Genomic DNA, 144179 nt, shown 5'->3' with positions numbered 1-144179 from the left:
TTCCCCCTGCCTCTCATACCCACTGCGATCGAACAGATGCACAATGCTAAGTACTTTACTAAATTGGATTTACACAGTGCCTACAACCTGCTGCGCGTTAGAGGGGGGATGAATGGAAGACCGCCTTCAACACCAGCACCAGGCACTACAAATACAGGGTAATGACCTATGGCCTGACAAATGCACCCTCTGTGTTTCAATCATTCATTAACGAGGTGTTTAGAGACATGTTGGGTCACTGTGTAGTGGTGTACATAGATGACATCTTGGTGTCCTACACACGAGCAACATGTCTCTCATGTCAGGTCCGTTTTGGAGAGGCTGATAGGGCATCACCTGTACGCCAAGGCGGAGAAGTGCCTTTTCTTTCAGCAGGCAGTCTTCTTCCTGGGCTAGCGGATATCCACCGCGGGATGGAAGAGCAGAGGGTCAGTGGAGTACGGTTGTGGCCTGTTCCATCCAACATCAAGGCGGTGCAGCGCTTCCTTGGTTTTGCCAACTATTTCAGGCATTTCATTAAGGGTTTCAGCACAGTGGTGGCCCCTCTCAAGGGAGGTCCTCGACAGCTGCGCTGGACTGGGGAGGCCAATGAAGCCTTCCGTGCACTCAAGGAACATTTTACTAACGCACCTGTTTTGGCTCACCCTGACCCTGACTGGTCGGGATCAAAGATCGTTAAGGCCGATGCATTGTCCTGGGTGCATGACACAGAGGATCGGAGGGAGAAAGTGACACCCATTATTCCCCTGTGTCGCATTGTGGCTCCTGTCGTATCTACATGCCCTCTGATGTGCGGGACCGTCTCTTCGCCTGGGCACACACAGCACCTGTGTCGGGGCACCCGGGTATGGCCCATACTATCGACTGTCTCACCGCTAAGTACTGGTGGCCCACCTTGGTCCAGGACGTCCAGGTTTACATCTCATTCTGCTCCACCTGTGCACAGAACAAGACACCTAGACACCTCCCCTATAGCAAACTCCACCCGCTGCCGGTTCCACAACGACCCTGGTCCCATCTCTCCGTGGACTTTGTCACAGACTTTCCCCCATCGGAGGGGCACACCACCATCCTGGTCGTTGTGGACCGGTTTTCCAAAGCCTGCCGTTTGATTCCTCTGCCTGGTCTCCCTATGGCCCTGCAGACTGCGGAGGCTCTCTTCTCTCACATCTTCTGGCACTATGGGAACCCGGAGGACATTGTGTCGGACCGTGGTCCTCAGTTCACCTCCTGTGTCTGGAAGGCCTTCATGGAACGACTGGGGGTCATGGTCAGCCTCACCTCCGAGTACCGTCCCCATTCAAATGGGCAGATGGAAAGGGTAAATCAGGAACTGGGTAGGTACCTTCGTAGTTACTGTTAGGACCAGCCGGAGGAGTGGGCTGCATTGCTGCCTTGGGCAGAATACGCACAAATCTCCCTCTGTCACTCCACGAACCTCACTCAATTTCAGTATGTTCTAGGCTATCAGCTGACCCTGGCACCAGAGTCAGATTGAGGCTCCTGCGGTGGACGATTGGTTCCGGTACGTCGAGGTGGTATGGAACATAGCGCACACCTGTCTCCAGCACGTCATCCTCCGGCAAAAGGCGCAGGCCGATCATCACAGCAGTGTGGCCCCGGTCTTTCACCCCAGTGACAGGGTCTGGTTTTCTACAAAGGACCTGCCCCTCCGCCTGCACTACAGGAAGCTGAGCCAGCGGTTTGTGGGGCCATTCAAAGTCCTGAGGAGAGTCAATGAGGTGACGTACAGATTACAGCTCCCAGTCAATTACCGTATCTCACCCTTCATTTCATGTATCTCTCCTCAGGCCGGTGGCAGCTGGTCCCTTGGCTAGTGCTGGACCCCACGACGCACCTCCCCCTCCCTTGGATGTCGAGGGGGCTCCAGCGTACTCCGTCCGGAGCCTGTTGGACTCACTGCGTCATGGGGAGCTTCTCCAGTACCTGGGGGCCATCCCCAAGATCGGTGGCGCCCCGCTGCTGGAGCAGTGTCTCAGGGGAAGGGGGGTACTGTCACACCAGCCTTCGCTTTGGCTCCCCCTCCCCTCGTCATCATTACACACACCTGGTTCCAATCCCCACTCTATCACTGTATATATACTCCCTCTGCCATTTGTCTTTGTCGGTCATTGTAAATGTTACTTGTTTTCCTGAAAGGAATCTCTCCTACTATTTTCTGAGTACTTAATATTTTGCACTTTGGGTTTGCCCTGTGCCTTTTCATTATGAAGATATATTTTGAGCACAACAGTGTTTGGGTTTTTCCCCGCTTTGTTCTATGGTGCTTAAACAAATTCAGTAGTTCTAAACCTGCAACTGCCTCCTGTCTACACCAGTGAAATATGGCTAGGTGCAAGGGGAAGACACTTTTCCGTTGTTCGCTGTAACTAATAGAAAATTAAGTTGTGTTGTATTGAAAAGCCCTTACTTCTTGGAAAAGCGTCATAGCTTTCTCTATTTCTGGCATATGACAACCCCTCCAGAGTTGACAACCCCTCCATTACAGTTTTATTTTTTATTTTAAAGGACCCAACAGTAAAGGACAACTTTACATTTGGGTTAGTTCTTGTTCCCTCAGCAAAACCACACTAGAGTGACTGACCATTTGCTATTTTTTGAATGAAGTGTTACACTGCCCTCTGGTGTGTAGCAATGAACACAATTATTTAGTTTCACATCCAAAACAAAAGTCAGGACTCTGATCAAAAGTAGTGCACTAAATAGGGAATATAGGGTACCATTTGGGATAGGGGCTGAGCTTCGGCACAATAGGAAAAAACTCTGAATACTGCAACAAGAGAAATTAGGAAAGTCAGTGTCTATGACTATGTCAGGGTCATTCCCTTGAACTATAGACGACCACAGTTGGCTGTCTCTTTCATCCATTACAAACTCAGAGCTCAAGGGATTCCCCTGCTTTTCTGTGTTCCTCTGTTGACATCCATCCTGACTGGATCCAGAATGTTCTTCCTCCTTCTCCATCTTTATTACAAACTCCAGAACACTGGTCTCCTGCTCTCCACGGTTCCCAAACTGGTGCAGCTTACTGAGCTTCTCTGGATCTTCTGCCAGCTGCTCCTCTAGGAGGGTTAGTGGGGCATGATTCTCCTCTTCTTCCAAGTGCTGATGATTCTCAATGGGGAGATTCTGGATGGCATTATTGCTGGATCTGGTGTTTCCTGCAAAGACATCACTCAGTTATAATTGCAAAGCCAAAAAAAGATATACAGTTTAAGTCGGAAGTTTACATACACCTTAGCCAAATACATTTAAACTCAGTTTTTCACAATTCTCGACATTTAAAGTACAAATTCCCTGTCTTAGGTCAGTTAGGATCACCACTTTATTTTAACAATGTGAAATGTCAGAATAATAGTAGAGAGAATGATTTATTTCAGCTTTCATTTCTTTCATCACATTCCCTGTGGGTCAGACATTTACATACACTCAATTAGTATTTGGTAGCATTGCCTTTAAATTGTTTAACTTGGGTCAAAAGTTTCGGGTAGCTTCCGAAAATAAGTTGGGTGAATTTTGGCCCATTTCTCCTGACAGAGCTGGTGTAACTGAGTCAGGTTTCTAGGCCTCCTTGCTGACACACGCTTTTTCAGTTTTGCCCACAAATTTTCTATAGGATGGAGGTCAGGGCTTTCTGATGGCCACTCCAATACCTTGACTTTGTTGTCCTTAAGCCATTTTGCCACAACTTTGGAAGTATGCTTGGGGGTCATTGTCCATTTGGAAGACCCATTTGCGACCAAGTTTAAACTTCCTGACTGATGTCTTGAGATGTTGCTTCAATATATCCACATAATTTTACGTCCTCATGATGCTATCTATTTTGTGAAGTGCACCAGTCCCTCCTGCAGCAAAGCACCCCCACAACATGATGCTGCCACCCCCGTGCTTCACGGTTGGGATAGTGTTCTTCGGCTTGCAAGCGGCCCCCATTTTCCTCCAAACATAACAATGGTCATTATGGCCAAACAGTTCTATTTTTGTGTCATCAGACCAGAGGACATTTCTCCAAAAAGTACAATCTTTGTCCCCATATGCAGTTGCAAACCTTAGTCTGACTTTTTTATGGCGGTTTTGGAGCAGTGGCTTCTTCCTTGCTGAGCGGCCTTTCTGGTTATGTCGATATAGGACTCGTTTTACTGTGGACATAGATACTTGTGTACCTGTTTCCTCCAGCATATTCACAAGGTCCTTTGCTGTTGTTCTGGGATTGATTTGCACTTTTCGCACCAAAGTACGTTTTCTAGGAGACAGATTGCATCTCCTTCCTGAGCGGTAAGACGGCTGTGTGGTCCCATGGTGTTTATACATGCGCACTATTGTTTGAACAGATGAACATGGTATCTTCAGGCGTTTGAAAATTGCTCCCAAGGATGAACCAGACTTGTGGAGGTCTACAATTCTTTTCTGAGGTCTTGGCTGATTTCTTTTGATTTTCCCATAACGTCAAGCAAAGAAACACTGAGTTTGAAGGTAGGCCTCAAATACCGCCACAGGTACACCTCCAATTGACTCAAATGATGTCAATTAGCCTATCAGAAGCTTCTAAAGCCATTACATAATTTTCTGGAATTTTCCAAGCTGTTTAAAGGCACAGTTAACTTAGTGCATGTAAACTTCTGACCCACTGGATTTGTGATACAGTGAAATAAACAATTGTTGTAAAAATTACTTGTGTCATGCACAAAGTAGATGTCCTAACCGACTTGCCAAAACTATAGTTTGTTCACAATAAATGTGTGGAGTGGTTGAAAAATGAGTTTTAATGACTCCAACCTAAGTGTATGTAAACTTCCGACTTCAACTGTACATGTACTTACGTAAAGAAGTTGATGCCCTCCTTATATGGACCAAAAAATGATATAATAGCAAAATGTTATCAAATTAAAAATTCAACACCATGGTCAGTATAACAAGGTTTGGAAACCAAGTAAGCTCACCCTATGAATGCGTTCCAAATGGCACCCGACAGAGTGCACTACTTTGGACCAAAGCCCTATGGGCCCTGTTTAAAAGTAGTGCACTATATAGGGAATAGGGTGCCATTTGGGACAGAGACCCTGTTTTGAACGGAAGTAGGCCTGTCCAATGAATTCAGTTACCCCATCCACTTGGTCCTCCATGTTGCGCCCCTTCTCCATGGTCCTTCATCCGGTCTCTCTACCTTAATGAAAGGTGACTCTAAATCTGCAAACTAGAGAAGGATGAAATTATTAGACAGCATTGTCAACTTGTCAGGTTTTAAGTCTAAGACTGAGTTAAAGATGGGTTTTCTAGAGTTATGTGTCCCTTGCAGCTCCTAGTAGAGCAAAGGGCCTCAACAGAGATGCCCTTTGCTCCCCTAGGATCCCAAAATAATCTCTGATTCAACTACACAAGAATCATGGGATACAGAGACCTTGACATCTACCAAAGCCGACCCAAGTGGAATGTCCTTCACACCAAATGCATCCTCATCTCCTCGCTGACTGGGTCTCCAGTCTGAAGCACAGCTGTCCATTTACTTATCTGAAACAGCAAATGATTGCAGACATCAAGAAAACTGCTTGAGGGCTCCTGCAGTACTCTCAGATATAGGGTTTATAAAAATGTTGGCAGGTAGGCTAAAATGAATTGACTCCAAACTCAATTTGTCCAACATTTAGCAGAATAAAATCTATACTGAACAAAAATGTGAAGTGTTGGTCCCATGTTTCATGAGCTGAAATAAAATATCCCAGAAATGTTCCATATGCACAAAAATATTATTTCTCTCATTTTGTGCACAAATTTGTTTAAACCCTGTTAGTGAGCGTTTCTCTTTTGCCAAGATAATCCATCCAATCCACCTGACAGGTGGAGTCATCAGGCCAGGTAGTCATGAGGCATGGTGCTAGGGCTCAGGTCCTTCGGGAGGCGAGGGAGAGAATTAGAGGGAGAATACTTAAATTCACACAGGACACCAGATAAGAGGAGAATTACACCAGATATAACAGACTGACCCTAGCCCCCGGCACATAGACTATTGCAGCATAGATACTGGAGGCTGAGACGGACGGACGGGGGGTGGGGGGGGGTCCGGCCCCTGTCCGACGATACCCCTGGACATTACACAGGTGTACCTTGTGCTGGGGACAATAAAAGGCCACTAAAATGTGCAGTTATAAATAGCTCTCTAAGGTATGCAATGACTGACATGACGAGGAAAACTGATGATGCACTACCCAATTTCGAAATTGCATCTTGTGCATTCCACTATTACAACTTTCAAGAGTAAGTTTGAAAGTCAGACTGAGTTCCCCAAAAAGTATTGTGTTTGTTGTTTTTTTCAGTTTGGGAACCACTGGCCTAATAAACCGCCAGCTTTCCAGACGAGATGTAGTGGGGGGACCACACAACATCTCATCGCATGACGTTTACTTCGATATGATAGTTATTAGATCAATATTTGCACATAAAAGCCTTTCCACCGACATTTGTCACAGAATTTCTTTTACCTACACAAAAAGATCCCACATTGTCTAGTGTATTTTGTTGTCAACATTTGGAAAGTTTACCAGGCCTGTCATGATATTTTTTATCTGATAATTAGGCAACTTTACTCGCATAAAAACTCGGGCTCGGGAACACCACCAAGATTTGTTCACAATCTAGTCCGGTTGTGGCCAAAACTACACCTTGTTTGAAATGTATCAATAAAATGTACATTGTTTAAAGCACACTTTACAAGTCTCAGTAACAAATGACAGCTCCAATAAGCCCCCTATAGTGAACGAGAGGCTTGCTGAATCATGACTCTTTAGAGTTGAGTTCATCGTTCGCCGGTAGGGGGGTCCTGTGGTTTCCAGTAGTTACCACAGCCACAAAGTCAAAATTGGCTATATCATAAAAATGAATGCCAACAAAAATATGCGTTCAGATCTTAATTTAAGTTTAGGGTTAGGCATAAGGTTAGCAGTGTCATTAAGATTAGGGTTAAGGTTTAAAATCACATTTGAAAAATATCAATTGTAGAAACGGGCAGGGCTTATTACTTTGTGGGTGGGGGTAACTAGTGACGACCGGGTCATGCGTGCGTGTCCAATAGATGACACAGCCACAAAGTTTTTTATAAATACAAAATTGGTAGATACAGTTGTCCCATTGCTGTACCTCCAGTACGGACTCGGGAGAGGCGAAGGTTCGAGAGCCGTGCATCCTCCGAAACACAACCCCGCCAAGCCGCACTGCTTCTTGACACAATGCACGCCTAACCCAGAAGCCAGTCGCACCAATGTGTCGGAGGAAACACCGTACACCTGGCGACCTTGTCAGTGTGCATGCACCTGGCCCGCCACAGGAGTCGCTAGAGCGCGATGGGACAAGGACATCCCGGCCGGCCAAACCCTAACCCGGACGACGCTGGGCCAATTGTGCGTCTCCTCATGGGTCTCCCGGTCGCGGCCGGCTGCGACACAGCCTGGTATTGAACCAGGATCTGTATTAACGCACCTTTAAACCGCTGTGCCACTCGGGGGGCTCACAACAACAACGTTATCATCAAAATTAATGGGGAACAAATTGCATTTTGGACTTAATTTAAGGTTAGGCATAATGCAAGTATTTGTGCGCCGCCTTATGGGACTCCCGATTACGGCCGGTTGTGACATAGCCCGGGATCGAACCTGGGTCTGTAGTGACGCCTCTAGCACTGCCTTAGACCACTGCACCACTCGGGAGGCCCAAAAATAATATGGTAGATATTAGATATTGCACTCATTGTCTGTATTTCAAGTTTACAAACTGTCATTTAAAGTTTATCAAAGATTCATAGATGCATCCAGATTAAGTTTTCGAATTCAGTTCTCTAAATTAAGATTAAAAATCAGAGACATCATCCTGGTACTTTGCCAGCCAGGAAAATTAAAGGAGAACATAGATAGCTTCTGGCAGTTTCTGAAGCTAATGTGGCATGTTGAATTTATTTTCTTCCTATGAATTTGGCTCTAGCATTTGAACCGTTTCCTGAAAGCTAAAACTCCCTGGAATATGGATGTGCCTTCTGATCCCCTCTCCGCGTTAGAAGGGAGTGTCAGAAAAAACACAATTTGAACAAATAAGAATAACATTGACTAGCCCTGTCATATTCCTTCTAAGGATAGGCTTTCCACTCCTTCTATTTAATCTTGCTCTTGTGACTGACTGGATTCGAACCAGGTCTCCTTCGTGTCACAAGACTGGGTGAGCCCACTTAGCATTTCACCCGCCTTTGACCTCATACTCAAAGATCATGGCACCAATATAACTGACTAGGTTCAAAATCAGTCCTAATGCACAACAACACTTTTTTGTGGCAAACAGAAACAGAAAGATCTGTGCACCCCATTTAATGAGAGTGCAACAGAGGTGGTTTGGTGGATCCAAGCATGTGATGAGCAACCTCGCCTGAGACCTGAAGACATGTGTTAGTTTGCCTGATGGGGTTCTAACCTAGGTCTCCTGTATGCTAGACAATGCAACTTTTCAGGATTCAGACAAGTTACTCATCACACGAGCGTGGTCACAGAACCATCTGTGTTACACTTCACGCCCCTTTGACCTCCTCCTTGAAGAGACCCATTCAAGTCACAGAACCAATGCCTAGGCTTTAGCTCAACAGGCTAACACAGTCCACCCAGTCGGACACATGTTAATCTTATAATGACTACCCTTGCCAGAGACTTGAAACTAACACAAACACATGTCAAACTAACATGTCTTCAGGTCTCAGGCAAGATCTCATCACATAAGCATGGATCACCAAACCACGCTCTACTGATGAGTAACTTTGCTGGATCTTGAAGACTTGTGTTAGCGTAGCAGATAGGGATCTGTGACACTCATTCCTCCGCCTGAAGTGTCGCCTCTTCAGCAATTGAAAGAAGGCCTTTTTTAATAGCTTGGTGGGTTGGAATGCTTCAGGAGGAGGGTCATGTGTGTTTGCGAGGCAGAGGTCATGAGTTTGAGTCTCGGTGTGAGCTGATCGGAGGAAGAAGTCGTTAAGCAAGCAACGTGTTGTGCTTTACATGAGCTTCCTGAACTCAGAGCAGGTGGATACGGACAAAAATCCATGTCGTGATAAATTGCCTGAATTGAAGTGATAACGATAAATAGAATTTATAAAAAAAATTTTTTATTATCCTTTAAACTGCTACTGCTAGTTCGATGGTTGTAGCCATTAACAATTATCACATTCATTTTATTTTAAACTTCACATTTCTCTAGTACAGGCTACTTATCGTAATAAACCATACCAGCAAAATGCCTGCAATAAGTGTTGATAATTGACACTGAAATCGCTCCATATATAATAACTCCTATTATATAAGTATTGGGACAGTGACACGTTATTTGTTGTTCTGCCTCTGTACTCTAGCAGATGCATAGATATCATACCCCACCAAAATGCTAACCTCTCATGTTATTGTAATGGTGAGAAGTTAGCATTTCTTTGGGGTATGATATTTGTGAGTCTGTAACTTTCTCACTCATCACTATTCACAATTAATTCAGGCCTATCCGTAATCATGGTAGCATCCACATTTATGTAGAAGTGTTAAGAAACATATTGTATTTTTATTTATAATAAAAGTGACTCCAAAATGACAATACATTAGTTACCATTCTTTTCTATTGGGCACAAAATAATCTGAAACACAACCAAAACACCAAATGTATCCAACACGTTTGTAGAGTCACAAGCTTGATGTTATCATTGAGTGCTAGGAATATGAGACCAAATACTAAACTTTTGACTACTTTAATCAACATAAGTGAATTTCCCCCAATACTTTTGGTCCCCTAAAATAGGGTAACTATGTACAAAAAGTGCTGTAATTTCTAAACGGTTCACCCGATATGGATGAAAATGGGATTTGCCGCCCCCCTGCTGTCATGGCGGATGCTATTGGTGCTATATCTGAGTTTACACCTTTTCTGTCCTCGGGGTTGGTTATTTTAGGGGATTTGAATCTGGATTGGCTATCCCCAGCCACAGCTCAATTTAAGAGTATATGCATTGATTTTAAATAGGACTCAATTGATCTCAAAACCCGCATGGCTAAATGTGAAAAACCTTGTTATCTCTTCAACAATTGATTTTAATTCTTACTAATAACTATTTGTCGAGTGGAATATTTGCATATGATCTCAGTGATCATTGTCCCTTAAATGTATTGGAGATACGAAACAGCAAAATACAAATTGACATGTTCTACTCTGATTTAGCAACAACAACAACAACAAATGAGAAAATATAAAAATATTCACATCCAACTAATCAGGTAAAAGAAAGAAGAACATATCAATGGAATGTCCGCAACTCTAGTATACTCCAATAGTGATTGAATCAGACGCACAACAAGGACAACGATTCGATCTGAGTTGTATCTTCGTCGGGTCATCTCTACTCAGGCTCTACTCTGATTTAGCCCACTGTCTCCTGTATTCCTGACCCTGAGTTGGCTATAGATCGATCGAACCTTTGGTTTTCTTCTGAATTATCTGAGCTCATTCAAAGGAGAAATCAGGCCTGGGCCAAAGCAAGGGAAAACGGACACTGTAGTGGACTGGCAATCTTTCAGAAAATTGAGAAACAGATGTACTATATCGATTTAAGAAAGCTAAATAAAGCTACTTTTTAAGCTCTACTGTATCTCTGACTCTGCTGGTGTCAGAAATGCAGTAAAAAAATAAATTATGCACTGATGCGTACAAATTCCTCTTCTTCCCTGCCTAAGCAAGTACTGTCAGACTCTGGCATCATAACTGAGAATAATGGGATGTGATGCTTTCAATCATTATTTTATCTCGGCAGGCTTTTATGATGGTGCCGGGAGGGGACTGCTGCCGTTTTACGGGCTCCGAACCAACTGTTCTATTTTGTGTGTTTTTTCACATTGTTTGTAAATAATGTTTCTGCTACCGTAGGGAATTTGTTGGTGAGTGGGTAACCCGCCTCTACCATCTACTATTGGCCAATGGGCAATCACTGGAGAATAAACTTGATGATCTCCGTTCGAGACTATCTTACCAACGGGACATTAAAAACTGGAATACTTTTATGTTTCACGAGTCGTGGCTGAACGACAATACGGATAATATACAGTTGGCTGGGTTTTCCGTGCATCGGCAGGACAGAACAGCTTTGTCTGGTAAGACAAGAGGTGGGGGTGTGTGTCTATTTGTCAATAACAGCTGTTGCGTGATGTCTAATATTAAGGAAGTCTTGAGGTATTGCTCGCCTGTGGCAGAGTACCTCATGATAAGCTGTAGACCACACTATCTACCAAGAGAGTTTTCATAGATATAGCCGTCTACTTAGCACCACAAACCGATGCTGGCACTAAGACCGCACTCAACAAGCTGTATAAGTCCATAAGCAAGAAAAACAAGAAAATGCTCATCCAGAAGAAGCACTCCTAATGGACAGGTGCCTTTAATGCAAGCAAACTTAAATCCGTTTAACCTAATCTGTACCAGCATGTCACATGTGCAAACAAAGAAAGAAAAAAAAAACTCTAGACCACCCTCACTCCACACAGAGAGACGCATACAAAGCTCTCCCTTGAACTCCATTTGGCAAATCTGACCATAATTCTATCCTCCTGATTCCTGCTTACAAGCAAAGACTAAAGCAGGAAGAACTACTAACTCGCTCATTACAAAAGTGGTCAGATGACGCAGATGCCACACAACAGGACTGTTTTGCTAGCACAGACTGAAATCTCTTTCGGGATTCATCAAATGGCATTGAGGATTATACCACCTCAGTCACCGGCTTCATTAATAAGTGTATCGACGACGTCGTCCCCACAGTGTACATATCCCAACCAGAAGCCATGGATTACAGGCAACATCCGCACCGCGCTAAAGGCTAGAGCTGCCGCTTTCAAGGAGCGGGACACTAATCCTTTAAACAGGTCAACATTCACAAGGTTGTGGGGCCAGACGGATTACCAGGACGTGTACTCAGAGCATGCACGGACCAACTGGCAAGTGTCTTCACTGACATTTTTAACCTCTCCCTGACTGAGTCTGTAATACCTACATGTTTCAAGCCGACCACCATAGTCCCTGTGCCGAAGACAGCGAAGGTAACCTGTCTAAATGACTTTCGCCCCGTAGCACTCACATCAGTAGCCATGAAGTGCTTTGAAAGGCGGGTCATCAACACCATCATCCCGGAAACCCTAGACCCACTCCAATTTGCATACCGCCCCAACAGATCCACAGATGACGCAATCGCACTCCACACTCTTTCCCACCTGGACAAAAAAGGAACACCTATGTAAGAATGCTGTTCATTGACTACAGCTTAGGGCTTCAACACCATAGTGCCCAGAAAGCTCATCACTAAGCTAAGGACCCTGGGACTAAAACAGCTCCCTCTGCAACTGGATCCTGGACTTACTGACGGGCCTCCCCCCAGGTGATAAGGGTAGGCAACAAAACATCTGCCACGCTGATCCTCAACACGGAGGCCACTCAGAGGTGCGTGCTTAGTCCCCTCCTGTACTCCCTGTTCACCCACGTCTGCGTGGCCAAGCACTGCTCCAACACCATCATTAAGTTTGCTGACAACACAAGTGTTAGGCCTGATCACCGACAACAATGAGACAGTCTATAGGGAGGAGGTCAGAGACCTGGCAGTGTGTTGTCCTGGCACCAACCTCGCCATCAACGTGAGCAAGACAAAGGAGCGCATAGTGGCCTACAGGAAAAGGGGGGCTGAACACGCCCCCATTCACATTAACGGGCTGTAGTGGAGCGGTTTGAGAGTTTGACAAGCTCCTTGGTGTCCACATCACCAACAAACTATCATGGTCCAAACACACCAAGACAGTCATGAAGGAGGCACAACACCCCCCAGGAAACTGAAAAGATTTGGCATGGGTTCCCAGATCCTCAAAAAGTTCTACAGCTGCACCATCGAGAGCATCCTGACCGGTTGCATCACCGCCTGGTATGGCAATTGCTCGGCCTCCAACCATAAGGCGCTACAGAAGGTAGTGCGTACAGCCCAGTACATCACTGGGACCAAGCTTCCTGCCATCCAGGACCTATATACTAGGCGGTGTCAGAGGAAGGCCCAAAAAATTGTCAAAGACTCCAGTCACCCAAGTCATAGACTGTTCTCTCTGCTACTGCACGGCAAGTAGTACCGGAGAGCCAAGTCTCGGTTAAAATGCTCCTTAACAGATTCCACCCCCAAGCTATAAGACTGCTGAACAATTAATCAAACGGCCACCTGGACTATTTACATTGACCCCCCCCCCCACACACTCTATTTCTTGAATCTCATTGTTGGTTAAGGGCTTGTAAGTAAGCATTTCACAGTAAGTTCTACACCTATTGCATGTGACAAATAAAATGTGATTTGATTTATTTGAGAGAAACGTTGGTGTTGATGTCCCTGGTCAGTCAATCGACTGCTCTTCCCTCTGCCAGCCTCTAGCTGACTTGACTGTTAACCTGTCAACTTGTAGTGAATCTTTGTTTTCATTTAAACAATGTATTCTCTGTGATGTGCTAGATGCCTTGATGTAGAAACATTGATGTAAAAAAAAATCCATTGGAGCTGATACGCTTGATCCATTTTTGCTGCAGCTCTCTGCCCCCGATTGCGGAATCCTTGACCCATATTTTTTACCGAATGATTATATCTGCTACTATCCTCAAGGTTTGGAAGGCGGCCCTTTTGCTCCCTCTTCACAAAGGTGGTGAGCCTTGTGACCAAAATAATTATTGGCCTATTTCTAAACTCTTGCCCAGCTAAAATGTCCTTGATTACAGTTTTTTTCCAACTGCTTACACACAAAATCTTTTCATGTCACACGATTTTTGAAACCTCTCACTCAAAGTACAAAACTACACACCAATATCCAAAATCATAAGCTATTTCTCAGCCTTTGACTCAGTTGTCAATTGCATAAAACACTTTTTTCAAAACACTACACACAATTCTCTACCTAAAACACAAAAATTTAACAGGAAGTGACTTGCTTTCCTTTTCCAAACACAACCAATAAAAATGCTACACTTATGCTACAAAAATGCTACACTTATGCTACAACAGGTCACACACACACTCCTCACATGTGCAAACACTAATAGCTTAACTGATCACTAACCAATCACTGCTTTACTGTAGTATAGGCCTATAAATAGGTCAAAGGTCAGATTACCTGTTTTGAACAATGGACAGAGAGCAAGAGGAGTAGGAGGGAGAGGAAGAGGAAGAAGAGGACGAGGGCGAAGAAGAGAAGGAAGGAGAGCCATCGCTGATGAGATTAGGGCAACACTTGTTGATCATGTGATCAACCACGGTTTGACCATGAGAGAGGCTGGACTGAGAGTTCAGCCCAACTTAAGTCGATTTACAGTGGCATCCATAATTCGAACCTTCAGAAATGAGAACAGGTACTATCTAATGACTATTTTAGCAGTACAGTAATGTACTGTAAAATACGTATGACTGCATAGTATTTTTTTGCAATTATAAATATGGTTTTGGCCAACAATGCAATTAGGATTCGAGAGATAAGAGAGCATATCTTGAATAATGGCACCATATTTAACAACATCAATGCTGTAAAGCCTGTCGACCATACAACGCATCCTCCAACGGCACCGAGTGATGATGAAACAACTTTACAAGGCGCAATTTGAGAGAAACTCTGACAGAGTCAAGAATATGCGACATGACTTTGTAGAGGTATGTATGCAACACTACTTCCAGTACTTCAGACATACCATATTTACTCATCTGTATATCCTTTTGTCTGTTACAGAGAGTATTGGAGCTGGATGCCCATGTAATTCGCCATGAATTTATTTATGTGGATGAGGTTGACTTCAACCTCACCAAAACCAGGCGCCATGGAAGAAATGTAATAGGGCAATTACCAATGTCCCTGGACAGCGTGGGGGTAATATAACTATGTGTGCTGCCATCACTCAAAACGGGGTCCTCCATCACAATGCCACACTGGGTCCGTACAACACCGGCCATATGCTCACTTTTCTGGATGCAATTTACACAATGCTTGTCCCTGATCCAGATCAGGAGCCTGCTAGATTTGTGGTTTTATAGGACAATGTTAGTTTTCACTGGGCTGTTCTGGTCCAAAACTGGTTTGCCACCCATCCACAATTTGTAGTTTTGTACCTACCCCCATATTCACGTTTTCTAAATCCCATAGAGGAATTCTTCTCAGCCTGGCGCTGGAAAGTGTATGATCTCCAACCCTATGCCCGTATGCCGCTTCTCCAGGCAATGGAGGACGCATGTGGGGACATAGCGGTTGCCTCTGTCCAAGGTTGGATTCGCCACGCTAGGAGATACTTCCCTCGATGTTTGGCAAGAGAAAACGTATCTTGTGATGTGGACGAAGTATTGTGGCCAGACCCCGGAGAAGAGATGAAGCATAGCTTAGCACTGGTGACTGCCCCCCCCTAGCAATTCCTGGACTGCCCCCCAGGGACCCCACACACACAATTGTGTTCTTTACTGTATTCTAAAGAATATACTTTTGGTTTACATATGTTTATGGTTTTGTTGTATGCTACTGTATACAACAGTAATGTTTGGCCTAATAAATATTTTCTGTTTCTACATTGCATTGGTGTTTACAGTGTACTTGTTACCCCTCTCAGCAGATTACTTTCACTGTAGAACATTGTATTGAAATGTAGATAAGCCTATGAAAGACCAGAGAGCTTTAGATTTAGAACAACAGTGTTTACATGGTATATCCAAAAATGTACTATTATGAAAGCAGTGTTTGCCATTTGATGCAAATGCTTCATTCTGACATGTGTTTATGGCATTTTGAATGCAGTGTTACATTTTGAAGGAGATGTGAGGCATTTTGCATTTTGTGTGTGCAGTTTTGGGAATTGTGTGTAGAGTTTTGAAAAACGGAGACAGTTTTGAAAACGTGTGTAAGCAGTTGGAAAAAAACTGTAATTCTCAGCTACGATCTTATCTTTGAAATGTATATCAGTTGGTTTTAAGTGTGCAAAGCTGTCATCAAGGCAAAGGGTAGCTACTTTGAAGAATATAAAAGATATTTTGATTTTTTTTTTAACAGTTTTTTGGGTACCACATGATTCCATGTGTGCTATTTCATAGTTTTGATGTCTTCACTATTATTCTACAATGTAGAAAAATGTAAAAATAAAGAAAAACCCTTGAATGAGTAGGTCTGTCCAAACTTTTGACTGTTACTGCATATCTTTCATCTCTGTTTCCTCATTTTCCTTCAATTCGCAAGAGGCTGAATGTATCTTACATTGGAAAACACCAGTGCAAGTGAAACAGCGCCCCTCTGTCTCTCTATGTATAGGCCATCGATCCAATGCTGTCTGGTCCAAACGAGTATGACATTGTTGCAGCCCGTAGCGTTGAAGGCAAGGGAAGCCAGTGAGCATCTGGCCTCCCTTGACAAAAAAAAATATATTTTTTAAACCCAAGCTAAATTGATCGAGCTTAACCGTGAACACCCAAAAAAGTGTCAAGGGAAGCCAGCTTGGATTTGGTGTCACTCCTATCAAATCCGATTGAGCGCAAACGTCACTGACAGAAACTAGAATTGTTACATCTAGTTGTGTTGTCCTCCGGTGGCTAGCTAGCCACCTATGTAAAAGTGTCCTTTTCCTAAAATAGCTATAGATAGGGATTTGGACTTGTGGTTTTACTTAATTCTGATTCAACCATTAATTCATACATTGTTTGTGCCCCTGGCCTGAGAGGATGGAAGTTCAATATGTAGAAGTTAACTAAATAACGTTGCCCATGAATGGAAGTTAGACTAGCGAGCAAGCATTTTAGTCAGGTAGCCTAGGACAACAAAAAATAATGGTCTGTACTGTATGACAGAGTGATAGACCATTTCATCAACATGAAAGAGGGCATTGGCGCTTCTCTACAAGAAGGGTGAGTCAACATGTTTTTCTACTTGCACAAACACGCATGCACACACGCGCACACAGAAGTCAGAACCATGGACAGCCACATATTTAGCTTACAATGATTGGACTAAATTGTTTTTGGTATCTTTTAGTTGTCACTGTATCAGACTAAGCAAAGGCGATTTGATGAAGTTGAAATGGTGCTGGATTAGTGGAGGCTGCCCCTGTTTTCTTTGTGACTTGCCATAACTCTCTGTGGTTCTAAATCAATAGATAGTGGTCTGCAAATTTCAGAAACATGAACTTGCTTGACCAAGCTGTAGGTAGGTCATGTAACTGTTACTGTACATGCAATATGCTTTGTGAACTTCACTGGACAGAGGTTGCTGTCCGGTTTTGTGATAAAACAAAAGGTGTGGTTGAATTTATTCTGCCACTGTCTTCGTATTGTTCAGGCCTATATATCACTGTTGCGAGGTATATGAATGAACAAGATAAATCATAGAACAAACACAATTATCACAACATATAGGTTGTAGTATGGCTTTTTCTGGGGGGGGGGGGGGGGGGGGCTTGGCTTCCCCAGTGATTTTACCCACTCACTGCTACTGCTGGGCATCTGGATAAATGAGTTGATGAGTTAAGAAGCTGAGAATAAAAATGTGCTTCTTCTATAGAAATAGGTATTGCCTCTCGTTAAATAGTAGAAAGCAGACTATTCAGTCAACGTTCCTATGGGTCCTAGACAATGGCGACAATCTATAGAGGAACCAGACTAATAAAAAGAATTGTATATATTGTAGGTAGGCCATGACTGACCTCACACTCCAGTACAGTAGATGGCAGTGTATGCGATCCGCAAACCCAATCTCAAAGAAGAAGAAACTAGCAGCGACACAGTACTACACGGGTAACATTGTAGCTAGCATTTTTAAACCAAATGATTAGCCCACCAGTAGCATATTAACGTTACTCAGTAACAAAGTTCCAATCTTTTGCAGGAGTACGACAGAGCTGCGTTAAGATTAATTCAACATTTGAAAATGTTGAGCAGTGTTTCTCTACGGGCGCAGATCGCTTCCATCATAGAGGTACTTTCTAAAGCTGCGGTTGCAGAAATTAGCAAAGTAGTCGACGATGGTATAGTTGTGTTACGTGTGGAAATGTGTCAACGGGAAAATGAAATCAACGTCCTGAAAAATAATTTACAGCAACTTGACAGCGAGCTTCGAAGAGCTCGAACTCGTGGGATTCAAGCTCGAAGACGCATTCATCATGGTCGATCAGTCGCTGCTGAGAACCTTGGGAGGGAAGGTGGGTACGACGACGTAGTATTAGCAGCAACTCTACTATCAATCAATAGTTAGCAATACGTAACTGTGCACGTAACATTGGTCAGCGAGCAATAGCACAATTTCAGGTAAACAATGTAGGTTTATTTCATCGGCCAACTCACGTTCACATTGAACCAAAATCTGGATTTACAGAATATGTTGATTATCCTTAAACCCAGGACGCAGCCATTCAACTTGCCATTCACCAGCTTTTCAAGATTAGTCATGTAAAAATACGAACGGTACTTAATAACGAATGTAGTTTAATGTCGTTACGGACGGTATGTACTACTAAAAAAGTTGTAAATAAAAAGTTGCATGCACCGAAAAATTCGTCTTTAAAGACGAATTGCGAGTGCGCATGCACCTCCTGCAATATATGTAATGGAATTGATATACACAAAATAAAGCCTATCTTTATGTACAATCACTGTAAAAACGTGCACTATTGTCTACTTACAATACATATTATTGCATTCCGTGTAGCGCCGGTGAAACCGATTGATATGATCTTACACTGTTGTAAGGGGATAAAGCAGAGATATTTATATAATGACGAGATGCGCATTTCTCTGCCCTAACAATGGGGGTCGTTGTCCCAAAGGCGGGAAGGCAAGGGACGAGCTTAGGTCCAAAAAAAAGCTTAGGTCAAAATAACGCATTGGGTTTATTTTGGGGAGAGTAAAACTTCTTGTTTAGCCACCTCTCTGGATAAAATCAATTACCTCTCTTTCCTGCAGATGAGTGATAGGGGCGGAAACCTAGAGGTTAAGAGCTCTAGATAAGAGTGTCTGCTAAAATGTAAGTTATTCTGGCTCGGACAAGGCTAGTGATGGTGTGATTGTGAAGTCATGTCATTATTACATACCGTTGCACCCTTCTTTGACACAACCCCTCAGAAACTAGGGTTGGACTGATATATGATTAAATCGAATGTTATGATATTTGATATTGACAATATATTGTAAAGTGCAATAGCCTTAAATGTACAAATCCAAACTGCAGTTTTACCAATTATGCAGTATCAATATGGTGCAAATCCAATTTTTTTATACATGCGCCGGATACAACAGGTGTAGACCTTAATGTGAAATGCTTACTTACAAGCCCTTAACCAACAATGCAGTTTTCAGAAAATATTTACTAAATAAACTAAAGTTAAAAAAGTAACACAATAAAATAACAATAACGAGGCTATATACAGGGGGTACCGATACCGAGTCAATGTGTGGGGGTACAGGTTAGTTGAGGTAATGTTAATATGCCTTATGTCTGGTAGGCTTGTGTCACTGGGCAGGTCGCAGCTGGGTTTCCCTTTGTAGTCTGATATAGTTTGCAAGCCATGCCACATCTGACAAGCATCAGAGTCGGTGTAGAAGGATTCAATCTTTGTCCTGTATTGATGCTTTGCCTGTTTGATGGTTCATCGGAGGGCATAGTGGGATTTCTTATAAGCATTCGGGTTAGTGTCCCGAACCTTGAAAGCGGCAGCTCTTGCCTTTAGCTCGGTGCGGATGTTGCCTGTAATCCATGATTTCTGGTTGGGATATGTACGTACGGTCACTGTGGGGACGGTCATCGATGCATTTATTGATGAAGCCGGTGACTGAGGTGGTAATACTACTCAATGCCATCGGACGAATCCCAGAACATATTCCAGTCTGTGCTAGCAAAACAGTCCTGTCAGTAGCATCCACGTCATCTGACCACTTCTTAATGAATAAACTAAGCCATATTTTTTTCGACATAACATTATTTAATGAGAATGCGACTAATATCGTAAACAAATAAGCCCAAAAAATTGCATAGTCTGGAATTATCTAGTCATTAACGGCGCAAAAATGACTATATCGCAATATTTGGAGTAGCATATCATAGAAGAGGTCTCCCATTGCCCAACCCTAACAGACACGGCTCCATTTGGATTATTATTAAAACAAACAATGAAGGATTTTGATGACATGCGATACTTCTTAATTTCCACAGGGCCAGGTAAAAGCGGTACTACTTGTGTAGGGAGGACCTCGCTTGAGAAACTGCAGTCTGGGGAAGATGGTAATGAAAGGGATGAAGAAGACATTCGACGTGCAGATGAGACTCAGGTGAAGACTGAGCCAGGAGTGGAGCTGGAACAAGCAAAGCAAAGTACAGGGAGAAAGGAAAAAGGTCGTCTGGATGCCGAACTGTCGATGTATGACAGAGACAGCCAGCAGTGGATGTCCAGTTCACAAGCAGACAATGATATGGAGATGAGCAATTCGGAATATTTTAATAGTTCAGGGCAAAACTCCCAGTGTCTCCCTGATCACTCTCCTGTACCTCCTGGAAATTCCGGAAAGGAGGAAGCGTCATGCAGCAGTGTTTCGTTTCCAGGTAAACTATATTTTGATGTAAGAGAGGATATGATTGCACAGCTCAGACGGCCACCACATTATCGGCAGTCAGACGTACTCAAGAGAACAAGTGACGGCACAGTACAGTCGAACCCAGACCCTAGAAGTGTGTTGGGTTTTGGCTCAAATTATAATACTGCAAGGAGAGCGAGGACCAAGAGATTTTGCCAGGTTAAGAAACACTTCATTTGCACACTGTGTGGAAAGAGTTTTGAACGTTACGGTCATCTTGAAAGGCATCTGCGAATTCATACGGGTGAGAAACCGTACAGCTGTGACCTATGTGGAAGATGTTTCAACCAGAAGAGTAGCCTCAAAGGACATCTGAAGACTCACAGAGGTAAGAGATTAGAATCACTATGTAAACAGTACATTGGTTATAGATCATAGGCAATTCCATGGCTGCGTACCAAATGACACCCTATTCCCTATATCGTGTAGAGCCCATAGGGCTCTGGTCAAAAGTAGTGCATTTTATAGGTAATTGGGTACAATTTGGAACACTCACTAGATAATAACACCAATATATTGGTTATTATAGGACATAAACAATTCCCTGCCTCATTATTTTATTAATCAAATGTAATATTTCCACACAGTATCGATAGACGGACAAGCGAACAACGAGGAGATGCCTGCCCTGGATAGAAGTCAGTCTGAGGAAGAGCAATGCAACAAAAATAATGAAATGGTCCAAACTCCTGAGATACCTGTGAAGTCGGAGCCAGAGGAGCAGAAGGATGCATCGCAGACACTGAATCATAAAGGAGAAGAGCAGACTGCAGGAAGCGCAGAAGAATTGGCTGCTAACTTGTCATTGTACGAGAGAGGGAGCCAGTCGTGGATGTCTGGTTCACAAGCAGACCATGATATTGAGACAAGCAATTCAGAATATTTCAGCAGTTCTGGTCACAAGTCACAGTGTCTCCCTGACCACTCACCTTTAAATCATGTCCCAGGAATGGTGGAAGCGTCATGCAGCAGTGCTTCATTTCCAGGAAAACCATATGTTGATGTCAGAGAGGATATGATTTTGCAGCTCAGACAGCAACATTCTGGACCTTCAGACACGCTGTTGATAGCAAGTGACGGCACAGTACAGTCAAACTCACAGGGCATGGAAGGGGTTACACTGAACCATAGCCCTATCTTCTCTAGTTTTCCAAGGAACGTGAGAACCTTCCAAGGAGTCACCAAGGACAAGAAGTGCTTCATCTGTTCATTCTGTGGGAAAGTTTTTGAGCGGGTTGGTCATCTGGAAAGGCACCAGCGGATTCATACGGGCGAGAAACCGTACAGATGTGAAATATGCGGAAGGTGTTTCAACCAGAAGAGCAGCCTCAAAGGGCATCTGAAGACTCACAGAGGTAAGAGACCAAAATAATGTGGATGTTTTTCATACTTTTAATAAATGAAAAATGTAAATCTGTTAATTGTTCTAAGGTTCCATCCTAAATGGCACCCTATTCCCTTTATAGTGTACTACTTTTGACCTTGGCTCATAGGGCTCTGATCAAAGTAGTGCACTACATACAGAATAAGGTGTCATTTGGGACAGATACTAAATGTTTTCCTGGTCTCTCAGTGGTTTAGGATGAAGTTTAACAGCTAATGTTAGATTGCTATTTTGATGTTATAATCAATGCTAAAATATTTGGTAATCTTGTTTTGTCAAGCGGATGGTGTTGAAATGCTAACGGAACAACCTCAACTTGATAAGAAGCCTGATGTCCACCCTAGACCCTCAGAGAACCCAGAGGAACAGAGGGCTCAGGCTTCACTTGCTGAAGAACAGCCTAGCTCTGGGGACAGTGAAGACCAGGAGGGGGGAAGGGGGCAGGGGTTAGTAGTGAAAACAGAGCGAGAGAAGGAGTTTAAATCCCAGACAATCAATCTGTCTGGACATCAACACCAACAAATCACAGAGCGACCAGGTTACCAGGATGACCCAGAGTATGTCATGGATGAGAGGGAGAGTCAGCTATGTAGATCTTTTACGGCAGAGAGGCACAATGATAACGAGTCTGGATCTGTACACCCAGGTTGCTCCTTCGATGGTATGAAGCAGCAGAAGTCCCATCCAGATTCGCCCTCTGTCAAATACAATCACCACCACGGGTTCTATTCGTCAGCTTCTAGAGAGGTGGAACTTGAACACTTGTCTTTTCAGGATGAGAAAAACAAGTTGGAAATGATTGAGCAAGAGCAGTATGCAGGAATGGCTCTACATGCAAGGAACCGAGAGGATGGCAATGGGACAATACTACCCAGATTTCAGGACCGGGTACCACAACCTGTAGTGAAGGAAACGGCAATGAGAGAGTACATCACAGAACCAAACAGTCAAGAAGGCCTTTTATTTGCCCTTGGTATAGACGGTTTTGACAGCACAGAGGGCAGCAGTGCCACCACAGACAACACAAGAAATAGATGTTTCATATGCTCCATTTGTGGAAAGAGTTTTGATCGCCATAGTCATTTTGAAAGACACCAGCGCACTCATACTGGTGAGAAACCCTACTGCTGTGAGATATGTGGTAAGAGTTTCACTCAGAAGAGCAGCCTGAAAGCTCATCAGAGACTTCATACAGGGTAGTTAAAGGCCAGATGGGCTTCATCAAAATGCAATCAATACTGGTGTTGTAAAATGAGTATTGGACATATGGCTGCTATTGGTAATAACTTGGTGTTGCAACAATTTGGAAGTCCAACTATATTGTGTTGGTAAGACTTAATATGTTTGTTTTATATGGTTGTTTCCATTACACTTGATTAAATGGAACATTTGAGTAGTGCTTAGTTTGTTGTCATCAGGTATCTCCAATAATGTATAAAAAAAAAAGGTGAAAGAAATTTGAATAATGAAATGTTTTTTTTCTTCTCTACATCAAACGTATGGATAATTTATCCAATTAATAGGGTTACGTAACCATTTTTTTGGGGAGATGGTAAGTTTGTCTACTAGAGAGACCTTGATGGTAAGTTTGTCTACTACTCAATGAATGAGTAGAGTACCGTAATTTCCGGACTATAAGCCGCTACTTTTTTCCCACGCTATGAACCTCGCGGTTTATACAATGACGCGGCTAATTTAATTTAAATTTTTCACAAGATTCACGCTGCCAAAAAACTGAGCACCGTCACATAATGTCACGTAAATCAAGCGCGCTCAAACTTCCCATCATTCTGATTACGGTAGTCATTTTGTCACCCTCATCATGGCAAAGACACGGAGAAATGCATATGATGCAGCTTTCAAGTTGAAGGCGATCGATCTGGCTGTTGGAAAAGGAAATAGAGCTGCTGCACGGGAACTTGGCCTTAATGAGTCGATGATAAGACGTTGGAAACAGCAGCGTGAGGAACTGACGCTGACAACAAAAGCTTTCAGAGAAGAAAAGCAGATGGCCCGAACTAGAAAATGAGCTTGAAGACTGGGTCAACACACAGAGAGCAGACGGCCGAGGTGTTTCAACTGTGCAGATCCGACTGAAAGCCAAAACAATCGCCACCGCAATGAAGTTTGACTTTCTTGGTAGGCTACTGTTTACTGCTATTTAAAAAAAAAAAAAAAAAATGTTACACGCCGTGTTTCGTTAAAGCCTATTTATTTTTGTTACAAGCCGTGTTTCGTTAAAGCCTATTTATTTTTGTTACAAGCCGTGTTTCGTTTCAAAGCCTATTTATTTTTGTTACAAGCCGTGTTTCGTTTAAAGGCTGTGTAAAGTTCATTTGTTTCAATGTACCGGTAGGCACTTGCGGCTTATAGACGTGTGCGGTTTATTTATGTACAAAATACATATTTTAAAAAAATTCAGTGGCTACGGCTTATATTCAGGTGTGCTTAATAGTCCAGCAATTACGGTAGTTCAAATTGAGTTTTTTTTTTTTTACTCAAGCTACCAAAAACACAGGAAAATCAGCCTAGTTTGAGTAAAATGTTGTTATTTTTCTGCTTGTATATATTTTTCAAGTAAATGTAAAATTGTGAATGTCTCAATCTTGTGGGTTCACTGTTTTACTTGCCAGTAAAAAATTAAATGTTTTATAAGAGGATTCCTATTTTTTGCCATTCCATCTTAGGTGTTCACTTTTCTGGTATTTTCAGTAACAAAAATTTGATGCGGAAATAGTTTATTTTGCAGACAGATTTCAATTTTGGTTGATGGGTCCATGGTTGATGTAGCTAGCTTTTAGAATTAAAATTCACATTCATAGATTTAAGGTTGACTCGTTTAAAAAAAAATTAAACGACTCAAAATGTATCACCCTTCATACAACTAACCTCCATCATGGAGGGTTTTAGCCAAAGCAGCGGTGGCAGAAATTGTCAAACTTATCGATGACAACTGTATTACATTTTGAAATATCTCGGAACCAAAATGAAATGCTGAGGAGAAAATTGCTACTGGTGGAAAATGAGCAGAAGATTGCGAGGATTCCATGACAGACCGGTGAGTACCGTACCAAATCTTGTGTGCACAACATTAAGAGCGCCAAAGCGCACAGGTAGCTAGGCCTATTGCTCTTTGTAGATAAGGCTATTCTAAATAATACCAAAGTATTTGTGTTCATGTGTGTTAAAGGAAAACACTGCAGTTAACACATGAGATATAGAGATATATACTGAACAAAAATATAAATGCAACAATTTCAAAGATTTTACTGAGTTCATTTAAGGAAATCAGTCAATTGAAATAAATGAGGCCCTAATCTATGGATTTCACATGAATGGGAATACAGATGCATCGGTTGGTCACAGATACGTTAAAACAAAAGAAAGGTAGTGGCTTGGATCAGAAAACCAGTCAGTATCTGGTGTGACCACCATTTGCCTCATGCACGCGACACATCTTTGCATAGAGTTGATCAGGCTGTTGATTGTGGAATGTTGTCCCACTCCTCTTCAATGGCTGTGTGAAGTTGCTGGATATTGGCGGGAACTGGAATACGCTGTCGTACACGTCGATCCAGAGCATCCCAAACATGCTTAATGGGTGACATGTCTGAGTATGCAGGCCACTAATGACAAGGAGCAGAAGCATTGCTTGGGGGGGTTCTACTAAGATATACAGTTGAAGTCGGAAGTTTACATACACCTTAGCCAAATACATTTAAACTCAGTTTTTCCACAATTCCTGACATTTAATCCTAGTAAAAATTCCCTGTCTTAAGTCAGTTAGGATCACCACTTTATTTTAAGAATGTGAAATGTCAGAATAATAGTAGAGAGAATGATTTATTTCAGCTTTCATTTCTTTCATCGCATTCCCAGTGGGTCAGAAATTTACATACACTCAATTAGTATTTGGTAGCATTACCTTTAAATTGTTTAACTTGGGTCAAATGGTTTGGGTAGCCTTCCACAAGCTTCCCACAATAAGTTGGGTGAATTTTGGCCCATTCCTCCTGACAGAGCTGGTGTAAATGAGTCAGGTTTCTAGGCTTCCTTGCTCGCACACGCTTTTTCAGTTCTGCCCACAAATTTTCTATAGGATTGAGGTCAGGGCTTTGTGATAACCACTCCAATACCTTGACTTTGTTGTCGTTAAGCCATTTTGCCACAACTTTGGAAGTATGCATGGGGCCATTGTCCATTTGGAAGACCCATTTGCGACCAAGCTTTAACTTCCTGACTGATGTCTTGAGATGTTGCTTCAATATATCCACATAATTTTCCTACCTTCATGATGCCATCTATTTTGTGAAGTGCACCAGTCCCTCCTGCAGCAAAGCACCCCCACAACATGATGCTGCCACCCCCGTGCTTCATGGTTGGGATGGTGTTCTTCGGCTTGCAAGCATCCCCCATTTTCCTCCAAACATAATGATGGTCATTATGGCCAAACAGTTCTATTTTTGTGTCATCAGACCAGAGGACATTTCTCCAAAAAGTACGATCGTTGTCCCCATGTGCAGTTGCAAACCATAGTCTGGCTTCTTCCTTGCGGAGCAGCCTTTCAGGTTATGTCGATATAGGACTCGTTTTACTGTGGATATAGATACATTCATACCCGTTTCCTCCAGCATCTTCACAAGGTCCGTTGCTGTTATTCTGGGATTGGTTTGCACTTTTCGCACCAAAGTACGTTAATCTCTAGGAGACAGAACACGTCTCCTTCCTGAGCAGTATGACGGCTGTGTGGTCCCATGGTGTTTATACTTGCGTACTATTGTTTGTACAGATGAACGTGGTACCTTCATGCGTTTGGAAATTGCTCCCAAAGATGAACCAGACTTGTGGAGGTCTACAAAACCAGATTTCTTTTGGTTTTCCCATGTTGTCAAGCAAGGAGGCACTAAGTTAGAAGGTAGGCCTTGAAACACATCCACAGTGTCACGTCCACAGACCTCCAATTGACTCACATGATGTCAATTAGCCTATCAGAAACTTCAAAAGCCATGACATAATTTTCTGGAATTTCCCAAGCTGTTTAAAGGCACAGTCAATTTAGTGTATGTAAACTTCTGACCCACTGGGATTGGTGATACAGTGAATTATAAGTGAAATAATCTCTTTAAACAATTGTTGGAAAAATGACTTGTCATGCACAAAGTAGATGTCCTAACCGACAAGAAATTTGTGGAGTGGTTGAAAAACGAGTATTAATGACTCCAACCTAAGCGTATGTAATCTTCTGACTTCAACTGTATATGGAATTGTTTTAATTAGGTCATAGCAAGGATGAGTTTGCTATTTGGTTTAGAATTTTAAAACCCCTTGAAGTATAAAATATATATAACAATTATTTTATGAAAACGTTTTTTTTGGCCTGAGTGCTATTAGCCTCTACAAACGCATTGAATAACAGATTCAGTACATGGAACAACAGATTGTCCCCCCCAAAAAACATCTAAAGGATGTTTTTTCTGAATTGTCTGTCCGATATGAGAAAGATCAGGAAATTGTATCAATTGTGTATGTATTTAACCCCTTATTTTTCCACAGTTGTCATATAATTAGTGTGTAGCCCAAACTGTCCAGACGGTACAGAAGTTGGCAGATCGGCTGTACCGATTTCAAGTCACAAGAGGCTTGTGGGGGTCATAGAGCAAAACGGAGAACACCATCCTGTTCGTGAGTCATCTGCATAGAAGGGTCATTCATTGTTAGTAGGCCAGTTTGGACGCTACAGACGATTTTGTGACAAGACCGATTCTCAGGATGTCTCATAGTCTGACAAACACAGCTCAAACTCTGTCACTTTTCATTGCAGATGCGGATTAAGACGCATCCAATCAAAAAAAAACATTGTTGAAACGTTTTATCATGCTACTTATATTTCCGGGGGCATCGACTTTAGGGGCAGGTACATTTTGGCATTGGCAGTTTGAAGATGTCTATTTCAGTAGCCACGTTTGCGGGTTGACTCAGGGCTCAACAGTGCGAGCATTTTACTCGCATTTGTGAATTAAAGTATTATCACATTTATAGTAAAATAAATACTGCAGAGTAGCTGTTTTCAAAGTATTTCTGTCGTTTTGTTTCATCGCTGGTAAAATATTCGCACAAAGTCAAAGAACTACGAATCATATAACGTTAGCCTATTTCACCTCGCCCTGCAACACTGCCTGGCTGGGGGCTTTTTAGAAGCACTGCGCACAGTATAAAAATTGGTCTAATTGATTTGAGATTAAAGTCTACTGAAGTGAGACTTTGTCCTTGTTTCTTGGCTAGTTATATTGTTTTCTTCACAAGCTAGGTTGTTTTTCTATGTTTGAGTTTCAACCGCTAGGGAAGAAAGGACAACGCGTCTAACTCACAGGCAAAACATGACTCGAGTCGCGTTACCACGGCAACATCTGCCCTTAAAGGGGCAGGTGAAAATTTGTCTGATATTTTGGTTAAAACTCAGGTCACAAAAAATGTAATTTAACAATATACCACATTTAAATCTTACTAGTAATACATGTATTGTTTAAGAAACATTACAAAGCATGCTAATCCGTTAATATTTTTTGGAGGGATAATTTTTGCTGGAAAATATATTTTGGCTGGTTAACATTCTGAGTGGCTGGTAGATTTTTAAATCTACCAGGGTTAAGGATGAAAAAATATATATTTTCCCCTTCCATTTGGGACTTATGTTATTGTACTGATCAACAACATTTGCATATAAGAAACTGTCTCGTCTTTTATAAGTGTGCCTGACACATGACTCATTAACACAAACAGTCAGATGTAGATGATCTTGACTGGAGAGAAGAAGCAAATTAATAAAGTTTCAGCTTTGAAATCAGCAACACTTCACATATTATCACAAACAAGGTAATGGGGTAGTACACTGATGTTAGTTCACCTGTTAGCTAGCAAGGAAAGTTAGCCAACAACGCTGGTAGCTACCGGTTTCTTGGCTTGTAAAGTGTTCTAGCCTGTACTAGCTAATGGACCTTGTTTTGCGAACAGTAATTAACAGTTATCATTTCTAAATCAAATCAAATTTTATTTGTCACATACACATGATTAGCAGATGTTAATGCGAGTGTAGCGAAATGCTTGTGCTTCTAGTTCCGACAATGCAGTAATAACCAACGAGTAATCTAACCTAACAATTCCACAACTACTACCTTATACACACAAGTGTAAAGGGATAAAGAATATGTACATAAAGATATATGAATGAGTGATGGTACAGGACGGCATAGGCAAGATGCAGTAGATGATATAGAGTACAGTATATACATATACATATGAGATGAGTAATGTAGGGTATGTAAACATTATATTAAGTGGCGTTGTTTAAAGTGGCTAGTGATACATTTTTACAAACATTTCCATCAATTCCCATGATTAAAGTGGCTGAAGTTGAGTCAGTATGTTGGCAGCGACCACTAAATGTTAGTGATGGTTGTTTAACAGTCTGATGGCCTTGAGATAGAAGCTGTTTTTAAGTCTCTCGGTCCCTGCTTTGATGCACCTGTACTGACCTCACCTTCTGGATGATAGCGGGGTGAACAGGCAGTGGCTCGGGTGGTTGTTGTCCTTGATGATCTTTATGGCCTTCCTGTGACATCGGGTGGTGTAGGTGTCCTGGAGGGCAGGTAGTTTGCCCCCGGTGATGCGTTGCGCAGACCTCACTACCCTCTGGAGAGCCTTACGGTTGTGGGCAGAGCAGTTGCCGAACCAGGCGGTGATACAGCCCGACAGGATGCTCTCGCTTTTGCATCTGTAGAAGTTTGTGAGTGCTTTTGGTGACAAGCCGAATTTCTTCAGCCTCCTGAGGTTGAAGAGGCGCTGCTGCGCCTTCTTCACAACGCTGTCTGTGTGGGTGGACCAATTCAGTTTGTCCGTGATGTGTACACCGAGGAACTTAACTTACTACCCTCTCCACTACTGTCCCGTCGATGTGGATAGGGGCGTGCTCTCTCTGCTGTTTCCTGAAGTCCACAATCATCTCCTTTGTTTTGTTGACTTTGAGTGCGAGGTTATTTTCCAGACACCACACTCCGAGGGCCCTCACCTCCTCCCTGTAGGCCATCTCGTCGTTGTTGGCAATCAAGCCTACCACTGTAGTGTCGTCCGCAAACTTGATGATTGAGTTGGAGGCGTGCATGGCCACGCAGTCGTGGGTGAACAGGGAGTACAGGAGAGGGCTCAGAACGCACCCTTGTGGGGCCCCAGTGTTGAGGATCAGCGGGGTTTAGATGTTGTTACCTACCCTCACCACCTGGGGGCGGCCCGTCAGGAAGTCCAGTACCCAGTTGCACAGGGCGGGGTCGAGACCCAGGGTCTCGAGCTTGATGACGAGTTTGGAGGGTACTATGGTGTTAAATGCTGAGCTGTAGTCAATGAACAGCATTCTCACATAGGTATTCCTCTTGTCCAGATGGGTTAGGGCAGTGTGCAGTGTGGTTGTGATTGCGTCGTCTGTGGACCTATTGGGTCGGTAAGCAAATTGGAGTGGGTCTAGGGTGTCAGGTAGGGTGGAGGTGATATGGTCCTTGACTAGTCTCTCAAAGCACTTCATGATGACGGAAGTGAGTGCTACGGCGCGGTAGTCGTTTAGCTCAGTTACCTTAGCTTTCTTGGGAACAGGAACAATGGTGGCCCTCTTGAAGCATGTGGCAACAGCAGACTGGGATAAGGATTGATTGAATATGTCCGTAAACACACCAGCCAGCTGGTCTGCGCATGCTCTGAGGACGCGGCTGGGAATGCCGTCTGGGCCTGCAGCCTTGTGAGGGTTAACACGTTTAAATGTTTTACTCACCTCGGCTGCAGTGAAGGAGAGCCCGCAGGTTTTGGTAGCGGGCCGTGTCAGTGGCACTGTATTGTCCTCAAAGCGAGCAAAAAAGTTATTTAGTCTGTCTGGGAGCAAGACATCCTGGTCCGCGACGGGGCTGGTTTTCTTTTTGTAATCCGTGATTGACTGTAGACCCTGCCACATACCTCTTGTGTCTGAGCTGTTGAATTGCGACTCTACTTTGTCTCTATACTGGCACTTAGCTTGTTTGATTGCCTTGCGGAGGGAATAGCTACACTGTTTGTATTTGGTCATGTTTCCGGTCACCTTGCCCTGGTTAAAAGTAGTGGTTCGCGCTTTCAGTTTCACGCAAATGCTGCCATCAATCCACGGTTTCTGGTTTGGGAATGTTTTAATCGTTGCTGTGGGTATTACGTCGCCGATGCACTTTCTAATGAACTCGCTCACCGAATCAGCATATTCGTCAATGTTGTTGTTGGACGCAATGCGGAACATATCCCAATCCACGTGATCGAAGCAGTCTTGAAGCGTGGAATCAGATCGGTCGGACCAGCGTTGAACAGACCTGAGCGCGGGAGCTTCTTGTTTTAGTTTCTGTTTGTAGGCTGGAAGGAACAAAATGGAGTCGTGGTCAGCTTTGTTGCAGTATTCAAGTGTGTTAACTTCTGTGCAGCATAAATCCTAAGCTGTGTTCAAATACACATACTAATGTACTGTATACTACATACTATTAGTTCATTTTAGTATACTGTAAACAAATGGTATCAATTGAGCGTACTAGAGCGTCGCCTGTCTACCGGAAGTTGATACTGTTGCTATGCAACCTCTTGCTAGCATAACAAATTACTAGCTAAACATTTTACGATTTCGGGTGTGTTCGTAAATTCAATCCGGAGTGCCAGATGGTGCTCTGGGCGTTCGTAAATGAAAGACGTTGTCAGATTGTCCGTTCGTAAATTCAGAGCGTTTCGCTCTCGGCGTATTCAGAGCGCACACTGCTGGCAGTGCTGGACGCTCCAGCGAAGGAGTAGTAGGGTTGATCCGAGCGTTCAACGGCAGTCAAGCACCCAAGCTAACTGGCTAACATTGGCTAGCTACTTCCAGACACGAATGAGAAAACACCCCACTCTGACCATTTTACTCACCCTAGCAGAGCTGGTTAGGCTGTTTTCATGTTATCCAGAGCGTTAGTGTCTGTAGCTGTGCTGCTGGCAACAATTTAAGCTTTTTTTTGCAGACGTTTACTGACACGGCCATATTCAACGGGTGTTGAGCGTTTGTAAATTCATCAGTTATTCTGTGAGAGTGCTCTGAAATCAGAGTAGATAGCTAGATTTAACAATGTCCATTGAAACGCACAACGGCTATACCACTTTGCTAATAACGGCATGAATAATCAAGTCAATAAACGTTGGGTACTTAGTTAGATAGCATATAGGTAATATACTGTCTGGCAAGTTTGATGTATTAGTAGATAGCTAGTTAATGTTATCTAACGTTAGTTAAGGTACCGGTACATACTGCTGTAATGCTATGCGTTTCGTAAGGATGACGTAGCTAACAAATTGTCAGCCAACATAACGTGTAACGTAACTTATTAGAAAAGTCATTACTTTATTACATTGCTCAACATTTTCTTAGCATTTCTCATAATTAGTTAAAGCAATGAATTTGTATCCGCTCTCGGACTTCGGCTGCATATTTTCCTCCATTTTCTTCAAATCTGAAAGCGTTGTGAAGCCACACCCATTTTCTGAAGAATTGCATTATGGGCCCTAAAAGCATGGAAATAGTGTCCACTGCATGTATACTTTGTATTTTGGCGAATTTAGTACGACATCTGGGAACTTTTGGCATACTAACTATATCCATACTATGACCAATAAGCATACTATATACTCAATTCACATCACAAGTAGTACTATTGGTGCGGTTATTATGAGTATACGAACACAGCTTTAGACAGTGCAGTGGTTCCTCAGGAGAGGCTAGAGTTAGCAATTGTTGGGGTAGGTTCTATGTTCCTTGTCAATCATTTTCTGATTTCACCAATAAGTCAATCTTCTTTAAGTAAATCAATCAAACCTTTATTAATGCAATTGCAGACAGAAGTTGACAATGGAAACAGCGTGTATGTTTCAGAGTAATTTCTGACAAATAAAAAAAGGTCAAAGTTGCTTTAATATGCTTGCAGTCAACCCCTAGTGATGTAACTGCCTACGTCAATACCTTCTACTCATGAGACCAAGCCCATGCATATACAGTTATACAAACTTGCAGGAGAAAACAATAGTCCAGTGTTTTCTAAGGGCTCAGCAGTAATTTTCCATTCCCGTGTGGCTTACAGCGGTGTGTCTGACTTGTCTCTTATCTATTTACTCCCCTGCAGGGGTCTATGTATCTCTTTTAGCCTTGAGGCGCTTTCTCACAGACACCCTGTTTTGGCTCACACATCTCTCAGACCATTTCTTATAAGAGGCAGAGACTAGAAAATAACTGTGGAACAGTATTAAACCTTATAATGCATATACAGTGGGGAAAAAAGGTATTTAGTCAGCCACCAATTGTGCAAGTTCTCCCACTTAAAAAGATGAGAGAGGCCTGTAATTTTCATCATAGGTACACTTCAACTATGACAGACAAAATGAGGAAAAGAAATCCAGAAAATCACATTGTAGGATTTTTAATGAATTTATTTGCAAATTATGGTGGAAAATAAGTATTTGGTCAATAACAAAAGTTTATCTCAATACTTTGTTATATACCCTTTGTTGGCAATGACAGAGGTCAAACGTTTTCTGTAAGTCTTCACAAGGTTTTCACACACTGTTGCTGGTATTTTGGCCCATTCCTCCATGCAGATCTCCTCTAGAGCAGTGATGTTTTGGGGCTGTTGCTGGGCAACACGGACTTTCAACTCCCTCCAAAGATTTTCTATGGGGTTGAGATCTGGAGACTGGCTAGGCCACTCCAGGACCTTGAAATGCTTCTTACGAAGCCACTCCTTCGTTGTCCGGGCGGTGTGTTTGGGATCATTGTCATGCTGAAAGACCCAGCCACGTTTCATCTTCAATGCCCTTGCTGATGGAAGGAGGTTTTCACTCAAAATCTCACGATACATGGCCCCATTCATTCTTTCCTTTACACGGATCAGTCGTCCTGGTCCCTTTGCAGAAAAACAGCCCCAAAGCATGATGTTTCCACCCCCATGCTTCACAGTAGGTATGGTGTTCTTTGGATGCAACTCAGCATTCTTTGTCCTCCAAACACGACGAGTTGAGTTTTTACCAAAAAGTTATATTTTGGTTTCATCTGACCATATGACATTCTCCCAATCCTCTTCTGGATCATCCAAATGCTCTCTAGCAAACTTCAGACGGGCCTGGACATGTACTGGCTTAAGCAGGGGGACACGTCTGGCACTGCAGGATTTGAGTCCCTGGCGGCGTAGTGTGTTACTGATGGTAGGCTTTGCTACTTTGGTCCAAGCTCTCTGCAGGTCATTCACTAGGTCCCCCCGTGTGGTTCTGGGATTTTTGCTCTGACCAAATACTTATTTTCCACCATAATTTGCAAATAAATTCATTAAAAATCCTACAATGTGATTTTCTGGATTTTTTCCCCTCATTTTGTCTGTCATAGTTGAAGTGTACCTATGATGAAAATTACAGGCCTCTCTCATCTTTTTAAGTGGGAGAACTTGCACAATTGGTGGCTGACTAAATACTTTTTTTCCCCACTGTATTGCTAATCTCTGGTCCAAGACCCTATATATGTAGTGGGGGAGGGTCTTATAGCCCTTCCCCTTCTATTAATACAACATTGTATAGTAATTAGTATAGTATAGTAATTAGCATTGTATAGTAATTGATTATGCTTGATATATCAATCATTTGGTGCAGCCCCTATCATGACCCCAAGGTGACCCCCATCACAATTAGCAAGTGGACTGCCCTATAAGGGGACATCGGCTGCGCTGATAGACAGGCTTGATCTTCTCTCAATCAGAGACACATTTGATAGAAGTACCAAACCGTTTTTCATGTTCTAGTATTGAAAAAGTTTTGGTATACCATGTAACACTATAAAACATAAATTTTGCTCATAGATTATGCATGTAAGAACTACACATTGACACATCCAGCCCAAAACGGGAGACATCAATGCAACAGCAGCTGTGTGTGGTCTGCTTAGTTCATTGAACCAGAAAAAAGAGGGAGTGGGATATCTCACTTCCTCTTCTGTCTCTGACACAACCACTTGCTGTGGACCCTGTAACCCCCATGACCTTTAACCTCTGACCCCCATTGGAGCAACATGTAAACACAACCAAAATTCAGGTGTACACTTTTTTTTTTCTCATGGAATCTTTTTATTTTACTATTACAGATACATCATAATGGTCATTTATGGATATTTGCAGGTGTACATGTTGACATTTGATGTGACTGTGTATCAGTCATGGCCACCAGAGGGAACTAGTCTCCTGGGAAATCAGTAAATCCAACAGCCTTGTCTATCCCTGCTTTGCTTGTAACAATCCGGCAAGCAGAGAGACAGGCTGACAGGCTGTGACATTGGCAGGCTTTCCTAGGTAGTCACAGGAGAATATTAAAGGGATAGTGTGAGATTATGGCAATAAAGCTGTTTTTCTACTTACCCAGAGTCAGATGAACTCGTGGATACCATTTTTATGCCTGCGTTGGAATTAGTTTCATATGATGCTAGCGTATCTGTAGACTTTGTCATTAGGCTAACGCTAGTTAGCATTGTCTCACAAAACTTCTTCCAACTTACTTCAAACTGTACGCGGAGACATAAAATGGTATCCATAAATTAATCTAACTCTGGGTAACTGCCAGAATCTCGCACTGTCCATTTAAACTGGGTGCCGTTCTGCTGTTGTCCTCTTTCTCCCCTTCCTGGTCCTCCACCACCCCACCTGGTCAGCCCTAGTAGCAACTAGTTCTGAGCGATTAACCAAATTGTGTTTTTTCCCCTGGTTTTTAAATTGTGTTCTTGGGGACCTTCAATGCTGCAGAAATGTTTTGGTACCCTTCCGCAGATCTGTGCCTCGACACAATCCTGTCTCGGAACTCTACGAACAATTCCTTCGACCTCCTGGCTTGGTTGTTGCTCTGACATGCACTGTCAACTGTGGGACCTTTATATATGCATGTGTGTGCCTTTCCAAATCATGTCCAATCAATTGATTTTACCACAGGTGGACTCCAATCAAGTTGTAGAAACATCTCAAGGATAATCAATGGAAACAGGATGCACCTGAGCTCAATTTCGAGTCTCATAGCAAAGGGTCTGAATACTTATGTAAAAAGGTATTTGTTTTTAATTTGAAGACATTTGCAAACATTTCTATAAACCTGTTTTCGCTATGTCATCATTGGGGTATTTTGTGTAGATTGCAGAAGATTTTTATTTATTTAATCCATTTTAGAACAAGGCTGTAACGTAACAAAATGTGGAAAAAATCAAGGGGTCTGAATATTTTCCGAAGGAACTGTATAGGGCTATACACTACCGGTCAAAGTTTTAGAACACCTACTCATTCAATGGGTTTCTTTATTTTTACTATTTTCTACATTGTAGAATAATAGTGAAGACATCAAAACTAAGAAATAACACAAATGGAATCATGTAGTAACAAAAAAGTATCAAGCAAATCAAAATATATTTTATTTTTGAGATTCTTCAAATAGCCATCCTTTGCCTTGATGACAGATTTGCACACTCTTGGCATGCTCTCAACCAGCTTCACCTGGAATGCTTTTCCAACAGTCTTGAAGGAGTTCCCACATATGCTGAGCACTTACTGGCTGCTTTTCCTTCACTCTGCGGTCCTACTCATCCCAAACCATCTCAATTTGGTTGAGGTCGGGGGATTGTGGAGGCCAGGTCATCTGATGCAGCACTCCATCACTCTCCTTGTAAAATAGCCCTTACAAAGCCTGCCGGTGTGCTGGGTCATTGTCCTGTTGAAAAACAAATGATAGTCCCACTAAGCCCAAACCAGATGGGATGGCGTGTCGCTGCAGAATGCTGTGGTAGCCATGCTGGTTAAGTGTGCCTTGAATTCTAAATAATCACCAGCAAAGCACCATCAAACCTACTCCTCCATGCTTTACGGTGGGAAATACATCCGTTCAGACACACCTGTTAATTGAAAAAAAAATATTTAACCTTTATTTAACTAGGCAAGTCAGTTAAGAACAAATTCTTACTTACAATGAAACGTAAAAGGCCTCCTGCGGGGACGGGGGGCCTGGGATTAAAGATAAATACAAAATAAATATAGGACAAAACACACATCACAATGAGAGAGACAACACAACACTACATAAAGAGAGACCTAAGACAACAACATAGCAAGGCAGCAACACATGACCACACAGCATGGTAGCAATATAACAACAACATGTTAGCAACACAACATGGTAGCAGCACAAAACATGGTACAAACATTATTGGGCACAGACAACAGCACAAAGGGCAAGAAGGTAGAGACAACAATACATCACACAAAGCAGCCACAATGGTCAGTAAGAGTGTCCATGATTGAGTCTTTGAATGAAGAGATTGAGATAAAACAGTCCAGTTTGAGTGTTTGTTGCAGCTCGTTCCAGTCGCTAGCTGCAGTGAACTGAAGAGAAGAGCGACCCAGGGATGTGTGTGTGCTTTGGGGACCTTTAACAGAATGTGACTGGCAGAACGGGTGTTGTATGTGGAGGATGAGGGCTGCAGTAGGAATCTCAGATAGGGAGGAGTTTTATAAATAAGCTTCAACCAGTGGATCTTGCGAAGGGTATACAGAGATGACCAGTTTACAGAGGAGTATAGAGTGCAGTGATGTGTCCTATAAGGAGCGTTGATGGCAAATCTGATGGCCGAATGGTAAAGAACATCTAGCCACACGAGAGCACCCTTACCTGCCAATCTATAAATTATGTCTCCGTAATCTAGCATGGGTAGGATGGTCATCTGAATCAGGGTTAGTTTGGCAGATGGGGTGAAAGAGGAGCGATTACGATAGAGGAAACCAAGTCTAGATTCAACTTTAGCCTGCAGCTTTGATATGTGCTGAGAGAAGGACAGTGCACCGTCTAGCCATACTCCCAAGTTCTTATATGAGGTGACTACCTCAAGCTTTAAACCCTCAGAGGTAGTAATCACACCAGTGGGGAGAGGGGTATTCTTCTTACCAAACCACATGACCTTTGTTTTGGAGCTGTTCAGAACAAGGTTACGGGTAGAGAAAGCTTGTTGGACACTAAGATAGCTTTGTTGTAGAGCTTTTAACCCAAAATTCAGGGAGGAGCTGAGTATAAGACTGTAACATCTGCATATTATTGGATGAGAGAGCTTCCTACTGCCTGAGCTATGTTGTTGCTGTAAATTGAGAAGAGCGTGGGGCCTAGGATCAAGCCTTGGGGTACACCCTTGGTGACAGGCAGTGGCTGAGGCAGCACATTTTCTGACTTTATACACTGCACTCTTTGAGAGAGGTAGTTAGCAAACCAGCCCAAAGACCCTCAGAGACACCAATACTCCTTAGCCGACCCACAATAATGAAATGGTCTACCGTATCAAAAGCTTAGGCCAAGTCAATAAAAATAGCAGCGCAATATTGCTTAGAATCAAGGGCAATGGTGACATCATTGAGGACCTATACGGTTGCAGTGACACATCCATAACCTGAGCGGAAACCAGAATGCATACCCGAGAGAATACTATAGACATAAAGAAAGCCAGTCAGTTGATCATTGCCAAGTTTTTCCAACACTTTTGATAAACAGGGCAAAATAGAAATAGGCCTATAGCAGTTAGGATCAGCTTGATCTCCCCCTTTAAATAAAGGACGAACCTTGGCTGCCTTCCAAGCAATGGGAACCTCCCCAGAAAGGAGAGACAGGTTAAAAAGGTTGGAGACAGGTTCGGCGATGACAGGGGCAGCAACCTTAAAGAAGAATGGGTCTAAACCAGATGGTTTTTTGGGGTCAAGTTTAAGAAGCTCCTTTAGCACCTCGGACTCAGTGACTGCCTGCAGGGAGAAACTTTGTAGTGGGGCATGGGAAAAAGAGGGAGAATCATCAGGGATAGTCGCATTAGAAAGGGTGGGAGATGAGGAAATGTTGGACGGGCAAGGAGGCATGGCTGAGTCAAATAGGAATCCTGACTTAATGAAGTGGTGATTAAAGAGCTCAGCCATGTGCTTCTTGTCAGTAACAACCACATCATCAACATTAAGGGACATGGGTAGGTGTGAGGAGGAGGGTTTATTCTCCAGGTCTTTTAACTGTTTTCCAGAACTTCTTGGGGTTAGACCCACAGAGAGAGAACTGCTCCTTAAAGTAACTAACTGTGGCCTTCCGGATAGGCTTGGTGCACTTATTTCTCATTTGCCTGAACGATAGCCAGTCAGTCAGAGTATGCGTGTGCCGAGCCTTTCGCCAAATGCAATTCTTGAGGTGGAGTAACTCTGCAAGATCACGGTCAAACCAGGGGCTGTACCCGTTTTTAATTCTCATTTTCTTTATCGGAGCGTGTTTGTTAACAATACCACTGAAAATATAAAAAAAGAAGGTCCAAGCGTCTCTGACAAAGGGGATCAAGATGATTCTATACCATTTTACAGAGGCCAGTTTATGAAAGAAAGCTTGCTCATTAAAGTTATTTAGCAAGCGTCTATGACACATCAGGACAGGTCATTTCACTGAGCAGCCATTACGAACACAGGCTGTAAAACAGTGATCACTAAGGTCATTACAGAAAACACTAGACTGATACCTATCAGGATAATTTGTGACAAATGCATTGCAGGTGACTACCTCATTAAGCTGGTTGAGAGAATGCCAAGTGTGCAAATCTGTCAAAAAGACACATTTGAAGAATCTCAAAAATAAAAGATATTTTGATTTGTTTAACACTTTTTTTGGTTGCTACATGATTCCATATGTGTTATTTCATAGTTTGGATGTCTTCACTATTATTCTACAGTGTAGAAAAGAGTAAAAAGAATAAAAAACACATGAATGAGTAGGTGTTCTAAAACTTTTTACCTATAGTGTATCAAGAATTGCAAAAATCAGAAAATAAACCTCAGTTAGTGCTAAACACGGCTAAAGAAATCCTGACTATAACCAAAAATTGTGATCGTATTACTCCAGTGCTAACCTCTACGCTGTCTTTCTGTTAAGGCTAGGGCTGATTTTCAAGGTTTTCCTGCTAACCTACAAAGCATTACATGGTCTTGCTCTTACTTATCTCTCCAATTTGGTCCTGCCGTACATACCAACACGTACGCTACGGTCACAAGACGCAGGCCTCATTATTGTCCCTAGAATTTCTAAGCAAACAGCTGGAGGCAGGGCTTTCTCCTATAGAGCTACATTTTTATAGAATGATCTGCCTATTCATGTGAGACGCAGACTCGGTCTCGACCTTTAATACTTTACTGAAGACTCATCTCTTCAGTAGGTCCTATGATTGAGTGTCCTGGCCCAGGGGTGCGAAGGTGAATGGCAAGGCACTGGAGCGCCGAACTGCCCTTGCTGTCTCTCTCCACTAAGATTATCTGCCTCTGACCGTATTACAGGGGCTGAGTCACTGGCTTACTAGTGCTCTTCCATGCTGTCCCTAGGAGTGATGCGTCACTTGAGTGGGTTGAGTCACAGACGTGATCTTCCTGTCCGGTTTTGCGCCCTCTCAGGCTTGTGCGGTGGAGAAGATCTTTGTGGGCTTAACTCAGCCTTGTCTCAGGGTAGTAAATTGGTGGTCTGTTGATATCCCTCTAGTGGTGTGGGGGCTGTGCTTTGGCAAGTGGGTGGGATTATATCCTGCCTGGTTGGCCCTGTCTGGGGGTATTGTCGGACGGGGCCACAGTGTCCCCCGACCCTCTCCTGTATCAGCCTCCAGTCTCCAGTATCTATGCTGCAGTAGTCTATGTTCCGGGGGGCTAGGGTCAGTCTGTTATATCTGGTGTAATTCTCCTGTCTTATCTGTGTGAATTTAAGTATGCTCCCTCTAATTCTCTCTCCCTCCCCTCCCGGAGGACCTGAGACCTAGGATCATGCCTCAGGACTACCTGACCTGATGACTCCTGGCTGTCCCCAGTCCACCTGGTTGTGCTGCTGCTCCAGTTTCAACTGTTCTGCCTGCAGCTAGGGAACCCTGACGTGCTACCTTGTCCAGGACCTGCTGTTTTCGACTCTCTCTCTCTCTCTCTACTGCACCTGCTGTCTCGACCTCTGAATGCTCGGCTATGAAAAGCCAACTGACATTTACTCCTGAGGTACTGACCTGTTGCACCCTCTACAACCACTGTGTTTATTATTTGACCCTGATGGTCATCTATGAACGTTTGAACATCTTGAAGAACAACCTGGCCTTAAATGGCCATGCACTCTTATAATCTCCACCTGGCACAGCCAGAAGAGGACTGGCCACCCCTCAGAGCCTGGTTCCTCTCTAGCTTTTCTCCTAGGTTCCTGCCTTTCTAGGCAGTTTTTCTACATCTGCATTGCTTGCTGTTTGGTGTTTTAGACTGGGTTTCTGTATGTAAAAAGGGCTTCATAAATACATTTGATTGAGATTATAGGTCGCATATAATTTAACAGTTCCATTTCACGCCATGCTGTTCATATAAATCATTTATTATAATTTACTGGTTTCTCGCAGTTATTTATCCCGGGAAAGGGAGTGGTTTTGGGGCATTAAATCCCGGTTACCGGGTTCCCGCCATTCAACCCTGGTGTTGAGGGTGCTGCAGCAGCCCTTGAAAAATCGTAATTAACAAAATATATAAATTCTCGCCCCCCCCCCCCCCGCCCCGTCCTATAAAAAACGCATTACCCCCACCCCGAAACATCTTCCCGCAGCTGTGGCTCAGCGCGCCATTTCTCTAGAGATAAATAAAAACATGTCCGCTAGCTACTACTATTCTAGCTAAATAGGATGACTCGTAAAATGGGGAGCACAGAGATAACATTAGATGATTGGCTGACTGGCTGCTAATGCCTTAGCAGAGATGAGATGATGACTTTAAGGAATGAAAAATAAAGTCTTCAAATAAAACGAAGTAATATACACAACTGTAATATTTTCTAAAAGTACAGTATAAATAATGTGAATAAATAGTGGGCATTCACTACCATCATGTGGCTCTTTTATAAAAAAAAATGTCTACAGTTACATTATTATTTTTGACTATATATCGTATCGCTTCGGTCAATATCGCAATATCAAATTTCGCTACTTGGCTGTACCTGCACCAAAACTCCAGTATTTTTCCTTCATAGCTCGTTCTCCATGTAAAAAAAAAAAAGGGGTCTCAAATTCGTTTTTATCGCTTTTCTTTGTATGACTGATCAAAACTCGTGTTCTCATGGCTCTCTCTTGTCCCTCTGCAGCAGACATATGGTGAGCAATATGTTTGGAACATCGAATCGCAATAAAAGCACAGTATCGAATCGAAATACTTATAGAAACCTGAGAATCACAATACATATCGTATCAGCACCTAAGTATCATGTCGTATCGTGTGGTCCCTGGCAATTCACAGCCCTATTATCATCTATCGACGATGATTGACAGCCATCGTCCATGGTGACGACACCATGATGTGACGATGGTTTAGCCTATTCGAACTTGACTGGCGTCGCACAGTAAAGAGCATACGAGTGACATTGAGTAATTTGCCTATTCTTATTTGCTATAGCCCATTTCAGGAAATATGTTATATGTAAGAGAGGAATATAGGCTGAAAAAGCGAAAAATTCCAACAATGCAGCTCAAAATGTCCAGTGAGAAGATATTGTTGCTCTCTCTCTCTCTCTCTCTCTCTCTCTCTCTCTCTCTCTCTCTCTCTCTCTCTCTCTCTCGCTTTCTCTCTCTCGCTCTCTCACTCTCTCTCTGTCCCGCCCCCCCCCCCCCCCCCCCCCCCCCAATTTGATTTAAGGGGCTTTATTGTCATGGGAAACATATGTTTACATTGCCAAAGCAAGTTAATTAAATAGATAATAAACAAAAGTGAAATTATCATTAAACATTACACTCAGAAAAGTTCCAAAATAATAAAGACAAATATCATATTATGTCTATATACAGTGTTGTAATGATGTGCAAATAGCTAAAGTACCAAAGGGACAATATATATACACTGCTCAAAAAAATAAAGGGAACACTTAAACAACACAATGTAACTCCAAGTCAATCACACTTCTGTGAAATCAAACTGTCCACTTAGGAAGCAACACTGATTGACAATAAATTTCACATGCTGTTGTGCAAATGGAATAGACAAAAGGTGGAAATTATAGGCAATTAGCAAGACACCCCCAATAAAGGAGTGGTTCTGCGGGTGGTGACCACAGACCACTTCTCAGTTCCTATGCTTCCTGGCTGATGTTTTGGTCACTTTTGAATGCTGGCGGTGCTTTCACTCTAGTGGTAGCATGAGACGTAGTCTACAACCCACACAAGTGGCTCAGGTAGTGCAGCTCATCCAGGATGGCACATCAATGCGAGCTGTGGCAAGAAGGTTTGCTGTGTCTGTCAGCGTAGTGTCCAGAGCATGGAGGCGCTACCAGGAGACAGGCCAGTACATCAGGAGACGTGGAGAAGGCCGTAGGAGGGCAACAACCCAGCAGCAGGACCACTACCTCTGCCTTTGTGCAAGGAGGTGCAGGAGGTGCACTGCCAGAGCCCTGCAAAATGACCTCCAGCAGGCCACAAATGTGCATGTGTCTGCTCAAAGGGTCAGAAACAGACTCCATGAGGGTGGTATGAGGGCCCGACGTCCACAGGTGGGGGTTGTGCTTACAGCCCAACACCGTGCAGGACGTTTGGCATTTGCCAGAGAACACCAAGATTGGCAAATTCGCCACTGGCGCCCTGTGCTCTTCACAGATGAAAGCAGGTTCACACGCACATGTGACAGACGTGACAGAGTCTGGAGACGCCATGGAGAACGTTCTGCTGCCTGCAACATCCTCCAGCATGACCGGTTTGGCGGTGGGTCAGTCATGGTGTGGGGTGGCATTTCTTTGGGGGGCCGCACAGCCCTCCATATGCTCGCCAGAGGTAGCCTGACTGCCATTAGGTACCGAGATGAGATCCTCAGACCCCTTGTGAGACCATATGCTGGTGCGGTTGGCCCTGGGTTCCTCCTAATGCAAGACAATGCTAGACCTCATGTGGCTGGAGTGTGTCAGCAGTTCCTGCAAGAGGAAGGCATTGATGCTATGGACTGGCCCGCCCGTTCCCCAGACCTGAATCCAATTGAGCACATCTGGGACAACATGTCTCGCTCCATCCACCAACGTCACGTTGCACCACAGACTGTCCAGGAGTTGGCGGATGCTTTAGTCCAGGTCTGGGAGGAGATCCCTCAGGAGACCATCCGCCACCTCATCAGGAGCATGCCCAGGCGTTGTAGGGAGGTCATACAGGCACATGGAGGCCACACACACTACTGAGCCTCATTTTGACTTGTTTTAAGGACATTACATCAAAGTTGGATCAGCCTGTAGTGTGGTTTTCCACTTTAATTTTGAGTGTGACTCCAAATCCAGACCTCCATGGGTTGATAAATTTGATTTCCATTGATAATTTTTGTGTGATTTTGTTGTCAGCACATTCAACTATGTAGCAAAAAAAGTATTTCATAAGAATATTTCATTCATTCAGATCTAGGATGTGTTATTTTAGTGTTCCCTTTATTTTTTTGAGCAGTGTATATGTATGTTGTATTTACAATGGTGTTTGTTCTTCACTGGTTGACCTTTTCTTGTGGCAACATGTCACAAATCTTGCTGCTGTGATTGCACACTGTGGTATTTCACCCAATTGTTTTCGAATTCTTTGTGGGTCTGTCTAATCTGAGGGAAATATTTGTCTCTAATATGGTCATACATTTGGCAGGAGGTTAGGAAGTGCAGTTCAGCTTCCACCTCATTTGTGGGCAGTGTGCACATAGACCTGGCTCTCAAGAGAAGAGAGGATGTTTTTGGCAGCCTTTCTCAATAGCAAGGCTATGCTCACTGAGTCTGTACATAGTCAAAGATGTCCTTAATTTTGGGTCAGTCACAGCGGTCAGGTATTCTGCCACTGTGTACTCTCTCTTTAGGGCCAAATAGCATTCTAGTTTGCTCAGTTGTTTTGTAATTTCTTTCCAATATGTCAAGTAATTATATTTTTTATCTATGGTTACTGTAGATACTGTAGATGTTGCTGTCCTGGGGCTCTGTGGGGGTCTGTTTCTGTTTGTGAACAGAGCCCCAGAACCAGCTTGCTTAGGGGGTTCTTCTCCAGGTTTATTTCTCTGTAGGTGATGGCTTTGTTATGGAAGGTTTGGGAATCGCTTCCTTTTAGGTGGTTGTAGAATTTAACGTCTCTTTTCTGGATTTTGATAATTAGCGGGTATCGGCCTAATTCTGCTCTGCATGCATTATTTGGTGTTTTACGTTGCACACTGAGGATATTTTGGCAGAATTCTGCATGCAATTTGGTGTTTCTCCCATTTTGTGAATTCTTGGTTGGTGAGCGGACCCCAGTCCTCACAACCATAAAGGGCAATGGGTTTTATAACTGATTAAAGTATTTTTAGCCAGATCCTAACTGTATGTCGAATGTTCCTTTTGAAGTCGGAAGTTTACATACACTTACAGTTGGAGTCATTTAAAACTAGTTTTTCAACCACTACACACATTTTTCTTGTTAACAAACTATAGTTTTGGCAAGTCAGTAAGGACATCTACTTTGTGCATGGCACAAGTAATTTTTCCAACAATTGTTTACAGACAGATTATTTCACTTATAATTCACAATTCCAGTGGGTCAGAAGTTTACATACAAAACAGCTTGGAAAATTACAGAAAATGATGTCATGCCTTTAGAAACTTCTGATAGACTAATTGACATAATTTGAGTCGATTAGAGGTGTACCTGTGGATGTATTTCAAGGCCTACCTTCAAACTCAGTGCCTCTTGGTTTAACATCATTGGAAAATCAAAAGAAATCAGCCAAGACCTCAGAAATTGTAGACCTCCACAAGTCTGGTTCATCCTTGGGAGCAATTTCCAAACGCCTGAAGGAACCACGTTCATCAGTACAAACAATAGTACGCAAGTATAAACACCGTGGGACCACGCAGCCGCCATACCGCTCAGGAAGGAGACGCGTTCTGTCTCCTAGAGATTAATGTACTTTGGTGCGAATAGTGCAAATCAATCCCAGATGCTGGAGGAAACAGGTACAAAAGTATCTATATCCACAGTAAAACGAGTCCTATATCGACATGACCTGAAAGGCTGTTCAGCAAGGAAGAAGCCACTGCTCCAAAACCCCCATTAAAAAAGCCAGACTACGGTTTGCAAATGCACATGGGGACAAAGATCGTACTTTTTGGAGAAATGTCCTCTACTCTGATGAAACAAATCTAGAACTGTTTGGCCATATTGACCATCGTTATGTTTGAAGAAAAAAGGGGGCCGCTTGCAAGTCAAAAAACACCATCCCAATCGTGAAGCACGGGGGTGGCAGCATCATGTTGTGGGGGTGCTTTGCTGCAAGAGGGACTGGTGCACTTCACAAAATAGATGGCGTCATGAGGGAGGAAAATGATGTGGATATATTGAAGCAACATCTCAAGACATCAGTCAGGAAGTTAAAGATTGGTCGCAAATTGGTCTTCCAAATGGACAATGACCCCAAGCATACTTCCAAAGTTGTGGCAAAATGGTTTAACGACAACAAAGTCAAGGTATTGGAGTGGCCATCACAAAGCCCTGACCTCCATCCTATAGAAAATGTGTGGGCAGAACTGAAAAAGTGTGTGCGAGCAAGGAGGACTACAAACCTGACTCAGTTACACCAGCTCTGTCAGGAGGAATGGGCCAAAATTCACCCAACTTATTGTGGGAAGCTTGTGGAAGGCTACCCGAAGCATTTGAGTTAAACAATTTAAAGGCAATGCTACCAAATACTAATTGAGTGCATGTAAACTTCTGACCCACTGGGATGTGATGAAAGAAATTAAAGCTTAAATAAATCATTCTCTCTACAATTATTCTGACATTTCACATTCTTAAAATAAAGTGGTGATCCTAACTGACCTAAGACAGGGAATTTTTACTACGATTAAATATCAGGAATTGTGAAAAACTGAGTTTAAATGTATTTGGCTAAGGTGTATGCAAACTTCCGACTTCAAGTGTACTGTAAATCTGCATCCCAAATGGCACCCTATGGGGCCCTGTCAAAAGTAGTACACTATAAAGGGAACGCAGCCTATATCACATGTACAGTAGTCATTTCAAGGTTTTGTAGGGCACGATCATTGAAACTCCTTTTTTATTCAAATAAAAAGGCGGACTGTACTATCACCATAGGAGACGAAGATGAAAGGCAAGATGAATCCACAGATGGTGAGTCTCTTTTAAAACAACAATGAATAAGCGTGCGTCCCAAATGACACCCTAATCTCTCTATAGTGCACTACTTTTTGACCAGGGGGATACCATTTGATATAAAGCCCAAGACTATTGTCCTCTTGTTCAGTCCTCAAGAGGTATACAGGTATTACTTGACCTTTTTATAGCACATATCAAATCAAATCAAATTTTATTTGTCACATACACATGGTTAGCAGATGTTAATGCGATTGTAGCGAAATGCTTGTGCTTCTAGTTCCGACAATGCAGTAATAACCAACAAGTAATCTAATCTAACAATTCCACAACTACTACCTTATACACACAAGTGTACAGGGATAAAGAATATGTACATAGAGATATATGAATGAGTGATGGTACAGAACGGCATAGGCAAGATGCAGTAGATGGTATAGAGTACAGTATATACATATACATATGACCTACGCATATGACATATGCGTATACAAACATGTTATGTTACACTTGAGAATGAAAGGTCCTTCAATGGATTCCTGGACTTAATTCAAATCATTCTTGCTAAAGGGAGCATACTGTGCGTCAGCCTCCTATATGTGACCACTTCAAGACATACTTTAAATACAGTATAGTGGATCCCTATGGCTCTGTAGCTGCATGACTGTCCAATGATGGTCAGTCATTTCACAATCTTTCATATTGAGAATCTTCACTCACGTTTAGTCCAAATAAAGTTCCACTGGAGAGACAGATGGTTACATAGATGAGCTTTTATGAATCTTGAAAGTAATTTTTTACTTGGAGTTACATTGTGTTGTTTAAGTGTTCCCTTTATTTTTTTGAGCAGTGTATTTGTAGGGGTTCCCCTAATGACTTAGCCTTTTTTACTCTATGGTAGCCCGCCACAGGATTCTTTAACATGGGGAATGCCCATAGCGTTACACTAGCCGGAGATTTCCATTCATTTCAAGTACTGACAACTATTTGGATTTCGAAGAATGACTTACAAATACTTCAGTTCCAACTTTCCTACTCTGTACATTGTTTATTGTTGTCATGTAATGGGATGCAAATGCTCCTTGGTTTTTAGAAATGTTTACAAATGAATAAAAAAAATGAAAAGTTGAAATGTCTTGAGTCAATAAGTATTCAACCCTTTTGTTATGGCAAACCTAAAAATAAGTTCAGGAGTAAAAATGTGCTTCATAAGTTGCATGGACTCTGTGGGCAATAATAGTGTTTATCATGATTTTTAAATGACTACCCCATCTCTGTACAAAGATACAGGCGCCCTTCCTAACTCAGTTGCCGGAGAGGAAGGAAACAGTTGCAGAGTTTAATGGCTGTGAGAGGAGATATTGATGAGGATGGATCAGCAACATTGTAGTTACTCCACAATACTAACATAAATGAAAGAGTGAAAAGGCAGCAAGCAAAACATGCATTCTGTTTTCAATAAGGCACTAAATTAAACCTGCAAAAATGTTGCAAAGAAATGAACTTTTTGTCCTGAATACAAAGCATTATGCTTGGGGCAAATCCAACACAACACATCACTGACTACCACTCTTCATATTTTCGAGCATGGTGGTGGCTGCATCATGTTCTGGGTATGCTTTTCATCGGCAAGGACTAAGTAGTTTTTTAGGACAAAAGAAAACGGAAAACAGTCCTAGAGGAGAACTTGGTACAGTCTGCTTCCAACAGACACTGGACAATTAACTAAAACACAAGGCCAAATATATGCTGAATGTACAAAACATTAGGAACACAATCCTAATATTGAGTTGCACCCCGTTTTGCCCTCAGAACAGCCTCAATTCGTCAGGGCATGGACTCTACAAGGTGTCGAAAGTGTTCCACGGGGATGCTGGTCCATGTTGACATCAATGCTTCTCACAGTTGTGTCAAGTAGGCTGGGTGTCCTTTGGGTGATGGACCATTCTTGTTACAAACAGGACATTTTTGAGCGTGAAAAACCTAGCAGCGATTCAGTTCTTGACACACTCAAACCAGTGCGCCTGATGCCTACTACCGTTTAAGGCACTTAAACATTTCGTCTTGCCCTTTCACCATCTGAATTGCACACATAGAGTTCAGATCTCGATGTACAGCGGTGTAAAGTACTTAAGTAAAAACACTTTAAAGTACTACTTAAGTAGTGTTTTTTTTTTTGTATCTGTACTTAACTTTACTATTTATATTTTTGACAACTTTTACTTTCCTACTTTCCAAAAGAACATGATGTTCTTTTTTACTTTTTACTCCATACATTTTCGCTGACACCCAAAAGTACTTGTTACATTTTCGGCGTTCCCACAATGGGACAGTTGTAAATCATGCAGTGCGTTATATCAAGATCGCAGATTTTAGAGTAACAACAAATGGCAGTACATAGAAGTGTCTTATATCGGCTGAAAGCTTATGGCACCCCGATGACGCAGGCGGCCATCACTTGAGGGACTGCATCTTTGTTAAATAAGCACCAATCGGGGTCAAACAAAGCTAGCTAGATAGTCAATGAGCTGCGCTTTACGGGAGTATCCGGGAACCCCGTCTCGGTTGCAAAAATGTAGGTGCTAATCTTTTGCAACAGCATGCCTTTTCCTTTTGGACACAACCTATAAGAATATTCAGAGTTATGAAGTTATGAAAACTGGTTGTTTTGCAAATGTTGAACTTATAATAGGGCTACTAATACTTGGAAAGCTAAATCAAAGTCCAAGTATACAGATATGACGATATTCTTGCAGAAAAATTGAATATGAATGCGAATGTCTCATTCACGATTTGCTCAAATGTACCTGGGGACTTGACACACAGTCTTGCTGTTCACTCATTTTTCAAGTTATCCATCTGAAACTTTGCACATACACTGCTTCTATCTTGTGAACACTATCGGAATTACAACCAGATTGATGGCTATTACTATGACCTTTCTCTTGCATTTCAAAGATGTTGGTAGAAAAAGGCTGGTTGTTTTTTTCTTTGTATTTTCTTCTACCAGATCTGTTGTGTTATATTCTCCTACATTCAATTCACATTTCCACAAACTTCAAAGTGTTTCCTTTCAAATGGTACCAATAGAATGCATATCCTTGCTTCAGGGCCTGAGCTACAGGCAGTTAGATTTGGGTATGTCATTTAGGCGAAAATTGAAAAAAAGGGGGCTATCCCTAAGAAGTTGAAATGCTTAGCATGACAAGAACATTGCCTAATTCACACACTTATCAGAGAACATCCCTGGTCATCCCTACTGCCTCTGATCTGGCGGACTCACTAAAAACACGCATCGTTTGTAAATTATGTCTGAGTGTTGGTGTGCCCCTGGCTATCCGTAAAAAAACAAAAAAACAAGAAGGGTGCCATCTGATTTGGTTAACATAAGAAATGTACAAGTATTTATACTTTTGAAACTTAAGTATATTTTTGCGAGTACATTTTATTTTGATACGTAAGTATATTTAAAAATGTTGCAATTACATTTTATTTTGATATGTAATTATATTTAAAACCAAATACTACTAGTCTTTTACTGGGTGACTTTTACTTCAGTCATTTTCTATGAAGGTATCTGTACTTTTACTCAAGTATGACAATTGGGTACTTCTTCCACCTATGTACATTACACACAAACTCAACAAACGACAGAAAACAGTGTGAGTGTCCTCAAGCACTTGGCAATCACCCGTCTTCATCTGACAAAGACAGAAAGTGTTTAAATATCGGAGGTCAAGTGGCACCAGGTACCAGAGGTAGAATAACAGGCCAGGTTTGGTCTCAAAATTATTGAAATACTTATGAAGTCTTCAGAGAGGCGATGTCTATGCAGCCCATGACCCATCTCCTGCTCCTATTGAACTAACCTCATCATCAGGCTGGCTGGTGGACAAAACTAATTCCCAGGTTTTATTGTCTGACATTGTGGAGTCGAGAGAGGAAGGGAAATTAAACAGTGGGGAAATCAAATGTATAACACAGAAGTTTACAGCAGGTGGGTGTTTTCCAATCCAACTTTTCACCATTGATACAAAAACAACAATATGAAGAGGGTAGAAATTCAACAGGGGAAGAATGTGATTAGTGATGGTGGAAGTTTCTGGGCAGATAAAGTGGGTGTTTTTCAGTCTAACCTTTGTACCCAGGCCAGAACTAGGGGATACTACCCCACCCACCCATGCCTGGGGGCCCAGTGGAATTTAGTTATTTGGTTTAACTTGTCCTCTCAGCAACACTTGACAACAACACTTTGTTTTTCGTGAGTTCTGTTGTCCCCTCGATTTTCGCCCCCCCCCCCCGTGTACACACACGCACACAAACGTACACTCACTCAATTTCTCTGGGATGAACCATGTAATTGAATGGTTGTTTAAAAGGGTGGATTTAGGACTGGACCATTAATCCTGTATCACCTTTTCTGCAGTGCTGGGTTTTTATCTGAACCTCTTCCCCACCTTCTCCCTCTCCTCTTTCTCACTCCCACCTCCCTCCCTTCTTCTCCTCTCCCCATCCCTCTCCTCTCTGTCCTTTCTCTGGTGTCCCAGTTTTCAAGGTACCGTATTAATCCTGCGACTGGGTAACCTGAACCCTTTAAACCTCTGAGCCTGAGCAGTGTACACTATATAGGGAATATGTTGCCATTTTGGACACAGCCACAGCTCCTGTCACAGCCACTTTCCCACCTTTGAAATACTAAAAGTAGATCTGACCTCCAGTCTCTTCTAAAAATTAAAACTGCAGGCGTTCTTCCAGGGCAAGCTGAAGATCACGGGGAACATGGGCATGGCCATGAAGCTCCAGAGCCTACAAATGACACCAGCCAAAGCCAAGCTGTGATTGGCTGATAGGCTCTCAGCTCTGGAACTCCTGCCATATGTTACATTTATGCACCTTCTCTCTTCTCACCTCTCTCTGACCCCTCTCTCACCTCTTCTCATCTCTTTATACTCACTCTTGATGCTTTCCTGTGTTTCTCTGCCTTTCTGTGTCTCTGTGTCTCTCTCTCTGTCTATCTGTCTCTGTGTCTCTGTGTCTCTGTCCCTGTCTCTCCTTCTCTGTGTCTCTGTCTCAATCTTTGAAATAGATTATGTACTTGATAATTTGTTGAGAAATCAACCTATCTCAAGATTCTAACTACATTTATGCACCTTCTCTCTTCTCACCTCTCTCTGACCCCTCTCTCACCTCTTCTCATCTCTTTATACTCACTCTTCGGAACTTTTGGGCAGGCATACAAAATACTGTGCAGTATTGCCATGCTTTACTGGATCAATCTGGAACGCTGCACACACACTGCTGTCATCTAGTGGCCAAAATCTTTATTGCGTCTAAACTGCAATATTATATTATGGCCTTTCTCTTGCATTTCAAAGATGATGTACTAAAACATTTTTGGAAAATGCATGTTTTTTTTGTTTATTATCTTTTACCAGATCTGTTGTGTTATATTCTCCTACATTAATTTCACATTTCCACAAACAAAAAAGTGTTTATTTTCAAATGGTATGAAGAATATGCATATCCTTGCTTCAGGTCCTGAGCTACAGGCAGTTAGATTTGGGTATGTCATTTTTGGCGAAAATTGAAAAAAAGGGTCTGATCCTTAAGAGGATTTATATCAAGGTTTCTTTGTGCATCTGTTGTATACTTTAGCACGACGCAACGCGGAGTGCCTTGACACGGCCCTTAGCCGTGGTATATTGGCTATATAGCACAAACCCCAGAGGTGCCTTATTGCTATTATAAACTGGTTACCAACCTAATTAGAGGTAAAAAAATAAATGTTTTGTCATACCCATGGTATACAGTCTGATATACCACGGCTGTCAGCCAATCAGCATTCAGGGCTCGAACCACCCAGTTTACAATTGTTCTTACACCTCTTTGGAGGATTTTCTTTTTCTCCGAAAAATAAAATGTTTCTCCTGGGTGTCTGGAAACCCACTATCTGTAATTGATTGAATCCCAGCCTAAGCCTTTGAGGCTTTTTGGGAAAACAAAACAAACAGAACAAAAAAAATTGCAATGTTTCCAGATGATCCAAATTATAACAAATTCTAGATGCCTTCAGATGCTTTTGTAATTGTCTTTTTGTACATTCATCTCATGATGCCCTACTTTTTTTTTCTTTTTCTTGTGGATTTTTACGTTTTAATTACATTGACATTTTAAGCTGATCCAGACCTGTCCCTGTTGGCTCCCATCCCCACTGGTCTGCACCTTATGCCAGATACAGCCTGGGGTCTTAATCTTTTCCTACACCCCTCCTTGGTGGCACTGGTGGCATTTAGCAGCTGCTGTGGCCGTTTGGCCGGGCTTAGTCACTGTTTAGTCCATCCTCCCAGTCCCGGGCCACCAGATTTATGGCTCCTGAACATTAACGTATAAAAGATAAGGGCAACTAGTGGGATGTGATCTGGGAGCAGGGCAGGCTGATGTTAAGACTAAGGGAATCCCTTAAATACTCCTGAGGACTCTCGTGTGGGTTTGGGCTGCATCTCAAATGGCCCCCTATTCTCTATAGTGCACCAGTGATGTAAAGTACTTCAGTGAAAATACTTGAAAGTACGTTTTTTGGGGTATCTGTACTTTACTCTTTATATTTTTGACAACTTTTACTTCATTACATTCCTAAACAAAATTATGTACTTTTTACTCCATACGTTTTCCCTGACACCCAAAAGTACTCGTTACATTGAAAGCTTAGCAGGAAATTAAAATGGGTTAATTCACACGCTTACAGTGCCTTCGGAAATTATTCAGACCCCTTGACATTTTACATATTTTGTAACATTACAGACTTATTCTAAAATGGATTAAATACATTTTTAAAAAGCTCAGCAATCTACACACAATACCCCATAATGAGAAAGCAAAAACAGTTTTTTTGAAATTTTAGCAAATTTATAAAACTTTAAAAACAGAAATACGTTAAGTATTCAGACCCTTTGCTATGCGATTCAAAATTGAGCTCAGGTCCATCATGTTTCCATTGATAATCCTTGAGATTGGAGTCCACCTGTGGTAAATTCAATTGATTGGACATGATTTGGAAAGGCACACACCTGTCTATATAAGGTCCCACAGTTGACAGTGCATGTTAGAGCAAAAACTAAGCCATGAGGTTGAAGGAATTGTCCGTAGAGCTCCGAGACAGCATTGTGTCGAGGTACAGATCTGGAGAAGGGTACCAGAACTGAGCAATCAGAGGCAAAGGGCCTTGGTCAAGTAGGTGACCAAGAACTCGTTGGTCAATCTGACAGAGCTCTAGAGTTCCTCGGTGGAGATGGGAGAACCTTGCAGAAGGACAACCATCTCTAAAGCATTCTAACAATCAGGCCTTTATGGTAGAGTGACCAGACGGAAGCCACTCCTCAGTAAAAGGCACATGCTTGGAGTTTGCCAAAGGGCACCTAAAGACTCTCAGACCATGAGAAACAAGATTCTCTGGTCTGATGAAACCAAGATTGAACTATGTGGCATGAATGCCAAGCGTCACATCTGGAGGAAACCCGGGCACCATCCCTACGGTGAAACATGGTGGTGGCAGCATCATGCTGTGGGGATGTTTTTCAGCGGCAGGGACTGGGAGACTAGTCAGGATCGAGGCAAAGATGAAGAGAACAAAATACAGAGAGATCCTTGATGAAAACCTGCTCCATAATGCTCAGGTCCTCAGACTGGGGCGAAGGTTCACCTTCCCACAGGAAAACTACCCTAAGCACACAGCAAAGACTACGCAGGAGTGACTTCGGGACAAGTCTCTGAATGTCCCTGAGTGGCCCAGCCAGAGCCCAGACTTGAACCCAATCGAACATCTCTGGAGAGACCTGAAAATAGCTGTGCAGCAACACTCCCATCCAACCTGACAGAACTTGAGAGGATCTGCAGAGAAGAATGGGAGAAACTTCCCAAATAGAGGTGTGCCAAGCTTGTAGTGTCATACCCAAGAAGACTCGAGGCTGTAATCGTTGCCAAAGGTGCTTCAACAAAGTACTCAGTTAATGGTCTGATTGCTTTTGTCATATTTCAGTTTTATATTTTTTCAAATTAGCAAAAATGTCTAAAAACCTGTTTTTGCTTTGTCATTATGGGGTATTGTGTGTAGATTGAGGGAAAAAAACGACTTAATCAATTTAAGAATACGGCTGTAACGTAACAATGTGGAAAAAGTCAAGGGGGTCTGAATACTTTCCGAAGGCACTGCATCAATAGAACATCACTGGTTATCCCTACTGCTTTTTATCTGGCGGACTCACTGAACACATGCTTTGTTTGTAAATTATGTACGTGTTGGAGCGTGCTCCTGGCTATTCGTAAATTATAAGGAATTTGAATTGATTTATACTTTTACTTTTAATACTTAGGCATATTTTAGCAATTACATTTGCTTTTGATACTTAGGTATATTTTAGGAATTACATTTACTTTTGACACTAAGTATTTTTAAAACCAAATTATTTTACTCCAATTGGAATTTACTGGGTGACTTATACTTGGAGTAATTTTCTACTAAGGTATCTTTACTTTTTCTCAAGTATGACAACTGTGTACTTTTTCCACCGCTGTCGTGCACTACTTTTGACTATTGAAAACCATGTCACACAGGAGCTTATCTTATCTCTCTTTGAGGCGGTGGGCCATGTGCTGTACATCAAATGGTTACTATAGATTATTGTAACTATGGCCTAGATTCAATCCGATCAAGCGGTAACAAGCGATAGCCCACAGGTGTAACTGCGTCAAATCGGTGAGCAGCTGCTCATGTGGTCATTGTCACACCTGTCCCACTCGTGTTAGAAGTTCAGAATGAGAAAGCTCTGGCTATATAGAAATAATGACACTCAAAAGGAAAATCATTAAACAAAATTCTGAATATTTCTATCAGCCTAATTGAGGTGTAGATTACATCTCATATTCCAGTGCTCGAACTTGTAAACAAGGCTGCATGGGATTTCTCTTAATACGACTCCATGCAGCCAATGGAAATGTCCCCTTTAGATAAAATGCCGAGACACCGCCAAAACAACCACTATGCGGGTGGCGGGCTAGCACAGATCTGATAGACTCTAGGCCGAAGTCTTTGAGAGATCTGAGAGTGTATCCATTGGAGGAGCATTTAAAGTGTTTTGCAAGTTTCCTGTGTCGCTTTTGTGTTCTGGGTCTACTTTGAACCCTTTAAATTTCCTGTCTTTTTGTTTTTTTGTGATGCCAAGAAAATGAAACTCCAAAAATCCAACTAGCAATCCAAAAATACAGGTTTCAAATAAGAAAACCAACTCATCAGACAATCAAAACACACTACACACCACAGTTCAATAAAATTTGTATTAGTGTTTCCTTACAATATATTTTTAATTTTTTGCCTTTTTTTATACAGAAAAACATCTAGTGCAATTGGACTAGATGAAACATTTAATAATTGTTCATTTCATAACAAAGATAGAATGGTGCCTGTTGAGTGATACTGTATGTTTATACAAACTGCTTTTTCACTTTTAAAATAAATATATGTACATATGAAGCGAAGTTCAGAGTATGGCCTGTGGTTGTTTTGTTGCAGCTTGCTGCTCTTGCCTTGAATGTATTAGGTGTACCCCCATATGTTTTGTGGTGTACCTATACTGTATTATCTCCCCACATGCTTCTCCTTCGTACTTTAAGGCAAAGAGGGACTAGGGTGGGTGCAAAGAACTTGACACTCTCTAGAAATGTTTCAACAACGGTTAACACCTCCCGGAGCAGTATGGCTCTTACACATACCTGTCCCTGTCATTGTGTGTCCCCCAAACGGCATCTTATTCCCTACCGTATATAGTACGCTGTATAGAGAATAGAATGCTGTTTGGTACACAGCAACTGTTTCCATCATGCCAGTCACCATATATGAGGCAGTTGTGTACTGCCTTGTTTAAGGGGATAAAAAGGCAAAGAAGATAATGGGAAGGACATTTTAAGGAGAAAAGGTATCAAAAGGTTGAAATCAGTGAGAGAGATGCAATATGGGTCAGTCTGCTGAGGAAGAGCAGAGTAGAGTGCATTTGAGTTCTGTAGATCTGTTGAATGTGAACACGAATGTCTTGAAAAGCCATTCTAGATATCAATAAAAGAGGTCTTCAGAAAACTTAACAGCCAGTGTACCGACCAGTACCGACCAGTCTCTCAGTGATATAAAACGTTTAGATAGCCTATGTATCCCTTTTGTTTCAGATGTGGAGATTAAAAAAACAGATTCTAGATTTTACCTTAGCTGTAAAGTTTTACAAATAACCTCCAATTATGATTGTGAGAGTAACCTGCTTAGTATATAAGCCGAAACCAATTAGCCTGAAATATCCGTAATCCCATGTGGGGGTTTAGAGGCAACATTTAGTTTATAATATCTTTAAAAAAAAATGAAATGTACACTTCCTCTTTGTCCATAGTCCACAAGCATTGTCTATGTAAGGAGAGTGTTCGTCACATTCACCTCTCAGCTCGACAGACGGACAGACTCACACATCCACTGTGAGGGGGGCGTTGATTAACTAAGGTGAAGATGGAAGGCCAAAGCTCAAGCTTAGATGTCCTGTCATCAGCCACAGGTCCACAGATCCCCAAGCCCTCTCTGAAGTTTCCCACAGTTCTTCATTACCCCTTCTGTCTCCTGATACTTGTCATATACTAGGTACGCCCGTCAGTTTATTAGGTACACCCATCTAGGACCGGGTCAGACCCACCTTTGCCTCCAGAACAGCCTGAATTCTTCGGGGCATGGAAATGTTGGTCAATTGGTATGAAGGGACTTAACGTGTGCCAGGAAAACATTCCCCACACTATTATACCACCGCCACCAGCTTGCACAATTGACACCAGGCAGGATGGGGCCATGGACATTGCTTGTCCATACATTTTTATATTCTTAATTCCTTTACTAGATTTGTGTGCATTGGATATGTGTTGTGTAATTGTTAGATATTACTTGTTAGATGTTACTGCACTGTCGGAGCTAGAAGCACAAGCATTTCGCTACAACCGCAATAACATCTGCTAAACACGTGTATGTGACCAATAAAATGTGATTTGATTTGATTTGGACTCATGCTTGCTTAAGCCAAATCCTGACTTTGCCATCAGCATGACTCAACAGGAACCGGGATTCATCGGACCAGACACTGTTTTTCCACTCCTCAATTGTCCAGTGTTGGTGATGGCATGCCCACTGGAGACTCTTCTTGTTTTTAGCTGATATGAGTGGAACCCGGTGTGTTCGTCTGCTGCAACAGCCCATCTGTGGCAAGGACTGACGAGTTGCGCGTTCCGAGATGCTGCTCTGCACACTACTGTTGCGCTGCACAGTTATTTGCCTGTTTGTGGCCCGCCTGTTAGCTTGCACGATTCTTGCCATTCTCCTTCGACCTCTCATCAGCAAGATGTTTTTGTCCATTTCTGAGGTACTGGAGCCGGTGTGCCTGGCACCGACAATCATACTACGCTCAGTCGCTTAGGTCACAGTAACTGAATGCCTCGATGCCTGTCTGCCTGCTTTATATAGCAAGCCACGGCCACATGATTTACTGGCTGTAGGAGCGAACCATTGAACGTGGTGGTGTACCTAATAAACTGTGTAAAATGTCTTCTCATTGTATGAAATGTCTCCTCATCATAGAGAATGTCTCCTCAATAAATAGAATGTTTGCACTTCATATAGAATGTCTCATCATATAGAATGTCTCAATGTATAGAAAGTCTCCCACCATATCACTCTGCTGCTGGTGCATAGTATAATAAGTCTTGTAAATATATACACAAAAATATACACAATCATAGTGGGTCGTAATATACGTAATGTAGAAAATCGTATTTTCTTTACACATCCTCTGAACTGCATCCACAGTGGGCCCACAGTGGGCCATAATGTGCCAGCAAGGGTCGGGTTGGTCGTCCCGGTGCAGTTAGTCAGTCCTTCCTCTCTCCCTCTCTCCCCTGTAGCTATGATACTGGCTCCATTCAGTTACTCCACACTTTTTCCAAAGTATGCATTTTCCCACTTCTCATCATGGATTTAAAAGCGTAGGATTGGTGTCGGCTAAGAATTGGCTGGAGGGAGTTGTTAGATCCACCATTATTAGATCCACGACGGGGAGTGTGCAAATGCACTCTTTGGGAGAAGTGTGACGAATCAGGATGCAGCTCAATGATAACTATGTCTATACGTTGGTCTCCAGGCCATTCATGTCGATGGAGCAGTGGTCCTTGTCCTTGTGCTCCCTCTTGTGTTGGGGAGCGAGGGGGTTCCTCTTCCTCTGCTCCGGCCGTACCCCCTCCTCCAGCTGCAACAGACGAGCCACGTCCGGGCCCTCCGGTCCGCAGGGAGGGGGCTGGTACACACCATTCTTCTGGTACGCCATCTGCTGGATGCTGATCATGGGCTTGGTCTCGCAGATCAAAGGTACCTGAAGGGGGTAGAAGACAACGGGAGGTAGAAGGAGGAACCAATCCATGAATTTGTGCTAAAGCAAAGAATTCCCTATGCAAAAGAAATGGATAGGTCCACTGCTGGTTGAAATGTCAGGACGCAATGGGAGGTACAAAAAAAACACATTTTTAAACGGCCAACACACTTGGATATATTGTAAGCTGCAATTGAAACTTTGTTTTAATGTTCTTTTATCTCATAACAACATGTCTGCATAGCCAAAATGATAATTCCCTGTGCAAAACAAATAGCTGTGGCAGTGACTACTGTACCTGATCTAATATTTGTATTGTGTCCAGAGAAATTAGGAAACTAATCAGGTTTAGTTGAGGGAGATGGAGTGAAAATATAATTGAGAAGATTAAATATTTGAGTAAGAGGGTAATTCCCTAATAAATCCAGTCTGATTGCAAAAACAAAAATTGTTAAACAAATCAAAACATTTTATATTTAAGATTCTTCAAAGTAGCCACCCTTTGTCTTGATGACAGCAATCTTCTGTTTACCACCCCTACCTTTTCACAACACAACTGATTTGCTCAAATGTATTAAGAAGGAAAGAAATTCCACAAATTAACATTTAATGAGGCACACCTGTTCATTGAAATGCATTCCAGGTGAATACCTCATGAAGCTGGTTGAGATCATTCCAAGAGTGTGCAAAGCTGTCATCAAGGCAAAGGGTGGCTACTTTGAAGAATATAAAATATGTTTTGATTTGTTTAACACTTTTTTGGTTACTACGTTATTTCATAGTTTTGATGTCTTCACTATTATTCTACAATGTAGAAAATAGTAAAAATAAAGAAAAACCCTTGAAAGAGTAGGTGTGTCTAAACTTTTGACTGGTACTGTAGGTAGAGGTAAAGTAACTATGCATAGATAATAAACAGCGAGTAGTAGCAGCATGAAAAAGGGGGTCAATGCAAATACTCTGGGTAGCAATTTGATTAACTGATTAGCAGTCTTATGGCTGGGGGTAGAAGCTGTTTAGGAGCCTTTTGGACCTAGACTTGGCGCTCCAGTACCGCTTGCTGTGCGGTAGTAGAGAAAACAGTCTATTTCTTCGTTGAGTTTTTAGGGCCTTCCTCTGACACCACCTGGTATAGAGGTTCTGGATGGCAAAAAGCTTGGCCCCAATGATGTACTGGGCCATACGCACTACCCTCTGTAGGGTCTTGCGGTTGGATGCCGAGCAGTTGCCATATCGAGTGGTGATACAACCAGTCAGGATGCTCTCAACGGTGAAGCTGTATAACTTTTAGAGGATCTAAGGACCCATGCCAAATCTTTTCAGTGTCCTGAGGGGGAATAGGCATTGTCGTGCCCTCTTCACGACTATCTTGGTGTGTTTGGACCATAATAGTTTGTTAGTGACATGGACTCCAAGGAAATTGAAGCTCTCGATCCACTACACTACAGCCCTGTCAATATCAATGGGGTGGTTAGTCCCAGGGTTCTTAGGTTAGTGATGAGCTTTGAGGGCACTATGGTGTTGAACACTGAGCTGACTGTGGAGTGTAGTAGAGATTGCATCATCTGTGGATCTGTTAGGGCGGTATGCAAATTAGAGTGGGTCTAGGGTTTCTGGGAAACACATGGGTACAGTATTATAGACTCGGTCAGGGAGAGGCTGAAAATGTCAGTGAAGACACTTGCCAGTTGGTCAGCGCATGCTCTAAGTACACGTCCTGGTAATCCGTCTGGCCCTGCGGCCTTGTGAATGTTGACCTGTTTCAAGGGCTTACTCACATCGGCTACGGAGAACATAATCACACAGTTGTCATGAACAGCTGGTGCTCTCATGCACGGCGGAGTGTTGCTTGCCTTGAAGAGAGCATAAAAGGCATTTAGCTCATCTGCCGCCACTGTGTGACTGTCTTTTTGTTGTCAAGGCGTTATTGTATATCACAGTGGCGTATGGACGAATGGGTTATAGAGCAAACAACACAAGTATCACAAAATAGATTGTAATATGTTTTTTTTCTTCTGGTTTGGCTTCCCCTCTGATTTTACCCATGCAGAGCTACTGTATATGAGTAGAGCGGAGCCCTATAGGCTTTCTAGCCCTGTCCAACTTCAGAAGTCTCGCTGCAAATCATTTTGGGGGAACCTCAACATATAGGGACACCTGTACTCTCATTGGCTGATGGTGTGTGCATAATTATTTTCTCAGGCGAGGCCAGTAGGAATGAAGCCCCCCTATGGGGCTGAGCTCTACTCATAACTGGAGTTACAATACCCAGTCATTATCGTTCCACCTCCGACACCGCTATACGGATGTCGGCTAAAGTGGATCTGATTGAATAGAGCCCTTTTTTATTGGAAAATGGAAATGAAACTTCCTCGAATGGAAAGTTTATAACCTTGATCCTTGTGTGTCCGGAATTGTGCTAGCATGTGTTTCTCATATGCATATTACTGTGCTCAGAGCACGCAAATTGGAGCACGGGAGGGTCGTAGGCCAAATCAAAGTATGTGAAACGGAGCATGGAGGGCACTTCTCGAAAGCGCACTCCGTTTGTACATATTTTGAAGCTTGCATCGATGCAAGCTTCAACAGAAAGTATGCAAAGAAATATGACGCCCTCCACATAAAAAAATATGAAAAATACTTGAAATCAATGGCGGACATTATTTGAGCTGAAACGAGAGAATATACACTCTGACTTCAGAATGAAGTGTTTTCTATTCACATGTTGCCTGACTACAATATTTTATCTTGATATGTTAAGAAATACATGCCGTGTTAATTTTGGCATGTTTACTTGCCTATGTACCGTAGACCGCAAGCCAGTAATAAGTAAATTGGGATAACTGGCTAGCTACTACTGTTAGCTAGCCAGATAGCCACAAATAATTGTTAGCTAGCTACCCACAAAGAATTGAGACCTACCTTGCATAACTTTAGTTTTAGGTAATTTTGGGCTGTTAAATTATCTGGTAAGTTTTATTACGATTCACATATACAGTGCACTCGGAAAGTATTCAGACCCCTTGACTTTTTCCACATTTTTTTACGTTACAGCCTTATTCTAAAATTGAATAAATAGTTTTTTTCCTCATCAATCTACACAAAATACCCATAATGACAAAAACAGGTTTACATTTTTTTTTTGCTATTGTATATATTTTTTTATTTCATTTAAACAAGTATTCAGACTCTTTACTCAGTACTTTGTTGAAGCGCCTTTTGTGTCGATTACAGCCTCGACTCTTCTTAGGTAGGACGCTACAAGCTTGGCACACCTGTATTTGAGTTTCTCCCATTCTTCAATGCAGATCCCCTCAAGCTCTGTCAGGTTTGATGGGGAGTGCTGCTGTTTTCAGGTCTCTCCAGAGATATTAGATTAGGTTTAAGTCCGGGCTCTGGCTGGGCCACTCAAGGACATTCAGAGACTTGTCCCCAAGCCACTCCGTGCGTTGTCTTGGCTGTGTGCTTAGGGTCGTTGTCCTGTTGGAAAGTGAACCTTCGCCCCAGTCTGAGGTCCAGAGCACTCTGGAGCATGTTTTCATCAAGGATCTCTCTGTACTTTGCTTTGTTCATCTTTCCCTCGATCCTGACTGGTCTCCCAGTCCCTGCCACTGAAAAACATCCCCACAGCATGATGCTGGCTCCACCATGTTTCACCGTAGGGATGGCGCCAGGTGCAATCAATTTAATTTACCACAGGTGGACTCCAATCAAGTTGTAGAAACATCTCAAGGATGATCAATGGAAACAGGAAGCACATGAGCTCAATTTAGAGTATCATAGCAAAGGGTCTGAATACTTACGTAAATAAGCTATTCCTGTTTATTATTTGTAATAAATTTGTAAGAATTTCTACAAACCTGTTTTCACTTTGTCATTTTGGGGTATTGTGTGTAGATTGATGAGGATTTTAAAATAAGGCTGTAATGTAACAAAATGTGGAAAAAGTCAAAGCGTCTGAATACTTTCCCAGTGCTCTGTAGATAGCTAGCTGATAGTTTTGAAGTAAAACGTTTGCGTTGTGTATATCTTCTTTGGTTCAGTGAATGGGGAGGTGCAGCTTGAGGTAATACAGTAGGGAGAGTGCAAGTGCTTCTAAAATGTCATGTTTTATGCGTTCTCCACACTCTCGTCCTCACAAGAACGTACTCAAGAGAACTTCCTCGGAGAATGCACTTGGAGCATGAGAGTGTGGAGCACGGTGCAATGCATATTGAGTAACAGAGTTTCTCTCACCTGCTCTCCCTCCTTGACAAAATCTTTTCTACAGATGTGAGCCATGATCCCCGTGGCCAAAGCGTCTCCCATCACGTTGACCATGGTCCTGAAACGGTCTCTGGAACACAAAATGGAGATTCAGCTGTCTTGGTGGTGGTGGGAGGCTCTGTTGGTGCACTGCACACACACTGAAGCTACAGTCTAGTAGTGTTGTGAGAGCACTAGTAACACATTACAGTATCACAGTTTTTGTGACATATTGAGATCACTTTGTTATATATTTTAAAATCAACTTGTCGTAATATCTCAGTACAATGTTATTTTTAATAACATGATCCTATAAGACTACTTTTTGAATGACTATGTAAAATACGGCAAACTTTGCTTAGGCTTAACTTTATTATGTCTTGACATAAATTGAAACTGGGGGTGAAGATCAAACAGAAGCGTTGTGTACTTACAACGCCCAATCCACAGCAATGATGAGTGTGATGTCATCAGTGGGCAGGCCCACTGAGGTTAGCACGATCACCATGGTGACCAGTCCTGCCTGCGGAATTCCAGCTGCACCAATACTGGCAGCTGTGGCTGTGATACTGGGATCAGGAGAGAGAGGAAATTAAACCAGTGACCTTAACTGTATTAGCACAAATCTGTACAGTGTCCAACACCTCCCAATTTTTGTATATTTTTTTTAAAGTTGAACCTTTATTTAACTAGGCAAGTCAGTTAAGAACAAATTCTTATTTACAATAACGGCCTACCCCGGCCAAACCCAGGCGACGCTGGGCCAATTGTACGCCACCCTATGGGACTCCCAATCACGGCCGGATGTGATACAGCCTGGATTCTAACCAAATCAAATCAAACTTTATTTGTCACATGCGCTGAATACAACAGTGTAGACCTTACCGTGAAATGCTTACTTACAAGCCCTTAACCAACAGTGCAGTTCAAGAAAGAGTTAAGAAAATGTTTACCAAATAAACTAAAGTAAAAAATTATAATTGATAACACTAAAATAACAATAATGAGGTACCGGTACCGAGTCAATGTGCGGGGCTACAGGTTAGTCAACTTAGTCAGCTGTTAAGGAGCCTTTTGGTCCTATACTTGGTGCTACGGTACCGCTTGCCATGCGGTATCAGAGAGAACAGTCTATGACTTGGGTGACTGGAGTCTCTGACAATTTTTAGGGCTTTCCTCTGACACCGGCTAGTATACAGGTCCTGGATGGCAGGAAGTGATGTACTGGGCCGTACGCACTACCCTCTGTAGCGCCTTACGGCCAGATGCCGAGCAGTTGCCATACCAGGCGGTGATGCAACCGGTCAGGATGCTCTCGATGGTGTAGCTGTAGAACCTTTTGAGGATCTGAGGACCCATGCCAAATCTTTTCAGTCTCCTGAGGAGGAAAAGGTGTTGACGTGCCCTCTTCACGACTGTCTTGGTTTGTTTGGACCATAATAGTTCGTTGGCGATGTGGACACCAAGGAACTTGAAACTCTCGATCCGCTCCACTACAGCCCAGTCGATGTTAATGGGGGTCTGTTCGACCCGCCTTTTCCTGTAGTCCATGATCAGCTCCTTTGTCATGCTCACATTGAGGCAGAGGTTGTTGTCTTGGCACCACACTGACCCTATAGGCTGTCTCATCGTTGTCGGTGTTGTGTCGTCAGCAAACTTAATGATGGTGTTGGAGTTGTGTTTAGCCACGTAGTTGTTGGTGAACAGGGAGTACAGGAGGGGACTAAGTACACACCCCTGAGGGGTCCCAGTGTTGTTGCCTACCCTTACCACCTGGGGGCGGCCAGTCAGGAAGTACAGGATCCAGTTGCAGAGGGATGTGTTTAGTCCCAGGGTTCTTAGCTTAGTGATGAGCTTTGTGGGCACTATGGTGTTGAACGCTGAGCTGTAGTCAATGAACAGCATTCGCACATATGTGTTCCTTTTGTCCAGGTGGGAAAAGGCAGTGTGGAGTGTGATAGAGATTGTGTCATCTGTGGATCTGTTGGGGCGGTATGTGAATTGGAGTGGGTCTAGGTTATCCGGGAGGATGCTGTTCATGTGAGCCATGACCAGCCTTTCAAAGCACTTAATGGCTACCGACGTGACTGCTACGGGGCAGTAATCATTTAGGCAGGTTGCCTTCGCTTCCTTTGGCACAGGGACTATGGTGGTCTGCTTGAAACATGTAGGTATTACAGACTCGGTCAGTGAGAGGTTGAAAATGTCAGTGAAGACACTTGCCAGTTGATCCGTGCATGCTTTGAGTATACGTCCTGGAAACCCGTCTGGCCCCACGGCTTTGTGAATGTTGACCTGTTTAAAGGTCTTGCTCACATCAACTACCAAGAGCTTTATTACACAGTCGTGCAGAACAGCTGGTGCTCTCATGCATGCTTCAGTGTTGCTTGCCTCGAAGCGAGCATAAAAGGCTTTTAGCTCATCTTGTAGGCTCGCATCACTGGGCAGCTCACGTCTGGGTTTCCCTTTGTAGTCTGTAATAGTTTTCAAGTACTGCCACATCCAATGAGCGTCAGAGCCGGTGTAGTAGGATTCAATCTTAATCCTGTATTGACACTTTGCTTGTTTGATGGTTCATCTGAGGGCATAGAGGGATTTCTTATAAGCATCCGGATTAGTGTCCCAGTCCTTGAAAGCGGCAGCTCTAGCCTTAAGCTCAATGCGGATGTTGCCTGTAATCCATGGCTTCTGGTTGGGATATGTACGCACGGTCACTGTGGGGATAATGTCATCGATGCACTTATTGATGAAGTCGATGACTGAGGTGGTAAACACCTCAATGCCATTGGATGAATCCCAGAACATATTCCAGTCTGTGTTAGCAAAACAGTCCTGTAGCGTAGCATCCGCGTCATCTGACCACTTCCATATTGAGCGAGTCACTGGTACTTTCTGCTTTAGTTTTTGCTTGTAAGCAGGAATCAGGAGGATATAATTATGGTCAGATTTGCCAAATGGAGGGCGGGGGAGAGCTTTGTATGCATCTCTGTGTGTGAAGTAAAGGTGGTCTAGAATTTTTTTTCCTCTGGTTGCACATGTGACATGCTGGTAGAAATGAGGTAAAACAGATTTGTTTGGCTGATAAGTCTCCTGCCACTAGGAGCGCCGCTTCTGGATGAGCATTTTCTTGTTTGCTTATGGCCTTATACAGTTGGTTGAGTGTGGTCATAGTGTCAGCATCGGTTTGTGGTGGTATATAGACGGCTATGAATAATATAGACGAGAACTCTCTTTGTAGATAGTGTGGTCTACAGCTTATCATAAGGTACTCTACCTCAGGCGAGCAAATCCTCGAGACTTCTTTAATATTAGACATCGCGCACCAGCTGTTATTGACAAAAAGACAAACACCCCCACCCCTCGTCTTACCAGACGTAGCTTCTCTGTTTTGCCGGTGCATGGAAAATCCCGCCAGCTTTATATTATCCGTGTCGTCGTTCAGCCACGACTCGGTGAAACATAAGATATTACAGTTTTTAATGTCCCGTTGGTAGGACAATCTTTATTTTGCAATGATTGCAGAAGGCAGTCCGACCTCCGCCCCCTTTTTCTCTGTCTTTTCTTCACGCAAATGATGGGGATTTGGGGCTGTTCCCGAGAAAGCAGTATATCATTTGCGTCAGACTCGTTAAAGGAAAAAGCTTCTTCCAGTTCGAGGCGAGTAATCACTCTTCTGATGTCCAGAAGTAATTTTTGGTCATAAGAGACGGTAGCAGCAACAGTAAATCTGTTCCCAAGTAATTCCATGCATTTAATAGAGAAGCATATGTGATTGTATCCTATTGTAATCAAGGTTTGAAAATATTCTGATTTTGTTAAGTGCTATATCTGTTTGGGATTCTTGCGGTCAATTTGCAGTGTACAAATTATTTAGAACTATGTTCAGGGCCGCCGACCATCCACTTAATAAAAGTCGGCTCACGGCTGAATGTAATTGGGGACCCTTGCCCTATGTACTGCATGGTTGCAAATAGCACCCTATTCCCTATTCAGTGCACTACTGGGCTCTGGTCAAAAGTACTGCACTGAATAGGGAATAGGGTGCCATTTGGGATGCAGCCATGCAGTACATAGGGCAAGGGTCCCCAATTACATTCAGCCGTGAGTCGATTTTTCTTAAGCGGATGGTCGGGGGGCCGAAACATAGTTATAACTAAAACAAGAGAGTCGAAGAAAGACAGACTGACTAATGAAACCATTGGTTCTTGGTGCGTGACGTGTTGATAGAATTTGACCAATAAATCAATTCAAAATCAAATCAAATCAAATGTATTGGTCACATACAAATGCTTGTGTTCCTAGCTCCAAAAGTGCAGTAGCATCTAACAATTAACAACAATACACAAATCTAAAAGTAAAAGAATGGTATTAAGAAATAGGACGTGTTGGAGTGTTGGCATTGACTAAATCCAGTAGAATAGAATACAGTATACACATATGAGATGAGTTAAACAGTATGTAAACATTATTAAAGTGACTAGTGTTCCGTTTCTAAAGTGGCCAGTGATTCCATATCTATGTACAGTATATAGGGCAGCAGCCGCTAAGGTGCAGGGTTGAGTAGCCGGGTGGTAGCCGGCTAGTGATGGCTATTTAACAGTCTGATGGCCTTGAGATACAAGCTGTTTATCAGTCTCTCGGTCCCAGCTTTGTCTGTCAATTGTGCATCTGTAAAAGTTTCTGAGAGTCTTAGGGGCCAAGCCAAAGGTCGATGTGGATAGGGGCGTGCTCCCTCGGCTTTTTCCTGAAGTCCACGATCAGCTCCTTCATTTTGTTGACGTTGAGGGAGAGGTTATTTTCCTGGCATCACTCTGCCAGGGAACTCACCTCCTCCCTGTAGGCTGTCTTGTCATTGTTGGTAATCAGGCCTACTACTAATCCTTGACCTGTCATCCTGTCATACACATCATGTACTGTATATTATGTGCACCCACACAGACACAAAAATACAGATACAGTAATTGACATTTGACACGACGGCTGAGTTTCTGTCCCGTTTGGCCTCGCTGTTTGGGAAGCCTCTGAGAACACACTGACTGACACACATGCTGCGTTGAAAATAGCACCTTATTCCTTTCATAGTGCACTACTTTTAACAAGAGCCCTATGGAACCTGGTCAAAAGTAGTGCACTATAATGGGAACATGGTGCCATTTAGGACATACACTCTGACACACAGTCTATCTCTGGAGCCCTGGACACTACAGCCTACAGATTGACCAGTACTCCGCTAAGAACAGACAAACGTCACAGGAAAAGACAGGACGCTACAAAATAATATAAAAACCCTCCTGATAACTCTGCCGTGACGAGAGCTGAGTAATACAGGTCATATGGGTCTTACTGCCAGGAGATTACTGCCTGCCTGGCCACAGTCGGGTCTGCGTCCAAATAGGCACCCTATTCCCAATCTAGTGCACTACTTTTGACCAAAGCCTTATGGACCCTGGTCGAAAGTAGTGCACTATATAGGGAATATGGTTCCTTTTGGAAAGCAGCAGGTTGTGATGAGTAGAGGAGGATAGGATAGGTCTGCTTAATGTTATTACAGTTTAACATGTCATTAAATTAGGGGAGAGCAAGGCCATTTTACACCGCGGATCTGCAGGTGTGGTGGAGGAGGGGTCTGGGCTAGTCTGTCTGCCTGCCTGCCTGCCTGCCTGCCTGCCTGCCTGCCTGCCTGCCTGCCTGTCTGCCTGTCTGTCTGTCTGTCTGTCTGTCTGTCTGTCTGTCTGTCTGTCTGTCTGTCTGTCTGTCTGTCTGTCTGCCTGCCTGCCTGCCTGCCTGCCTGCCTGCCTGCCTGTCTGCCTGTCTGTCTGTCTGTCTGTCTGTCTGTCTGCCTGCATGCGTTCATCTACGTGTTTGATTTAGTATAATCTCATAATATTCATTCATTCATCCTAAAAACTGTAACACCAGATACATGTCTGTGTGGCACAAAACGCAAAGCTAGAGATTTGTTGTACCCTTGGTGCTATTTTGGACAAAATAATTCCACACATGCTTATCATTGGTGCCTATAAAATGTAGCCGCACAGGCAATACACATAACTGGATGATTTAAGCAATCAATATGACAACCATGTATTTTCCACCCCGTTCCATCCCAGGAAATTCCATTGCGAAAAATCGGATCTTCCCACATTTCTCCAGGTTTTTGACCTATTTGTTTACATCACGTGTTGTAATCCTAAATACTTTCTACGTGTTTAATAAGTCAGTCTGCAATTGTAATCCAGATGCCCCATGCATCCATTTTCATACTAAGGCCGGTGTTCCCAATTTCACTCGGAGACAATATGTCTTTTAAATGCCTTCGTGGAGATCGCGTTCAAGGCAAACGCTACAGATGTCGGCTCAATTACAAATAACTTTTAATTAAAGCGGCAATCTGCAGTTGAAACGATAACAAAGCGCACTCCCTGCCCGTTTCTGTAAAATGCTATTGTGATGGGGCTGAAGAAATGTGACCACTTTCAAAATTCATAGACAGAGCCATAGATGCAAGGACTGACCATTCATGATATGGACGTATATATTCAAAATGATAGTTCTAGGCCTGGATTCAATCAGATCAAGCGTTAACCGGAGATAGCTGTCACCTGCATAGCAGATGATTTGGTGGTGTCGGAGGTGAAACTGTGTTGGTGCTGTCAAATCGGTGAACAGCTGCTCTTGTGATCGTTGTCACGAAGCCACACACGTCCCACTCATGTTAAAGTGTACAACGAGAAAGTGTAGGCTATTTAGAAATAATGACGCTCAAATGGAAAAACATTCAACTAAATCATGAGGATTTCTATCCGCCTAATCAAGGTGTAGAATACTTTTCACATTCCAGTGTTCTAACTTACAAACAAGGCTGCGTGGGATTTCTCTTAATGAGACTCTGTGTAGCCAATGGCAATGTCCGCTTTAGGTATAATGCCAGAAGCCGCTTGTGGATTTGACTGCTCTAACCCAGTTCCAATCCGGCACCGTCAAAACAGAAGCTATATGGATGTCGGCTTAAGCGGATCTGATTGAATCGGGCCCTTAACCATGTTTTGTGGCTAGATAGTGTTTGTTTGCACTTACTTTATTTACAAACATTGGAGTAAAACAAGCTTATATTTTTGGGTTCTGATTGGGTAAGCTCATGAGACATTTTTAAGTTATATTTATCAAGAATCATTGGGTACATATAATTAAATAATGAGACCAAAAATGGGTATACAACCGCAGTGCCCCTGTGTGTGGTTTCTGATTGAATCCCGGCCTAAAATACTAGAAACCCTCTCACAAGAATTTGTTGACTCTCCCCTCCCCCTAAGATTATAGGATGCATACCTGATAGTGATGATCTGGCCAAAGTCCAACTCGTAGTTGTTAACCTGGGCGATGAAGATGGCCGCCACTGCCTCATAGAGTGCCGTCCCATCCATGTTGATGGTGGCGCCCACGGGGAGTACGAAGCGGATGATGCGTCGGTCGATGTGGTTGTTCTCCAGGAGGCACTTGAAGGTTATAGGCAGTGTGGCAGAGCTGAGGAGACAAAGGAGCAGATTGCGTTTTAGATAAGTATTCATTTTGGATTAAACTCGCTCAACTCTATTGTCTTGTAAACTGAACAGGCATTACCATTCAACATTAGTGGTGGGTGGACAGGTGGCCATATTGATTGTACCTATGTGTATGAGTCAAATCAGCATGGTCTGAGGGGTTTTGTCCATTCTAGGGATTCTATTTCTATGATTAGATTAAGGTGAAATGGGCTGTGCTCAACTCTATTTTAGCTGCAGGCAGTCTGTGTTAACTGACAAACTCAGGTAACAGTATTTCACTGAGGAATGGTATTTGAAGATATTAGTGCTTTCCTTAATGAATAATATAGTTGCTTGGCATAGCAGCTGCAAGACAACACGGCAAAGGAATTAACTTTTTGTCCTAAATTAAAGACTATATATAGAGTGAAACCCTCTGTGTTTTCAAGTATTGTGGCGGCAGCATCATGTTATGGTTATGGTTGTCACCGGCAGAGACTGGGGAGCTTGTCAGGATCAAAATAAATATGAAAAGAGCAAAGCCCATGTCAAAGTTTGAGAAATACCCGCCATAGTCTTCTGAATCCTGGCTTTTTTTCGGGACAATGACACACATTTTAATGCCAAAGACACACCAGAATTGCTTTCCAAGAGGTGTTGCGTGTTCCTTAGTGGTCCAGTCTCAGTCCGGACTTTGCTTGAAAATCAGAGACAAGGTTTGAATATTGCTGTCCATCAATGATTCCCAGCCAAAGTTACTGAGCTTGAGCAATTTTGACAAAAACAATGTATATATGTTGCCCAAGGAGTTGTGCAAAGTTGGTAGAATCGTATTCAAAATGATTCACAGCTGTAAAGGCTGCCGAAGGTGCTTCCATCAAGTATTCTCTCTGGGGTGTGAAGACATACGCAAACAAGACATCTTTGTTTTTCAATGTTTTATAATTAGAATAATTTTCTGATATTTTCTTTCACTTTGAAAATGTGGAGTAGTTTGTGTAGAACTGTAGGGAAAATATCAAATTTTAGATATTTTTAGATGACATTTTGAGGCAGCACAATGTGAAAATAGTGAAAGTCTATACACCCGTTGGACCATCTATTAATGCCTTTTTCAACGGTCACCCTAGTTGATGTCTCCATGACTAGATCGGGTTGGGGCCATACATGGGTCTCAAGGATTCCATACCAACAAATGCGATGAGATCTGAGTGAGATCAGTGCCATATGATGATGTTTAGAAAAGATGTGACCACATGTATTAGGTTAGAGTAGGGAATGTGACTGGAGCTAGGGTTATGAAGCTAGGGTTAGGGTTAGGGTCAGTGTTATGGTTGTTGTTGTTGTTGTTTACCTGGACGAGGTTGCCAGGGAGATGAGCAGGGCCTGCAGGATGCCCCTGATGTAGACGATGGGACTCTTCTTTGTGATGAAGAAGTACATGGCTGGTAGGATGAAGAGACCGTGCAGCACCAGCCCCATCACCACGGTGATAGCGTAGAACCCCAACTTCTTCCCCATGGCCGACGGGTCGTCCATCTCCAGGATCTTACCGGCGACCAGGAACACAATGCCGAAAGGGAAGTACCTGCGGTGGACCAGGAAATTAAGAGTTGTTTACATTGTAGATTCTCATTGTAGGTCTTTTTTTTTTACCCAAACAGGCTATTTTTTTAACAGAGCTGGCTCTAGCCTTTTGGGGGGCCTAAGCGAGATTTGGTTGGCCCTGCTCTTGACGGTGGAGAGAAACATTTTGATTTTTAAGTTAATTTCCTGCAATTCTACACATTTGGGTTGTACAGAAAATGTGGCAGTTTTAAAGCAAGATTTCTGCAGTTCTACACATTTTGCTATGAGGCGGAGAGACATTTTGTGAGAAAACTCCTGGTAATTTTATAAAACAATTCTATTCATTTCGCCATGGGGCAGAGATCATTTTTCTTACAGTTTTACATCTAATTTCCTGCAATTCGACCCATTTTGCCATGCGTTGAAGATATGTATTTTTTACACCTTTGCCATTACTTATGCCATGTTAATGATATCTGAGTTAGAGTGACAGACCAAATAAATGGGGCCCACCTGGAGGTCAGGGCCCCTGGGAACGTGCCCTCTGTGCCTGGTCGGTGGTCAGCCATGATTACTACAAGTTTAGACAGCTGGCTAGACTTAACTTACCAATATATATTTTTAAAGCTGACATGGCTAATTGAGTGACTGTCAGAACAAGAGAAAAATTGCTGATCCACAACCAAATGTTGATCTTGCACCTTGTGCATTCTACTATTCTAACTCAACAGTAAGTTGAGACCCCAACTGAGTTCCTTGTTTTTTGTGAGGGGCATCTAGCTCTTACCAGATCACTATGGCGACAATCTTCAGGACAGCCTCGTTCAGACTCTGACAGAAGTTGACCAAGGCGCTGCCATTAGGCCCCATTCTTCCCAGCATGATACCTGGAGAGACCAACACCAACACATGGTGTTAGACTGAGACAACATGGACACCAAACCGTGGGCCAGATTGATTTGCTAATAGTTTGTGCTTTTACTATAGGGAATTGATAGACATTGAGGAAAGAACTAAAGTGGAAAGTAAAGTTTAACTAGATGAAGGGCAAGGATGATGGTGATAGTGTCGATGATGTCACTCAAACATAATGACACTACAAGGCAGTGTGCCTTAGTGTGTGTTTGTGTGTGTGCATGCATGCGTGCACGTCGGTGTGTGCATTTGTTAGTGGAACTGTCCCTCACCCATAATGACATCACAGGGTGTCTGGGGGGGTTAGAGTTAGAGTTCAGAGGTCAGAGGTCAGTGATGACGTCACTCACCCATGGTGGCGGAAAAGATGACGATCCCCAGTACGTTCATGCCATCGCTGGTCCCGGGCAGTGTGCGCATCTGGATGTCAGGCGGAGGTGTCAAGTCCAGGGAGAAGTTCTGGATATCGGTGCCGTTGTCGTCCTGGACACCGTAGATATAGACCCTCCGGGTGGTGCTCTCCATCAGGGAGGTTGCCACCGTGGGTGGGGGGGCCTTCATGATGGGGATACTCCTGGTACGGTACTAATAAGACCAGATGTATACATGAATATCATATTCAAGTATTCAACATATACTGTATAAAGCTCTCTGTCAGGGCAGCTGCCACTTTGGGCAGGGGTGGCTTCATTATGAGAATACTCCTGGGACGTTACTAAAGTAACAAGACCAGATATATACTTAGTGTACAAAACACCTTCCAAATATCAGAACAGCCTCAATTCATTCACGAAAGCGTTCCACAGGGATGCTGGCCCATGTTGACTTCAATGCTTCTCACAGTTGTGTCAAGTTGGCTGGATGTCCTTGGGTGATGGACCATTCTTGAAACACACGGGAAACTGCTGAGCGTGAAAAACCCAGCAGCGTTGCAGTTCTTGACACAAACTAGTGGGCCTGGTACCTACTACCGTACCCTTTTCAAAGGCACTTACTTAAAACTTTTGTCTTGCCCATTCACCCTCTGAATGGTACACATACACGATCAATGCCTCAATTGTCTCAAGGCTTAAAAATCCTTCTTTAACCCGTCTCCTCCCCTTCATCTACACTAATTGAAGTGGATTTAACAAGTGTCATCAATAAGGGATCATAGCTTTCACCTAAATTCACCTGGTCAGTCTATGTCATGTAAAGAGAGTTCATAATGTTTTGTACACTCAGTGTATATACAGTATATATACAGTATATACATTAATGTCATACTGAAGTATCTAACATGTTATGTGTAGATAGATATACAAGCTAAGCATGATGATGGTACGTGTGTGAAAAAGAGTCGGAATTAGTTAAATATACTGTACTGAATGCATTCGGGTCAACGGTCCCCCATAATTTGGTGAATTTGTATTTCAAACATACAGACTTCCATTCAAATAATCTCATGAATCTCCTATTATCGGCATTTCATGCTTTGGCACTCCTCCTAAAACTCTTTAGGAAACTAAAATGGAAACGGCTACATTTCTACTACATACAGTATGATAATGTCATACTGCTCACCTGTTGGAAAGTTGCTTGGACCAAGTTGGCTGGGAACATGTTTCTGGAAGGGAAGAATATAGAAAAGTGTTCAACTCTGTAGCCGGCTGACAGGTTTCAGAAATTAAAGTGTTGAAATAACTGAAAAAGCATGATTCACAATTTTTCAATCAAACTTTTTCATGTGAAGTTCAAATCTGTGACTTTCCAATAACAGACATGGAAGCACAGAATGTTCCAAATGAGGAGTCAGAGAACTTGACCGCATCCAAAAGCTTTACACTTTATTTATAACCTTTTTTGGTACACCACTTCCCTCTTTCACATCATCTTGTGGATAACCAGAAACGTTGTACACAATGTGTACAGTAGTAGCATTTTCAGTAGAACACATAATAGTAGCAATGCCAAGAGTGTCTAAAGCGTTCATCAAGGAAAAGGGTGGCTACTTTGAAGAATCTAAAATCTAAAATGTATTTTGATTTGTTTAACACTTTTTTGGTTACTACATGATTCCATATGTGTTATTTCATCGGTTTGAGGTCTTCATTATTATTCTACAATATAGACAATAGTAAAATAAAGAAAACCCTTGAATGAATAGGTGTGTCCAAACTTTTGACTGGTACTGTATACCGAAGGGTCTAGCCAGCTTGAGAGTCTGCACGTCACCACTTGGTACTGTATCTATATGTGTTCTAAGATAGCTTATTGTGATTATTAAGTGGCTTATAGGACTTATGAGTTGTTTATAGCAACCACAGTCCAAGCTTTAAGTTAGGTCTATCTTAGCCAGAGATGTAAAGTTAAAACCTACGCATAATGCTATGTGTATAGTGTAAATAACATTTACCAATAGACCTACTAAATTATGAACGTATAGTCAATCAAAAGAGTTACTCTTTAAATGAGGAATGCATTTACTCAAATCAACTAATACGATTTATTAGTCACAAATTAATTGACACTCAAACAATTACTTTGTACAAAAAAATACATTATAATTACAGTATAAGACAGAGTAAATGACTCTCAACTGATAAGAAACACACGTGTCTTTTAATGGAGCTTGCAAAACAAGTTCTCAGTTAAACCAAAGGAGACTCTGACCTTTTGAATGTTATGACCAGACAACAGGAATGTGCCGGTCAACCCAACATACAATTTTGACCCGGTCTCTCTGAACATACTTAATATACAGCTCTTGAAACAATCCAAGCGCAACAATTTAATTCACATAATTACATTCACAACCTCCGGTCCAGTTTTAATCACTTTCAGCCTTGGAAGGCACCAGGAGACAAATCGAATCTGCACTTTGCGGGAATGTCCCTCCCAGGGCTGGAGGTGCGAGCTCGGGATGAGCGTCGCTATTTGAAATGCAAACATTTGGCCAGTGCTAGAGGCATCACTACAGACCCTGGTTCGATTCCAGGCTGTATCACAACCGGCCGCGATTGGGAGTCCCATAGGGCGTCGCACAACGCTGGCCCAGCGTCGTCCAGGTTAGGGTTTGGCCGTGGTAGGCCGTCATTGTACATAAGAATTTGTTCTTAACTGACTTGCCTAGTTAAATAATGATTCAATAAACATTTAAAAAAATATATGTATATAGTGCAATAATAAACAACATGCTCGCTAAACATTTGTAAAATTCACTGTATAAATATAATGTGATTCATTTGTTGATTGATGGTTTTAAGAAAAAAACAAAAAATTATTATTTAAAATAAAAATACTGAAATAGAGTATTGAAGTGCAGTATATTTAATCACCAGGTCATGCCTGTAAACTGTGTAGGTGACCAATAAATTGGATTTGAATATGACTTGATTTACAGTCGATTCCATTACTAAGTCATCCGTTCCGGTCCTCTGTGAGAGTCGAGCATGCCAATAAACCACTCCGATAATCAAACCCAGTGTGGATCAGAACGAAACACTGACCTCAATGCCACTAATTACACCCTCGCCATTACACACGTTCATACACACATCACATTAAAACACACACACACACACACAAGCGCACGGCCGTAAGCACACACATACTTGGACACGCAGACGCACGCATACACCTCGCACCAACACGCACAAAAAGAGGCGCGCCAACATAAGCACGTATATACACTGGCATGATAGATGAAGGCAGGGAGGGAGGGAGGCTCGAAAGCTTTAGGGTAAATCCTGAGCACAGCTGTCCTCTGGGATAAAAAAAACCCTCACACAGCAACAACAAGGATCCCTCCTCCTGTCCTCACGTCCGTGTGCCATAGCTGCTGCCTAGGTAGATACCAGGGTTGGGGTCGATCACAATTCCACATGTTCCTTATTGAAAAGCATTCAAGTGAATTGGAACTGGAATTTCAGTGTACTTCCAGAATGAACGAGAATTGAAATGGAATTGACTTCAACCCTGGTTGAACACGGGTCCTTTCCCCAACGCATTTTCAAAATGTCAAAGGGCTTAGCGCTCACTTTTCATTTGATCATTTCTCAAGTTGAAAAAGAACCCATAAATAATTGTGCGGTTACCCTCTGCATCAGTTCCCTGTGTTTAACAGCATGTAACAGGCTAATGCACATGCTCAGCTCTAATCAAAATACACCTGAATGAGTACCACCTGTACTTACACAATGACAATAAAAGATAGTCAGTCTTCCGTAATCAGTTACACTTAATAGTAATAATGTAGTAATAAAGTGCCATTGTCTGAGTAGAGTCTCTCACATGAGGACTCTGTGTGTAGGTAAGGGCCACAGAATCCCTCAGTCTGGCTTAACATACACTTTTTCACGTCATAAATCTGATTACCCGTTACAATTTTCTGATGCAGTACAGCCCATACTGTCTTACTGTCTTTTTTTATTTATTACGTCTACTATAACATATGGTAAATGTTTGTTAATCATTAATACTAAGCGATAATAAAGTAATAATAAAGTGCATTTGTCTGTGTAGTAAAGCCTCCCTAAGAGATGTCCCTGTGTGTAGGTAAGGGTCACAGGCCTGTGACTGGGAGCTGTGTAGGGCCATAGGCCTGTGACTGGGAGCTGTGTAGGGCCATAGGCCTGTGACTGGGAGCTGTGTAGGGCCACAGGCCTGTGACTGGGTGACTAAGTGCATGTGACAGTGGCCCACTGACCGACTGTTATGGTCATACACACTGTGATGCTCTGAGCCAGTCTAGCATGTCCCTGTGTCTAACCCTAACCCTAACCCCACCCTCCATCCCTCACCTGGTTAATTAGCTTAGCTGTGACCCACTGACAGAGGAGGCATTAGGCTTTACATCCTGTGCGTGTTCGTGTCACTGAAACACACATGCATGCACACACACACACACTGTGTGAGACTGAGACGGCACATGACACAGCACACATGGTTAACCACCAGGGTGGCTGGGTGAGAGACAACCAAACGCTGGAGATTTGCACGCACGGTAGAACATCAGAGTATGTACCAAAAAAATATATATATACCACGATGCTGGATACTAAATTCCTCAGAACAAAAACAGTAACAAACGCAGCTGGGGGCAGCCAGTGGTGCAGTTTTGCCTATCGCGAACCTTAGCTTTAAAAGAGCAGTTATATTGTCAGTTAAGCAGTTCATAGCTTAATATTTTCCAAATATAGGCCCTGGCCTTATATTTCCAAATATTTTTTCAAATATTACCAAAATATCTATGGCACAGTTGAATTAAACAGTTCAAAACTCTCACCGGAGAAATGTGAAAAGGACTGGTCTGGGTTAAATGTTGTCTTGGGAAGCTACAGTACCAAATGATTTATCCTCTCTGCAGTGATGGTGAACAGAGGTTGAACCAGAGACATTATATGTTTTCTATGTACATGATTGGGTTGAACTGAGGCGACAGAGGTGGTCATAAAGTTGAAGTCGGAAGTTTACATACACCTTAGCCAAATACATTTAAACTCAGTTTTTCACAATTCCCGACCTTTAATCCTAGTAAAAATGCCCTGTCTTAGGTCAGTTAGGATCACCACTTTATTTTGAGAATGTGAAATGTCAGAATAATAGTAGAGAGAATGATTTATTTCAGCTTTTATTTCTTTCATCACATTCCCAGTGGGTCAGAAGTTTACATACACTGAATTAGTATTTGGTAGCATTGCCTTTAAATTGTTTAACTTGGGTCAAACGTTTCGGGTAGCCTTCCACAAGCTTCCCACAATAAGTTGGGTGAATTTTGGCCCATTCCTCCTGACAGAGCTGGTGTGTAGGCCTCCTTGCTCGCACACGCTTTTTCAGTTCTGCCCACACATTTTCTATAGGGTTGAGGTCAGGGCTTTGTGATGGCCACTCCAATACCTTGACTTTGTTCTCCTTTAGCCATTTTGACACAACTTTGGAAGTATGTTTGGGGTCATTGTCCATTTGGAAGACCCATTTGCGACCAAGCTTTAACTTCCTGACTGATGTCTTGAGATGTTGCTTCAATATATCCACATAATTTTCATCTTCAAGATGCCATCTATTTTGTGAAGTGCACCAGTCCCTCTTGCAGCAAAGCACCCCCACAACATGATGCTGCCACCCCCGTGCTTCACGGTTGGGATGGTGTTCTTCGGCTTGCAAGCGTCCCCCTTCTTCCTCCAAACATAACGATGATCATTATGGCCAAACAGTTCTATTTTTGTTTCATCAGACCAGAGGACAAAAAGTACAATCTTTGTCCCCATGTGCAGTTGCAAACCGTAGTCTGGCTATTTTATGGCGGGTTTGGAGCAGTGGCTTCTTCCTTGCTGAGCGGCCTTTCAGGTTATTTAAAAATATATATATATATTTCACCTTTATTTAACCAGGTAGGCTAGTTGAGAACAAGTTCTCATTTGCAACTGCGACCTGGCCAAGATAAAGCAAAGCAGTTCGACACATACAACAACACAGAGTTACACATGGAATAAACAAACATACAATCAATAATTCAGTAGGAAAGTCGATATACAGCATGTACAAATGAGGTAGGATAAGGGAGGTAAGGCAATACATAGGCCATGGTGGCAAAGTAATTACAATATAGCATTTAAACACTGGAATGGTAGAATGTGCAGAAGATGAATGTGCAAGTAGAGATACTGGGGTGCAAAGGAGCAAGATAAATAAATACAGTATGGGGATGAGATAGATTGGATGGGCTATTTACAGATGGCCTATGTACAGGTGCAGTGATCAGTGAGCTGCTCTGACAGCTGGTGCTTAAAGCTAGTGAGGGAGGTAAGAATCTCCAGCTTTAGTGATTTTTGCAGTTATGGCGATATAGGACTCGTTTTATTGTGACTATAGATACTTTTGTACCTGTTTCCTCCAGCATCTTCACAAGGCCAGTTGCTGTTGTTCTGGGGTCGATTTGCACTTTTCGCACCAAAGTACGTTCATCTCTAGGAGACAGAACGCGTATCCTTCCTGAGCGGTATGATGGCTGCGTGGTCCCATGGTGTTTATACTTGCATACTATTGTTTGTACAGATGACCCACTGGAATTGTGATACAGTGAATTATAAGTGAAATAATCTGTCTGTAAACAATTTTTTGAAAAATTACTTGTCATGCACAAACTAGATGTCCTAACCAACATGCCAAAACTATAGTTTGTTAACAAGAAATTTGCGGAGAGGTTAAAAAACGAGTTTTAATGACTCCAACCTAAGTGTATGTAAACTTCTGACTTCAACTGTATATAGGAAACACTAATGATCCATTAGCTGGAGCGTTGACACGGTGGCATTGGATGGAAAAGAGAACAAACAAAGAGATTAAAAATGCTGCTTTTTAATGATTTTTAATAACGCATCAAAGATGCACTCTCGAACTTTTGCATAATTTCAGCCAGTAGTTTTGAAAGTGGTGTTCACGAGCCAAAAGTGGTACCCGTTTTTTGTGTACTACGTCATCAAATTGTGTACGGCGTCATCCATTTCTAATTATTTGTTACGTCCTTCAATTTTTTATAAAAAAATTTGGACGATATGTTACGAATCCAATTAGCACTATATCTTACACATTTCTTGTGCTTAAGATCTTGGAGTGCATAAGGCATTTTGAGGGCCATGGTTATTTGCTAAATGGCCTACATCCCAAATGGCACCCTATTCATAGGAACCAATGGTAATTATATTCCAAGGCTCTGCTGAGGATTGTTGTTGTTAACTGAAGAGGTGAAGCTAAGAGCTGGAAGCCCCTTAGCTGCCTGCTACAATCTCCACACGGAACGCACATGCACACATGCACGCACACACTCACGGACACACGCATGGTTTTATCATTTATCATTTATCATATCAAATCATTTTTCTAAAGCCTGCCTCAAACAAATTCTGATGAAGGGGAGGTCTCTTACTGAGTGAGGTCTAGAGGGTCTTGGGAATCTGCAGTTGCCAGGTTACTGTGTAAAACCCTTGTAAGAAATGTTGCTTTTATAAAAGTCACTATGTAAATACATTTGATTTATTGAGCAGCAAAGCCTTTAGCAGGTCAACAGTCACAGAGTACAGAGGCTTGAAGAGGAACTGGCAAAGTAATAGCATTATTCCTGTCTAGAATATGTTTTGCACTGGGGAAACAAATGTTTATTGTAAACGTGACAAATATAACCCCTCAACATTGGAACCCTTGAACAATTGAACCTTCACTGTAGGCTGATTTTAGAACGATTCAATTCAGTAGGACACGCAACAACAAAGGTCAAAGGTCAATGTAATGATCTTCTTCCTGTCTCTTACCGAATCAGATCAAGCAGGGCATCAGCGGAGCTCATGATTGGCTTGCCGCTGTCCTCGTTGTCCTCCTTCTGAGCGGCGCCCCCTGGGTGGATGATGGTAACCATGAGGATGCCCACCACCACCGCCACAAAGGTGGTCCACAGGTAGTAGGAGACGGTCATGATGCCCAGGCGGCTGGAACACTTGGCATCCAAGGCTGCTAGCCCCGACATCAAACTGGAGAGAGAGAGAGAAGAGAAAAGGAATGGTTAGGAAGTGAAAGAGCCAGGCAGATCATCACAGGGAGAGAAGACAGAGAGAAACAGAATGGTTAGGGGGCACTTGGTAGACAAACACCCCACGTCTTACTGGACAGAGGACCACCCAGAGATCCCTACCAGACCACCAAGGAGCCCCAAGCCCCCTCAATTCCACACCAGACCCAGCGCACCCCACAGGCCCTACCCACCACCAGAGCATCACCACTTCCATCGGCACAGCCAGACTGGACCGGGCCCAGTCTACTGCCCCACACCAGACCACCACCTCTACCAAACCAGAGTGGCAGCCCCCCGGCCCAGATCTGGCCACCCTCCACGTCGCCCAACAGCAGGACCAGCGCAGCTACGCTGAGGCCCTCAGAGGAAAGGAGAACTCTGGAGGATTGAGTGAGATTAAACAGCTCCTCCAGTATATCTGCACTAAACTCCACTCGACGCACACGCATACACTGCTATACTAAGAGTTTACTTGTTCAATAGAAAGAAGGAAAAAAGAAAAAGAAAACACGTTTGCTGTTATTGTGGATGGAATTTCTATGTTTAAATGAATGATTAGAATGTTCCACCCTGAAACTATATAAATGTATGTAATTGATTAGAATCATCAATGAAATACAATTAGAATCATCAAATTATTATTAATGATGCGTGTAGTCATAATCAGTAAATTTATAAGAAATGATGTGTGTAGTTTTAGTCAGAATTAGGGTAAAACAATATAACAATATGTCTCTAAAGTGTCTTAAACACAGACTGTCTGAGCAAGATTCGGTGCCGACCGTGGCTAGGGGCCACAGAGAGATTTGGGAAAGGACAGGGAGTGCTTCTCACGGTCCCTAATCTTTGTCGGCTGGGTAGTGGGACAGTGTGTGCGTAGGATACCTAATGTTTGTGCGTGAAAGTATGTGCGTAAGAAGCCAGTATAAAATGAATGGTTTTGTACAACTAACTAGCGCTCTCGTAAATAAACTTTCTGACTATCGTAGCTGGGCATCCGTCTGTTTCATTCAACCAGTATCTTATAAATTCTGGGTCGCAGACCGAGTAGTTAATTGAATTGGGTTTATGAACATTGAGAACCTAATTCTCTTGTCAGTTATCCATTGTTTATCTCACTCCTACCAACTTAGCAGTTACTGTATTTTTTACTGTGCTATTCTTTCTTAATTGCAACGTGAAATCACTATCAGTTAGCATGTGAAACATTCAGGACCTAAACTTGTCAATCTTTGGACTGAAGAGTTTACCACTGAAAAGTTGTTGATGTCATCATTCTGCAGGAGACATGGTGTAAGGCTGACATTGTCACTCACTGTCCCACAGGCTACAGAGAGATAATTGTGCCATCACAGAAACACAGATCTGTCAATAGAGGTAGAGACTCTGGAGTATTGATCATTTGGCACAAACCCAAACTACAAAATCTAATTGATCGCCTCAAAATGGCCATATGACATATGGTTAAAACTGAAAAAGTAACTTGTACTGACAGAAAAAGATGCGTTACTTTGTGCAATATATATCCCCCCCTCAAAATCCCATATTACTCAGAGGAGATATTCCCCACCATTGAGGAGGAGATGCCATTTCCAGGCACAGGGAAATGTGCTGATCTGTGGGGACACACATGCGCTCACAGGCACACTATCTGACCTAACGACCACACGAGGGGACAGCTTTATTACAGGTCATACTGTTTCTGTCTTAATCCGCCCCATAGAAACAACAGTGACAGCACCATCAACAAAAACGGAAGGGATTTGTTGCAGCTCTGTCAAAGCCTGAGTCTGTACTTTGTTAATGGTAGGTTACGGGGGGACTCTTTGGGGATATTCACCTATTACTCACCTCTTGGCCACAGCACAGTAGACTATATGATTACAGACATTGACCCTTTCTCTCTTAGCTAATTCACCATCAAGCCACTAACAACTCTGTCTGACCACGGACAAATGACCTTGTTCCTCAAAAGTACAGACTTGGAAACAACCACACATTCACAGCCCAGAAAGCTGTGCAACTTCAGAAATTCATACAGATGGGCCAGCATGCTGTATGAAAACAGCACAGAAGAATACCAGAAGGCAACCAGTAACCAAAAAATCCAAACACAACAACTTTCTAGATACCACATACACTCATTATTAGAAACTTCAGGCCCTCAAATTGAAGAAGCATGCGGACCTGATGGTTTCCTAAATGAGATGCTCAAATTCACTAGTGCAAAATTTTTATTGGCTAAAACTGTTTCATTTGATCCTGAGTGTAGGTTCATCTGTAATCAAGTACTCATAACCCCAATCTTTAAGAACGGAGACAAATTTGACCCTAACATTTACAGAGGCATTTGTGTGAACTTTAACCTGGGGAAAGCACAATGTCTTGAGTAAAAGCCTAATTGTATTTATACCAAAACATTGCATGACCGATCATATTTACACCCTACACGACCTGATAGATACACATGTCCACCAAAGTTACGCTTACTTTGTCGACTTCCATAAAGCATTTGATTCTATTAGGCATACAGGACTGTTCTACAAAGTTATTAAAAGTGTTGTAGGTTGGTAAAACATATGACATAATTCAATCAATGGCAATACTGGCAATACGTGCAGCACCAAATTCTTTAACCAGGGGTGGGGCCTTCGCCAGGGTTGCATTCTGAGCCGCTCGCTCTTCAATATTTACATCAATGAATTGGTCGGTATTCTAGAAAAATGTTCAGCCCCTGGTGTTAGTCTCCACAATTCAAATGTTAAATGCCTGCTCTTCACAGATGACCTGTGCCTGCTGTCACCCACAATACATGGCCTACAGCAGAACCTGGACCTGCTAGAGCGGTACTGCCAAACCTGGGCCCTTGGAGTAAACCCCAAAAATAATGATTTTCCAGAGAAGATCCAGGTCTCAAGGAATTTGACCAAAGGTATCAATTGGTACAAAATATATCACTACAATTACTTAGGTTTAAATAGAAGCTCAACTGGACACCTAAATGAGGCAGTGAATGAACAGAGAGAGAAAGCACGCAGGGCATTCTACGACATTAAAAAACAAATTCAAATTGAAATACCTTAAACTAATTGAATGTGTCATTGAACCAATTGCACTTTATGGCAGCGAGGTGTGGAGTCCACTTGCAAAACAAGATTTCACCCAGTGGGACAAACCCCATTGAAACCCTGCATGCAGAGTTCTGTAAGATTATCCTACTTGTCCAGAGGAAATACACAAACAATGCATGCAGGGCAGAATTAGGCCAATATCCACTAATAATAAAAACAAAAAAATGAACAATTCAGTTTTGGAAACATCTAAAATACAGTGATCCCCTCTCATATCATTACCAAGCTCTGTAATGCCAAACACTGAGCAAAGAAAAAAGTCCCCTAATCCAGCTGATCCTGGGGTTGAGTTCACAGACCTGTTCTTCGAACACACTGAAGCCTCAGGACCAGAACATCCAATCAATCAGAATAAACCAAATTAAAACACAGTCAAAACATACCTATATTACCTATTGGGAAACACAAGCACAAAGCAAAATGCATTGCTATCTGGCACTACATCAACAGTAAACCATGGCAAACTATTTGACCATGGTTACTGATCAAAACCTGTACAAAGTACAGGTTCAGTGAGCACAGCCTTGCCATTGAGAAGGGTAGACACAGGAAACATGGCTCCCTGTAGAGGAAAGGCTGTGCAACCACTGCACCACAGCAGGACCTGAGACACAGCTGCATTTCCTGACAAAATGTCAAACATATAAAACAATCTAAAAGTGTAATTTCCCCAAATTTGAAACCCTTATTCAAGGTTTCAGAGTCCTCTCGGATGAGAATAGGCTACCCGTCCTGTTGGGGGAAGACGCAGAGAGCTGTAGGTTGGCAGCGCACTACATTGCTGTCTGCAATAAGATGAGGGACCGTGTCTGACAGACCAACCTGCACATGTCCGCTATGCCATTGTTATTCTCCATTGTATGATGATTTTTTACCCTTGATTATTGTTGCTACTACCTGTCCTTTTGACAATATTGATTATTATTATTTTAACTATGTTAATATTGTAAATGAATCACTCAATCTCCTAAATACGCTTTGGCAACATGTATATTGTTAGAGAGAGACTAGAAATTCAAACTGTAGACAGTGAGTGAGCGAACGAGAGAAAGGGTGAGAGAGTGCTAACGGTTGTTGAAATGGTTAGCTACCTCTTGTCCTCGTCTGTATAGTGTATTGGGACATTCGTGTGAAATACACTTTTTAAAGGTCGAACGCAGCCGTTTTTTTATCTCAACATCAAATCATTTCTGGGTAACAATTGATTACCTTACTGTGATTGTTTTCGATTCAAATGGTCAAAAGAAACAAGAAAGAATTTAGCTAGGACTGTCTGGGAGTGGTTAGAGTGGGGAGAGGTGAACTTAAAGCTAGCTGTAATTGGCAGAGAGGTTAGGAACTCTCTTTCTTATTGGTCTATTAACTAATTTACCGCCTGGTGATGGGACGAAACTCCATCCCACCGAAACAGGCTGACATTTCAGTCGGCCTTTTAAAACAGCTCCTACACTAAAGGGGCATTTTTGTAATTTTCACAATGTCACAGAATAATTCCAATATACAGTGTACTGCAAAACATTAAGAAACCATTAAGAACACTTTCCATGACATAGACTGACCAGGTGAATCCAGGTGAAAGCTATGATCCCTTATTGATGTCACATGTTAAATCCACTTCAATCAGTGTAGATGAAGGGGAGGAGACAGGATTAAAAAAATATTTTTAAGCTGTGAGACAATGGATTGTGTATGTGTGTCATTCAGAGGGTGATTGGGCAAGAGAAAAAATGTAAGTGCCTTTGAACGGGGTATGGTAGTAGGTGACAGGAGCACCGGTTTGTGTCAAAACTGCAATACTGCTGGGTTTTTCACGCTCAACAGTTTCCCGTATGTATCAAGAATGGTCCACCACCCACATGACATTCAGCCAACTTGACACAACTGTGGGAAGCATTGGAGTCAACATGGGCCAGCATCACTGTAGAATGCTTTCGACACCTTGTAGATGTCCATGCCTTGACAAATTGGGGCTGTTCTGAGGGCAAAGGTGTTCCTAATGTTTGGTATCCTCAGTGTACGTAAGAAAACAGAAAAACAAGGCATTAAAGAAAGATTTCAGCTAATAGCATACAGTGCTTACAGTGCCTTGCAAAAGTATTCATCCCCCTTGGCATTTTTTCCTATTAAGTTGCAACACAACCTGTAATTTAAATTGATTTTTATTTGTATTTCATGAAATGGACATACACAAAATAGTCCAAATTGGTGAAGTGAAATGAAAAAAATTACTTGTTTCCAAAAATTCCAAAAAGCCCCTAAATAAGATCTGGTGCAACCAATTACCTTCAGATGTTACACAATTAGTTAAATAAAGTCCACCTGTGTACAATGTAACTGTCACATGATCTCAGTATATATACACCTGTTCTGAAAGGCCCCAGAGTCTGCAACACCACTGGGCACCACCAAGCAAGCGGCACCATGAATACCAAGGAGCTCTCCAAACAGCTCAGGGACAAAGTTGTGGAGAAGTACAGATCAGGGTTGGGTTTTAAAAAAATATCCGAAACTTTGAACATCCCACGGAGCACCATTAAATCCATTATTAAAAAATGGAAAGATTATGGCACCAAAACAAACCTGCCAAGAGAGAGCTGCCCACCAAAACTCACGGACCAGGCAAGGAGGGGATTATTCAGAGAGGCAACAAAGAGACCAAAGATAACCCTGAAGGAGCTGCAAAGTTCCACAGCGAAGATTGGAGTATCTGTCCATAGGACCACTTTAAGCCTTAAACTCCACAGAGCTGGGCTTTACGGAAGAGTGGTCAGAAATAAGCCATTGCTTAAAGAAAAAAATAAGCAAACACGTTTGGTGTTCGCCAAAAGGCATGTGGGAGATTCCCCAAACATATGTAAAGGAAAGAAAAGATGTTCCAAGTGTGGAGGAGCACATGATTACGGTGAATGTGGAAGCAATGTGAAGGTTAAGTGCTGTAATTGTGGGGGAGAACACAGTGCAGCATTTGGTGGATGTCAGGTACAGAGAGAGGCTAGAGAGGCTAGGAGATATAGGATCAGTCATGATGTATTGTATGCAGAGGCCGTAAAACAGACTGGTAGAACTACAGTGTGGACTAATTTATCTTACATGAATGTACCTGTAGTAACTGAACCTAATGTCAGACCGATGGATTTTACATGGATGTACCTGTAGTAAGTGGACCTGCTGTCAGACTGGTGGATCTTACATGGATGTACCTGTAGTAAGTGGACCTGCTGTCAGGGCTGGTGCTTCTGATGGTCCTGGCATGGTTTCAAGGCCTTTTCAGAAATCTTGTGCTCATCAATGTCAAAGGACACTTTGATAATTAATAAAGTTGACTTCATAGCTTTTATTGGTAGGGTTATCAATACGACTCGGGTTATGGAAAGCAGAAATGCCAGGTTGAAGGTTATTGTGAAGACGGCGAAAGAGATATTTGGGGTAACAAATGTTACTGTTTAAATGGTTAATGACATGCTGAACAATCCTAAGGGTGGAGTGTTCCAGCATGATATAGATCAAGTTTAATGGGGTTGGGGAGGGGTTTTTGGGGGAGGGTGCGGTAGAAGTGAGGGATTTATTTGGTTTAGAATTGTATTTTCATGGTAGTACTTTGCAGCACAGTAGTTGGCGACGTGCACTTAAACGATTGTTTGCAGACCAGCATGATATCATAGAAGAAGAAGAATGGGCGTGGCTTCACAACATTTTCAGGTTTGAAGAAAATTCCAGAAAATATGCAGCCAAAGTCCGACGAGAGCGGATACAAATTCATTGCTTTAACTAATTATGATGAATGTTAAGAAAATGTTGAGCAATGTAATAAATTCATTACTTTTCAAATAAGGTCCCCCACTACACGTTATCTTCTCTGACAATTTGTTAGCTACGCTATCCTTACGAACTGCATAGCATTACAGCATGTACCGGTATGTTAGCTAGTTACCTAACGTTGGTTGGCTAATAATACATCGAACTTGCCAGGCAGTGTATTAACTATATGCTATCTAACTAACTACCCAACGTTTATTGTCTTGATTATTCATGTCATTCTTAGCTAAGTGGTATAGTCATTGTGCGTTCTCAGTGGACATTGTTAATTCTGGCTATCTACTCTGATTTCAGAGCACTCGTCTCGTCTGAGTGTGCCAGAGCGCATAATAACTGTTGGATTTACGAATGCTCAACACCCGTTGAATATGGCCGGTATCAGTAAACGTTGGCAAAAAAATAAAAATAATAATTGTTGCCAGCCGCACAGTTACAGTCACCAACGCTCTGGATAACATGTAAACAGCCTAACCAGCTCTGCTAGGGCGAGTAAAATGTTCAGAGTGAGGTGTTCTCTCATTTGTGTCTGGAAGTAGCTAGCCAACGTTAGCCAGTTAGCTTGGGTTCTTGACTGCCGTTGTGAGGTCAGAACGCTCGGATCAGCCCTACTCCTCGGCCAGAGTGTCCAGTGTACACTCCGAGAGCGAAACGCTCTGAAATTACGAACGAACAATCTGACAATGCTCTGAATTTATGAATGGACAATCTGACAACGCTCTGGATTTACGAATGCCAAAAGCGCACTCTGACACTCCAGATTGAATTCGCGAACACACCCGAAATCGTACAATTTCTAAACTCAGCAAAAAAAGAATAGTCCCTTTTTCAGGATCCTGTCTTTCAAAGATGATCTGTAAACATCCAAATAACTTCACAGATCTTCCTTGTAAAGTGTTTAAGCACTGTTTCCCATGTTTGTTCAATGAACCATAAACAATTAATGAACATGCACCTGTGGAATGGACGTTAAGACACTAACACCTTACAGACGGTAGTCAATTAAGGTTACAGTTATGAAAACTTAGGACACTAAAGAGGCATTTCTACTGACTTTGAAAACCTCAAAAGAAAGAAGCCCAGGGTCCCTGCTTATCTGCATGAACATGCCTTAGGCATGCTGCAAGGACCCATGAGGACTGCAGATGTGGCCAGGGCAATACATTGCAATGTCCGTACTGTGAGACGCCTAAGACAGCGCTACAGGGAGACAGGGCGGACAGCTGATCGTCCTCGCAGTAGCAGACCACGTGTAACAAGACCTGCACAGGATCGGTACATCCGAACATCATACCTGCGGGACAGGTACAAGATGGCAACAACAACTTCCCGAGTTGTTTTTGCCATCCACCAGGAATGCACAATCCCTCCATCAGTGCTCAGACTGTCCACAATGGGCATGTAGGCCTGTTGTAAGGCAGGTCCTCACCAGACATCACGGGCAACAACGTCGCCTATGGGCACAAACCCACCGTCACTGGACCAGACAGGACTGGCAATGACGAGTCGCAGTTTTGTCTCACCAGGGGTGATGGTTGGATTCACGTTTATCATCAAAGGAATGAGTGTTACACCAAGGCCTGTACTCTGGAGCAGCATCAATTTGGAGGTGGAGGGTCCGTCATGGTTTGGGGCGGTGTGTCACCGCATCATCGGACTGAGCTTGTCATTGCAGGCAATCTCAATGCTATGCTTTACAGGGAAGACATCCTCCTCCCTCATGTGGTACCCTTCCTGCAGGCTCATCCTGACATGACCCTCCAGCATGACAATGCCACCAGCCATACTGCTCGTTCTGTGCGTGATTTCCTGCAAGAGGAATATCAGTGTTCTGCCATGGCCAGAGAAGAGCCCGAATCTCAATCCCATTGAGCACGTCTGGGACCTGTTGGATCAGAGGGTGAGGGCTAGAGCCATTCCCCCCAGAAATGTCCGGGAACTTGCAGGTGCCTTGGTGGAAGAGTGGGGTAACATCTCACAGCAAGAACTGGCAAATCTGGTGCAGTTCATGAGGAGGAGATGCACTGCAGTACTTAATGCAGCTGGTGGCCACACCAGATACTGACTGTTACTTTTGATTTTAACCCTCCCCCTTTGTTCAGGGACACATTATCCCATTTCTGTCACATGTCTGTGGAACTTGTTCAGTTTATGTCTCAGTTGTTGAATCTTGTTATGTTCATACAAATATTTACACATTGTCACGACTTCCACCGAAGGTGGCTCCTCTCCCTGTTCAGGCGGCGCTCGGCGGTCGTCTTCGCCAGCCTACTAGCTGCGACCGATCCCTTTTCTTTTTCGTTTGGTTTTGTCTGTCTTGTGTTCACCTGTGTCTAGTTTAGGCTCATCAGTGGGGTATTTAATCTTGCCCTACCCACTAGGTTTTGTGCGGGATTGTTTGTATTACTGCCGTTGGCTTGGGTTGCGTTTTTCCCTGTTAAGCAGGATTATTTTCACGGGACTGTTTTTCCCGCACGTTACTTTAGTTGAGGAGTGTGTTCCTCCGTTTTCGACTAGACTGCGTTCCTGTTTTCTAGTAGCTGCTTTGTGGTCCTGTACCTTTTTTGTTGGTGGACCAGTAATAAAACGCCCTTCTTGGAATTCTTGCTCTCTTGCGCCATCTGAGGCAGGAGACGAGGAGCGCACAGGACTTCGCGCTGGAGTTTCGGACCCTGGCCGCCAGCGCGGGGTGGAATGACAGGGCCCTGATGAACCACTATAGCTGCAGCCTACGGGAGGACGTCCGCAGGGAGCTAGCTTGTCGAGACACCACCCTCATTCTGGACCAACTGATAGACATGTCCATCAGGCTGGACAACTTGCTGGCTGCTCGCGGGCGTCCAGATCGGGTCCTGTTCGTTCCACCTCCCAGCACTCCCGCTCCGACACCCATGGAGTTAGGGGGTGCTGCAGCTAGGGCGACCGGAGGAGGAGCCTCCTCCTGCACCAGTTGTGGTCGGAGAGGGCACACTGCCGACCGGTGCTGGAAGAGCTCGTCTGGGAGTCGAGAAGGCAGGCAGAGCACTGCTCGGACACCCCAGGTGAGTCAGCAACAGGCTCACCCAGAGCTGCCTGTTGGTCATATGTATGTGTTGATTTCCTTTCCTGAGTTTTCCCCCCATTCCCAGCATAAGGCGCTAGTAGATTCAGGCGCAGCGGGGAATTTTATGGACCGTGGGTTCGCGCTTAAGTTAGGGATTCCCTTGGTTCAGATGGACCAACCCTTCCCCGTGCACGCCCTAGATAGTCGACCATTAGGGTCAGGGCTGGTCAGGGAGGCCACGGTTCCACTGGACATGGTGACGCAGGGGGGTCATGAGGAGCGGATTAGTCTCTTCCTCATTGATTCTCCTGCGTTTCCAGTGGTCGGCTGAGGCGGACAGGGCTTTTGGGCACCTAAGGGCTCTGTTTACCTCGGCTCCCGTGTTGGCCCATCCGGATCCCTCTTTGGCGTTCAGAGTGGAGGTGAACACGTCCGAGGCTGGGATAGGAGCCATGCTTTCTCAGCGCTCGGGCACGCCACCGAAGCTCCGCCCCTGTGCCTTCTTCTCGAAGAAGCTTAGCCCGGCGGAGCGGAACTATGATGTGGGGGACCGGGAGTTGTTGGCTATGGTTAAAGCGTTGAAGGCGTGGGGACATTGGCTTGAGGGGGCTAAACACCCTTTTCTCACCTGGACTGACCGCCGCAACCTGGAGTACATCCGGGCAGCGAGGAGACTGAATCCTCGTCAGGCAAGGTGGGCCATGTTTTTTACCCGTTTTGTGTTTACCCTGTCCTACAGACCAGGTTCCCAAAATGTGAAGGCAGACGCACTGTCCCGGCTGTATGACACAGAGGAGCGGCTCACGGATCACACTCCCATACTCCCGGCCTCCTGCCTGGTAGCGCCGGTCGTGTGGGAGCTGGATGCGGACATTGAGCAGGCGTTACGTACAGAGCAGGGCAACACCGCGATCCTGGTCATTGTGGATCATTTTTCTAAGTCCTGTCATCTCCTCACTTTGCCCGGTCTCCCTACGGCCCTACAGACTGCGGAGACCTTGTTTATACACGTCTTCCGGCACTACGGGGTGCCTGAGGTTAGAGTGTCTGATTGGGGTCCCCAGTTCACGTCGAGGGTCTGGAAGGTGTTTATGGAACGTCTGGGGGTCTCGGTCAGCCTTACCTCAGGTTTTCACCCCGAGAGTAACGGGCAGGTGGAGAGAGTAAACCAGGATGTGGGTAGGTTTCTGAGGTCCTCTTGCCAGGACCGGCCCTGGGCAGAGATGGCCCAGAACTCGCTCTGCCACTCCTCCACTAACCTCACCCCCTTCCAGTGTGTATTGGGGTATCAGTTCTGGCTCCTTGGCATCAGAGTCAGACCGGGGCTCCTGCGGTGGACGACTGGTTCCGGCGCCGCCCATGTCCACCTTCAGCGCGCCGTGCTGCTCCAGAAAGTGGGCGCAGACCGTCACCGCAGTGAGGCCCAGGTCTTCGCACCGGGGGACCGGGTCTGGCTCTCAACCCGAAACCTGCCCCTCTGCCTGCCCTGCCGGAAGCTGGGCCCGCAGTTTGTGGGGCCATTCAAAGTCCTGATGAGAGTGAACGAGGTGTGTTACAGGTTACAGCTTCCCCCCGATTACCGTATTAACCCCTCGTTCCATGTGTCTCTCCTCAGGCCGGTGGTGGTTGGTCCGCTCCAGGAGTCTGAGGTGCGGGACATCGAGGGGGCCCCGGCGTACTCCGTGCGTTCCATCCTGGATTCGACGCATCGGGTGAGGGGCCTTCAGTACCTCGTGGAGCGGGAGGGGTACAGTCCGGTGGAGAGGTGCATGGTTCCGGTGGCGGACGTGTTGGACCCTGAACTGCTGCGGGAGTTCCACCGTCTCCGGGCCGGATCGCCCTGCGCCTCGCCCTCCGGGTCTTCCCCAAGGCCGGTGTCGGCGAGCTCCCGGAGCCGCGCGTCAAGGGGGGGGGGGGGGACTGTCACGACTTCTACCGAAGTTGGTTCCTCTCCTTGTTCGGGCGACGTTCGGTGGTCGACTTCACCGGCTTTCTAGCCATTGCTGCTCCATTTTTTATTGTTCCATTTGTTTTGTCTTGTTCCCCTCACACCTGGTTTACATTCCCTAATCACATTGTGTATATATATTCTTCTGTTCCCCCCATGTCCTTGTGTGGAATTGTTTTGTGTTAAGTGTTGGTTTTCTATGTTCCGTGTTTATTTCACGAAGTATGTTTATTTGGTAACCATAGCTTTTGTGACTGTTTTCGCGCTTTGCACTTTTGCAATTTTTGCTGCAGGTTTTGACGCAGTTGCATCCGTCTGCTGTTTGCTCCTGCCTAAATAAAGTGTGCGCCTGTTCACAACTCTCTGCTCTCCTGCACCTGACTTCGCTACCAGTACGCACACCCGTGACAAAAAGGCTAACAAGTGCTGTTAACCTCGCAAGGGAAGGGTGCCGAAAGTATTGCAAACAAGGGTTCCATTAATACCGACACCTATATTTTAGAAATTATTTTGTATTACTTGTTAAACTAAATATTTTTCCTCTGAACAATTGCATTAGTACCAAAGAAGATAATAATAAAGAAAATTGAAGCATACACTATAGCTCAGTATTTATTTTAAACAGTATTTTCTGCTCATCTTTATCAATGGTGCCAATATTTTCTCATATGACTATCTGCCATCTGAGGCTTACTGCACTGTACTCTACCTTCCCTTCTTTGGACAAGAGACTTATACTAATCCACCCCTCCTCCTCCTCGAGTGGAAACAGTGGAGCTGACTGAGTGCTCCTTTCCTTTACTGTATCCATATCTAAACACACATGCACATGTACGCGCAAGGCTGAAATAGTCTCAGGAAGTAACATAGCTTGGCCAACAGTTCCTGATCTTATGTGTACACAAAATGGCGCCGGAGGAGATGGCTGCTGTTTTACGGTCTCCTAACCAAATGTGCTATTATGTGTTTTTTTCGACCCTCGCCCTCCATTTGGTAAATCCGAACACAACTATATCCTCCTGATCCCTGCTTACAAGCAAAAATGAAAGCAGGAAGCACCAGTGACCCGGTCTATAAAAAAGTGGTCAGATGAAGCAGATGCTAAACTACAGGACTGTTTTGCTATCACAGACTGGAACATGTTCCGGGATTCTTCCGATGACATTGAGGAATACACCACATCAGTCACTGGCTTTATCAATAAATGCATTGAGGACGTCGTCCCCACAATGACTGTACGTACATACCCTAACCAGAAGCCATGGATTACAGGCAACATTCTCACTAAGCTAAAGGCTAGAGCTGCCGCTTTCAAGGTGCGGGACTCTAACCCGGAGGCTTACAAGAAATCCCGCTATGCCCTGAGACGAACCAACAAACAGGCAAAGCGTCAATACAGGGCTAAGATTGAATCATACTACATCGGCTCCGACGCTCGTCGGATGTGGCAGGGCTTGCAAACTATTACAGACTACAAAGGGAAGCACAGCCGCGAGCTGCCCAGTGACACGAGCCTACAAGATGAGCTAAATCACTTCTATGCCCGCTTCGAGGCAAGCAACACTGAGGCATGCATGAGAGCACCACCTGTTCCGAACGACTGTGTGATCATGCTCTCCGTAGCCGACGTGAGTAAGACCTTTAAACAGGTCAACATACACAAGGCTGCGGGGCCAGACGGATTACCAGGACGTGTGCTCCGGGCATGTGCTGACCAACTGGCAGGTGTCTTCACTGACATTTTCAACATGTCGCTGATTGAGTCTGTAATACCAACATGTTTCAAGCAGACCACCATAGTCCCTGTGCCCAAGAACACAAAGGCAACCTGCCTAAATGACTACAGACCCGTAGCACTCACGTCCGTAGCCATGAAGTGCTTTGAAAGGCTGGTAATGGCTCACATCAACACCATTATCCCAGAAACCCTAGACCCACTCCAATTTGCATACCGCCCAAACAGATCCACAGATGATGCAATCTCTATTGCACTCCACACTGCCCTTTCCCACCTGGACAAAAGGAACACCTATGTGAGAATGCTATTCATTGACTACAGCTCAGCGTCAACACCATAGTACCCTCAAAGCTCATCATTAAGCTAAGGAACCTGGGACTAAACACCTCCCTCTGTAACTGGATCCTGGACTTCCTGACGGGCCGCCCCCAGGTGGTGAGGGTAGGTAGCAACACATCTGCCACGCTGATCCTCAACACTGGAGCTCCCCAGGGGTGCGTGCTCAGTCCCCTCCTGTACTCCCTGTTCACCCACGACTGCATGGCCAGGCACAACTCCAACATCATCATTAAGTTTGCAGATGACACAACAGTGTCTGATCACCGACAACAACGAGACAGCCTATAGGGAGGAGGTCAGAGACCTGGCCGGGTGGTGCCAGAATAACAACCTATCCCTCAACGTAACCAAGACTAAGGAGATGATTGTGGACTACAGGAAAAGGAGCACCGAGCACGCCCCCATTCTCATTGACGGGGCTGTAGTGGAGCAGGTCGAGAGCTTCAAGTTCCTTGGTGTCCACATCAACAACAAACTAACATGGTCCAAACACACCAAGACAGTCGTGAAGAGGGCACGACAAAGCCTATTCCCCCTTAGGAAACTAAAAATATTTGTCATGGGTTCTGAGATCCTCAAAAGGTTCTACAGCTGCAACATCGAGAGCATCCTGACCGGTTGCATCACTGTCTGGTACGGCAATTGCTCGGCCTCCGACTGCAAGGCACTCCAGAGGGTAGTGCGTACGGCCCAGTACATCACTGGGGAAAAGCTGCCTGCCATCCAGGACCTCTACACCAGGCGGTGCCAGAGGAAGGCCCTAAAAATTGTAAAAGACCCCAGCCACCCCAGTCATGGACTGTTCTCTCTACTACCGCATATAGCAAGCGGTACCGGAGTGCCTAGTCTAGGACAAAAAGGCTTATCAACAGTTTTTACCCCCAAGCCATAAGACTCCTGAACAGGTAACCAAATGGTTACCCGGACTATTTGCATTGTGTTGTATTTGCACACACACCTTTTTTTGCACTATTGGTTAGAGCCTGTAAGTAAGCATTTCACTGTAAGGTCTACACCTGTTGTATCCGGCGCACGTGACAAATAAACTTTGATTTGATTTGCAGCAGTGTTCAGCCTCAAAGAAATGACATGCCTGCCTACACTCATTAACCTTAGGTCTCTGTCTTTTTGCTTTAATTTATATTGCATGAAAATGTGGAGGCACAATCAAAGGATCAGATAATTAACACACAGAGGCATCACAAATCCTTATTATTGATATCTTTTATGTAAAAACAATGACATTCTAGCCCTCACATCCTTCATCTAATATGGTCAGCAAACAAACATAAAACAGTAGGATTAAATTATAGCAGAATAAATAATTATACATGAATACTTTTTCAGACATGTTGCAGTACAAGACCACTATATTACTGTACATACAGAAGATGACAGCTGGCCATCCAGACTATTACCAATACCCCATTAGTGCTATTAAAGATTACAGTGACATAACAAATGAGACAATAATTGTCATGAGGTAATACTATTATTATGGACAAACAAAAAACAAACAGACACTATTCTACATTATTTCCAAATCTAGCAACCCTCTTTGCCCTTTGCTGTGCAGCTAGTGTATCTGTCACGCCCTGACCTTAGTTCCTTTTTTATGTCTCTATTTTGGTTTGGTCAGGGCATGAGTTGGGGTGGGCATTCTATGTTTTGTTCTATGTTGTCCTTTCTATGTGTTTGGCCGGGTGTGCTTCTCAATCAGAGGCAGCTGTCTATCGTTGTCTCTGATTGAGAACCATACTTAGGTAGCCTGTTCCCACCTGTGTTTGTGGATAGTTGTTTTCTGTTTTGTATGTATTCCTGACAGAACTGTTGCGTTTTGTTCCACTTTTGTTTTTGTCTTAGTGTTCTGAGTATATTAAAGATCATGAACACGGACCACGCTGCACCTTGGTCCTCTCCTTCCAACAGCCGTTACAGTATCTTCCTACAAGAACACCATACAAGTCGTTTCCAAAGCTCTGTCCTGTCCATCACGATTAAGAAGCCAGAAAAACAATTCACTCTAAAACTCATATTTCATCTGACTTGAATACAATGTTCAACCTGCTCTGCTGAACTAATAATCAGTTGGGATTTTCTTCCATAAGGGGTTTATCAGAGGGCCGAGGCCTTTTATTACTAGTAGAGTCAGACAGACGGGGGGGCGGGTGGACGGGCAGACAGAGAACGACAGGGATTGAATCAGTTGGAGGATAAATGCTCTGGGAATTAATCACTGTCGAATCACTGGGCATTCAGCTCCCAAAACTGACAGACATGACATTACCACAGACATTTACATTACATTTTACATTAAGATATGAACATACCAGACAGCCCTAGACAATGCCATTTCCAACTATGTTGAAAGTTATGAACATTCGGTGTTAAACTGATGTCAAGATTATTAAATTGGCCAATCAACATCATCAGAACTATAGAGATGTAGAGAATATGCCATCCATACTGATTAGTACGGAAATATATAGCAACAAACAACTAGATTGTAGCCTGGAGTTGGCTTGTTTACCCATGCGGATACCTGTAACAAAATAACTACAAAGGGAACCACTGATCAATTCAGAACGTATTTTGTTGTATGAAGCCTGTTCCATATGTTTATGGGGATCCCTGGTGGAGGCTGGTGGGTGGGTGAGTTTCTTGGAGGTGGGTGGGTGGTTGGGCGGATGTATTTGGGCGGATGATGAGCTTCAGGTGGGTGGGCTGTCACGATCGTTTGCTGAACAAATGGACCAAGGCGCAGCGTGCGTAGAGTTCCACATGGTTTATTCAATGAAACTCACAAAAAAAACAATAAAGAATAGACGAACGTGAAGTTCAAGCAGTGCTCACAGGCAACTACACAGAAATAAGATCCCACACACAACAGGTGGGAAAAAGGCTGCCTAAATATGATCCCAAACCAGAGACGACGATAGACAGCTGCCTCTGATTGGGAACCATACCAGGCCAACATAGAAATACAAAAAACTAGAGTATCCACCCTAGTCACACCCTGACCTAACCAAAATAGAGAATAAAAAGGCTCTCTAAGGTCAGGGCGTGACATGGGCGGATGGGTGGATGAGTAGGTTGGTGGGTGGGAATTGTACATAGTTCCCCAGACAGCGAACCTCAACCCTACCCACATGAAAAAATACTAGAGTTTACTATAGAATACTATAGTACTTACTATAGACTTATATAGTATACTATAGAATACTACACTCCACACTGTAGTATCCCTCAATCATGTGTAGAACTGTGACGATTGTACTATACTGGGTGTCCTCAATCAGACAATCTAAAGTATTTCAGGATTATAATAACCAGACACTGTTTACAAAACGCACATTCATTGATTTTATATTACGTGGGGTTGGCACATGATTGTATGATTGTGATCTTAATATGTCCGGATTGTAATTTGTGCATTGTAATGTTCATTGAATATCCTGATGTGAAACTGATTCTCATTGGCCGTTGCATGATGGGGAGTCTTATTTAAACCCTGTAATTCTTTGTTTTTTATAGGGAGACAGACAGGGAACAGGTTGGCATGCTGCCAGGTTTTTCAGGCATGGTTGAAGCCTGGGTTTTCTTTAGAATGAGCTCATATTTGATTCAGTTTATGTTCTTTGTTGCTCTTTGAGCCATTTGTTATTTTTGTAAATATTGTAAGTATTTGCCGCCTGTTTATTCCTCAGCGCTAATAAAATAACTGTTGCTGAAGCATTCCGTTTATTGATTTATCACATTATTCTGGTGAGCAAAGGTTTATCTAGTACTCTAGGGCGACAAGTAAGGACAAAAGACAATTCTAGACGAGTTGACTAACAAAGAGCCTACCAAAATGTCTGCATTTATGAGCAGAAACATAGGCCTATCTAAAAAAGGCCTGTACTGGTCATGTATGCAAAAACACTAGAGTAAATACTAAAGTATAGTTTCAACTTTCAACTTGTATTTATCACTTGCACAGGATACAACAGGTTTGAAGAGTACAATGAAATGCTTATTTGTGAGCTCTTTCCTAAAAATTCACTATTCGGGGAAATAATATGAGGGAAATTATGTAAAGTGATAATAACAAGTATGAAAAACACACAAGAACACAAGAAATACAGGTAGAAAAAAAAGTCGCGAGAATGCAAACTATATACAGGCTCAGTGCCATAATTACAGTGTGCAAGGGTACTGGAGTAGTTGAGGTAGATATGTACAGGGCATGTAAACAGGGATAAAGGTGACTGTAGCAGGATAAATAATGATAATAATAATAGTCAATAATAATCAATATAGCAGCAGCGAGGTGAGTGGGTGGGTGCATGGTGGTAAATGTGTGTGTGGGTGTAAGTGTGTGACGTCAGTAAGTGAGTGTGTGTGCGCGTGTGTATATATGTGTATGCGTGTGTGTGTGCAGGGTGTCAGTCTAGGTGTGTGAATGTGTGGGTAGAGACCAGTGAGTGAGTATAGAGTCTGTACAGATAGTCATTTCAGATAGTCCATGAGAGAGGGTAGGCAGCCGTTGTTTTACTGTTCACCACTCTTCCCAGCAAACCAGCAACTTTTGGTCCTGAGTAGCTCAGTTAGTAGAGCATGGTGCTTACAACACCAGGGTCGTGGGTTCAATTCCCATTGGGGACCAGTATAAAAATGTATGTTCTCACTACTCAATGTAAGTCTCTCTGGATAAGGGTGTCTGCTAAAATGTGAACATTAGCTAAGCTTCCCATTTAGTTCTCGTTATCGAACATTACAAAATGTTTTTTTTTAAGATCTTTGGAATGTTCTCCTAACATTCACTAAAATGTTGTGCTCATTAGGTTCTCATTAGGTTCCAGGCAATGTAATAACACAAACAGACTAAATGTGTTCTGGGAACGTTCTTGCAAGGACATCAGGTGAATGTTCTATACAATCACCAGGACAACCGGGCAGTTTCTTTGTTATGAGAACATTTGCCGCAACCTAACAAATGTTCTGGGAACTTTCACAGTTTGCTGGGTTATTGCTTGGGGAAAGAAGCTGTCTCGGAGCCTGTTGTTTCGAGACCCGATTCTCCGGTACCGCCTACTGGACAGTAGCAGAGAGAACAGTCCATGACTGGGGTGACTGGTGTTGTTTGCGATTTTTTGGGGCTTTCCTCAGACACCGCCTGGTATGAGTGTCTTGAATATCTGGGAGCTTGCCCTGTGGTTGAGGGCGTTGCAGGTGCAATACCAGCTGGTGATGCAACCAGTCAAGATGCTGTCGATTATGCATCTCTAAAGGTTCTTGAGGATCTTGAGGGGCCATGCCAAATATTTTCAGCCTCTTGAGAGAGAAGAGGAGCTGTCACGCCTTCTTCACAACTGTGCTGGTGTAAGAGGACCATGTTAAGTCCTTAGTGATGTGGACACCAAGGAACAGAGCCCATATCCAGGCACATTACGTTAATTACAACTTTTCTACAGTCATGTCCGCAAAAACACTACAGTGAATACTACTGTCAAGTCTGCAAAAACACTACAATGAATACTATAGTATGTAAATATAGTAATACTACAGTCTTTATACAATAATATAGAGTATCAGATAAGTTGTAATTAACCATCATGTGCCTCTTTGGCAGGAAACCTAGCGTGGACTAAAGTTAACCCCTGCTATGCGTGTGACTGGGGGACTAGAACACTGACTGGCCTGGCCCTTCTGCTTAGAGGTGAGGAGGGAGGGAGGGATGGAGAGCAAGAGAGAGAGAGAGAGGTAGAGATAGATAGAGATAAAAATAGGGTGAGAGAGAGCGAGAGAGAGAGACATAAAAAGAGGGTGAGAGAGAGAAAGTGAGAGAGAGAGAGGGGGATCAACTTCTCATCCAGTCTTTGCCATAGCAAGGATTGTAAGTAGCTTATTCCGCAAAGCGTCCTGCATGTAATCAGTCCGTTTTCATGATTTGTTATTTCATTTTTTGCCGGTTAACATCGCTGCAGCCTCATGTAGCCAGGGAACAGAAGATTTGGTTCCAAAATAGAGTCAGGCTGGAGAGAATCTGTCCGGCTCACCATTAGCAAGAACTTATCAAACCCCATAAAACGGCATCAGATTTATAGTACCGCCACATAAATATTATTCCCTGCTTTATTTCTGTGAGGAGAAATCAGGTGAAAACGCTTTTGACGTAGAAATTATATAATAATCACTTGTAGAACTGCACTGACATTCTGTTGCATGAAAGCCTTGCATAAACACCAACATTGCAACAAGGAGGAAAGGCAACTCACAGGACTTAGTGAGGCCAGGGGTTTTCAAACCTCTCCTCGGGGACCCCCAGCGGTTCCATGTATTTTAACTTCTTTGGGAACGGGGGCAGTATTGAGTAGCTTGGATGAATAAGGTGCCCAGAGTAAACTGCCTGCTACTCAGGCCCAAAAGCTAGAATATGCATGTAATTAGTATATTTGGATAGAAAACACTCTGATGTTTCTACAACTGTTTGAATGATGTCTGTGAGTATAACAGAACTCATATGGCAGGCAAAAACCTGAGAAAAAAATCCAACCAGGAAGTGGGAAATCTGAGGTTTGTAGTTTTTCAAGTCATTCCCTATCCAATATATAGTGTCTATGGGGTCATGTTGCACTTCCTAAGGCTTCCACTAGATGTCAACAGTCTTTAGAACCTTGTTTCAGGCTTCTACTGTGAAGAGGGAGCGAATAAGAGCTGTTTGAGTCAGCTAGCGTCCCACATATACCAGAGAAGTTTTAACTATTCCTAAACTAGCATACCTGATTCAACTTGTCAACTAATCATTAATCCCTTGAATAGGTGAATCAGGAGAGATAGTTGAGGGCTACAACAATATTGTGAAACGTCGATTGCAACGCACAGGTAGAAGGTAAACGTGCTCCTGCAGGTTACCGCTGGATTTCTTAAAATCAAAAAATCTAATGTTATTTGTCACATGCGATGAATACAACAGGTGTAGACCTTACCGTGAAATGTTTTCTTACAAACCCTTAAACAACAATGCAGTTTTAAGAAAAATAAGAGTTGAGAAAAATATTTACTAAATAAACTAAAGTAATAAATTGAAGGTGTTCTTGGGCACAGGGACTATGCTGGTCTGCTTGAAACATGTAGTTATTACAGACTCGGCCAGGGACAGGTTGAAAATGTTAGTGACGACACTTGCAAGTTGGTCAGAGTACACGTGCTGGTAATCCGCCTGGCCTTGTGGATGTTGACCTTTTTAAAGGGGTCCCGAGTGGCGCAGCAATCTAAGGCACTGCATCTCAGTGCTTGAGGTGTCACTACAGACCCTGGCTTGATTCCAGGCTGTATCACAACTGGCTGTAATTGTGAGTCCCATAGGGCGGCGCACAATTGGCCCAGCGTTGTTTAGGTTAGGGTTTGGCCGTGGTAGGCTGTCATCGTAATTCATTTGTTCTTTAACTGACTTGCCTAGTTAAATAAAGGTTAAATAACATTGGCTACAACAAGCGTGATCACACAGTTGTCCGGAACAGCTGGTGCTCTCATGCATGCTTTCGTTTTGCTGCCTTGAAGCGCGCATAGAAGTCATTTAGCTCGTCTGGTAGGCTTGTGTCACTGGGAAGTTTGCAGCTGGGCTTCCCTTTGTAGTCCGTAATAGTTTGCAAGCCTTCAATTTTAGTCCTGTATTTATGCTTGGCACTTTGTTTGATGGTTAGTCTGAGGGAACTGCAGGATTTCTTATTTGCGTACGGATTAGAGTCCAGCTCCTTGAAAGCGGCAGCTCTATCCTTTAGCTCAGTTCGGATTTTGCCCGTTATCCATGGCTTCTGTTTGAGGTATGTAAAAGTATTTGGTTTTAAATATACTTAAGTATCAAAAGTAAATGTAATTGCTGAAATATACTTAAGTATTGAAAGTAAAAGTATAAATCATTTCAAATTATTTATATTGAGCAAACCAGACTGCACCATTTTCTTGTTTTTTTTAACAGATAGCCAGGGGCGCACTCCAACAGTCAGACATAAACGAAGCATTTGCGTTTCGTGAATCCGCCAGATCAAAGGCAATAGGATGACCAGGGATGTTCTCTTGATACAGTAAGTGCATGAATTTGACTATTTTCCTGTCCTGCTAGCCATTCAAAATGTAACGACTACTTTTGGTTGTCAGGGAAAATGTATGGAGTAAAAAGTATATTCTTTTCTTTAGGAATGTAGTGAAGTAAAAGTAAAAGTAGTCAAAAATATATATTGTAAAGTAAAGTACAGGTACCCCCAAAAAACTACTTAAGTACTGTAGTACTTTAAAATATTTTTACTTCAGTACTTTACACCACTGACTTCCTTAATATTTGATTTTGCGCACCAACTGTTATTGTCAAATAGACACAGACCACCAACCCTTGTCTTACCCCAGCTGTTCTGTCTTGCCGGTGCACAGAAAAAACAGGCAACTGTATATTAAACCATGAAGCTGATTAATAAACAAATACTTATTAGAATATAAGAATATAGAAGCAGTAGGCCTATATTTCATTCAAACGTTTCACCTTATGAGGTTCTACTAGGATTACATATGGAAATGTTTTAAGATTGTCATACCATGGATCATTTAGCTATTTGATTTTGAATTGTAGGTCGCCTTTATGTATACATTTCTTTTATACAAAATAATTTGATAAAATATTGAATTTGGCCTTTACCACTATAGCCCATAAAGATTAATGGCAAAAAAAAAGACAGTCAAAAAATAAATCATAAGGAATAAGGTTTTGAAGTGTCTGTCTTATATCTAGGAGATATATATCTAGGAGATAAAAGAAAGCTCCGGAAATATATACAGTGTATTCGGAAAGTATTCATACCTCTTGACTTTTTCCACATTTTGGTATGTTATAGCCTTATTCTAAAATTGATTAAATAGTTTTTGCCCTCATCAATCTACACACAATACCCCATAATGACAAAGCAAAAACTTTTAAAAAAACAAACATTTTTGGACATTTATTAATTAAAATAAAACGGAAATATGACATTTACATAAGTATTCAGACCCTTTACAACTACTTTGTTGAAGCACCTTTGGCAGCGATTACAGCCTTGAATCTTCTTGGGTATGACGCTACAAGCTTGGCACACCTGTATTTGGGGAGTTTCTCCCATTCTTCTCTGCAGATCCACTCAAGCTCTGTCAGGTTGGATGGGGAGCGTCACTGCACAGCTATTTTCAGGTCTCTCCAGAGATGTTCGATCAGGTTCAAGTCCAGGCTCTGGCTGGGCCACTCAAGGACATTCAGAGACTTGTCCTGAAACCACTCCTGCATTGTCTTGGCTGTGTGCTTAGGATCATTGTCCTGTTGGAAGGTGAACCTTCGCCACAGTCTAAGGTCCTGAGCGCTCTGGAGCAGGTTTTCATCAAGGATCACTCTGTACTTTGCTCTGTTCATCTTTCCTTAGATCCTGACTAGTTTGCCGCTGAAAAACATCCCCACAGCATGATGCTGCCACCACCATGCTTCACCGTAGGGATGGTGCCAGGTCTCCTCCCGACGTGACGCTTGGCATTCAGGCCAAAGAGTTCAATCTTGGTTTCATCAGACCAGAAAATCTTGTTTCTCGTGGTCTGAGAGATTTTTAGGTGCCTTTTGGCAAACTTTACTGAGGAGTGGCTTCCGTCTGGCCACTCTACCATAAAACCCTGATTGTTGGAGTACTGCAGAGAGTACTGCAGAGATGGTTGTCCTTTTAGAAGGTTCTCCCATCTCCACAGAGGAGCTCTGGAGCTCTGTCAGTGTGACCATCGGGTTCTTGGTCACCTCCCTGACCAAGGCCCTTCTCCCCCGATTGCTCAATTTGGCCGGGTGGCCAGCTCTAGGAAGAGTCTTGGTGGTTCCAAACTTCTTCCTGTAAGAATGATGGAGGCCACTGTGTTCTTGGGGACCTTTAATGCTGCAGAAATGTTTTGCTACCCTTCTCCAGATCTGTGCCTCGTATCAATCCTGTCTCTGAGCTAAATGGACAATTCCTTCGACCTCATGGCTTGCTTTTTGCTCTGACATATACTGTCAACTGTGGGATCTTATATATACAGGTGTGTGCCTTTCCAAATCATGTCCAATCAATTGAATTTGCCACAGGTGGACTAACATCAAGTTGTAGAAACATCTCAAGGATGATCAACGGAAACAGGATGCACCTGAGTTCAATTTCGAGTCTCATTGCAAAGGGTCTGAATACTTCTGTAAATAAGGTATTTTTATTGATGAGGATTTTTTTATTTAATACATTTTCGAAGAAGGCTGTAACATAACAAAATGTAGAGGGGTCTGAATTCTTTCCAAATTCACTGTGTTTTTTTTACACATATTTCACCCTTTATTTTCGTTGAGGTAAAACTGCCTCTTTACTTTTGTGTGGGTTACCTTGAGACGAGTCCCGTGACATTATCGTATTCATGAGAGTCTCCCCTTTCCACAGTGGGGTCCTATTAGTTTGTATGCCAAACCGGTTGGACGCTAAAGAAGACCGATTTTCGGGATGTCTCATGGTCTGATAAAGACCACTGCAGCTCGGCCACCTTCCACCGGCGGATGCGGAAGGCCGACATAGGCGGATGCGGGATGTAGCCCATGCAAAAAAACGAATATCTCTAGCATAAGCTGAAGCATTTTTATGGGAAAGTTTTTTTTAATGTTACTTAGTTTGACGCAGGAGTGAATCAACAGACTCTTAATTAACCTCTCTAAGGGGTGTGGGATGGTAGCATCCCAACTAGCCAACATCCAGTGAAATTGCAAAGCGCCAAATTCAAAAACAGAAATACTCATTATAAAGATTCATAAAACATACAAGTGCTATACATCAGTTTAAAGATTAACTTCTTGTTAATCCAACCATGGTGTCAGATTTCAAAAAGGCTTTACGGCGAAAGCATACCATGCGATTATCTGAGAACAGCGCCCAGCAGACAAATCATTACAAACAGTTACCAGCCAAGTAGAGGAGTAACACAAGTCATAAATAGCGATAAAATGTATCACTTACCTTTAATGATCTTCATATGGTTGCACTCACAAGACTCCCATTTACTCAATAAATGTTTGTTTTGTTCAATAAAGTCCCTCTTTATATCCAAAAACCTCCGTTTTGTTTGCGCATTTTGTTCAGTAATCCACAGACTCAAAGGCAGTCAAAACAGGCAGACGAAAAATCTGAAAAGTATCAGTAGAGTTCGTAGAAACATGTCAAACGATGTTTATAATTGTCACGTTCCTGACCTGTTTTCTGTTGTTTTGTATGTGTTTAGTTGGTCAGGACGTGAGCTGGGTGGGAATTCTATGTTGTGTGTCTAGTTTGTCTGTTTCTATGTCAGCCTAGTGTGGGTTCTCAATCAGAGACAGATGGTAGTCGTTGTCTCTGATTGAGACTCATATATAGGAGGCTTGTTTTGTGTTGGGATTTTGTGGGTGTTTGTTACCTGTCTCTGTGTTTGTGTTCTGCACCAGATAGGTCTGTATCGGTTTTGCACATTTGTTATTTTGTATGTTGTTTGTAGTGTTTCACTTGTTCTTGTATTAAACATGTCTAGCCGCGCTGCACTTTGGTCCAATCCTTGCTACTCCTCTTCGGATGAAGAGATGGAAGAAGCCCGTTACAGAAACACCCACCAAACCCGGACCAAGCAGCGTGGCAACGGGCAGCAGCAACAGCAGCAGCGGTACCAGGAGGAATGGTCATGGGAGGAAATCATAAACGGAAAAGGACCCTGGGCAAAGGTGGGAGAGAATCGCCACTCTTGGGAGGAGAAGGAGGCAGCCACAGCCCAGGAGCGCTGGATTGAGGAGGCAGCACGTAAGAGAGGCTGGAAGCCCGAGAGGCTCACCCAAAAATTTCTTGGGGGGGGCTAAAGGGGCGTGTGGCGAAGCCGGGTTGGATACCTGAGCCAACTCCCCGGGCTTACCGTGGAGTGAGAGGGCGTCGTACTGGTCAGACACCGTGTTATGCGGTAAAGCGCACGGTGTCCCCAGTACGCGTGCTTAGCCCAGTGCGGGCTATTCCACCTTGCCGCACTGGGAGGGCTAGGTTGGGCATCGAGCCGGATGTCATGAAGCCGGCCCAACGTATCTGGCCTCCAGTACGTCTCCTCGGGCCGGCGTACATGGCACCAGCCTTACAGGTGGTGTCCACGGTTCGCCTGCAAAGCCCAGTGCGGGCTATTCCACCTCGCCGCACTGGCAGGGCTACGGGGACCATTCAACCTGGTAAGGTTGGAGAGGCTCGGTGCTCAAGAGCGCGTGTCCTCCTTCACGGTCCGGTATATCCGGCGCCACCTTCCCGCCCCAGCCCAGTACCACCAGTGCCTACACCACGCACCAGGCTTCCAGTGCATCGCCAGAGCCCTGTTCCTCCTCCCCGCACTCGCCCTGAGGTGCGTGCCCTCAGCCCGGTACCTCCAGTTCCGGCACCACGCATCAGGCCTATAGTGCGTCTCAGCCGGCCAGAGTCTGCCGTCTGCCCAGCGGTGCCTGAACTGCCCGTCTGCCCAGCGGCGCCTGAACTGCCCGTCTGCCCAACGCCGTCTGAACTGTCCGTCTGCCCAGCGCCGTCGGAGCCATCCGTCTGCCCAGCGCCGTCTGAGCCATCCGTCTGCCCAGCGCCGTCTGAGCCATCCGTCTGCCCAGCGCCGTCTGAGCCATCCGTCTGCCCAGCGCCGTCTGAGCCATCCGTCTGCCCAGCGCCGTCTGAGCCATCCGTCTGCCCAGCGCCGTCTGAGCCATCCGTCTGCCCAGCGCCATCTGAGTCATCCGTCTGCCCAGCGCCATTAGAGCCGCCCGTCTGTCCCGAGCCATTAGAGCCGTCCGTCAGTCAGGAGCCGCTAGAGCCGCCAGCCAGTCAGGAGCCGCCAGAGCCGCCAGCCAGTCAGGAGCTGCCAGAGCCGCCAGCCAGTCAGGAGCTGCCAGAGCCGCCAGCCAGTCAGGAGCTGCCAGAGCCGCCAGCCAGTCAGGAGCTGCCAGAGACGCCAGCCAGTCAGGAGCTGCCAGAGACGCCAGCCAGTCAGGAGCTGCCAGAGCTGCCCTACAGTCATGAGCTGCCCTACAGTCATGAGCTGCCCTCCAGTCATGAGCTGCCCTCCAGTCATGAGCTGCCCTCCAGTCATGAGCTGCCCGCCAGTCATGAGCTGCCCTCCAGTCATGAGCTGCCCTCCAGTCATGAGCTGCCCTCCAATCATGAGCTGCCCTCCAATCATGAGCTGCCCTCCAGTCATGAGCTGCCCTCCAGTCATGAGCTGCCCTCCAGTCATGAGCTGCCCTCCAGTCATGAGCTGCCCTCCAGTCATGAGCTGCCACTCAGTCCGGAGCTGCCACTCAGTCCGGAGCTGCCACTCAGTCCGGAGCTGCCACTAGTCCGGAGTTGTCCCTCTGTCCTGAGCTACCTCTCTGTCCTGAGCTACCTCTTGGTCCTGAGCTACCTCTTGGTCCTGAACTACCTCTTTGTCCTGAACTACCTCTTTGTCCTGAACTACCTCTCTGTCCTGAGTTGTCTCCTCTATTGTAGAGGGGAGTTGGTGAAGGTTCCTGGACCATGGTCGGGGGCGAGGGTCGCCACTCAAGGGACGCTAAGGAGGTGGACAAAGACAATGGTGGAGTGGTGCCCTCGTCCACCGCCGGAGCCGCCACCGCGGACAGATGCCCACCCAGACCCTCCCCTTGAGTTTTAGGGGTGCGCCCGGAGTTCGCACCTTGAGGGGGGGGTTCTGTCACGTTCCTGACCTGTTTTCTGTTGTTTTGTATGTGTTTAGTTGGTCAGGACGTGAGCTGGGTGGGAATTCTATGTTGTGTGTCTAGTTTGTCTGTTTCTATGTCAGCCTAGTGTGGGTTCTCAATCAGAGACAGATGGTAGTCGTTGTCTCTGATTGAGACTCATATATAGGAGGCTTGTTTTGTGTTGGGATTTTGTGGGTGTTTGTTACCTGTCTCTGTGTTTGTGTTCTGCACCAGATAGGTCTGTATCGGTTTTGCACATTTGTTATTTTGTATGTTGTTTGTAGTGTTTCACTTGTTCTTGTATTAAACATGTTTAACACTAGCCGCGCTGCACTTTGGTCCAATCCTTGCTACTCCTCTTCGGATGAAGAGATGGAAGAAGCCCGTTACAATAATCAAGCCTCAGGTTGTTTTTAGTCATAATAATCAATAATATTTCAACCGGACAAAAGCTTCGTCAATATAAAAGGAAAACAAGAAAGGCGCACTCTCGGTCGTGCGCATGAACAACCTCTGGGACACTGCAGTGTCCACTCATTCAGAGTGGTCTTACTCCCTCATTTTTCAGAATGCAAGCCTGAAACAATTTCTAAAGACTGTTGACATCTAGTGCAAGCCATAGGAAGTGCAATTTGAGTCCTAAGTCAATGGAATCTGTATAGGCAGTCAATGGAAAACTACAAACATAAAAAAATCCCACTTCCTGGATGGATTTTTCTCAGGTTTTCGCCTGCCATATCAGTTCTGTTATACTCACAGGCATTATTTTAACAGTTTTGAACACTTTAGAGTGTTTTCTATCCACATCTACCAATTAAATGCATATCCTAGCTTCTGGGCCTGAGTAACAGGCGGTTTACTTTGGGCACACTTTTCATCCAGAGGTGAAAATAGTGCCTCCTACCCTACTGAAGTTTTAAGGATTAAACCAAAATGATATGAATAGGGTACACCAGCAGTAGTTTTCCATTCAGACAAGATGTCGGGTAAATTGCCACAGTAGATTTGCCGTGGTAAACAAAGAAATACTTTATTTCAGTTGTAAGAAATAGTGTCAAAAAATAAATCTCCCTTAGTCTACTAAAAAAGTAGGATACATTTGTTGAGATTATTACACCCACCAGGGTGAAATATTCTTGAAATATGTTGGCAGCAATCAGGACTAAAAGATTACTTCGACATCCGCTTTAAAGTGCGGTAAATCGGTGGCCAGTGATGGTTGCAATTGAGATGAACTGTGCTGGTGACTTTGGCACGTGTTTAACCAGAGATTACCTTGTGTTAGTACACTGGCCAATGTGTGTTGCAATAGGCTCGGAGGATCCCAGAGGAGAGATTTGAAAACCATTGAGTTACAGCACAAAGAGATGTGGCACCAGGCTCTAATGACAACCTCTGGCTATGACTAACATGTGCTGTAGTGCTTCACCACCACAGTAACTCATTTGATCTATAGGATCCTCAAGCTGTGGCAAGTATTGGTTGTGTGAAGACCATGGAAGAAGAAGAATATTTCATTGTAGAGCACATTTCCCATGCTCAATGCGCATAAGAAAATAAAAAACAACAACAATACATCAAAACCTTTTTTTTAAATGATCACAATAGATCAAAACATTACCCGCTAATGCAAAATATACTTTACACAGATTAAGAAATCAAATCTTAAAAGCTAGCTTGAATGGGTAGGTCTTTAGTTATTTTTTAAACGAGGGAATTGAGTGTGTTTATGTCGTTTTCTTTTACATTTCTCAGCAGTCATATGTAGTTAACGCCAAATACACTCACAGTTCTGCAAACAACAGCAGATCTGCATGACCTGAAAATGTATTCTTGTAAATAAACAACAGCAAATTCTAGGACATACTGCAGCTAGTTTCCAAGTCAGAAGGACAGGGCATGGAAGTAGATGTAGTTGTTTTTTTTGTCAGCGAATATCAATACAAGCACAAATATTTTCCAAGTACTGTGTATGTGTGTGTGTTGGGAGGAGGGTGGGGGTTGTGTGAACTACCCAGCATGCCCGATGTTGTGTTCCTACCTGGAGACGACGAGGGGCAGAATGAGCATCTTCAACATCCTCATCAGGAGCTCTCCAGGAAACTGGAAGTACTTCACCTCCTACATAAACACAGAGAGGACAAACAGAGCAGGATGTTAGTTAGGGTAGATAGGAGATTGACCTACTGTAAATATTGGGTAGGCTTACTGTAGTTAGGCATTTTGGATTTACCACACTGTAAAAAGCCAACTTAACCAAATCCTAAAGAATAAAGGCAGTAATGTACACGAAAGGTAAAAACACACTTAATGAGACCACCATCAGACCAACTCCTTGAATGGCCTACTCCGTGAAGTTTGCATATGTGTAAAAAAAAACACACTACGTTGCTCAAAACATGTTTTTACCCTTAAGTGTGTGTACATTACTGTATTTATATGTCAGATATTGTTTTTCAACAGGAAAAGTATATATGTTTTTATTGCTGGAGTGCGTATTGAAGCATTTTAGAGTGGTGTTTCAAATGAGCACATTGTGGTTCTAAATTACTCAACAACATAAAATGATCCCCTTTAACACTTCAGTGGCAAGTTACATTGTGATACGAATGGGAATATTCAATCCAGATAAACAATTAAATAGGCATCTGTTAGTAAATACCTGAGAGGTGGATGTTCTATCATCTGTTCTACTGTATTTACCAAGACGGGAGGTGTTTATAATTCCTTAGGATGTGGATGTGAGGAGGATAGAGAGAGGGATGGTTGGGGGGATGGAGAGTAGTGGGAGAAAAAAAATTATTAGGAACAGAGAGGTGTGGAGAGATAGAGAGAAGGTTTTGAGAGAGAGAGAGAGAGAGAGAGAGGAAGGGAGAGAGAGGGATGAATTCAAACACAATACGTCTGAGAGATGATAACAGCTAAAGAGCTTTAGCTGTTGTTTAATATTGGGAAGGAAGAGGGGGCGGAAAGACAGGAGGAGAGGGAGATTAGATCAGGATCACTGCAGTCAAATGGCGGGCTGATTAGTAGTGAGTGTGTGTGTGTCACGGGTGAGAGAGACACACACACACAGCTGGTATCAGGCCCTGGCATCTGCCGAACACAAGTGGCACATGCACACACTGCCCCAATTATAACCACCTAATCCCAATAAATGAAACACCCAGTGACATTTTGGGAGGTTGATCATATCATAACCAATAAAGTATCGCTATACAACACCTGAAGGGTCATCTTGTATTTAATATCATGCAATACATCTGTTGCATGATAGCAGGACAGCAAAATGGGAGGGAAAATGGACCGGGGTTAGGGTTCAGAGGGTTTTACAATAATTGTGTGGAGATCTCGATTTGGGAAGATTAGTTTGAGCCAGTTGCTCTGAAGCCTTGTTTACACTGCAGGCGTTAATGCTCAAATCAGTTTTGTTTTTCAAATGCGTTTTGGAAACTGACTGTCCAAACAACAAGTTACACGTGACCAATCCAGATTTATGTGTGTTCAGACAGCAGTCATTTGCTGACACGGCTACGCTAGTTGTCATAGTAATGACGGGTGTGTTCAAACAAGTCCTTTTTTGGCTAGCCACAGCAGTCAACTAGCTATCTGTTTAGCATTCAAGCACATTCACAAATTTGTTTGTAAAGAATTAGCAAGCTAGTTAGCTACCACATGTTCTTGTCAAACTGTCAACAGAGTAGCTAGCAAGCAACAAGATATGCCAAATAACAGTCTACCACTTGAGGGCAAATAAATCCGATTTGACCATTCAGACACGAGGGTGTCAGGTAGCCTAGTCGTTAAGCGTGTAGGGCCAGTAACTGAAAGGTTGCTAGTTTGAATCCCCAAGCCGACTAAGTGAAAATCTGTCAATGTGCCCTTGAGAAAGTCACTTAAAACTTCTTATCCGGTGAAATTGCAGAGCACGAAATTCAAACGACAGTATTATAAATATTTAACTTTTATAAAATCACAAGTGTAATACATCAAAATAAAGCTTAACTTCTTGTTAATCCAGCCGCCATGTCAGATTTCAAAAAGGCTTTACCGCGAAAGCAAACCATGCGATTATCTGAGGACAGCGCCCCGCATACAAACACATGAAAAACATATTTCAACCAGGCAGGTGCGACACGAAAGTCAGAAATAGCGATATAAAAAGTGCCTTACCTTTGATGATCTTCTTCTGTTGGCACTCCAAAAGGTCCCAGTTACATTACAAATGGTCCTTTTGTTCAAAAATGTCCTTCTTTATATCCATAAAAACACAGTTTAGCTGGCGCGCTTCAGTCAATAATCAACCCAGTTTCCCTCCATCAAAATGCATACAAAATGAATCCCAAACGTTACTAACAAACTTTTCCAAACAAGTCAAACAACGTTTATAATCCAACCTTAGGTACCCTAATATGTAAATAAACGATAAAATTTAAGACGGAGAATCGTTATTGTCTTTACCGGAGAAAAATACCAAAGACCGCGCTCTCTTCCACGTGCTTGGAAACACTACAGCCAAAATGGGAGCCACCTAGAAAAACTAAACTTTCTGGCAAATTTTTCCAAAAACCAGCCTGAAACTCCTTCTAAAGACTGTTGACATCTAGTGGAAGCCCTAGGAACTGCAATCTGGGAGGACTTGGCCTTATAATAAAAGTGATAGCCATTGAAAATAGGGGTATCAGTTCTGTTATACTCACATACATCATTTTAACAGTTTTAGAAACTTTAGAGTGTTTTCTATCCAAATCTACCAATTATATGCATATCCTAGCTTCTGGGCCTGAGTAACAGGCAGTTTACTGTGGGCACGCTTTTCATCCGGACATCAAAATACTGCCCCCTACCCAAGAGAGGTTAATCCTAACTGCTCCAGTAAATCGCTCTGGATAAGAGTGTCTGCTAAATGACATAAATGTGAAGTTGTATGGCCAGGAATCAGATTAGTATCTGCTTTCAAACAACATACGAAGATGGCTTGAAATATCCGATTCAATGTGCTTTTGGGCTGTTCAGACTACAGGAAAAAGAACCGACTCAAATATGCATAAAAATGTGATTTTAGTGACTTCAAACTGCCAGAGTGAACAAGGCTTAAAAGCAGTGACATCACAGTCTCTCAAATGAAGCAAATTATTAATCTGGTTAATTATATTAGACGATCCTTTTGCTATAGGCTAGTTTTAGGTGGCGGGAAAAAGGTATATAAACCATTCCCATCTCTCAGTGTGAGAAACAGGAGACATACAACACAAACAAACATTCAATTGTTCCTCCCTCTACCTCAACAATGTGTATACTTTGTATGGTTTGTTTTTTTGCGCTAGTGCAGAACAAACCATTGTCGGTTTGAGAAATAACCTTCAAGACAGTGGAGGGGGAGAGTAGGGGGGGTGGTATGTTGTGTGCAACCAATCCACCTACTACCCCACTCCCATTCCCTATGACGACACGGCTACACCCCCAGGACCTCCTCCACCTCCAGTACCCTACTTTCTCCTACCCACTCTACCTCACAGCAGAGAGAGGGGATAGAAAATCTTTTTGGGACTAATGTTTAGAACATATGGAATGTTCAAAGAAAACCAACTAGGATGTTTAATGTCAGTAATGAGTAGCTCTTATCACCATCACTACTACTGTAAGCCTAAGCCATTTCCTTCTCCTTGTTCTCTTATCCACCAGTCTAATGGACCTTTAAATGGTTGCAATGTTGTGGTATTATCAGAGCTTCAGACTCTTATCAAATATACTACTTTGACAAAATCCACTCGGTCTCGTGGGCTACCTACAGACGGTAACTGCTGGAAGAGATATCCATAATGTTTTGTAACTTCATGTTATTTTGTCCCCAGGAAACCCTCCTTTTCCAATTTGGGATATTATTTTCTGCAAAGTTTGTCATCTCCATAGATGTACACATTTGTTTTTTCTTCTTGAATTATACACTGAGTATATCAAACATTAGGAACACCTTCCTAATATTGAGTTGCACCCCAACTTTTGCCCTCAGAACAGCCTCAATTCGCCGGTGCATGGAGTCTACAAGGTGTTTAAAGCGTTCAACAGGGATGCTGACCCATGCGGACTCCAATGCTTCTCACAGTTGTGTCAAGTTGGCTGGATGTCCTTCGGGTGGTGGACCATTCTTTGCAGTTTGCAGCGTTGCAGTTCTTGAAACAAACCGGTGCGCCTGGCATACCACGTACAAAGGCACTTAAATCTTTTGTCACATACACAATCCATGTCTCAATTGCCTCAAGGCTTAAAAATCATTCTTGAACCTGTCTCCTCTCCTTCATCTACACTGATTGAAGTGGATTTAACAAGTGACATCAATAAGGGATCATAGCTTTCACCTGGATTCACCTGGTCACTCTGTCATATTTTGTGCACTCAGTGTACATTCTAAATCATGTATAATGTCACATAACCAATTATTCATACAGTCCTGTTTTATTACGTCAATCATTGAAATTACATGATACCAGTACACCGGTACACAATGTAATAAGACAGTCGCTAAGAACAAACAGTCAATGTTCATTTTCATAACCCACAGGGCTGGTGGATTGTCACGCCCCCCATGTGTAAAATTAGCACAGCCGATTGTGTGTCGTAATTACCTTTGTATATTTAATTTGAACAGAATGCCTTCAAAATGAACTTAGTCCAATTTCAACGTATTCTGTTCTTTATCTGATAAACCAACGAATGCCATTCTTGAAGCTGGTCTAGCGGGTATCTCTGCAGCTCCCCACTCTCTGTATCCCCCTGTCTTATTCAAATCTATCTCTGTCCAAATAAAGTGAATATACCTTTTCAACAAATATTGGGGGGAAAACAAACAAACAGGGAACAACAGCAGTCTGCTGCTCTTATAGCCCATCTATGTGATTCACAGCTAAGCCTCCACAGCCACAGCAACAGCCACGGACAAACTTCCTCTCGCAAATAGGGAGCGCGGCTGATGAGACGATGTTTACTTTGAAAACAAACACGTACAGGACAAGTGAAGCTAAACGAATCAATAGGGACAGGATCGGAGAGCATCGGAGAGCACCCGACAGCATGAATCACTGGATGAGTTGTGTTTGGAAAAGTTTGAACTTTAACATCATTTTTTAACTGAGTATGCCAGCTATTTTGTAAACAGAAAATGTGTCTCTTTCCATAAGTCAGTCTGATCAGTGTCATCCTAGAGACAAAACCGTGATCTAGCCTCAAGTCTAGCCACTAAGCAACAGCAGCCAATGGCACTGCGACATTAAAGAGCAGAGAGGCTTTGTTGGATAGTCTGTATTCAGCAACAGCTTATAGAGCGATCTCCCTCTTTCTCAACCCCCTCAGCTCTCTGCACCCACCTCAGCGCTCACACACCTACAACATAAGTGTGTGTGGTAATTCACAATTCAATCACAGTGTTATTGAGGTTGGTATTGTCACTTGGTAGTACAAGACGGGGGTTGTTTTTTTTTCACATGGTAGGACAACAGCTGTGTTCGAGGAGAGGTTGGTGTTAAGAAAGAGGGGAATGTTTGGGGATATTTTTGGGAGGACACAGTTCTTATGTAAGGTGTTTTTCAAGGATAGGAAGACAGGGGGACCAGTGGACAGTGAGAACAGAGTGCAGCAGAGTAGTGGGTCAAGGACTTCAGGGGCACCACATTTGTAAGGAGCAGGGATTCTTTTAAATTTTATTTAACTAGGCAAGTCAGTTAAGAACAAATTCTTATTTACAATGACAGCCTAGGAACAGTGGGTGAACAGCCTTTGTTCAGGAGGAGAACGACAGATTTCTACCTAGTCAGCTCGGGGAATTGATCTAGCAACCTTTCGGTTACTGGCCCAATGCTCTAACCACTAGGCTACCTGTCGTGGGGTGGGGGGGTTAAGGGAACAGGAGACCCAGGGTGTTTCAGGTCAACAGAGGAGTGGTAACTGTAGCGGAGGTGTAAAGGAACAGGTCCTAACGGGATGGTGGGAATGACTATTGAAGGAAGGGTACTATTGAAGGAAGGGTACTATTGAAGGAAGGGTACTATTGAAGGGAGGGTGTTGGTTGGTTGAGGGAACAGGACACCCCGCGGGTGTTAGTTTTGACACTGACCTGGTCGGAGAGCTGCTTGCCCCGCAGATGGAAGCCCATCATGCAGCCAATGACCACAGCCAACACAGACAGGATGAGGAGCCCGTTCTGCGCACACACATTCTTCACCCGGCCCCGCACCTCCGCAAAGTTCACCGCCATCCTGACTCTCCCGGAAAGTCCTCCACAGTCCCGGACACGGACACTCACTCCACCAGAGTCCCTGGTCGGTCAGTCAGTCAACCATGTGGAGCGAGTAGAGAGGCGACAGACTGGACAGCAGAAGAGGGCTGGGTGAAAGACGGAGACAAAGAGACGGGTAGAGAAGGGAGGGACTGAAAAGTGATTAAAGAGAGAAAAATAACTAAGAAGAGGAAGATCGAGATGGAAAGAGGAGTGAGTGGAATAGATATAGGTTTGCAGGAGAAAGTAGTAGGGAGAAAGGCAGTTGTCCTCTCTTTGGATAAAGCACTCTAGGGGGTTTTCTGCGACTCCACGAGCTGCTCTCTCTGTCATTCCACACAGGACTAAGAACACTTTCCAGGCACACACACGTTCTCTCTCTCTCTCTCTCTCTCTCTCTCTCTCTCTCTCTCTCTCTCTCTCTCTCTCTCTCTCGCTCTCTCTCGCTCTCTCTCTCGCTCTCTCTCTCGCTCTCTCTCTCGCTCTCTCTCTCGCTCTCTCTCTCTCTCTCTCTCTCTCGCTCTCTCTCGCTCTCTCTCGCTCTCTCTCGCTCTCTCTCGCTCTCTCTCGCTCTCTCTCTCTCTCTCTCTCTCTACGGCCAGTAGGGGGCTCTAGTCTGCGACAGCTGGCAGTATTGTCCTGAGGGTTAATACACTAGATCCTATTAGGAGCGGACCGGGCCATGCTACACTGCACTGTGCTGCATTACTGGGATCTGGCAGGATTAAAGACCTACCAACAATTAGACCGAGGATTGTTCCAGCCAGGCAACTGCAAAAAAGATGGAGGAGACAACAAGAGGAGGGAAAAACCACTGGCCTTTGAAGTGGGGAGGGAAAGGAGGGGGATGTGGAGACACATTAAGGGAGTCTAGGGAGTTTTTCCTAGCCACCGTGCTTCTACATCTGCATTGCTTGCTGCTTGGGGTTTTAGGCTGTGTTTCTGTATAGCACTTTGTGACATCGGCTGATGTAAAAAGGGCTTTATGAATACATTTGATTGATTGATTTGATTGATGAAGGATATTTTGGTTATTGATCTGTGGTGTTACACATAATGTACACATACTGCACACAGACACACAAGCAAACACATGCTTACGCACACAGGTATGTACGCACGCACACACACATACACCACACACACACACTGACACACACACACAACAGGACGGCTGTAAGGGGACAGAAGGCAAATAATAAGGAAATTAAACACCTGCGTGTGTGTGTGATGGAGAGGGAGAGACGTACTGCTTCACACCAGGGACAAGGGAACCGGACACACTCGTGTGCTGAGCTTCGTTCCCATGACGATGTGTGTAATCAGGTAAAATGAGGCCTCCTGGATCCTCCCTGACACTGCATGTGACCACAGAGCCACTCATAGCCATTCACCCAAACCCAACAGCCACCGACAGCCATTATTAATATGGAATGTTGTTATATTGACAGTTAATACAAATAAAATAATAGAATCAAAAACTGTCTGGCTAGCTAGCTAACAAACATATTGTGCAGATATATCTATAAATGCATTGTTTTATGCAATTTTGTATCATTTTTTCTGAGTTATTTTATTAAAGTTTTCCTTTACCAAAATGCATGATTTTTTGTCATGTTGCTAGGATCTCAATGTCTATTCTAAAGTTCTAATACAGGTATTAAATTATATGCCCAACGACCCACAGCTGCCACCCTGCCAGACTGTCTGGGCTGTTGGCCTGCCTGACACACACCTGTGAAGGATTGTGAGGGAGAGGGATAGATATGTCTTAAAATTTGGCAACTTTAGATCTACTAGATGGAAACTCTAATTAGGTGTTTTCCACTCAACGCTGACAGCCCCGGACATACACACACACAAGCACACACACACATGGCCCTCCATCGCCAGTTCCAGTTCCCTGCAGGCAGAATGTGTGTGAATTCCTGTGACATACCGAGGTACTCTAATCCTAATCCTAGGTCAATTTAACAGGCGCACACACCTGCTGCTGTTACCAAGCCTACAGCAGAGCAGACTGGGCCTGCTTCCCAAATGACACCCTATTACCTATGTAGTGCACTACTTTTGACCAGGGCCCATAGTTAAGATGTCAAATGTATGATCATGAGGTGGCGGATGAGGGGACTGAAAAAGGTTCTCTCTCGCTCTTAATTATGAAAGCCTGCGCCAAACTTGAGGGCTTTTTCATTACAGCTCTACCTGCCTGCTCATATTTAGATTCATTTACACCCATCGCAAGATAGCACTTGATAATTACAGTACCTGAGGGGAGATTAAAAAATAGACAATAGATACTGGTATAAACCTGATAAATAAGATACTGTAGTAAGCAATCTGAAATTGGTACATCCATTTCTGGACATTTAAATAATTTAAACAAAGTTTTTTTTTTTTTTTTTTTTTTTTACTATTTTCTACATTGTAGAATAATAGTGAAGGCAACAAAACTATGAAATAACACATATGGAATCACGTTGTAACCAAAAAAGTGTTAAACGAATCAAAATATATCTTATATTGACATTCTTTAAAGTAGTCACCCTTTTCCTTGATGACAGCTTTGCACACGCTTGGCATTCTCTCAACCAGCTTCATGAGGTAGTCACCTGGAATGCATTTCGGTTAGCAGGTGTGCCTTCTTAAAAGTTCATTTGTGGAATTTATTTCCTTCTTATTAATGCATTTGAGCCAATCAGTTGTGTTGTGGCAAGGTAGAGGTGGTAAACAGAAGATAGCTCTATTTGGTAAAATACTAAGTCCATATTATGGCAAGAACAGCTCAAATAAACAAAGACAACGACAGTCCATCATTACTGTAAGACATGAAGATCAGTCAATCTGGAAAATTTCAAGAACTTTGAAAGTGCAGTCACAAAAACCATCAAGCGCTATGATGAATCTGTCTCTCACGACACAGGAATGGAAGACCCAGAGTTACCTCTGCTGCAGAGGATAAATTCATTAGAGTTAACTGCACCTCAGATTACAGACCAAATAAATGCTTGCTTGGGCCAAGAAACACGAGTAATGGATATTAGACCGGTGGAAATCTGTCCTCTGGTCAGATGATTCCAAATGTGAGATTTCTGGTTCCAACTGCTGTGTATTTGTAAGACGCAGAGTAGGTGAACGGATTATCTTCGCATGTGTGGTTCCCACCATGAAGCATGGAGGAGGAGGTGTGATGGTGTTGGGGTGCTTTGCTGGTGACACTGTTGGTGACTTATTTAGAATTCAAGGCACACTTAACCTGCATGGCTACCACAGCATTCTGCAGCGATACGCCATCCCATCTGGTTTGCGCTTAGTGGGACTATAATTCGTTTTTCAACAGGAAAATGACCCAATATACCTCCAGGCTGTGTAAGGGCTATTTGACCAAGGAGAGTGATGGAGTGCTGCGTCAGATGACCTGGCCTCCACAATCACCAGACCTCAACCCAATTGAGATGGTTTGGGATGAGTTGGACCACAGAGTGAAGGAAAAGCAGCCAACAAGTGCTCAGCATATGTGGGAACTCCTTCAAGACTGTTGGAAAAGCATTCCACGTGTAGCTGGTTGAGAGAATGCAAAGAGTGTGATTTGTTTAACACTTTTTTGGTTGCTACATGATTCCATATGTGTTGTTTCATAGTTTGTATGTCTTCACTATTATTCTACAATGTAGAAAATAGTAAAAATAAAGATAAACCCTTGAATGAGTAGGTGTGTCCAAACTTTTGACTGGTACTATATATACAGTGCATTCAGAAAGTATTCAGACCCCTTTAATTGTTTCAAATTTTGTTACGTTACAGCCTTATTCTAAAATATGTCAATCGTCAATCTACACACAATACTCCATAATGACGAAGCGAAGTGAATTTTTTTCAAATGTATTAAAAATAAAAAACAGAAACACATTATTTGTATATGTATTCTGACCCTTTGCTATTAGACTCAAAATTGAGCTAATGTTCATCCTGTTTCCATTGATCATCCTTGAGATGATGAGTGAAGTCCACCTGTGGTAAATTCAAGTGATTGGATCTGATTTGGAAAGGCACACACCTGTCTCTATAATGTCCCAAAGTTGACAGTGCATGTAAGAGCAAAAACCAAGCCATGAGGTCGAAGGATTTGTCCGTGGAGCTCCGAGACAGAGTTGTGTCGAGGCATAGATCTGGGGATCTGCAGCATTGAAGGTCCCCAAGAACAGGCCTCCATCATTTTAAATGGAAGAAGTTTGGAACCACCAAGACTCTTCCTAGAGCTGGCCACCCGGCAAACGGAGCAATCGGGGAGAAGGATCTTGGTCAAGGAGGTGTTCCAGAGCTCCAGAGTTCTTCTGTGGAGATGGGAGAAACTTCCAGATGGACAAGCGTCTCTGCAGCACTCCACCAATCAGGCCTTTATGGTAGATTGGCCAGACGGAAGCCACTCCTCAGTAAAAGGCACATAACAGCCCGCTTGGAGTTTGCCAAAACAGCACCTAAAGGACTCAGACCATGAGAAATAAGATTCTCTGGAGAAACTCCCCAAATACAGGTGTTCCAAGCTTGCAGCGTAATACCCAAGAAGACCGTAATCACTGCCAAAGGTGCTTCAACAAAGTACTGAGTAAAGGGTATTTATGTACAGTCGTGGCCAAAAGTTTTGAGAATGACACAAATATGAATTTTCACAAAGTCTGCTGCCTCAGTTTGTATGATGGCAATTTGCATATACTCCAGAATGTTATGAAGAGCGATCAGATGAATTGCAATTAATTGCAAAGTCCCTCTTTGCCATGAAAATGAACTGAATCCCCAAAAAACATTTCCACTGCATTTCAGCCCTGCCACAAAAGGACCAGCTGACATCATGTCAGTGATTCTCTCGTTAACACAGGTGTGAGTGTTGACGAGGTCAAGGCTGGAGATCACTCTGTCATGCTGATTGAGTTCGAATAACAGTCTAGATGCTTCAAAAGGAGGGTGGTGCTTGGAATCATTGTTCTTCCTCTGTCAGCCATGGTTACCTGCAAGGAAACACGTGCCGTCATCATTGCTTTGCACAAAAAGGGCTTCACAGGCAAGGATATTGCTGCCAGTAAACTAAATCATTAATTTATCGAATCATCAAGAACTTCAAGGGGAGCGGTTCAATTGTTGTGAAGAAGGCTTCAGGGCACCCAAGAAAGTCCTGCAAGCGCCAGGACCGTCTCTTAAAGTTGATCCAGCTGCAGGATCGGGGCACCACCAGTACAGAGCTTGCTCAGGAATGGGAGCAGGCAGGTGTGAGTGCATCTGCACGCACAGTGAGGCAAAGACTTTTGGAGGATGGCCTGGTGTCAAGAAGGGCAGCAAAGAAGCCACTTCTCTCCAGGAAAAACATCAGGGACAGACTGATATTCTGCAAAAGGTACAGGGATTGGACTGCTGAGGACTGGGGTAAAGTCATTTTCTCTGGTGAATTCCCTTTCCGATTGTTTTGGGCATCCGGAAAAAAGCTTGTCCGGAGAAGACAAAGTGAGCGCTACCATCAGTCCTGTGTCATGCCAACAGTAAAGCATCCTGAGACCATTCATGTGTGGGATTGCTTCTCAGCCAAGGGAGTGGGCTCACTCACAATTTTGCCTAAGAACACAGCCATGAATAAAGAATGGTACCAACACATCCTCCAAGAGCAACTTCTCCCAACCATCCAGGAACAGTTTGTTGATGAACAATGCCTTTTCCAGCATGATGGAGCACCTTGCCATAAGGTAAAAGTGATAACTAAGTGGCTTGGGGAACAAAATATTGATATTTTGGATCCATGGCCAGGAAACTTAATCCCATTGAGAACTTGTGGTCAATCTTCAAGAGGCGGGTGGACAAACAAAACCCACAAATTCTGCCAAACTCCAAGCATTGATTATGCAAGAATGGGCTGCCATCAGTCAGGATGTGGCCCAGAAGTTAATTGACAGCAAGCCAGGGCGAATTAAAGAGGTCTTGAAAAAGAAGGGTCAACACTGCAAATATTGACTATTTGCATCAACTTCATGTAATTGTCAATTAAAGCCTTTGACACTTATGAAATGCTTGTAATTAGACTTCAGTATACCATTGTAACATCTGACAAAAATATCTAAAGACACTGAGGCAGCAGACTTTGTGAAAATGTATTTTGGCCACGACTGTACTGTGATTTCTGTTTTATTTAATTATCATTAGTAAAAATGTAAACAGTTGTTCCTTTGTCATTATGGGGTACTGTGTGTAGATTGATGAGAAAGAAAAAAAATGATTTAATCAATTTTAGAATAAGGCTGTAACGTAACAAAACGTGGAAAAGTCAAGTGGTCTGAATACTTTCCGATTGCACTGTATTACGTATTGAGGAATATAACTTATAATTGCCTCATGAGCTTAGTTCAACTGTCATATGCCATCAGAACCCAAAATATAAGCTTGCTTTACAACTGTATCACTGTAACACTGTATATCCTCAAACTATGGATGGTCAGTACTTGCATCCATAGCTGTCTATGAATTTGAGAGTGGTTGCATTTCTCCAGCACTGTCCCTCCGCTGTTTACCAAAACAGAGTCGGGGTGCTGCCTTTGTTGTTATTTTAACAGCAGATTGCCCCTTTTATACAGCCCAGGAAATAAAATAACCTAGGAGCATTTAGCCCCATGAGGGGAAAATGGCATTTCGTATTATTTTAACATTTTAACAAGCTTTGGGATTATATTACAGTAATGGTAATCCTACATACAGCTGTGTGCTCAGGATTCCCAGATTGGGGCGTATGATGACACACACACACACACACACACACACACACACACACACACACACACACACACACACACACACACACACACACACACACACACACACACACACACACACGAATGCCTGTGTGCACCTACAGAACGCTTACAAAAGCACAGATCAAGCAAGCAGACACACACACACTAGCACAGGCACACACACACACACACACACACACACACACACACACACACACACACACACACACACACACACACACACATACACGCACGCCATACTGTACACTTAGAAAAAACAGAACTAAATAGAACCTTTTGGTTATTTGGACGAGATTGAAGAACACTTTACTAATAAAGGTTCTATATACAGTACCAGTCAAAAGTTTGGTCACACCTAGTCTTTCAAGGGTTTTTCTTTAATGTTACTATTTTCTACATTATAGAATAACAGTGAAGACATCAAAACTATGAAATAACTCATAGTAGCCACCCTTTGCCTTGATGACAGCCTTGTACACTCTTGGCGTTCTCTCAACCAGCATCACCTGGAATGCTTTTCCAACAGTCTTGAAGGAGTTCCCACATATGGTGAGCACTTGTTGGCTGCTTTTCCTTAGCTTTTCCTACAACTCATCCCAAGCCATCTCAATTGGGTTGAGGTTGGGTGATTGTGGAGGCCAGGTCATCTGATGCAGCAATTCATCAGTTTTAGCTGTTTTGCATTGACATATATATCCATATTAATGATGCTGCTGCATGATTTCGCCTGGTCAGAAAAATGTTTAGCTGACGTCTGACACCGTTAACTCTTTATGGCAGGGGGAGATCGAATTCTTATTTTGCAACATGGTTACCGAGGTCAGAGTGGCAAACAGAAAGGTTCATACAACCCGTGCTGTTGCAAACTAAAAGCTAGCTAGAAGCAAGAGAAAATAATGTGTTTAATAAAAAATTAAGAAATGAAAGGGGTTCTATATAGAACCTTTTGGTCAATTCAAATTTTTACTGCCATTCTGATTCAAAAACCAACTGCCATTCCAGCATGATGAGGCAAGAGGATGATAGTTGAACAAGGACAGTGGTTGAACTTGCAAATAGCCTAACAATACGGTCGTTATTTTATCAATGTATTAAGGTAAGCATATTTGATTTTTTTTATTCAAATAAATGAAGCCAAAGTCAAATGATAAACTATAGGCTAGATAAAAAAAGTTGTATTAGAATTTGAGTACCGTTTGTAAGATAGTTCGCTCAGGATAAAGCCAGGCTACTTTAATTTGCCATTTTACAAGCTAGCCAGCTAACTCTTTTAAATAAACTTAATTTGTATTATGGCATATGGAGCTACAGACCAAGCCTGACATTGGCAATTAGCTAATTGTTACTTTAATTTCAGTGTTTCAGTGTGGAGTCAGATGAGGGAACTATTAGGTTTCATGAAGCCATTAGACTGTTGCTGACCCCTGTTGAATGTATGTAATGGGCAGTGAGCTTACAGAGCAGGTATGTGTCTAAATTAGTTCTAATAAATTATGTATAATAACTCTGGGTGATTCAATAGCCTCGTTAATCATTACATGACTTTTAACACACTATCTATGTTTTGCCCAGTCTGGAAGTAACCAACTATCAGAGGCAAAGGATCTCTCTTTTGGCTGCTGCTGACAACAGCTACATGTAAGTTGTTCTTCTACATCATAATAAGTATATGTTTGCAGAGCATTTTGTATTAATTTTGGCAGATTTACAAATGCTTATTTCTCATTTCTCATGTTAGTGCTCATTTTTTTATCTCCTCAGCCAGGCAACAACCCGTACTGTAGCTGACTGTTCCATAAAGAAGTTAGAGTTGGTACCAAGATTGGCGTGGTCCATTATTTAAACAGAGATGCCTCCCTGGCCCCCAGTGCATATTTCCAAACTATGTTTGCATATAATGACAATACTATTTCAAAACTATGCTGGTATTCTTTTGTCCATTACTTGTTTATTCTATTATATTCTTTGCTAAAAAATAATTATTCATTAGTAGTAGCCATATTTCATAAATGTCACCATACAGGGTTCTATATGGATCCAATTTTGGTTCTGTGAAGAAGAACCCTTGGTGTTCTGAACAAAGAACCCTATTAAAGGGTTCTATATCAAACTTTTAGGGGTTCCATATATGAAGCAAGCGACAGATCACTTTTTGTTCTATATGGAAACTTTTTTCTACGAGTGTAATGCTCTCTGCTCACAGCAAGGCCTACTCACGCTAACTAAACTAAACAGAGATAACATTATAACATACCAAAATCATAATCCTGATTGAGTCCCACAGCTCCCGAAGCTCTGTTTAATCATCTCTCGTCTGTGGTACTCTCTGCTATTGTATCTACTCTGTTGGTTGGGGATCTCTGTATGTGACACACAGAGGTCATCTAGTTGAAATGCTACGCAGTGAGGGGAGGAAGAGAGGGGGGGGGGGGGTAAATTACAGGCACTCAGTCCTTCAATTGGTCAACAGTGTGGCCCCATAATGTTTGTTTGTTTATAAAAAATTGTAAAAGAGAGAAGTAAATTTTGTTTTTGGTGGTGTTTGTTTTGTTGAAGCCGTGATTGTGAAGGTAAATTGTTCTGCAACCATATATTTATGGTGATGTAGGTGGATTTTAGCGGAATACCATAACATGGTGCCACACTTGTACTGCCAGGAAACAGAACATTTATGGTAAAAACGGAGAAGTTAAATACGGAGAAGTTATGCAGTACTCACCATTGAGTTTAGGCCTAATGAATATTGGCCCTTGGAATATGTGAGAGAGGTAGTCAGACAGAGAAGCAGAAAGACCATCTATAATGAAGAAAAATGTAAATGCAACATGCAACAATTTCAAGAATGTACTGAGTTACTGTTCATATAAGCAAATCAGTCAATTGAAATAAATTCATTATGCCCTAATCTCTGGATTTCGCATGACTGGGCAGGGGCGGAGCCATGGGTGGGCCTAGGAGGGTATAGGCCCACCCACTGGGGAGCCAGGCCCAGCCAATTAGAATGAGTTTTTCCCCACAAAAGGGCTTTATTACAGACAGAAATACTACTCAGTTTCATCAGCTGTCCAGGTGGCTGGTCTCAGACAAGAAGAAGCCGGATATGGAAGTCCTGGGCTGGCGTGGTTACACTTGGTCTGCGGTTTTTAGTATGGTTGGGCAGCTTATGGTAGATAAATTAACATTAAATTCTCTGACAACAGCTCTGGTGGACATTCCTGCAGACAGCATGTCAATTGCACACTCCCTCAAAACTTGAGATGTCTGTGGCATTGCGTTGTGTGACAAAACTGCATATTTTAGAGTGGCCTTTTATATTCCCCAGCACAAGGTGGACCTGTGTAATGATCATTTTGTTTATTTTCCTTGGCCAGCTCTCCTGCTATCTCTCTCAGAATGACCTTCTTGATCCAAATCAGTCAGGTTTCAAGACTAGTCATTCAACTGAGACTGCTCTTCTCTGTGTCACGGAGGCGCTCCGCACTGCTAAAGCTAACTCTCTCTCCTCTGCTCTCATCCTTCTAGACCTATCAGCTGCCTTTGATACTGTGAACCATCAGATCCTCCTCTCCACCCTCTCCGAGTTGGGCATCTCCGGCGCGGCCCACGCTTGGATTGCGTCCTACCTGACAGGTCGCTCCTACCAGGTGGCGTGGCGAGAATCTGTCTCCGCACCACGTGCTCTCACCACTGGTGTCCCCCAGGGCTCTGTCCTAGGCCCTCTCCTATTCTCGCTATACACCAAGTCACTTGGCTCTGTCATATCCTCACATGGTCTCTCCTATCATTGCTATGCAGACGACACACAATTAATCTTCTCCTTTCCCCCTTCTGATAACCAGGTGGCGAATCGCATCTCTGCATGTCTGGCAGACATATCAGTGTGGATGACGGATCACCACCTCAAGCTGACCCTCGGCAAGACGGAGCTGCTCTTCCTCCCGGGGAAGGACTGCCCGTTCCATGATCTCGCCATCACGGTTGACAACTCCATTGTGTCCTCCTCCCAGAGTGCTAAGAACCTTGGCGTGATCCTGGACAACACCCTGTCGTTCTCAACTAACATCAAGGCGGTGACCCGTTCCTGTAGGTTCATGCTCTACAACATTCGCAGAGTACGACCCTGCCTCACACAGGAAGCGGCGCAGGTCCTAATCCAGGCACTTGTCATCTCCCGTCTGGATTACTGCAACTCGCTGTTGGCTGGGCTCCCTGCCTGTGCCATTAAACCCCTACAACTCATCCAGAACGCCGCAGCCCGTCTGGTGTTCAACCTTCCCAAGTTCTCTCACGTCACCCCGCTCCTCCGCTCTCTCCACTGGCTTCCAGTTGAAGCTCGCATCCGCTACAAGACCATGGTGCTTGCCTACGGAGCTGTGAGGGGAACGGCACCTCCGTACCTTCAAGCTCTGATCAGGCCCTACACCCAAACAAGGGCACTGCGTTCATCCACCTCTGGCCTGCTCGCCTCCCTACCTCTGAGGAAGTACAGTTCCCGCTCAGCCCAGTCAAAACTGTTCGCTGCTCTGGCACCCCAATGGTGGAACAAACTCCCTCACGACGCCAGGTCAGCGGAGTCAATCACCACCTTCCGGAGACACCTGAAACCCCACCTCTTTAAGGAATACCTAGGATAGGATAAAGTAATCCTTCTAACCCCCCCCCCCCTTAAAAGATTTAGATGCACTATTGTAAAGTGGTTGTTCCACTGGATATCATAAGGTGAATGCACCAATTTGTAAGTCGCTCTGGATAAGAGCGTCTGCTAAATGACTTAAATGTAAATGTAATGTAAATGTTTAATCAGCTTCTTGATATGCCACACCTGTCAGAAGGATGGATGCTCACTAACGGAGATGTAAACAAATATAGTATACACTTTGTGATTATGGGGTGTTGTGTGTAGATTGATGAGGAAAAAAACGAATTTAACCAATTTTAGAATAAGGCTGTAAAGTAACAAAATGTGTAAAAAGTCAAGGTGTCTGAGTACTATGCGAATGCACTGTATATCTAGGAGATATAAGAAAGCTCACAAAATATTTGTGTTTTTTGGACTCATATTTCCCTGGTTTTACTGAAATCCTGGTTGGATTTATTATGATGTCTTCTTTGACTGTCTTTTTTGCCATTTATGAATGTGTTATTCAATGGGCTATATGGGCTAAGGCCAAATTCAATATGTTATCAAATCATTTTTTAATATAATTTTCTAAATTCTAAATCAAATAGCCAAATGATCCGTGGTATGCCAATATGAAAACAATTATATATGTTATCTCACTAGAGGGATAGGAGTATTGGGGTTATGATTAGGGAAAATAGGATTTTTAATGGTCAAATTTATTGGAGGAAACACCATTCAGCTGACAACCGAAGTCAGCCTGCAGGCGCCCGGCCCGCCACAAGGACTTGCTAGAGCACAATGAGACAAGTGAAGCCCCCCCCAACCCAGACAATGCTGGGCCAATTGTGCACCACCCTATGCATCTTCCAGTCACGGCTGGTTGTGACACAGCCTGGAATCGAACCAAGGTCTGTAGTGACGCCTCAAGCACTGCAATGCAGTGCCTAAGACCGCTGTGCCACTCATGAGGCACATGGGCAAACATTTTTATGCTCCAAAAAGTTCCGAAATTTGATGAAAACAAAGCTGTGCCCACGCTTGTGTGTGCGTGAGAGCATGATGAACATGCCTTCTCTACCATATCCCCCAACCAACATTCCCTACACCAATGGACAAATAATCCCTTTCTTTTGCCAATTTTGTCCTGTTTCAGGATTGGACTCAGGAGATAATCTGGGATTAAAATGACCATTGAGGGCTGGTCTATCTGTCCCTCATTCATTTACAATATCTGACCAACATGTTCAACATCCACTGGTCATGTCCTTTGAGTCCAAACACATACCAGTACAGATCCTCACATACTTGGAATTTATCAAACTAATTCACTATTTACCAGAGCTAGCATGCTAAACAATGCGTTATGAATGACTGCTGTTTCTCAGAGTTGAGGAATTAGATTATAGCCTATTCCCAGTCTGTCATACACTGAGTGTACAAAACATTAGTAATTAGGCCAAACTGAGCAATCAGGGAGAAGGGCCTTGGTCAAGAACCCAATGGTCACTCTGACAGAGCTCTAGAGTTCCTCTGTGGAGATGGGATAACCTTCCAGAAGTACAACCATCTCTGCAGCAACCAGGTCTTTATGGTAGAGTGGCCAGACAGAAGCCACTCCTCAGTAAAAGGCACATGACAGCCCGCTTGGAGTTTGCCAAAAGGTACCTGAAGGACTCTCAGACAATAAGAAACAAGATTCTCTGGTCTGATGAAACTAAGATTCAACTCTTTGGCCTGAATGCCAAGCGTCACGTGTGGAGGAAACCTGGCACCATCCCTACGGTGAAACATGGTGGTGGCAGCATCATGCTGTGGGGATGTTTTTCAGCAGCAGGGACTGGGAGACTGGTCAGGATAGAGGGAGAGATGAATGGAGGGACCTCAGACTGGGGCAAAGGTTCACCTTCCAACAGGACAACAACCCTAAGCACACAGCTAAGTCAACGCAGGAGTGGCTTTGGCATACGTCTCTGAATGTCCTTGAGTGACCCAGACAGAGCCCGGGCTTGAACCCAATCGAACATCTCTGGAGAGACCTGAAATTAGCTGTGCAGCGACGCTCCCCATCCAACCTGACAGGGCTTGAGATTATCTGTAAAGAAGAATTGGAGAAACTCCCCAAATACAGGTGTGCCAAGCTAGTAGCGTCATACCCAATAAGACCCGAGGCTGTAATTGCTGCCAAAGGTGCTTCAACAAAGTACTGGGTCTGACTACTTATGTAAATGTTATGTCAGAGCAAGGAAGAGAGGGGGGGAGAGAGAATGGGAGGGGTACGACGAGAGAGGAGAAAATTAGAGATGAGATGATGAATGAATACTGGCCTTGGGGATCTCACCCACCACTTATGAACAGCTCCCCATCCTCCTCCTCCTCTCACTCCTCCTTCCTCCTCCTCCCTGTGTGTGTGTGTCATGCTTTTCAGGTCATGAAAACTGCATGTAAGATGGCCTATAAAAGTCTCTTCTGAACAGTTGATGTTGAGATGTGTTTGTTACTTGAACTCCGCGAAGCATTTATTTGGGCTGCAATTTCTGAGGCTGGTAATTCTAATGAACTTATCCTCTGCAGCAGAGGTAACTCGGTCTTCCATTCCTGTGGCGGTCCTCGTGAGAGAGTTTCATCATAGCACTTGATGGTTTTTGCGACTGCACTTCAAAGTTCTTGAAATGTATCGTATTGACTGACCTCCATGTCTTAAAGTATTGATGGACTGTCGTTTCTCTTTGTTTATTTGAGCTGTTCTTGCCATAATATGGACTTGGTCTTTTACCAAATAGGGCTGTCTTCTGTATACCCCCCACCTGGTCACAACACAACTGATTGGCTCAAACGCATTAAGAAGGAAAGAAATTCCACAAATGAACTTTTAAGAAGGCACAGCTGTTAATTGAAATGCATTCCAGGTGACTACCTCATGAAGCTGGTTGAGAGAATGCCTAGAGTGTACAAAGCTGTCATCAAGGCAAAGGGTGGCTATTTGAAGAATCTCAAATATAAAATATTGATTTGTTTAATGCTTTTTTGTTTACTACATGATTCCATATGTGTTATTTCAAAGTTTTGATATCTTCATTATTATACTACAATGTAGAATATAGTAAAAATAAAGAAAAACCCTTGAATGAGTAGGTGTTCTAAAACTTTTGACCGGTAGTGTATTTCCCACCGTAAAGCATGGAGGAGGAGGTGTTTATGGTATGCGGGTGCTTTGCTGGTGACACTGTCTTTGATTTAATTTAGAATTCAAGGCACACTTAACCAGAATGGCTACCACAGCATTCTACAGCGGCACGCCATCCCATCTGGTTTGGGCTTAGTGAGACTATCATTTGTTTTTCAACAGGACAATGACCTAATACACCTCCAGGCTGTGTAAGGGCTATTTTACCAAGAAGGAGGGTGATGGAGTACTGCATCAGATGACCTGGCCTCCACAATCCCCTGACCTCAACCAAATTGAGATGGTTAGGGATGAGTCGGACTGCAGAGTGAAGGAAAAGCAAGCAAGAAGTGCTCAGCATATGTGGGAACTCCTTCAAGACTGTTGGAAAAGCATTCCAGGTGAAGCTTGTTGAGATAATGCCAAGTGTGCAAAGCTGTCATCAAGGCAAAGGGTGGCTATTTTAAAAATCTCAAATATAAAATATATTTTTGATTTGTTTAACACTTTTTTGGTTACTACATGATTCCATATATGTTATTTCATAGTTTAGATGTCTTCACTACTTCCGGCGCCGACCGAGATGGCCGCCTCGCTTTGCGTTCCTAGGAAACTATGCAGTATTTTGTTGTTTTATGTGTTATTCCTTACATTGGTACCCCAGGTAATCTTAGGTTTCATTACATACAGTCGGGAGGAACTACTGAATATAAGAGCAACGTCAACTCACCATCGTTACAACCAGGAATATGACTCTCCCGAAGCGGATCCTGTGTTTTGCCTTCCACCCAATACAATGGATCAGCCGGTGACCCTAAACAACGTCGCCGTAAAAGGGGCAAACGAGGCGGTCTCCTGGTCAGGCTTCGGAGACGGGCACATCGCGCTCCACTCCCTAGCATACTACTCGCCAATGTCCAGTCTCTTGACAATAAGGTTGATGAAATCCGAGCACGGGTAACATTCCAGAGAGACATCAGGGATTGTAACGTTCTTTGCTTCACGGAAACATGGCTCACTCGAGAGACGCTAACGGAGTCGGTGCAGCCAGCTGGTTTCTTCACGCATCGCGCCGACAGAAACAAACATCTTTCTGGTAAGAAGAGGGGCGGGGGTGTATGCCTTATGATCAACGAGACGTGGTGTGATCATAACAACATACAGAAACTCAAGTCATTCTGTTCACCAGATTTAGAATTCCTCACAATCAAATGTCGACCGCATTATCTACCAAGGGAATTCTCTTCGATTATAATCACAGCCGTATATATTCCCCCCCAAGCAGACACATCGATGGCCCTGAACGAACTTTATCTGACTCTTTGTAAAGTGGAAACCACACACCCTGAGGCTGCATTCATCGTAGCTGAGGATTTTAACAAGGCTAATCTGAAAACAAAACTCCCTAAATTCTATCAGCATATCGATTGTGCTACCAGGGCTGGTAAAACCCTGGATCATTGTTATACTAACTTCCGCGACACATATAAGGCCCTCCCCCGCCCTCCTTTCGGAAAAGCTGACCACGACTCCATTTTGTTGCTTCCAGCCTACAAACAGAAACTAAAACAGCAAGCTCCCGCGCTCAGGTCTGTTCAACGCTGGTCCGACCAATCTGATTCCACGCTTCAAGACTGCTTCGATCACGTGGATTGGGATATGTTCCACATTGCGTCCAACAACAACATTGACGAATATGCTGATTCGGTGAGCGAGTTCCTTAGAAAGTGCATTGACGATGTCGTACCCACAGCAACGATTAAAACATTCCCAAACCAGAAACCGTGGATTGATGGCAGCATTCGCGTGAAACTGAAAGCGCGAACCACTGCTTTTAACCAGGGCAAGGTGACCGGAAACATGACCGAATACAAACAGTGTAGCTATTCCCTCCGCAAGGCAATCAAACAAGCTAAGTCCCAGTATAGAGACAAAGTAGAGTCGCAATTCAACAGCTCAGACACAAGAGGTATGTGGCAGGATCTACAGTCAATCACGGATTACAAAAAGAAAACCAGCCCCGTCGCGGACCAGGATGTCTTGCTCCCAGACAGACTAAATAACTTTTTTGCTCGCTTTGAGGACAATACAGTGCCACTGACACGGCCTGCTACCAAAACCTGCGGGCTCTCCTTCACTGCAGCCGAGGTGAGTAAAACATTTAAACGTGTTAACCCTCGCAAGGCTGCAGGCCCAGACGGCATTCCCAGACGCGTCCTCAGAGCATGAGCAGACCAGCTGCCTGGTGTGTTTAAGGACATATTCAATCAATCCTTATCCCAGTCTGCTGTTCCCACATGCTTCAAGAGGGCCACCATTGTTCCTGTTCCCAAGAAAGCTAAGGTAACTGAGCTAAACGACTACCGCCCCGTAGCACTCACTTCCGTCATCATGAAGTGCTTTGAGAGACTAGTCAAGGACCATATCACCTCCACCCTACCTGACACCCTAGACCCACTCCAATTTGCTTACCGACCCAATAGGTCCACAGACGACGCAATCGCAACCACACTGCAGACTGCCCTAACCCATCTGGACAAGAGGAATACCTATGTGAGAATGCTGTTCATCGACTACAGCTCAGCATTTAACACCATAGTACCCTCCAAACTCGTCATCAAGCTCGAGACCCTGGGTCTCGACCCCGCCCTGTGCAACTGGGTCCTGGACTTCCTGACGGGCCGCCCCCAGGTGGTGAGGGTAGGTAACAACATCTCCACCCCGCTGATCCTCAACACTGGGGCCCCACAAGGGTGCGTTCTGAGCCCTCTCCTGTACTCCCTGTTCACCCACGACTGCGTGGCCATGCACGCCTCCAACTCAATCATCAAGTTTGCGGATGACACTACAGTGGTAGGCTTGATTACCAACAACGACGAGACGGCCTACAGGGAGGAGGTGAGGGCCCTCGGAGGGTGGTGTCAGGAAAATAACCTCACACTCAACGTCAACAAAACAAAGGAGATGATTGTGGACTTCAGGAAACAGCAGAGGGAGCACCCCCCTATCCACATCGACGGGACAGTAGTGGAGAAGGTGGAAAGTTTTAAGTTCCTCGGTGTACACATCACTGACAAACTGAATTGGTCCACCCACACAGACAGCGTTGTGAAGAAGGCGCAGCAGCGCCTCTTCAACCTCAGGAGGCTGAAGAAATTCGTCTTGTCACCAAAAGCACTCACAAACTTCTACAGATGCACAATCGAGAGCATCCTGTCGGGCTGTATCACCGCCTGGTACGGCAACTGCTCCGCCCACAACCGTAAGGCTCTCCAGAGGGTAGTGAGGTCTGCACAACGCATCACCGGGGGCAAACTACCTGCCCTCCAGGACACCTACACCACCCGATGTCACAGGAAGGCCATAAAGATCATCAAGGACAACAACCACCCGAGCCACTGCCTGTTCACCCCGCTATCATCCAGAAGGCGAGGTCAGTACAGGTGCATCAAAGCAGGGACCGAGAGACTGAAAAACAGCTTCTATCGCAAGGCCATCAGACTGTTAAACAGCCACCACTAACATTTAGTGGCCGCTGCCAACATACTGACTCAACTCCAGCCACTTTAATAATGGGAATTGATGGAAATTATGTAAAAATGTATCACTAGCCACTTTAAACAATGCCACTTAATATAATGTTTACATACCCTACATTACTCATCTCATATGTATATGTATATACTGTACTCTATATCATCTACTGCATCTTGCCATCTTTATGTAATACATGTATCACTAGCCACTTTAAACTATTCCACTTTATGTTTACATACCCTACATTACTCATCTCATATGTATAGACTGTACACTATACCATCTACTGCATCTTGCCTATGCCGTTCTGTACCATCACTCATTCATATATCTTTATGTACATATTCTTTATCCCTTACACTTGTGTGTATAAGGTAGTAGTTGTGGAATTGTTAGGTTAGATTACTTGTTGGTTATTACTGCATTGTCGGAACTAGAAGCACAAGCATTTCGCTACACTCGCATTAACATCTGCTAACCATGTGTATGTGACAAATAAAATTTGATTTGATTTGATTTCACTATTATTCTACAATGTAGAAAATAGTACAAATAAAGAAAAACCCTTGAATGAGTAGGTGTTCTAAAACTTTTGACCGGTAGTGTACATATTGACGCCGTCCTTTGTGGATATCTGAATTCTCAGTAGGTATAGGACCAAAACGGTAATCCTTGGTAGAAGATGCTAACATAAACCAGGTAAAGTGTGGTATACCTCAAGGCAGCAGCCTTGGCCCTCTACTGTTCTCTATTTTTACTAATGTCCTACCACTAGCCTTGAATAAAGTCTGTTTGTCTATGTACGCTGATGACTCAACATTATACTACCACAGCAAGTTAAATCACTGCAAACCTTAACAAAAAGCTGCAGTCAGTTTTAGAATGGGTGGCTAATAATAAGCTATTCCTAAATATACTGAACAAAAAATATAAACGCAACATGTAAAGTGTTGGTCCCATGTTTCATGAACTGAAATGAAAAATGAATATGTAGTTTAATATTTGATTTGTTACATGGAATAATGAATCGAAAAAATTATGGTAATCTGTTTTTATCCCCAATAAGAAAGTACTAGCCATAGAGCTGCCAACTTGTAGTTCTAAAAACCGGTTCGTTCAGCCTTTCCAATGGGAAAATCTATGTGGAAAGAAAAGGGTTTTGGGATAAACAACAAAAATAAGGTCTGAGGTTAACACAGGCTTAGGAGATTGTATCCGTTTTGTTCTGTGAGAATATCAGTCAGTTAACATGACCTAAATGAATTATGAAGCCTTTTTTACATAGTGCCCTTAAAAAGTATTTATTGTCAGGCGTGTGCGTACTTGTGGTGAAGTCAGGTGCAGGAGAGCAGAGAATTGTTAACAGGCGCACACTTTATTTCGGCAGGAGAAATATTACAGACGGACGCAGCTGCGTCAAAAACCTCCAGCCAACAAGGCAAAGTGTAAAGCGCGCAAAAACAGTCACAAAACATGAATTTTAAACAATTCCAACAAGCTTCATGAAATAACACGGAAATAACGAACGCCAGCCTGGCGCGTTACAAAAAACACGTAACACACAAACAATATCACACAAAGACATGAGGGGGAACAGAGGAATAAATACATGCAGTGTAATTGGGGAATGAAAGCCAGGTGTGCAAAACAAGACAATACAAATGGATAAATTAAAAATGGTGCGGCGATGGCTAGAAAGCCGGTGACGTCGACCGCCGAACGCCGCCCGAACAAGGAGAGGAGCCGACTTCGGCGGAAGTCGTGACATTTATGCCCTTGACTTGACAGCATCTCTACTTCCTAAGGCGGCTGAAGAAATTCGGCATGCCGCTCCGGGTCCTCTCCAAATACTACCGCTGCACCGTTGAGAGCGTCCTGACCGGAGGCATCATGGCCTGGTACGGGAATTTATCCGTCCATGACCGCAAGGCCCTCCAGCGGGTGGTGAAGATGGCCCAGTACATCATTGGGACCGTGCTTCCACCCATCCAGGACATCTAATCGAAACCGTGCCTAAAAAGGCACGCACCATCATCAAGGAACCCCACACACCCCAGCCACGAGCTGTTCTCTCACTTACCATCGGGCAGACGGTAAGTGATCTGATATCAACAGGCTCAGAGACTTTCTATCTACAAGCCATCAGATTGCTGAACACTTGAACTGGACTGACCACCTGCTCTGATTCACCGCACCTTATCAAATCAAATCAAATTTTATTGGTCACATACACGTGTCTAGCAGATGTAATTGCAGGTGAAGTGAAATGCTTGTGTTTCTAGCTCTGACAGTGCAGTAATATCTAAAAGTAATGTCTAACAATGCTCTCAATTGTGCATCTGTAAATGTGAGGATTTTAGGTGCCAAGCCAAATTTCTTCAGCCTCCTGAGGTTGAAGAGGCGCTGTTGCACCTTCTTCACCACACTTTCTGTGTGGGTAGACCATTTCAGTTTGTCAGTGATGTGTACGCTGAGGAACTTGAAGCTTTCCACCTTCTCCACTGCGGTCACGTCATTGTGGATAGTGGGGTGCTCCCTCCGTTGTTTCCTGAAGTCCACGAGATTCTCCTTTGTTTTGTTGATGTTGAGTGAAAGGTTATTTTCCTGGCACCACACTCACAGAACCCTCATCTGCTCCCTGTAAGCTGTCTCGTCATTGTTGGTAATCAAGCCTACTACAGTTTTGTCATCTGCAAACTTGATGATTGAGTTGGAGGCGTGCTTGGCCACGCAGTCATGGGTGAATAGGGAGTACAGGAGGGGGCTAGGCACGCACCCTTGTGGTGCCCCAGTGTTGAGGGTCAGCAAAGTGGAGGTGTTGTTTCCTACATTCACCACCTGGGGGCGGCCTGTCAGGAAGTCCAGGACCCAGTTGCACAGGGCGGGGTTCAGACCCAGGGCCTCGAGCTTAATGATGAGCTTGGAGGGTACTGTTGAATGCTGAGCTACAGTCAATGAACAGCATTCTTATGTAGGTATTCCTCTTGTCCAGATGGGATAGGGCAGTGTGCAGTGTGATGGTAATTGCATCGTCTGTGGATCTATTGAGGCGGTAAGCAAATTGAAGTGAGTCTAGGATGACAGGTAAGGTAGAAGTGATATGATACTTGACAAGTCTCTCAAAGCACTTCATGATGATAGAAGTGAGTGCTATGGGGCGATAGTAATTTAGTTAACTAGGGTAGGGGGCAGCATTTTCACTTTTGGATGAAAAGCATACCCAAATTAAACTGCCAGCTACTCATCCACAGAAGATAAGATATGCATAGTATTAGTAGATTTGGATAGAAAACACTCTGAAGTTTATAAAACTGTTTGAATCATGTCTGTGAGTATAACAGAACTTATTTAGCAGGCAAAACCCTGAGGACAAACCATTCAGATTTTTTTTTGTTTGAGGTCACTCTCTTTTCAATGATTTTCATTGGAAAACCAGATTTCTAAGCGACCTGCTTGCAGTTCCTACGGCTTCCACTGGATGTCAACAGTCTAGAGAAATTGGTTGAGGTTATTCCTTTGTGTAATGAAGAAATACGGCCATCTTGAAGTCGAGTCACTCTAGGTGTCCTGTTTGATTGAAGCGCATGACCAGAAGGCATGCTACGGTTGGTTTTAATCCTGTATTGAACACAGATCATCTCGTCTTCAATTTTATTGATTATTAACGTTAAAAAATACCTAAAGTTTTATTACAAAAGTAGTTTGAAATTTTTGGGCAAAGTTTACAGGTAACCTTTGAGATATTTTGTCGTCACGTTTGAGCAAGTTGGAACCTGTGTTTTTCTGGATCAAACGCACCAAATAAATTGACATTTTGGATATATATCGACGGAATTAATCGAACAAAAGGACCATTTGTGATGTTTATGGGACATATTGGAGTGCCAACAACAGAAGCTCGTCAAAGGTAAGGGATGAATTATATTTTTATCTCTGCGTTTTGTGTCGTGCCTGCAGGGTTGGAATATGCTTAATCTCTCTTTGTTTAAAATGGTGCTATCCTCAGAAAATAGCATCGTATGCTTTCGCCGAAAAGCCTATTTGAATTCTGACATGTTGGCTGGATTCACAACCAGTGTAGCTTTAATTTAGTATCTTTCATGTGTGATTTAATGAAAGTTAGATTTTATAGTAATTTTCATAGTAATTCATTTGAATATGGCGCTCTGCATTTTCTCAGGCTTTTTGCCAAGTACAGTAGCGTCCAGCCTAAACTCAGATTTTTGGATATAAATATGAACTTTACCGAACAAAACTTACATGTATTGTGTAACATCAAGTCCTATGAGTGTCATCTGATGAAGATCATCAAAGGTTAGTGATTAATTTTATCTCTATTTCTGCTTTATGTTACTGCTCTCTTTGGCTTGAAAAATGGCTGTCTTTTTCTGTGACTTGGCTCATACCTAACATAATCGTTTGGTGTGCTTTCGTCGTAAAACCTTTTTGAAATCGGACACTTTGGCTGGATTTACAACAAGTGTAGCTTTAAAATGGTGTAAAATTCTTGTATGTTTGAGGAATTTAAATTATGGGATTTCTGTTGTTTTGAATTTGGCGCCCTGCAGTTTCACTGGCTGTTGACGAGGTGGGACGCTACCGTCCCACATACCCTAGAGAAGTTTAAGTTACCTTGGCTCTCTTAGGTACAGGAACAATGGTGGCCATCTTGAAGCATGCATACTGGGAAAGGGAAAGATTGAATATGTCCGTAAACACACCAGCCAGCTGGTCTGCGCAATGCTCTGAGGACCCGGCTAGGGATGCCGTCTGGGCCAGCAGCCTTGCAAGGGTTAACACGCTTAAATGTCTTGCTCACATCGGCCACTGAGAAGGAGAGCCCACAGTCATTGGTTGCGGGCCACGCCGGTGGCACTGTGTTATCCTCAAAGCGTGTAAAGAAGGTGTTTAGCTTTTCCGGAAGCAAGACGTCGGTGTCCGCTACATGGCTGGTTTTCCTTTTGTTGTCCGTGATTGTCTGTAGACCCTACCACATACGTCTCGTGTCTGAGCCGTTGAATTGCGACTCTACTTTGTCTCTATACTGACGCTTTGCTTGTTTGATTGCCTTGCGGAGGGAATAGCTACACTGTTTGTATTCCACGGCTAAGGGCTGTTCTTGTAGTTGGATGGAAATGATCCAACCATTATGTAGAAATGATGTTGAATATAATAATAAACAACATTAATCAATATCTCCAATATTATGTGAATAAATGCAACAGGCCCTGGGTGTCTAGAGGATCTATTCAAGGTAGCGAGCCTTGCGTCAGCACTAGGTATGACTATAATGAACATGTGTCTAACTTGCACTGTTCTGCAATTATTAAGAGACTAGATACAAATAGGTAATCCTGGCGACTAATGTTCTAGAGTTAATTTATCGAGGCAAGCAGATCAAGGATGTCAAGGTGGGACCAAAGCACATGCTATGTGTATAGTGTATGTAACAACTACCAACAGACCTACTCAATTATAAGTGTATATTCAATCAAAGAATTACATTGTAAAACAAGGAATGCATTTACTCAATTAAACTAATAGAATGGATTAGTCATGAAAGAAAGTCTCAAACAACTACAGTGTACATGAAATACATGATGTGTTACAGACTACTCAGAGTAAATAACTATCACCAATACACGAATAAAGGACCATGGATAATGATTGCTTGAAAATGGCCTTGACTCTTCAGTCTGCAGGTCAACAAATGCTATACAAAACCATAAATCTATACATGAATAGAAAGGAAATTCTGATGAGAAAGAGGCTGTATCCCACAGCAGTCTGCAGGGGCGGACTGGCCATCTGGAAAATGCAATTTTTAACCTAGTGGGCCTGTCTAACTTGGGGGTTTTGTGCAAAATGACAATTATCTGGCTAATAATGGGGCTCTTGAGGACAAAAATGGTCCGGTTTGTGGTCCCAGTCGTCCCCTGACAGTACATGTTACTTTCAGATTAGTCGTCAGACTTTACTCAAGAGATTGAGGCCAATATTTTGACCTGTGAGACTTTCATCTGATTGCGTTCTGAGGTCTAGCTACCAGAGGCATACACTCAGTAAACAAAACATTAAGGACACTGTCAGAGCTGCTAGGAGTACTGGGTGGAGGAGTCAAGCGCAGAGAGCAGGTATTTCAGAACGTGGAAGAGGCACCATCTTCGGCGGGATTCGTGACAGACACCTGCTCTTTCCATGACATAAACTGACCAGGTGAACTCCATATTAGGAGGGTGTCCCGAAAGTTTGGTCTACTCAGGGTATATTTACATACAGTAGCTCTGAGGTCTACAGTACCATTTAGTTGGCCTGGTCATCACCAGAGTCCATGACGCTAGGGACACCAATGGAAATTAAGTCTCTGACTTTGTGTTATTTACTGTGTTTTAGTTTGTTTTTACTGACAAATAAAATCAATCTATCAAGCAGAGTGCTAATCTCAGCTGGTCAGTGAGGTGTGATGAATGACTAAACGACAATCAGCCACAGAGCAGCAGCCAGGAAAAAATATGCTGGTTTAACTCGGTATTGGATCTTTACATCAAACGTGTAGGCCTTCTAGTATCTTCACGTCAGTAATGGTCGTCCAGTCTTTTTGTTGAGAGACAGACTGTTGGCTGATACATATCGCTAAAAGCTATATTGGCCGGAACGAACTGACAGTAGCCACGGTGTGGTGTTGCGCTAAGAGGTGTGTAACGTGTCGACTATAAGAATGCGCCGGTTAGCGCTTTTCTGTTTTATCAACACTTCAGCAGACAGACAGCTCCACAAAGGAGACTGGTCTTGAGAAAGGCATTGTAAACAACCTCTATTACTTTATTCTCTGTTCTTGTTTGTTTCTAAATGATATCCAGCCCAAAGTGAGCAGCAGGCACTGTGTGTAGTGCCATTATTATTTTCAACACGTCAGCACCATGGAAAGTACCACAGCGGACAGCTCCGGTGGAAACCTGTAAAGCTACGTTTGTTCTCCTACTTCTAGAGTTTTGAACACATTAGGACTATTCATTCGGTGTTGCGTTCAAGTGTTTATTTTAAATGAGGAACTAGCGAACCAATGCAAAATCGTTGTTCAATGTGTTAGAAAAAAAGATGCAGTCCGTGAAATGAAATGTTGTCAGGAAATCGAAACTCGCACACATAGCAAGCTATCCAATCTCATCTTCGAAAGAAAGTGTTGTTGGTTTTGTTTGAAAATGTATAGTATACACTGACTGAACACTGCTCAATACAATTATTTGATTATACTGGGAGAAAAAAAAAAAAAATCGACTTCATCAACAGGCTATTGTAATAGTTGGGTTATTTGAATATCAAACAAACAAAATATCCAAATGATGAAAGTTGGTTTTGACTTTTTCTTTCGCATAGGTTATATAGCCTATGTTACTTTGCTACAGGCACGTTGCACAAGACAATACAAATTGTGTATTTGTTCTAGCGAGCCTTTAGTGCTTCTTAGAAATGTTCAATGAAATAATTTATCTACAAATGAAATGGAGAGCGGCGTTTTTTCCAAGGT

General features: G+C 43.3%; 2 protein-coding genes across 2 annotated transcripts; one reads left to right on the top strand and one right to left on the bottom strand.

Annotated features, from left to right (window-relative positions):
* Window positions 1–17833: 17833 nt before the first annotated feature.
* Window positions 17834–23746, top strand: LOC120020047 (zinc finger protein 112-like). The gene is made up of 4 exons (XM_038963478.1): window positions 17834–18246; window positions 20253–20999; window positions 21259–22026; window positions 22336–23746. Exons 1-4 carry the CDS (start codon window positions 17976–17978, stop codon window positions 23253–23255), a joined length of 2706 nt encoding a protein of 901 aa, XP_038819406.1. The 5' UTR covers window positions 17834–17975; the 3' UTR covers window positions 23256–23746.
* Window positions 23747–59477: 35731 nt separating this feature from the next.
* LOC120020505 (excitatory amino acid transporter 5-like) lies at window positions 59478–119844 on the bottom strand. Its single transcript, XM_038964208.1, has 13 exons — window positions 119797–119844; window positions 119599–119603; window positions 118375–118576; window positions 112306–112385; window positions 82261–82476; window positions 75536–75578; window positions 74323–74557; window positions 73845–73944; window positions 72843–73076; window positions 71295–71489; window positions 64400–64534; window positions 63957–64056; window positions 59478–59723 (listed from the first exon to the last, which is right to left on the bottom strand). Exons 1-13 carry the CDS (start codon window positions 119842–119844, stop codon window positions 59478–59480), a joined length of 1839 nt encoding a protein of 612 aa, XP_038820136.1.
* Window positions 119845–144179: the final 24335 nt, after the last annotated feature.

This window comes from Salvelinus namaycush, chromosome 25, assembly GCF_016432855.1.
Source record: "Salvelinus namaycush isolate Seneca chromosome 25, SaNama_1.0, whole genome shotgun sequence".
NCBI classification, from domain to species: Eukaryota; Metazoa; Chordata; class Actinopteri; order Salmoniformes; family Salmonidae; genus Salvelinus; species Salvelinus namaycush.
Note: the sequence above shows the minus strand (reverse complement) of the source record. Positions and strands in the feature narration are given on the sequence as shown.

Coding starts and splice junctions, on each gene's coding strand:
- LOC120020047 (XM_038963478.1), top strand. CDS start 17,976: ATGTTGAGCAGTGTTTCTCTACGGGCGCAGATCGCTTCCATCATAGAG. Junction 18,247..20,252: donor TGAGAACCTTGGGAGGGAAG/GTGGGTACGACG, acceptor TAATTTCCACAG/GGCCAGGTAAAAGCGGTACT. Junction 21,000..21,258: donor ACATCTGAAGACTCACAGAG/GTAAGAGATTAG, acceptor ATTTCCACACAG/TATCGATAGACGGACAAGCG.
- LOC120020505 (XM_038964208.1), bottom strand. CDS start 119,844: ATGGGAACGAAGCTCAGCACACGAGTGTGTCCGGTTCCCTTGTCCCTG. Junction 74,558..75,535: donor TCCAAGCAACTTTCCAACAG/GTGAGCAGTATG, acceptor TGGTCTTATTAG/TACCGTACCAGGAGTATCCC. Junction 73,077..73,844: donor ATTGTCGCCATAGTGATCTG/GTAAGAGCTAGA, acceptor GGTCCACCGCAG/GTACTTCCCTTTCGGCATTG.